This window comes from Diplotaxodon limnothrissa, linkage group LG5, assembly GCF_057381915.1.
Source record: "Diplotaxodon limnothrissa isolate DT_005_m linkage group LG5, D_limnothrissa_male_GT1.1, whole genome shotgun sequence".
Taxonomy (NCBI): Eukaryota; Metazoa; Chordata; class Actinopteri; order Cichliformes; family Cichlidae; genus Diplotaxodon; species Diplotaxodon limnothrissa.
This window is the reverse complement of record NC_140600.1, coordinates 32115694-32259872: the sequence shown is the minus strand read 5'-3', so window position 1 is coordinate 32259872 and position 144179 is coordinate 32115694. Positions and strand designations below refer to the sequence as shown.

At 39.6% G+C, this 144179-nt stretch overlaps 2 protein-coding genes across 2 annotated transcripts in view; both read left to right on the top strand.

The window, feature by feature from the left end:
- Positions 1 to 27030: 27030 nt before the first annotated feature.
- Positions 27031 to 102278, top strand: ephb2b (eph receptor B2b). Its single transcript, XM_085353534.1, has 16 exons — positions 27031 to 27085; positions 27603 to 27682; positions 44236 to 44920; positions 69190 to 69345; positions 71801 to 72136; positions 86444 to 86568; positions 88509 to 88671; positions 90283 to 90391; positions 92056 to 92123; positions 93726 to 93848; positions 93966 to 94213; positions 97658 to 97873; positions 98308 to 98457; positions 100070 to 100263; positions 100891 to 101046; positions 102170 to 102278. Exons 1-16 carry the CDS (start codon positions 27031 to 27033, stop codon positions 102276 to 102278), a joined length of 2973 nt encoding a protein of 990 aa, XP_085209660.1.
- Positions 102279 to 135677: 33399 nt separating this feature from the next.
- Positions 135678 to 144179, top strand: part of lrrc38b (leucine rich repeat containing 38b) — a 14557-nt gene continuing 6055 nt past the window's right edge. Inside the window, exon 1 of the mRNA XM_085354560.1 lies at positions 135678 to 137164. Coding sequence (XP_085210686.1) covers positions 136537 to 137164 — 628 coding nt within the window. The 5' untranslated portion in view covers positions 135678 to 136536. The remainder of the gene's footprint in view (positions 137165 to 144179) is intronic.

Here is a 144179-nt window from a genome sequence, read left to right as displayed (position 1 = left end):
ATCCTGGATTCACTGCAACCAACGGCTTTTTCCTTGTCAGCAGAAGAATTTAATGTGGTGATTATTGAAGCCAGCCTTGGCAGGATGTAGCCCCAGCAATTTATTACACAGGCATGATGGAGTTTGGTACAAGAACTGAAGGGAGGAAAGTCATACCTAATCTCCTCATTAAGATTGCAGAAGTCAGCATATAATTTCTGTCACTGTTGTACATGTGTGCTCCCCTTTTCACCAAATGGCAGCCAGCATTAGAAGATGAGCTCACTTATGTTAAGGTATTGGTCATTTCTGGAAACGGAAAGAAGATGTGGTTGTGCATATTTTGTCATGATCAGCACATTATCTGCTTTTTGGGAGTCAAGTAGATAATTTATGTGTATTATACAGCTAAGCAATTTTATGGATTTAGGATCTTCACTGGAGGATATGTGTCAGACTTAAGATATGTTTATTATAGCAAACAGTAAAGTAGCAGTAGCAGGTCAGAGGGTGAAAAGAAACTGTGGGGGATCTGACTTGGTTTTGAGCCCTTGAGGACTGGTGAGACTATATTATTAAGTTGTCTTGTAATGCCTCCATTTGTTGTTGACCTCCGTTTTATTTGTAGTTGGACAGATAATACTGAAGCCTCAGAGGAGGGCATAGAGCTATTTCTTCTCAGTGTTTTTTTTATTTTTATATAATACAGTAAGTGACATGTCTGCTTGGGTTAACATAAGGAACCTAGCCCCATGTTTTTCCAGTGCTTAGCTGCTTTCATGTCAACTATAAGCAGACCAGCAGGGGATTTGGCCAGCTCCGCTTAATCATTTCCTTCAATCATGCACTTCTTGGAACATATAGCTATGCTTAAACTAAGATGTTTATGATCTCTGTATGAAATCTAATCTACAGATTACTGCAGAGATTTGACCTATAAGCCGCAGAAGGGCATGCTATTTTTTTCCTGTGTAAGCAGAGATGTTGACTCTGTTGTAGTGATTTTCATAAAATGTTCAGAGATGACAAAGAGTCTTTAAGGGCTGCACCCTGACTTTTATTGTTCTAGACGGCTCATCAAGTAGCTATTCAGCCCACTAAATTGCAATTCAACAACCTGAAGAAAGGTTGCCGCTTAAATCACTACTTGCTTAGTGGTTTTAAAAAAAATATTACTAAAACAAGGCCAAGTAAGTTGAATACAAATGGTAAGGGGACTTGATGCTTTTGTATTTCATGCAGATTTTTTGTATGATGAATAAAAGGACCTTTTTAGTAATTAAAACCATACAATAAAACCTCTGACATCTTGTTACAATGCAGTGTTCACCTAGGAAACCTTGTGTCCAGACATTCATGCGGATGTTAAAAGAACCACGTACTTAAACACTGTTGCAGAGCAAGCACCATGACGTAAACCATAGGAATGAGATACTACAGAACACCTCCAAATTACTGTGTCAGAGCTCTTTTTTAAGGCAGGAGGAAGACCTACACAATTTTATTGTTGTGGCTAATCTTGCCTTATTCTGTACTAAAAAGCAAATATTCGCAAGATTACTGCTTTATTGCAGCACTGCTGATCATTCCTTTTCAAGACGAGTCTGCTAAATTACTCCTACTACTTAGCTATACTGATTAATGTAAAATTACCGTAATATGGATTGCTGCATTGCTGACTTATTAATTGAAAGCAGTCATGCTTTTTTTATGTAATTGCCCATTAAGCCTTGGCTAAGCAACTGACGTTTTGTCTCTCCACTGCAAAATAAACACACAGTGTAAATGGGACTGATGGGAAGAGGAGCCCTGACCCCACTCAAGTCTGATTGCTAAACAAATGCACTAGGATGCATGTAAATAAAGAGGTACATATCATACTCAGAGCATTTTCTTAAAGATCTGGCTTACTGGCATAATTGATGGACATGTTAGAGATGTGAGAAAGGGTTACTTACTATACACTGAAAACGTTGATACAACATATTGTGTACTTGTACTAAATATATGGGATTACTCTTTAAGTTGTGACTTTGCACCCTTTTAGTCTAAACTACAAGTGAAAGTGTAGCTAAATGGCAAATTACAGTGATTTTGACTCGGTGTGCCTTTCGGACACCAAATGTTTATTGAAACAGTACAGACTAGTTCAGTCTCATTTCCTTCTGTCTACTCTTTCCCTAGGCCAACAGTAGAGTTGATAGTAAACTCTTGGCAGCTGCATCAGAATATTATTTCCTGCACTTTTCCTTCTGCTACAGTTAAAGTTATACAAATTAAAAGTCAAAAACTCATTATAATCATTACCTTGATATCTTTGCTTTGACCTCACGGGTGCTCGTGACTGTTAGCAGAATGATTGTCAGTATTCTATCAGTAATAGAACTGTAGTCAAGGATTTGAAAAGTCTTTTGGGACAGAGGTTTTAAAAACACAATTTATTTTAGGATTAAAGCTGTTGTGGAGCACTGTGAGAAGAAGTTGCTAAAAATAGCCCCAGTGATCCATCCAGAAAGTTTCCCTGCAGTGAATGAACCTTGGATGTAGCATGGTTTGTGTCTTTCTTTGTTTGTTCTTCCACTCCTGCAGTGGTCACAGTGTAAAGGTAGCAACTGTTAGGAGAAGACGCAGTCAAATGTTGCTACATGTTGATGTTATTCATACATTATGATCTTTACTGTAAACTTAATGTGCAGGTTAGTCCTATACAGTATGTCAGCTAAATAATGGGTAGTTTGGTTAAACCATACCAGTATGATCAGTCAGAACAAAAGGTGAGGACATGTATTTGGATTTCATAATTTCCCCCTGGAACACAGAAGAAATGCAAACTCATGTCTTACAGCACTGATCTGTACATTAAGTCCAATATTGACTTCATCTAAAATGAACATTAGTTGAGTACCTTGCTGTTTCTGAATGATCCCTCCCCCCTTTTTACACACAGCTTGGTGTAATAGCTGGTATCCACAGAATGAAAGCATTTAACTCCAATCAACAGGATTTATGGCTGCTTTAAAAGGCAAAGGTGTCTTTTCTCTCTTGAAAGTGCTGTTTTGGCTGTGGTCCAGCTTAGATTGGACCAATAGCTATGTATGATGAATTATTATCATCTTGGCTGCTGGCTTAGGATTCACACTTCTTTCCAAGTTTGAAAGGGATGCAACGTCTTCCTGCATTTAGCAGCAGTTAAGCAGCTTTGAGCAAAGTTTTACTGTCCAACTTTATGTTGTGTCAAAACCAGACAATCATAAACCAAACAAATGTAACTAGAGCCAAATCTTAACCTTACTTATGTCTTTCATTTTTCACATGCATGCCTCCAAAGTTCTTGAAGTGGTATTGGTGTTCATGAAGCCATTAGGCAGTGAGTTTGCCCAATATTTTTTTTAAACAGATTAGCTCACACAAGCAGAATAAATTGGGAGCAAATGTCAAGGAATGAGTACTGTCTGGGTTAACAACAATTTTCTCTGTGGTTCTTTTCATGTGTTGGCGGGGGGAAAGGAATGTACATAAAGGTTAATGCCAAGAAGATGGAGCGAGTTGTTTTATCAACTTCAGTACTGCTTTTTTTTAAGTAGCTGATGACTTTGACATTTTGGAGTTCATTTCTGTCAATGAGTAATATGAGATGTCTTGTAGATCTAAGCCATTTGCAGTGACTACACATTTTATTAGATTCTACTTGTAGGAGTAAATTAGGGGATATGGAGGGCAGGGTGATTCAAACAAGAGATGAAATACTAGTAAAAGATGATGTGTCTAATATATAATTTATTTCTGTTACATTTTTTAGTTCAAAATGTATTCCCCATGTATTTGCCCAAAGACACAAAGAAGTCATTATAAATAAGTAATTTACCTGTTTGTTTGTTTGGTTATTTACACTAATGCAGTAGCTAGCACACTTTGAGATTACTGACTGTTGTTTTCCCTCATTTTCATTACTCAGCTCAATCTATATATAGACTCAGGTATTTATAAAATCCTCTTTTTTTTGTAGTAATTATTTCTGAAAAAGGAACTGTTTGATCGTAAGCTTTATGTCAGACGTAATGTGAACACTACTGAGAAAACAAGATGTTCGTTAAAGAGAGATATACTACAATTTAGTTTTAGTTGGATTTTAGTTATTAAAGAAGTTCTTGCCAGTAGCCTGTAGTACTTTGTTTTGATTGGCTTGAATAAAATGGGAAGTCACTTGGTGTAAATGTATTAAATGGTCAGCATTTTATAATGAAGATAAATTACATTTTCCATTTAAGATGAATTGCAGAGTGAATTTTCTTTATTTGAAATTTGCCCAAATCGTAATTGCCATGTTAGACAGTTTAAGAAAACTGAACTTTGCACTTCTGTTTCCACATTTTTCTACATTTTCATTTTTGAATAAGCACAAATCCAATCATATAAATTTATGAAACTGGATCCCTGATATAATGACTGAAAACATTTATGGGGCACAGCAGATAAACAGTGATTACTGCATTAGTCAATGTTATGTAGTTTGTTAATTGGTTGCTGAATAATTGTTTTATTTGTGTAGGGCTAATTAAAAAGAGTGTTGAAACCCATATTGAAACTAATTCTTCATATCCCAACATACAGAACAACATTCTAACCTCTAAAAAATTGAGTTCTCAGCAAAAGCTTAAAAGAAGCCACAGATTCAGCCGATCTGCTGCAGTGAGGAAGCTATAACCTGGGAAGCATGGCCTTCTCTGGATTTGAAACAGCAATGGCAATCAAAAGCTGTATAGCTGAAAATGTTGTTTGGTGCATCCCTATTTTTACCTTACATTAACTAACATATCTGTGTGTCCAGCCAGTTGCAATATGTAAGCCATAAGTATGGTTTAGGGTGAAATTCACTTGAGGGGATTTTTTTTTTCCCCTTGATGTGCTGAATGAATTCAAAAATTTAATAAAACACTAATACTTGTAATTCAATAACAGTGCAGTTGTGTATTAAATCATTCAAATCAAAATCAAATAAGGTGATTACCACAAATTCCCACAACTATTGATCCATAGTTTCACGGTTCCTGACATTTAACCCTCTCTTAGCTGACTACTACTTCTTGCAGTGACCAGTGGGAATACAATGAGGTTAAGAGTATTGGAAAACCCAGGGAGCTGGAAGGAGGTAGAAAGATATAATCAGCTTCACATCTCTCTGAAGCTCAATACCATACTGTTTCCTCGTATAACTGTGCTGTGGAGTTGTTAAACTGAAATGTGCATAGCTGGGATATCGTCCAAGTTGGGATATGGGACTCCCAAATATGAGATTTCATTATCTGATAAAGAAAGAATGGATTTTCCCAGTAAATGTATTTATTGTGTTCAGTAAGGAAAGTAGAAATGGAATGCTTACAACATACACCACCATAAATGCACCAGCTCTTGGCAATATGGGCATGCATATCCTTTTGATTTTCCTTTTTAACTACTGCTGAATGCTGCTGTCATTGAAAACCATCTTACTTGTGTAGTTTAATCATTATGTTAGAAAATACAAAATAATAAACCTACATTTCTATTGAAATAATTCTAAGTATAGATACATTTAATGATAAGAAAAGGCAATACAGCATTCAAAAAGTGACAGTAAAAATCAGATTACTTAAAAATAAAATGGTGTGTTTCTACAAATTTAGCACAAACATTCACATGGAGTTGAGGAAAAAGTCATTAGATACTGGTGGTCAAAGGTATTGAGGTCGCTGTGACCTCTTGTCCTGACCCCATCTTCTGTCCTTCCCATTCTTGTAAATGCAATATCTTAAGAATGCCTTAAGGGAATTTTACTTGGACCAAAAAAGGAAAGAAAAAAAAATCTGATTAGATTTTGGTGGTCAAAGGTCCAGGTCTCTGTAACTTCAGAAATCACATATTTGGCCAAAACAGAAGTACTTCATCACTTTGTGAATAATCGCACTGATGTCTGATAGGCTAAAAAAAAGTATCCAAAAGACCAAACATAAATGTTACTGTTATCTCTCAGTTTCTTGCAATCTTCTATTCAAAGTAGGCTGTATTTTTGTGACATAAATCTTTGTTGCCAACTATCAATTTCTTTGATTCTTCAATACATGTATTACAAATGTGAACAGGCATGTATTGTATGTAAACTGAAACTATAATGGATAGGACAGGCATGTGTTGCAAGTTGGTAACTCTGTTTATACAGAAATTTAAATTCAAGAGTAGGTTCCTTCTTACTATGAAATTAATAGGTTAAAAAAACTTTACACTGGGGGGAAAAACAACAACAACAACAAAATTACTTTCTTGCTACTCTGTAAGCTTTTTGCAGACTACAGTCTTTTCCCACGCTAAGTGATGAAGTTCACTCAAGAATAAATGAGCAGTAATGTATTAATTCATGCTTCATTTGAAATGACAGGAAGTGATTCAATTGATGCTGAATTATGTTTGCTTTCCATGTGATGTTTTGTTCAAGAGCCTTCATTTTCTGCTGTATGAAAGGATTTGCCCCACTGCTCAAGAATGAGCTATTGTTATGAATAGCAATGCTTATTCTGAATTTTGGGTGAATTATAAAATAAAGGGGAAAATATTAATATTTTAATATCCACTTACTGTAATTGCTGCTCATATCCTGTCAGACTACAATTTTAGGTTATATAAGAAAGCAAAACAGTACTTACTATGTACTTGTAAGTTTTTGTAGTGAATGTCGGGATTGATTTTGAAAAGGGAGTGGGGTCTGGGTTGCTGTCTATAGACTGCGCTTGGGAGCTCATTTGCCTAATCTTGGGAACTAGAGTGGAAGCTGTGTATAATGAGGACTAAGGCTTGTCTGGGATGGCAATGTGGGGTTGGGGTAGGGGGGGAGTCTGAAAGACATGAAGGTATTAATCGCACAAAGGGGCAACAGAGAAGTTTATGCAGAGAGTGAACGCCTGTGGAATGGTCAAACATTTTTGCATTTTGACTGCTTTTGTTCAAGTGCAAATCAAAGGACAAGGGAAGAGTGAGAGAAAGGAGAGAATGGAGAGAACCATTCAAGTGTTCTGGAGACTCATCTTGAAAACGTCTTTTCCGTTACTGAGCTTCAGGGGCAAGCTGTGATGTTGCAGATCACATGCGAGAATTCAGATGAATTTAAAAAAGAAAAATACATATGAAATGCTTTTTATTCACCACAAATACATTTAGTGATAGTGAGGACCTCAACCTTAAATATATGTAGAGTGATTTATTAGTTTCTATTATTAATCTATTCACAAGCACGTGGTGAAGGTGGGAATAAAGAACTCCCTTTTAACCTTCACCTGAGGGCAAAGGGAAGACAAAGGAGGGGGGACAAGGAGGGATCAGGATACCAACAATAAAAACACCAAATACATTTTTGTATTTTAACAGTTGTTCATAATATTAAATCAGATGTTACAAGTTCCATTCTCCTTTTAGTTGCTTCCTTAATACACTGAGAAAAAAAATTGGCATTTAAAAAATTTAGAAAGCTTGCTTGCCATGGTTTGCTCTGTGGACTGCCATATCTATGACATGCTTCATTATGAGACTGGACTCTCCTGAATTATCCTTAAAAATATTACAAATGTTTAACTGTTAAAATTCCAAAGGAACTAAAGTATACTGAAACTTAATTGAGGAAATGAATGTAATTGTTTGTCCAAATGTAAAAACTACCTTGTGAGATTTTATTTGATCATAGAGAAGGAGAGGAGATTAATTAACACATGACCCCCATGAAATGGTACAGCAGTTTTATTTCAGTGACTCGTACACTATTTTGTTTCATATGCATATGAACGTTACAATTAAAAAAACACTCTCAAGATCCATAATTGCCTCCACAAACAGACAAATGCAAATCCTTTGTGTATTGATACATGCCCCAAATACTATCAACACCAAGACCAATGTCAGCCTAATTTAGTAATGATACGGGCATTATCCAGTGCAATCTACCAGTAAATTAATTACAACCCACAATTCCTCATTCCTCTCTTTGCATTCCCTCTGGAGCTCACCGTAGCGACCCACTGTGAATCTCTGCTACCTTTATAGATAGACTGGCGACTGTCAAAAATGTATAACAGGAAGCTCTACAAAGCATACATAATCAAAGAGTAGCAGGGAAAACCACCAACCATGTAACCTTGGGAGCAAAAACCTGATCAAATATTCAGGTTTCCATTCGTTTGCATAAAATCTGCCAACGGTGTGAATGCATTACTGCGTTGTGTCCTACTGCCAAGGTCAGCATACATTTCAAAGTAGCCCACAACTTTCTGGAAATTAATTCTCCCTCATAAATAACAATTAATTACAGGGAAGTTTGACTTTGCTGTAATTAGTTCGAAAAGATGCCCTTAGAAAATGTGAGAAAATGTTGTTTAAACATGACATTGGAAATCTTATTAAAGCTTAAGGGTGAAAGTGGCTTTTAATTGATGTAAATGTAATCATTGTCAATTTGTGTGCTCATCAAAAATTCGGGTGATGTATGAGGCTGTAAGAGACAACATTGTCCTTTGCATAAAGACACAACTGATATATCATTTTGTGTATGGTCTCGTCTGGCCTAAACTACAGATTATATTATTAATGCAATGGTAATAATGATGATTATTTAACAATAGCAGTAAAATAATTTCCCTGCTCCACAGAGGATAGACTGAATGCAATTCATTCCCCAGCTCAGTTCTGTTTCGATGCCTTTGTGTTTGTTGATGCCTTAAGTTAGCAGCACAAAAATGGGGGGAAAAAGCATACAAATGGCAATGATTTTCGTGCTCAGCTTCAGGGCGGCTGTCTGCGTGCACCGTACTGACAAAAAAGCCCTCGTCGAATTCGGCCAAGTAATCCAAGATTAAAATGTATATACACCCATTATCAAGAAAGAGCAAGAGAATAGGCCAGGTTCCCCAGAGCGCTGAATACACACACAGTCGCACACAGGGACATAAGGTCACAGCACTGGGCCGGCAGAATGTGCTCAACGTATGCAGGCACATACCCCAGCAGAGAGAATACAGAAGAAAATTAATGCACACACACACTCTCTCCCAAAGGTAAGCTGTGGCAGCGTGTCGTCAGGGGACTTTAGCCATCCATATCATCAAAAAAACGAGAAGGCTCCATTAAAATTTAAGTCCTTTAAGAGCCGAGGCTTATAGACTCTAACATTACATTTGTAATTTCTGTTATTTATTTGCTGCTGTCTCGGGAAAGCAGTCAAAACAATGTTCCCTGTAACTTTCCAAGCGTTTGAATAACCGATGCTCATGCAAAACAAAGATAACACAAGCATAGCTTTAGCTGCCTACATGACACTCTCACTTTAGAGAGCTGCACACTTTGCATACAAGAGCTGTCTGACAGTCTGGCAAAAAGAATCTGCAGAAATAATTGACACAGGAAACGAAGCCAGACAGGCTCAGGCTGGCATCGGCGGAAAAAAAACAACTTGAAAAGTTTAGCCTGGATATCACACTGTTAGTCAAAGATGCATTATAAGAGAGCACACTATGATCCCTTTGGCTTCATCTCCTCTCTTGATGTGAACTTCTGTATGTCAGTAGTTTCACACAGAAACTTGTGCGAGGGAGGTATTAATCCTCTGAAGTCTTCTTCACGGTGAGCAGCCCTATTTCTTGTTAGTGGAGGAGTGGCTTTGTCCTATTCTAAATTTAACAGAGTCTGATTTTTACAGAAGCTCAGCAATTTTAATGCATTCGTTTCTTCAGTCAGACTAACACTGTAACAAAGAGAGCCGACTGACTGAGAGGCACATTGTTGTCTGGACACAAGCCTTGTTCTTCTGAGCCTGTACAGTTCCAGACACATTTTTGCAGATGTGGTTAATTACATACTGCTTTGGACAATTAGTAAATGAGTCTGACAGTAACCTCCATGCATTAATCACAGTAAATTACACAGAGGAAGGCACAGCACAGAGGTTCAATTAACCTTTTAGCCCTTGTCTGAATGTGGCGGATGGGACTGGTTATTCAGCGAAGGCCCTAACACTCTCTCAGGTCACCAGGGAGGGAGAGCCACCCGGTGCCACAGTGGGCTTGTCAGAGATGCCGAGTCAGTCACCACCCCCTTCACCGCCACCACCGCCACCGTCCTCGCCAGGCCAGACCCCACCCTTGGGAATCATCGAGCTGTCTGGAAATCAAAGCGACCTTTGTGTGTGTGTGTGTGTTGAGGTTTTCTCGCAACGGATCTGGCATTTATTTCCAAAGGAGTTGTGCCAGAATTCCCCAATTTATTTTGTTTATTTTAGCTGATTGTTAAATCTGACCTTGTCATAACCACCAACGCAACTTGACAGCCCTCTGAAGAAATCGGGAACCAGTGTTGGGGATTCACAAAGCTATCTACAATGATCTGCGATATCTTTAGAGTGCTGCGATTGGAAAATATGAAAGACTTTAATGTCACTGGTTTGGCTGGTTGTATGTGCTTCAGAGCAAATGTTTCAAATTATTTTGTGGCTTTTGACATTTAGTAAAATGTGAAGAAGATATGCTTCATTCAGTAATTTGGTCCAATATGTGACCTCACGATTGTGTAGGGCTTATTAAAAGAGTGTTGAAACTCATATCAAAAATAATTCTTCATATCCCAACAGGTTTAAGCGATTGAGTGCTGATACCTTTACAAAATGCATTTTGCTATTTCACGCATTTAACACCCTTTGTTTACTGACCTATTTGAAAGCTCATTTTCGCTACTGTGTTTAGCTGAGGAATTTGCATTTTGTAGGAAAAATACTCTACAAAAACAGACACATGCTATCAAAACTGCTTCAGCCTCATTTACAGAAATAAACTTGCCTTCAGCTGATGTGAAAATTTTACTTTGAAAATAAAAAAGTGAAAGCTTGCTACACATGTAAGTGACTGAGTACTGAGCTTTCTGATTCCTTCTGTTGTCTGGTGCTTTTTTTGTCAGTTGTCTCCAGTTTTGGTTCTTGCAAGGCTCAGTCTTTTGCTTTGGTAGCTTACAAAATCTTAGCTCTTAGTTCTCAGTGCATCCCAGCAGAAAAAAAACTTTTATTATTTTATGCAAACAGATGGAACTGACTTCACTGACTTACCATAGAAAGTCAATGAAGATGATAATTGTTCTCTCCTCCACTACAGGCAGGACTCAATTGTACTCTGTCCTTTCTCTTTATCTCTAATATGGTTCCTGAATGACAGTGTGGATTTTGGCTGCACTTGCAGTGCTCGGGCAAAACAAAAGGATGAGATGTCTTTTTGGAATTGTGTTATGTTTCAATTTATAGACCTAGCACAGCCCTGTGAAATATTTTTCATCAAGTTCATGTAATATGAGTAAGTTCTACATCTCCAGACTGCTGTAGACTATATAAGGGCTGAAGTTACTAGTAAAAAAGATGCAGATGCTACAATAATTTCCTGTATGCTGGCAGTTTAATTGAAAAAGGAACAAACACTCTTTGGCCTGTTTCTGTGTAAACGGTCGGGCCTGTTTTTACTCTTATAAAGTGGATCTCCTTACAAAGTGTACTACCTACACACTGCTCTCACACCTGCTGTAGTGAATTTCATTAAGCACAACTTAAATGCAGACCCAGCTTTAGAGTAAATCTGTGACATTATTCTTTAAAAAAAAAACAACAACTTTCATATCATTGGTCTCTTGATTTACACATCAATCAGCAGTTTCTGATCCCTTTTGCACTCCTGTCTAGCAGGTTAGAAATTGTAGTGTTATGATATTCAGTTGCCTTGGTAAACATTTACCTTTAATAAAACTGAAACTGAAAAAACTGGATTTAATGTTACCAAGGGTAATACTATATGTCTTGATATATTGCTCTTCTCCTTTCCTTCACTTAGTCAAAGAGGAAATGCAACTGCTTGGTGTCAGTCCAGAGGTGTAACCAGAGAATCTCAAATTAGCACTTACGCATTCTTCTACCCCCATTTGGTATTTTTACACGTAGTACCTTTAATAATTACAGGATTTGCAACCTCACCTGAGTTAAGAAAAAGAGAGGGAGAGACGTATTTCCTTCCTCTCCCTGCCATCAGGATAGACAACAGAAAACCGAGCCAGACAGAGGAGACATGCAAACAGATAAATGAGGAGGAAATGCGCTTCACTGTCATTGAGCCAATTCCCAGAAACAAGTTGGTACAGTGCTGCCTCTGTCCTGCCTCGTTCAGGCCAGTTTGCACTTGTGGATTGATGCTGATACTTCAGGACTGATTTGTCTGCATTCAGCAGTGAGGCACCCTGCACAAACAATGAACAGCCTTGCAGGCTTAACACGCTGCCCTCTTGTTTCTGACTGCCCAGTGCTTCTGTGAGAACAAGTGGTCACATGACCTGGCGAGTCATAGACTAAGCAAGAGGGGCCTGCCCCCCACCCCACCTCCCCAAACACTTCCTTGCGGTCACCCCAAAATCCCTGCTCCCTTGGGCTCAGTTTTCTTTCTTACCCGCACACATGCACACGCGCACACACACACATACACATGCTAAACCACTGATGTTGTTCCTTTGTGTTAACACACAAGTTTTCATAGCACACTCACATCAGCTAAACAGAATCCACATTCGCATTCACTCATGCGACACCTAAATGTGTACACACATATATACACGGTCCACGAGCACTCATACATTCACGGCCACCCACTTGGACAACCGGCAGGACTGACAATAAAGCACAACCTTAGGCTCCCAGATGCCTAAAAGAACACGACCCTTTGTCATCCATACTGGGAACCTTTCCTCTAAGGGAGGAGCACTTTTTGAAGTTGAAACATGATTTTGCTTTAAAACTTTGTCTCAAACCTTTAAAGGGCCTCACAAAGACCTTCTCAGACATGCAGCCAAACGCACATCAAACCCCTCGTCCCTTTCTTTCATTTTTATCTATGCCTCTCAGTCTGCCATAGTCCACATGATACAATGTTGCAATAGTTGAATCTTTTTTTTAAAGATCTAATGTAAAAGTGCTTCTTTACTACCAGTTTTCACTCCAAATGATGTGTTTCAGGAAGAGAAATTCAAAATACTTTTTCAAAGAGGTGAACAGCCTAAAGAGTGACTTTACTTGTCTTGTAGAAAGATGGGGAATTACTGCATTTCCATTATCCAGATATTGTGTAAAACAACTAAAAGATGCTTCACTTTTCATAAATAAATACACAGATCAGTGCTGCATTCTGCCCAGTTGTGTGTGTGTGTGTGTGTGTGTGTGTGTGTGTGTGTGTGTGTGTGTGTGTGTGTGTGTGTGTGTGTGTGTGTGTGTGTGTGTGTGTGTGTGTGTGTGTGTGTGTGTTACAGTTTCATTTATAAATTAGACTACTAATGATCCCTAAAAAATGAAAACAGAACCAAGTGCAGCCTTTTAATGACCATTTTTTTTTGCAGTGCATGACTAACAGCCACCCCCCACACCACTCCTGTTGCTGCTCGGCTGGAATTCCTCGCGGATCACTGCCTGCGTCCTCTTTATTCCCATTCTCTTCCTCCTCCAACACCTGGCCGTTGCCCCCCCACTCAGTCCTCTGTGCCCTCTCCCTACTCTCCCCTCTAGCCCCTCATTAATCTGTCCTGATATTGAATGCTGGCAAATGACTGCCTGTGAAGGCCCTTCATGCACCCGCTTCTCACCCTGCCTGTAACCACGCACAGGCTTGATTTGCTTGCCAACCGTTCACCACGCTTGTGAATCAGTCTCTCTGTGCTTCAGCTGGCTCAATCCTTCAATCTGTTTATCTATATCATTTTGTTCCTCCTGATCCCCATGTCTGCGCCTAATCTTTAGGTTTGTCAGGATTCTCCTGGCTGTATTTTTTTTTTCATGTTTGAGCCTGTCTTTAATGTTGAAATCTGCTACCTATTGATGGCTTTTTTATTACGAGGGTTTTTAAGATTTATATTAAAATTTTTCCACAAGTAAAGTTGTTACAGAACATGCCATTCTGCAACGATGTGTGATTTCATCTGATTAGCAGGGACAGTGCATGTTAGTGGTTCACAGTATGGAATAATAAAATGCAAAAATGTCAGATGTAAGCAAAACTGCAACACATCCACATCCAGAAGTCTAGTGGCGGGTCACAAAAGCACAATTTATAAAAATGACATACAGATGTAGAAACAAAAGACAGAGATGTATACGAGTAATACATCATACTAAGTTAGTATAATAATACGTCACATGTTCTTTCAAACACATTACCTAATAATTAATTCAAGATACACAAAGTCATTGTTTCTACTACAGCTTTTATAGTCACCGGAGTTGAACCAGTTGAACAGCGAGTGGAGATCTTGGCCTTATATGTTTGGCTGTTTTTTCCTCCCTAGTCATCAACACATCCAAGCAGGGAATTACTTTTTGGAAGAACACTGTTTCTTTGTTCTAGAAGAGTTCCAGAGAAATGCAAAAAGGAGCACTGGAGCTGTTTTGGCCTTAATAATAATCTTTAGGTTGTTATGGGGTTTTTTTTCTCTTTGTCATCCATTTTTATATGTACACACATGTGTGTAAATGTAAAGATGATGCAATGGAGTGAACACTGTATATTCTGTTGTGTGTAGATGTTTATATCCCCTTCTCGTCTCTACTTCTAAAACCCTTAGAAACTCCCATCGAGATATTTCAGTTTGAAATATAACACTTTTGCTTTTGTGACATTTTTATTTCCTGCTCATTCCCCTTCTTCTATTAAAGCTATGAAGAAAGGCTGGGCAGAAGTTCCCGACAATGTGTGTTTAAATGAATGAGATGAAGTGACGCTGTTAAGGGTAAATTTGGTTAAACTGAGAAATAAAGTGGTTTCTAGGGAGACATAAGATCTTCGGGTAGAATTTAATACACTGTGTTTTAGATTTTGTTTTTGTTTTCAGGGGCTGAATGAGGTTTGATTTTTAAGGTTTTAACAGCCTAACCAAAACCAGGTGGAAGTATCTTGGTTTAGCTTTTACTATGCAGCTCTGCTGACAATATTTTTAGAGGCATTTAATCTTTTCTGTGGTGTGTCTGAGGGTTGAATATCTGGTTGTTGAGAGCACTGTCTGTAATCATGAAGCTCAACACGTTTTTCCCCGTCTGATAAGCAGTTCCACTTTATCACTCCCTCCTGTCCTCTAGGTGATGTTATCTTGACTAGAAGAACTAAAGTCTTTTAAGTCCTTCTTGTATGGGCATGCATGCAACTCAGTTCATACAACAGGACACAGGATACGTTTCTAGTAAATGAGTTACAGATCAACACACAGAGCTCCTGTGTATGTTTCTGAAGGTAGTTGTGGCTGAGACGTGATAACTTTTCGGTACAGTCTTTGCCCTGCAAAGTATGCCAGCTACTTAGCATTGTGTCGGTGTTTATCCTTGAGATGTGCCAAGTTCTGGAGTGGCCTGGAGCTGGAGATTGTTTCTTTTCTGCTTTTCAAGTACAACAGCCAGACCTGGGGCAGGGTTTTTGTTCAGTTCAAAATCATCTGCTTGTCATTGTATTTTTTCATGATGAATTATTGAAGTATATATAATGGGGAAAAGGCCTGTACAGCCTTACGTCGAACTAGGCATCTATTTTATTTCTTCTGGTAATTGCACTGCATACCGTCCACATGGTCACAAACTTTGGGCTGAAAGTTGACGTTGACAGTCCGCTGAGCCTTGGACACCCTTGCGTACTTGGGAAGATGCCATACTTTACATCCTGCAAACCCATATGATTATTATGGATAGAGAAAGCAGGACGTGGTCTTTACTGTTAACAGAATTCTAGAACAGTTATTTTCTAACCTGCACAGAAACAAGTGTTGCTCTGGTTTCTTGAAGATACTTTTATTTCTTGACTTTGAGTAATATCAGTAAAATCACTCAAACAACAATATTTTCTTTTCCTTTGACTTACTGCTAGGCAGTGCTATCTCCTGCCATTAGTCAGCACAAGTTCTGTTTGTATGTCTTACTTCTGTGTTCAGCTGTCAGAGGCAGCACTTGGCACTGAAATATGCCTTTTGTCTTTTTCCTGTTGGAATGAACCTTAAAGTTGCTCACATAAAGAAGCTTTTTTTCTTAGTTTCTGGGCAAGCAGTCATAAAAAACAATCTTTCATGTGTGTCACAAGTAAATATGGCGATAGGAGTTAAACTCAAGGTTGAACAGACGCTGAAAATACACTTATGCGTTTTAGCTGTTGAGGAGATAAGGGAAACAAAGTACTCTGTCAGGCTAAGTGGCTGTAATGGCTGTAGAACAAACAGAAGGAGGGTTCACTTCTTCACAGGAGAGAAGGACTTTGCATTCCACAGAAAACCACAAAGCATCTCTGGATTTAACTTGAGCCAGACGCTGTCTGTTTACCTTGCAGGTTGTAATGCAAACATTTATCCAAGTTTATAGGCGAATGGCCAAGTCTGGCGCACACCTTCCTGTTCCCGACATAATGCCACATGACAGATACACTAAGCCAACTTGCTATGCGAGTACTATGAAACCTTAAAAGGGGGATTTCTTAAAAGCAAAGAATCTTTGCTTTAGGCAGAGTTGTGTTGGTACATTTGCAGTGGAAAGTGTTTTTAATTGTATGGCCAAATAGAACGAGAGTTTATATTTTTGTTCTTTCTCAAATTTTTATTTGTTTTATCCAAACCTTGTTTATATCCAGACAAAGTGCCCTTTAGCAATAAAAAATTAAATTCTTGAAAATATTGAAGTCTGCTTGTAAAGTTAATCATTTTAAATTGTAATAATTGTGTAACACTATTCTTATGCAGTTGTTTAACTTCTTGACACTTTTGTGAAACAGTAGCAGGCCTTTGAGACCTAAAGTTTCTTTAAAAACCCACTTTAAGCAATTTAATATGCTCAGGCTGGCCCTCATTTCAGATGAAGGGTACACTGTCTGAGGGCTGGCACAGATCAGGGAAGAGGCTTTTGCCTTGTATAAACAGTCTCCAAGGTAGCGCTGTCTTGCTTTCTTTAAGTCCCCTCCATCTTTTCTCTCTTTTTTCCCTTTTCTCTCCCCTTCTCTCATTTAGCTTCTGTCTTCTTTCACAGCTGACCACCGTGAAACCATTAGCTCTGTGTTTGTGCTCCACTGGTATCCAATGTCTCCCAGTGTATGTTAGTTTGACTAACAGTAAGTCCTCAAGGTGCCTTAATGGTTGGGCAACACAATTTCCATTGTGCCGTGCAGTTGTTGATTAAGAGGATGTTGATTGCTGGGGCTTTAGGGGTGCCTGTACCGTAAGTGATATTTGGGTTATTCTGTGGCCTGTTGTTGCTCTGTGTCTGTGTGATTGGATGCGGTAATGGTCCCAGCAGTGAAGCAGGCATGCAGGCAGGAAAGTATATGACTGAGGTACTGCCTTCCACTGCCTCCCACTGCCTCCCATTCTCTGCTTTATAGACCTTCAGAAGGTTGTGACCCCACCATAACTCTTCCACAGCTAGAGAGGGAGAGGAGCTAGCTCACAGGCCTGGAATCCGCCAGTATGCCTTTCCTCCCGTGTGATCCCCCTTGCCTTCCTCTTCCATGAAATGTGTGGTCCTCATCAGGAAAAGCAGGGTGGGGACAGACAGCGGTGGTGATAGTTAAACAGTCATGCCTGTTAGGAGGTACGCTTTCTTTCTCTCTGGGTCACAGAGTGTGGGGGATTAGAGCTGATAATGGGGTGGATGTAATAAAGCAATGTCAGGTGGTAGCAGAGAGGAAACAATACCTATGATCTGGGGTGGAGATGGGACGATGGGGTTCAGATGAGGTGGACTGTAGGAAACAGGACAGTCAGTGGAAACAAGAAAAGAAAATATGGTAGAGAAGGAAATGAATGTAAATGAGGATAATTGCAAACAGGAAATCTTTGGTGTACTGCTAAAAGGAAATGAATCATTACTCTTCTTTAGCCCTCCTCACACAGCAACAGGCCTTGTAAAACACAAATAAAGATACCCATTAATATACATTACACTCCTCCATCTACCCTCCCTCTTTCACATGATCGGTCCGTAACATCCTTAACAGCACCATTTTATTGTAAGTTGCTCAACCGCATAGAGCATTTTCTTTTTCTGCACCTACCTCATTACTTTTTAATGTGCATACATTATTTAAAGCCTCTTATCTTAAGTATCATTCTTTCCATAACATTAGCAACAAAGAAGTGAGAAAATATATTGGCTTAGTACCCCGTGCAGTTGATTAACTAGCATGGGATTTGGGTGGTGTGTGGGTCTGTCTACATGTGGAGGCAGCAATATCTGCCCAGACAGAGAAAGTCTGATGTGATGACTTTCTTGGCAGACAGGCTGTATTGACTGGCAAGAGATCAGCTTCCCTAGTTTGACCTCTCACACATCAATAACGCTGTTAAAATTCCTCCAGATGACATGCAGGCATGAAATGTTGTACCTGGAAGCTTAACAGAAAACTCTGGATGGAAAAGGGCAGATTTGGTTGAATGGCATTTTTGACGGTGACATTTCTTCCCCCCCTTCAATCTTAATTATTTTGATTTATTTATTGATTCCACCGTGTGTGAATTCATTGACATGCTTGAACAGTGTCTTGAATTCCAGTAAAGTTAACACAGCAAGTCAAAGCATGTTCATATAGTATCATGCTAGCTTCTAATCTCATATCTTAACATAACAACAACATTTTTTGAAAAGATTTGATATAATGAGCAATTATAATATTATTTGTCTTTCCTGATATAATATAGAACTTGAACTAATAGAACCAGTGTTTAAACGCTGGTAACTGTAGCAGACAGTGATTCTTCATATCTCCAAAGCTATTTAACAACACACACAATTTAAAAAGGTAAGATGATAAATAGAGTTGTTGTTGATGAACATGGATGTGTCATACAGGGAGCATATTGGTGTCCTTGTGTAGATAGAGCAAGGCCACATCTTACAACCTTGGTTATTCAATAGCAGACAGTTCATGAGCTATCAAAGGTGAAACACAGAAACCAGGTACCGGTATATTTCTTAAATGACTTCAACGGTTTGCTGTGTTTTCAGACTCTCTTGGTATAAATGATTTTTAAATTATTAAATGTTACTGCTTTATTTTGTATCCAACCTCTTCACAGATGAAGGTTCCTGTTTGCGTCCTTGATTGCTTGTAATCACAACTTAGCCTGTGACAAATACTGTTTTGCACCAAGGAAAAGCTACTCATTTATTTAGGTTTTGTGAAACATTTACAGCTCCAGATGAGCTGCATTTATCATTAAACACAACAGTCTTAGGGGTCTTCTTGTTTTTTCCCCCAGTACTTGACCCAGAAATCAAATTAGGGTGTTTAAAAAAAAATCTGTGTTGTTTCGCAGATACACTTCAGTATATGAGAACTGCTGCAGATTCTCACTGTCATTTGTGGAGCTGTCTTGATATGTCTTGATTAGGGCTTAATGCTGCTGAAAAAAGTCATAATTCAAACTAAATACTTAAAAGCCGTCTTAAGCATAGAGATATAAGAAAGATTACTGGAGAGAAATATTTACTTTTAAGTACCATAAACCGAAGCCACTGTCTTGCACATTTTGTAATGCACGTAATGGTACTGTACAGCATTCTTTGCTGTAATTCTTATTAAATGTTTATCAATCTGGTGTCAATCAATCCTGTTCAGTTTATAGGTTCCCTTTTGTTGGGACTATCTTAGTGGAGCCTTCAATGTGACTGTAAAAACTATCAAATGTATTTTTCAATGAAGCTAATTAGTCTTTGGCCAAAATCCAGCTCGGAACTTAAAGGAACCTTATCAACAAACCTCAAATGATAAAGATCCAGTGCCCATGCACTGGAATTTACAACCGGTTTTAAAGCAACTTTCAAAGGACGACAGTCTTTAAAAGAATGTAGAATAGGTTGTAAACTAAATTTGTTTGTCAGACTTTAATGGCTTGACTTGGCTGGTAATATATAGTAGAATCCTTTTTATCAGCCGAGCAAGGACAGGCCAGCACAATAAAAAGGGTACCTACCTCGCTTTCACACAAACATACCTAGACATACACTTTCTTTTCAACCCAGAGTTGAACTCTGGGGGATTCTCCTTGTATTAAATCTTCAAAGCATTTTTTCTTGCATCATATTTTCCTCATTTTTGCCAGAGCTGCCAATCAAACTGGTAGGCATGGAGATAGCTGGTCCCTTGACTGCCACAGATCTCATCTCATGTAGGGCAAATTAGGAGGGGAAATTGGTCCCTTTGCTTCCACACTCTCTGAGTATATTTTAAGCTGGGGGGGAACATCTCATCTTTAGGACTAATACAAGCATATCGTGATCACACAGCTCCTAAAAGGCCTCTAGGAAGATCAAAAAAGAAAGGAGAAGGAGAGAAAACTTGTTTTTCCGTGAGCATTGTACGTTTTTAATCAACCGCTTTTGACTAATGGCTTGTAGGCAAGGTGTGGGAGGCTGGTGGTGATTATTTCCATCAAGTCAATTAGTAGTGGTTTCTGAAAAGCTGTCACTTTGATGAAAGGTGATTTGTGCATCCCTGTCTAACTTTGCTGCAGGTATTTCAACCACACTCATGGATGAACACCAGAGTGCTCATACAACACTTAAAATGATTGGATGGTTAGAGGAATGTCACTAGTATGGCCTCTTTTTTGAGTCATACACATGTTCACTTCAGCTGCTGCTTATAAAACTGCGGAACCACTTTTACAGAATTTTCCGCTGCAAAATTTGAAATGTACTGATTGTTTAACCAGGTCTTGTTGGAGTGTCAGGCATTTTTGGGAAATATGGAAGGCGTACTAATAAATCCTCAAGCGTGTGTTATTAGCCAGGTTTCTTTCAGACGGCTTATGTGAGGCCAGGTGACTGTTCCCGCTCACAGTTTATTGCTTAGATTGACGTATCTCTACCATGAAATATGGTGTCTTCTAACTGAACTATTTTAAGGGTAAAACGTCCTTAATGATGCGCCCCTACAGGTGTCACTGATAGCAAAAACATATCGTCTATGAAAATCTGCACTTTCGCATGACTGGCACAACAGTAGTCAAAGGTAATGTGGGGTGGTGGCAGTTGTTAAATGATTACAAAAAACGCCCTCTACTTTTCTCAACGTCTAACTAGTTTGGAAAGTTTTTCTGTGAATAAAAGACTTCTTTTACTACCTATCCAACAAAAAGTTAGGATTCATTACTCGTGAAACATTTACTATATATCTATAAACTATAGAAACCTGCAAGCCTACTGACATAAAAAGCCAAACATGCTTATTATACCTATAGTATAGTACTTTTTATAAGCAGGCCCATAAAAGGCAATTTAGTTATGTTTCCATGCTACTCTGCTTGTTTACATTAAATAAGCAAAATGGATTGGCTAAATAAGAAAATACAAACTGTGTAGGGAGATATAGCAACTCAAAGAGTACCTGGCTGTTTTTACGTTTACAGTACAAACAACCTTAAGCTGTCTTCTGTCATCACAAAAATTAAAAGAACCCATGAGATGCTAAGTTTGTTAATGGCAGGCCGTTTGAGAACCTGACATACGTCAAGTCACAGTTTTTGCATCTCTTACATTTGTTTTTTGGCTGTTGTCCCATGGCATTGCTGACAAGTTAAGTTACATTGACTGATAACACAGCTTGGCTGTGTAGGGATTACTGTCGTACATCCTGCTTGAGGCCTCCTGGGAATGCCATGCTGTATCATTCTGTCAACCATTAGTGCTGTGAGAGTGCTCTACTTTCTGTGTGTCCGTGTTGTCAGTGTTGTACTATATTTCACTCTGCACCATGCTCTGCCAAAATCAACTGCCCATCTTTCTCTGCCTTGGAAAACCCAACACTCTGCATCCTTGATGAAGTGGGGCTGAATTTTGAGTCCTACCCAAGACTGAAAAATGAAGCCAAAGCAGAAGAGCATAAACCTGTAGTTCCTCTAATGACCACTTGAGGCTGGCTCCAAAATAAAGGCAATCCCGTGTTAAAGTGTCCATCATATGAAAGATACTCTTTACAGCCTATTACAAGTAATGGGTTTTAGCCCCTACGGATATTTTTTTTTTCCTTTTTAGTTTTTTTTTTCTCCTTTAAAAGAACTCACTGGACACTGGTTTGGGCCATGGGTGCTTTGTGTAGCAAGTAGTGTAGCAAGTAGTGGTAGGCCTTGTTTCTGCTAATTAAAGTTACTGAACTGAATCTTTCTGTCATGTTTGTGCTGTTAGTGCCTTTTGAAAATGTTTTAAATAAAATTACCTGATAAATAGTATCTCTTGCTGTATAGTAGAGCATCTGAAAAGTTGGAGCTTCACTCCTGTTGAGTAAAATTCTTGTATTTTTATGATTCTGTTACATATCACTAATTAGCAGATGTGTATGCTTTAGAGCCATACAGCTTATGAATGTTGTATAGCTAACCTTACAAGCATTAACATGGTTAATGGTGTCTATCTTATATATACAGTGTATGGTCTTTCCTAACACACCTACACCATCATCTCAATTCTGAATAGTTCTGGAACTCATTAGTAATCTACACACGCTATAAATCTCTCTGATATGTCTCACTACTGACACACCTGTACACCCAGGGCTGTATGCCAGTCTGCCTTGTACACTTTGAGAAAGAAAAGCTGTATTTCTGGTGTTTGGGTCCATAGTGCATGGTCCACAAAGCCTGTTTCATTGTAAACGTGGGATTAAAAATTCATTTAACACACAGGGATAAGCTGTTCTGTGACAGTGGTGGGAGCTCTACAGTACCTTTAATGGGCCCAGCTTGTGCTGACAGATGAGTTGAGCTAAGTTGCTCTAGACCAGGGGCTCCATCCACTTCCTATTTCTAAATGAAACAGACTGTTATTATTTCCAACAGGCCATACAGTAGCCTTGTCCATCATTAAAGCTATGAATCATGTCTCTGCACTAGCAGTGGCTCCCTCAGGGGTATATCATTCCCTTTCTCCTTAATCTGGGCAGATTTCCGTGCTGGGTCCACTCTATAGGATTCTGTTTTTAGGAACAGCTTGCTCATGTTACTCTACAACTGCACTGCATACTACAATCTTCCCACATTTGCCATTAAATATTGTGGTTTCAGGTGTTCGGTGTAGTAGAACGTGATACACATGCAGAATTCAACAGTGGTTAAACTGAACTTTACACAGCTTGGATTTTATGAGGAGAATGTTTAGCTGCTTTTTACTCTGTTAGATGACATTATCACAGCAACGGAAAGAACCATATGCGGTTTATGCCGATGCTGAAGTGAGCGTTGAGGGATTTGTTCCATTCAAAGCAGAGGTTACAGTTCTGGTTGCAAGAAAGATAAAAAGAAATCTTACTTCTAAGCTGCTTCATGCTGTTTTTAGAGGTCAATTGCATCTTTAAAATACTCGCATTAAACCTAAAGGGTCTAAATATAGGCTAGTTTGTTTGGGGGGGGGGAAACAAATCTGTATGTTCTCTTTGATTCTGTTTAAAGCTACCATGTCAGACTAATTTATATGCAGGATTTTTCTTTCAGCAGTGATGCAATAAGCTGCAAAGCAATTTGTCAATTGGGTTCTTCATGCTGCTAAAAGAAAGTGAAGGAGAAATATCTCACTATATAATTACACATGAGCGTGTAACAGCATGTACACTATGTACTTGTATGTGATTGAAAGCCAGGAGACGGCTTTCTATTTGAAAAGCTGTGCTCTTTGTGTTACCTGCCCTGGGAAAAGGTGTACAGGTTTAGTTTAAAGATTAACTTTGGCAGGAGAGCCATCTATCACTCAGATTGCGGGATTCTGTCTTTCTCCTCTAACTAATTGGTTTTCTATCTATCAAAAACTGATTTCTATGCCCTTTGGCCAAATCATGAGTGCTCACGCAGTAGTACAAACCGACTGTGAAAAAGGGGTAAAGGAAATACCTGGACCACAACTTCTGCAGAAAAAAAGAATAATGCATGAAAAGATTTTACACAGCACCTATCAATGATATCATTTATTCCTCTCATTCATTAGTGCTTGAACACAATAGTGTACACACTAGATTCCTTTCAGTCTGAAGTTTTCAGCACACATTTGCATGTTCAAAATGTTTATTTTCTTTCTCGCTATGGTTGTTTCAGCTGAAATGTCTTTTCTGTGAACAGCTCTTCTCTGTATCCCTCATTGAAAATGCTGCTGCTTTCTTTAGAAAGCTGAGATGCAGCGTTGACCCCTCTTAGAGAAGAAGAGTGTTGTTATAGTACCACTGCCCCCCCCCCCCCCTCCACTCCCCCCGCCTGTCACTTCAGACAGCCTCTCACTGGAGAGCTCTCTCTCAGATCAGCACTAAACTCTCTCCTTAGTCTCAGGAAGTGTTGGAGGAAGCACTCTCAGCCTAGTAGGCTTTTCTTAGATTCCTAGGTCTCATTGCATATTCATAGTACCCTCCAAAGTCAAGGGTATCAGGTTTGAAATGGGGGGGGGAAGACATCCAACATTTAATTATTTACTGTCAAATTGTTATCGCTGTCTGTGATCTGAGAAAGGTTGGCTCATTAATGCTTCATATTTGAAAGCATTTCTTTGTCGAGAGAAATATCGTTGCTGTTTTCGACCGCCAACACGGTGTCCATTTTCCCACGAGCTGCATCCCTCAGCTGCCGCACAAACAATACAAAGACACTCTCTGCTGTAAGTGGGAAATTGAGAGGCTGCAGTTTGTCATCAGATCTGTGTCCTTCTGAACAACAGATTCTGGTGTTAGAAAAATCCATTACACAGTTTCCAGTGTTAGGGGGATATATTGCAAAATGCCAACTTGTTTGGTAATGAAGAGATCATCTGGAAGACTTTCTGGGGGGGGGAAAAACCTACAATCTTTTAATGACTATTTAAGTTTAGAGAGCGATTGGGGGGAAGTCTCTTCCCATGCTAAATTTTTTTCTCAATTACAAAACGCATGTCTAAAAAAGTTTTTCACAAAAAAAGTTTTTTGTTTTGTTTTGATTTTTTTTCCAAATGAAGAAATAATGTACACACCAAGTACTCAGTCACTTTTAATATTTAATAAGCCCACATTGGGGTGCTTTTAAATTTGATAACATTTTTCACAGAACAGGAAATATTCTTCAGTCAAATACAGCAAAGAGAATAGTCATTATTTAACACATATGTTTCAAATATACCTTGATTGATATCCTGTAATTGAGTTAGTTGACAGACAGGTAATTTAGACTTCCAGTGTAACGTGAGCACCATGTGTTATTAATCTGTTTTTTCTATTAAAGGCCTAATGGAAGTCTTGTGAGGTCTGTTAGGCATTTTAAATCATCTAATTAAAGGCCTTTAATAAAACTTGCCCTGATTGATTGTACCTGATTTTATACTTTTCTGTGATCTGTTTTATTAATGGTCATTTTTCTTTCTTTTGTTTTTTGTTATTTTAACTATTTAAAAGTGGCAGTAAAATCCAAAACGAAGCCTGTCTGTTAATAAGCCTTAACTGTATGTGGACCCCCAACTTGCCCATTCTGAGGCTGGAAACAACCCCAATGGTACCGATCATAACAACCAGATGAACCAGCGGTAGCTTGATATCAATACGTCAGTGCTATTCCCAAGAGTGTCAGAATTCAAATCCTCACACTGTAAACAACTGCCCACAAGAACAAACCAAAATAAGTGATTCCTGTTGCTGGATTTAGATGAGAACCTCTGTACCATGTCCTCTTTTTGATTAATAGCCAAAGGGTCGTGCTGAGCAGCCATGCTCTGCCACAGCTGGGGGTTCACACTGAAAACGAGGCAGTGGCTGACAGTGGAGAGCTATGTGCCACTCTGCTCCACGGGAGGTAATGAATCGGTGTGGCTGCCGCGGACTGGAGTGTAGACAGCAGGAGGAAGAAAAGTGATCAGTCTTTCAGGGAGAGGTTCTACTTTTCCAGCATGTGGGCTGCTGATAGCTGGAGAGTCTGAGCATAAAGGAGAGAAGAAGGGGTTGAGAGGAGGTGTGCTATGAGAGAAGGAAGAGAGAGAGACTGGAGAAAGAATGAAGCGGTATAGTGTGACGGGAGGGATACTGAAAAGCAACAAATGGAGGGAGAGAGAAAAAACAAGAAGAAGAGAAAGAGGAGGCTGGAGTGTTACATTCCTGGGGAAATTTCCTCCTCGTTCCCCCACAACACTCCCTAACCACCACAGAGGGGGTTCATTATTCTCACTTTACTTTCCACTAATTATCGTTATCATTATGGGGGATAATTACCATTTCACTCCCTAACACCCATGTAGACTCCTCAGCTCTGAGTCACACACAAGGTTATCAATAGATGCTCAATTGCAGTCTTATCTGCCTAATTATAAGATTTAGACTTTGTGATAACTGAATAGGATGCGAAATCTGGTATTATGTCTTCTGAGTGCTGGTGCGATGCTGAAAGTCAGCACAAGGCCCTGAAATAAACCAGCGTGTGTGGAACCTGTTAATTAAAAGCTGCTGCCTTTGCTGGAATAAAAATCAGAGAAAACCCAGGGTTATGAAACAACTTTAAATCTCCAACATTTCTTGCAGGCTGTTACAGAGCTACGGATTTTGTTCAGAGTATGCACAGGGCTGAACAAAGTCCTGTGAGACAGAGATCCTCTCTGGCTTTGATTTCATTCACTTATTACTCGTAAAAATGAATGAATTAATTTAAAAAACAGATCTATCTAACCTTGACTCTACTTTTAATTAACCCGCGCTGTTAGCACCTAGTCAATCAGTCCATTCAACAATGATAATGAAGAGCCACAGCAAGCATTTGTCTGCTGGCCCTGCATAACAATCACTGGCTGTGACTTATGTTAAGCTTAGTAGCCGTGTTTGTCAAGGGGGCTTCTAAATCCCTCTGTGGCATTTTGGACTTGCAGCTGACGCCTTGAACCTGATGAATGGTCTCTACATCTGCTGCAGTTCAACACTAGTCTACAAGACAGACACAGGCATAATGAGCTGAAGAAATTCATTAGACCTGCCCTCTGTTAAAGTGTGTGGCACAAGTGAGAGGAAGTGGTGGAAAAGCAGGCGTGAGGGCATGGGTACAGAGATTAAGCAAAACGAGCAAAGGAGGCGACTGTGCCAATGGCTCAGTAAGCATATGACAGACAGTTGGTTCAGGCTGGAGGAATGTGTGGCACAGATGACCTCATGACAGATAGGAGGCACATTTCTGTTTGACCCCAATTACCAGAGTTGTTTCTCTCCCTCATATACAGTGCAGTATAGGGTGTAGCCTCTATTCTATGTCATGGAGATTCTATTGTTTTTTTGTTATTCTGAGCTCTAAGCTCTATTCTTTCTATAAAGTCATACAAATAACACCACAGCTGTTATGAAACTTATAGCAATGTAACTAGTGTTCTTTTTATTGACTAGACAAATGAGAATGGGAACAGAAAACATTCGACATCCTCCCCCCTTTTTTCCAGCACATTTAAAACAGTCCTTTATAATATAAAGAAATATTCAGATGTTTCAGTAAGCATTACAACACTTTGACATTTCATACTGTAGACTTCCCCTTAAATTGTTTGTCTGACTCAAGCAGTTCATATTCAACCCCAGTAATATTATGTTTCTGCCATCTCTTCTTATGGCTCTCCACAGAGACACTCATGGACTCCACTACAGCCACGGCGGAGCTCGGCTGGACTGTCTACCCTGTGTCAGGGTCAAGTGACAACAGTGTAAGTGCCTGCTTTTACTTTGTGCCACTTCTGACAGTGAAGATTTCGTTTAAGCTATTATTTAAGTATTTATAAGTGTGGCAAAGATTTTTTTTAAATGTAGTTTTTGGTCACATATTTACATTGAAATAACAGTCACAACATTACAGTTATCACAGTGCCACAGATTGTGCCATGTAGCACTTTTTTCAAGAACTAAATAGAAAAGTTCTCAGTTTGACATCAGTGTTTCAATCAAGAAAGAAGTACAAAAAACAGAACAAGGAATCGTCCTAGTTCTTTATTAAATAGATTTTCCCTCCCAGCTGTTCTATGATTAACCTGTAATAGCCTCTGTTGTACTTAGTGCCCCTGTCCTTTCTTTAAAAGTCGATAAGGTTAATTGTTTAAATGCTTTTAATTTTGCTTATTTGCTCACTCTCCCATGAAAGCTTTTTTTATGATGGTAGTCAGTGTTTTTGTTTCTCACTCTCAGGCCAAAAGATCAACCACTGAGCCTGCCTGCTCTGCAGAGCGGGAAATCACTTGAATTTAGAAATAACAAACTCCACACACTTGTGGTGTTCTTTGTACGTTTTTATCGTAGCATTTAAATATTCATACCATAGCAGTCCGTAGTTCAGATTTGATTGCTTTCTTTTTAGATTCTTTGAACAGGCACAGAAGAACGAGTAGCGATAGCCAACAAAGGATCTTTAATGCAGTGATTAAATTTATCACGGCTCGGCAAAACTGCAAAGCCCTCTAAATGAAACCACATTTCTTTGTTAAAAACACAGCTCAGACATAAAAAAAACGCAACAAACTGTAGAGGACAAGTTCCTCAATGAGCCATGAGCTAAAAATTAGGTTCAGATCAGTTTGGTTCAGATCTATTAATATAGTGTCAAATCACAACAATAATTACCTGAAGATGCTTTATACTGCCCTACAGTTTTCGAGAGAAAATCCTAACAATCGGACAATCCTCTACGAGCAAGCATTTTGTGAAAAAACTGGCAGAACCCGGCTCAGGGAGGGGCGGCCATCTGCCACAACTTGTTGGGGGGTGAGGAGAAAGAGAAGAGAAAAAGGAATAGGGAGACATAGGGAGACGGGACAAAACACAAACTATGAGAGAAAGAGAAGACAAAATTTAATGACACGCTGCAGTGTTATTTAACACCTTGGAAGTGAAAGAGGTAAGCCGAGAAGAAACGCTCAGTGTCTCACAAGTCCCACAACAGTCTGAGCCGATACTACCATAACTAAGGGACCAGGGTCACCTGATCTTGCCAAAAGCATATGAGCTTTATCAAAAAGGAACATTTTACCCCCCCCCAACCCCGTTTTAAATCAATAAAATGTTGATCACAAAAAAAAAGGAACATTTTGAATCTTAAAGCTCAAAGTGGAGAGGATGTATGTTTCCAGTCTGAAAGCTGAAGGCTCTGAGGGCATCAATTAGCTGAAAAGAAAAATACAACTTCAGTAAAGTCTCAAAATAAATCGCTGAATTAACATCAATAATTCACATAAATCCTGTAGTTATTCAAAAGTAACAGGCGGAGGGAAAATATTCCCAAAATAACCAAGCCAGAGTGTTGCAAATACACACAAATTAACAGATGCAGAAGCTTCACTGATGCAACGGTAGATTACAATGAAAGTTATCAGTGAAACAAGGAGACAAAAGTAGCACGAGCACCTAAATATATTAGGGTCCAGAAATACATGCCTCAAAAAAGAAACAAACCTACAAGATGTCCCATCACTGCTGTAGAAACTCATTTCTTACAAACATGGAAAACAAGGGAAGGGAACCCCTGCTAAAACAAACAAAACCAACAACACGACTATTTGGATTCAGCATTGTCCCCATAGTTAGCATTAGTAAAGTAAATTAATAAAACCCAAACTGAAAACGGGACTTCCAACTCATTAATAAACAAAATTATATAAGCAAAATTATTATAAGCAAAAAAAAAAAAGGAATAATCCCGGTGCTGATAGAGAGATGAGGGGACCAGAGAGAATGAGAGAGAGTTCTGACCCCGTGGTCTTCTCTGGCTTTTTATGCATGCAGGACAATCTTTGCAGCCAATCAGCACTAGGGAGAGGAGAGAGCAGGTTAAGTATGATGACAAAAAAACAATAGGCAGGTTTTAGATGTGCTGGCAGACTCGGAGTTGGAGAATGACGTAGCTTTTTTAATAAGATGTTGTACATTTTAGCCTCATCTGAACTTTCTGGTTCAAGGCAAGCACTTTATGGGTGAAGTATGTTCATTTAAAGCTAAATATGTGTGTTCTAATGCCAGACTGGAAGCAATGTGTTATGAGCCTTGTTGGTGTTTGATGCACAGTATTTCCACATGGTTTGCCAGCGCGTTGGTTCCTCCAAGCCACATGCGAGCCAGGCCCACTTCAAGCAGCCAAAACCAGAGTCTCCTCCACTTTTTTCTCCACCACAGACTTTTGCCTTCCTAGAATGGATCCAAAAGAGAGAGAAAAACATTGTAGGCTTATTTGCTGGTGCATTTCAAAAAACCTCTGCCGATTTTATTCAATTATTTATGCTTCTGTGGTTTGTATTAAAGATGGTTCAAATTATACTCCATCACGCTGTGTCTGTTTGCACAGAAAAAAAAAAGTTAAAGAAAATGCAGCGATGAGAGCTGGCCGTCAGCAGTTCCATGATACAACTTCAAAGCTCTACGGTAAAAAATTTAGGACTGCTTCATCTCTACCAACCTGAGGGCACATTGTCTCTTCCCATGCTAATTTTTTACAATCAATACCAAAACATTTTCTCCTGCCAGCTCTGGATTCAATCTGCAGAGAGCGAGCTAATGCAAACTCCAAAGACAGTTTACATCACATTTTTCTTTCATCTTTGCAAAATGTTTGATTCAGCAAAACATTCATTCACCATTTTTTTTTAATAATGAGATTTCATATTAAGTGGAAACTCTAGACTAAGAAGTTGAATATTTAAAGAAACATGAAAAGGTCCCCGTTGTAAACTCTGTGCATGCAGTTAAAATGCTCATGGTTGCCAAAATAAGTAAAACTAGAGTCTAAACATCAAACTAAAGACCTCTAAGCTCTTCAATAATCACATGTCTTCCAGTTAAATGTGGTGTAATGCCTGAGTTTGTGGTTATTTTCTTTTCCAAATCATATTCAGTTTTATGAATATGATTTTTCTCTCTCTCTCTCTCTCTCTCTCTCTCTCTCTCTCTCTCTCTCTCTCTCTCTCTCTCCTTTTTTTTTTTTAGTTTGGGCTCTTATTTTCCCAAATCAGTTCTTGCTTCCTTTGGAAAAGTTCCACATTGGGAGTGCAATGAAATGTAAAGTCCTTAAACCCTTGGATTTTATCAGGTATAGCTTGGCCTTATCGGTGTGGGCACTAAGGCTTTATGATGATGTGGCTGAGCTTGGCCAAAGCCTGGGCTGTTGGAAAGCAAAGAATGAGGGTGATGGAGATAGCCTGTCCCTTAGGGGCCAGGGCAACAGGTGTGGAAACAGAGCGTACTCCCCCCTCTCAGTATAACAGCAAGAGGTGCTTTACAGAAGCTATTGTCTTACACATATATATGCATGGCTTCACGGGCTTAGTTCGTGGATCAGTAACATCCAGCAGAGTGCCGCACCAGCAGTTGGCTTTCACTGTTCTCTGTAGCTTCATGAAATACTCTATATCCTAACATGGCATGTGATATGTTACAACAATGGCAATGCAAACAAGAAACAGTATGATATTACTGAAAGTCAGAAATGTTATGGCAGTTGTTATTATTCTTATCTTATTTTACAGGATACTTGAATAATGTCTGTCAAATTATTATTTTAAAAAATTCGTTCAAATGAAGCCACAAAATCGTCATCCCACAGTGGGTCTTTGGAAGTGATTTATATGAAACAATATTACGCTTCGGGATGTGTAAATCAAGTTTTATAGCTCTCTCTGTGTATTGCCAGGCAGCTCTCCTTTTTAATTATGGAAAATGACAGTCAAACAGTATATTGTGCCTAAGACAGCCACATTATTCTTGATAGTAATGATAAAAACACTAAGAATCAGTATAATATTTACCAAACCAAAGTTTAGCTAGGGGCATTTAGGAAGTGTTGAGGAAGTATCTCCTAATAAAAAGTCCTCACATTCTGGCAGTAAAATGCATTTCCCATGCCTAAGCACACCCACACATGAAAACCCCTGCACTCGGTGTACAGTACTTAAACTGGGTCTTTGGGCAGCTTTTGTGAAGATGGCCACAAGGAAACTGACTGCACAAAAGTAATGGTAATATGTAAATGTGTAGCACTGTTTCAACAAGTTTACACCTTACTTATGCACTTCAAGAACACATTATTAGGATAAACAGCTTCAAAGATGTGCTGCAAAGAAACTGATGTGGCTGTGTTTTATCTAAAGTTACCCAGAGAGCTTGACCTAATGAAAATCAGCTATGAAAAACAGCACTAGCAGAGCAGGGTTAAGTGGTCAATGGTTTTCCTGTCAAGTGGAGCTGAGAGACGTGTGAACATCAGGTCAGACCTCCTGACCTCTTCATTGCCACGCTGAAGTACTAACAACAGTAGTCATTTAGAAATAGACTTATGGCTGCATGGCGCACACACAGCTACTGTGGAAGAAAAACTGAGGTCTCCTGCGTCGGCAGAGAGCATAATTAGGTACTCTGTGGGTTAGGTTATCATTATGTATGTGTCATAATGTGGTGCTGTACCAGGATATATCTCGTGTCATTTAGGGACACACCGCAGTGCACACTTTTCCAGAAAGACAATATGCAGCACATGTTGCAGAATGTTTGTAAAAGAAATTTGTTTCCTTGTAATTTATCAAAGATAACTAAGAATTCCTTTGGAAATAAGAATGCGGCTGCTTACGTGTAATTGTGTGGTAAACCAACAAGGCATGCTTTTTCTAAACATAAACGAGCAATTTGTAAAACACAGGGATGCTGTTTACAGTTTACAGTGACCACCGATTTGTTGTAATTCACAATTAAGTCTATGAAATTTTGGAGTTATGTATAGAAATATGCTAACGTAATCCACATATAACTTTGTGGAATTGGGGTAAAAGATGGAGTTGTTCTCCAACTTTCACATGTTGTGCATTAGTAATGGACAGTGGCGATTAGAGTTGACTGCAGCAGACAGTTCTACTTATGTCTGTGTGTGGGTTAGTCTCTCCTCTCGGTGAAGCCCAGTCTCCTGCAGGATTTGGCTCCCATGGCCTCTCTTGTAGTAATTGAATGCAGAGAGTGGGTGTCATTTGTCCTGTGTCCCTCTAGGGAAGCCACTCTTGCTCTGACAGATTTCCCACAACTGCAAATGGCTTGACTATGCCCCGGGAGTTTTCCACTGGGTCTCTTTCTCCATGTTTGTGTGAATAATTTATTTACTTCTGTCAGTGATAGAGCAGTGATGTGTTATGTGGCTCAGGACTGTGAAACTAAATCAGTTTAATTCAAACATCGTAATGACAAGATGCTATAAACAGACAGTAGATGTTATGTCAACCTATGAAACTGTTAAACGTTTTTAGAGTTCTGACGGTACGTTCGTCAGTGATGTGTCACTATTCTCACCAGTTTTGGGGTTGTTAAACAAGCTGTTTAGTTCTGCGTGTCTGTTTTGCAGCTAAACACTTATCTATAATGTATTTTATTTCTTGGTTTGCCAGTAAATATCTATGATAAAATGACATGCTTTTAATCATTGAAAATGTGCAGATAGCATATGAAAGGTAAAATAATCTTATGCATGACCTTGCTGCTCGCTGCAGTAATAGGTGCAGTCATTTTTGATTTTTCATGTGGTTGCCAAGATAACAGTTTTAAAGACATTCACACAGCTTCGAATGATTGTAATGACAATCAACAATCTTCAAATTGTGCTTTCCAAGCAGAACCATCTATCAGAAATCTGACTGCATCAACAGCAGTCCCAAAGAGCGTGTTTGTGGTAGACTATTTGTAGCCAACAAATGTACTGACTGTCTGAATGCTGGTTAAGTTTCTCCATTTGCACAGATCCAGAGGAAAACTTTCTGCCAACTTGAATGCATTACATGCAGTTTGAATATGTTGTACAAGCATAGTAGTCCTACTAGAGAAATATAACAGATGACATAACACTTGTGTTTTTGTGGAAATCTTTGGAAGCAGTTTAGTCACGAGGATGATTTTGAAAGTGAATGGCAGCATTAGCACTAAGTAATATTTTTGAGTTTTGTTTTGTGTGCTTTCGTGTCAGTGTAGCTGTTTTTCTTTCCTTTCCAAACCACATTTATTAATAAAGAAAAGTTAAAAAATAACAAAGTTGACCAAAGTGCTTCACATGAAACAAATGAATACACACACACATGCACAAACACATCTAAAGAATCACAAAATACAACACTAAATACCAAAGCGTTCACTCTGAAAGCTGAAGAATAAAGGCATACTTTACAAAATGACCAGCCTAACATGTGGAGGTAACTCATTCCACAGTTTAAGGACTGTGGCTGAGAAAGTTTCTTAAATCTATTCTTTGGTACATGGAGGATTAGCTAATCTGCAGATCTGAGACCTTGAGGAACATAAGGTGTTACGAGATCAGCAAGATAAGAGGAAGCCAACCCATTAAGGGATTTATAAACTTACAATAAAATCTTAAAATCAGTCCTAAAATGCACAGGAAGCCAGTGAAGGGATGCCAGAACAGGGGAGATATGAGCCATCTTACGGGTTTTGTTAAGGAGGTGTGCAGTAGCATGTTGGAAGGCTTGAAAGTATCACTGACAGAAGTAAATGACCATTGTAATGTGTAAAGGGCATTACAATAGTCAGTTGAGTTGTTATAAAAGCATGTGTAACTCAAAATGATTAAAAGATAAGAAGATCTTGAGTTTGGGGGGAAAGGCTCAATTGGTAAAAAACTGATTTCACAACAGAATTAATCTGTTTGTTCAGTTTAAAGTCAGAGTCCATTTTTACACCAAGGTTATTTACACTGAGCTTAACTTAAGGATCTAGTGGGCCAAGGTCCACAGGGTTACTACGTTCATGTTTTACGGAAAGATGCAAGTGCTGTTCTTGAACACTGGTCACGCAACATGACTATGACTGTTCTGCTTCAGACAGTTTAAAAGACGGATTTAGCAGACGGAGTCTGAAAAATGAAGCTGGCATGGAAGTGCCTTAAAACTGAATTCTTTCTAAAGAGCACTTGGGGGTAACTTCTGTGGTTGCAAAAAGACTTCATTGTAAAGAAGCCGGACAGTGATCTCAGTAGTTTCCTGATGAGCTCATGATATCAATCTGTAGTTTCAGATAACTTTAGAATATGTGAAATCTCTCTTTATCTCTTCTTTGTTTGCAAACTCCTTCCAGACCACCAGGAGTTGTACAGCCAAATTTGGCACATCTTAGATCACTGAATTTTTTGTAGCAGATATTATTATGTCCTTATGTTACCTAGCAACTACCTAGCAATGGGCAAAAATGACCATTTAACACTTCCTATAATTTTTTTTATTTCACAACATCTACTATATAGCCACAAAAGTTGAATTATGCATGATGCATTACTTGCTTTTTATATTCTGTGTACCTATAACACCTAATGTAAGCTTCCTATTGTTTGTTGAAAATAGCGTCTCTTGTAGATCTAGAAAAGTTGACTCATGCATACTTAGTGACTACCTAACAGTAGGCTGAAATGGCCCATTTTTAAAATATAAACAATATCTACCACTCCTGATTAAGTAGCCCCCATCAGTTTGAACATCATGAACAGGCCAAACAGTACAATAGCATGGGTATGCACTAGTAGGCATCAAGTTCTTTCTTCAAACTTTGTTCATTAATAGAGTTAGAAGGATTGGTGGAAGGGTGTGCTAATTGGCTAATGACTTGTCAATCACAAGTGCAGTTCTCAAATAAGTTAATGTAATCAAAACATCACATTTCATGCCCAGATTGGCAGCAGCTGGTTAAGCAGATTCAAATACAGCACCTTGATTCTGAGGGTTTTGCAGTCTGGTCTGGATTTTCCATGGCAGGATCCTTGAAATGTTTAACATCCGCACTTAAATTGGTTGTATTTTGTGCAATTCTCTGCCCTTTTACGTACCTTTTTATATTTGCAAAAGTTTAATATGGCACTTACACAAAGCCATAACATGGATAAAAGTTTTCTTAAATCAGAAATAGGAGAGTGGGGTTATTTATTACAGCATAAACATAAACAAAGAACACCTGTGCCTACTAATTGTGTTTAAATTGTGTTTAAATAAAGTTACTGTTAAATTACACGATAAATGGATACAAGAGGTAGTATACAATATCTTTTACATAATGTACATAATTTATATATTTTTGCTAAAAAAAAAACAACTTATGAAGAGATATGAAACCATGGACTTAAAGAAAAGACTGTCTTTAGTTAATAATCCGAGCTGTAGGGCCTGCTCTAGTCAATAATTCAGCCTTGTCGGTGCGTTCCGCCTGGCTTTACAGATAAAGTAGAGACATACTGTCATGAAGAGACATGGATTGCAGGTCAGGTGAACTTTTCTTTCTCTCTCCTCAAATGGCACAAGAGATATTGATTCTGGGCCTCACTCTCAGTGAGCTTCACTGAACTGGAGCACCTTAAATAACTACAGAAGAAGAGGGGAGCAGCAGTCTCGAGTCCAGCACAATCTACAATGCTGTGTAAAAGTCTTGTGCCAACCCTCATTCCTTCATTTTTTGTGTTGCAAGGAACCAGACTTTCAAGTAATTTTTAAAAGAGTAATAATTGTCCTGCCTTTCTAGACGTCCTGGAAGTTTTTCTTTGGACACTGGCTATTTTTCATATATTTTCAGTCCAGTCCTTGTACCTGATATTTTCAGAGGAAAGGCCTTTTTTTGGTTTTGTTTATTTGTTTGTTAAGCTCCTTAACAGTGACCTATGAATCATTCAAGTGAAATCTAGGAAAAACAGCAAAAATAACTGTCTGAACATCAAGGTGATTTCTAAAGAGACATTGGCCAAAGTCTTGGTATATCCTGGCATGGCATGTTGTGTCGTTCCTTGGAAAAACTTGAAGAATTTAGAGAAGTTGGAAGCCTAAAAAAACTTCCTACAGCAGCTGAAAAGTATCAAAAAGTCTTGATCTTAAGAATTAGGGACGAAAATCCAGCAAAGACTACGTAAAATACCTGAGAGATACATGTGGCTCTGCAGCAACTACTGTTTGCTGAAGACACATCAAAAATGGTCCCAAAAGAAGAGTGACTATCAAGATAACACTCTAAAGGAAGGGAAATGGGCATAAAAGGCTAAGGTGTGCCAAACTGCAAAAGAACTGGACTAAAACAACACTGGCAACAGGTCTTATTGAGGGATCAGTCCAAATTTGAAATATGTTTTAAATCATCATTGTACAGAGGAGATCAGGAGAGCGATACAAACATGAGTTCCTACGATCGTGGCTCAATAGTTGGTAGTTCGCCTTGTAATCGGAAGGTTGCCGGTTCGAGCCCCGGCTCGGACAGTCTCGGTCGTTGTGCCCGGTGGCGCCAGTGTCCGGCAGCCTCGCCTCTGTCAGTGCGCCCCAGGGTGGCTGTGGCTACAATGTAGCTTGCCATCACCAGTGTGTGAATGGGTGGATGACTGATTGTGTAAAGCGCTTTGGGGTCCTTAGGGACTAGAAAAGCGCTATACAAATACAGGCCATTTACCATTTACAGCCATATTTAAAACACCGTGGTGGCTCTGTCATGGTTTGGGGCTCCATTTCAGCCAGTGGTGTTTGGGACCATTATTGTACTTATGGATTCATCAACACAGAAAAGTACCATCAGGTTTTGGGCTGGAAAATATCTGATTGTTTCAACATGACAATGGTGAAAAATTACCAAAATGCTGGCAATTAAGCCTGGAGAACTATTCCTAAAGACTACTTCAAGAAATTATAAGAAAATTTGCCTGAGAGAGTTCACGCTCTGAAGCTTTTTTTTTTCTGTTTAAGACAATAGTTTCTCAGTGTTGCTTTTCCAGAGTAATCTAAATCAGACTCCTCGGCAGTTAGTGGACCTGTAAATAGTTTGTTAAGAAAACATAACAACAGTTGGCAGGAAAATAGAGGTTCTGTGTAAAGTACAAGAGCAATTACTTGCCTGGACTCTAGTACACTTCATGTAACAAGAAGTGTATTTGAAAAGTAGTTAGACTGTGCCATGAATGTAACAATTTACTTTCCTATGCCACTGCTAGGGATTCTCAAAGATTCTATCATAGTTTTTAAAACCTGCTTTTTTAACTATGAGCCCAATTATGAAATTAAGGCTAAAGCCAATTTGAAATGGGAAACGGAGCAGATGAAGTATCTTGGAGTAAATATTACTAAAGATCTGTCTAAGATATACAATGCAAACTTTAATCCTTTAAGTTATAAAATAAATGAGGATATTAAAAGATGGAATTTATTACCATTTTTAAATTTTGAATCACGTATAGATACAGTTAAAATGAATATCTTGCCCAGGATGCTCTACCTATTCCAAACACTCCCTGTAGAAATAACTGACAAACAATTTCGGGAATGGGACAAAATAATCTCTAGGTTTATATGGCAGGGGAAAAAACCACGGATTAAGTACCAAACTATTCAGTTGGCTAAAGACAAAGGAGGGTTGGGGTTCCCATGTTTGAAAGACTATTATATTTCTGCTCAATTGAGGACATTAGTGTGTTGGTGTAATGTAGATTATCAAGCGAGATGGAAAGAACTAGAAACAGTGACCTTAAAAGATTCTCCAATTCAGGCAATTCTAGGGGATGTGACACTTATTAAAAAACAAATTCATCAAGGAAACCAATGGATTAACCTACCTTTAAAACTCTGGTTACAATTTCTTAATAAGAATGATTGGATTGAAGAGGTTAGGATTTTAAGATGGTGCGCTTTTGACAGTGATTTTTTACCTAATGAATTAGACGTAAGATATAAAAAATGGTCTGGACAAGGTTTAACGGCATATTGTATGTTTTACGATAAGGGAATTCTTAGGGACTTCCAATCAATAAAAGATCAATACCAGTTAAGTAAAACGGACTTTTTTAGGTTCTTACAAATTAGGCATCATCTATATAATTTTATACCTAAGAGAACAGATCTTTTTTCTTTACCTGTTCTGAGTATATTTGTCAAGGCTTATCAGGCTGACACAGGCCTTAAGGTGATTTCAAGATTGTACAAGGGTATACAAGAGGTTAAGAAGTGGAATACTACCTACATCAAAAAAAAATGGGAAAATGAAACAAATATAGCAATATCAGATAACATTTGGTATGAGCAGTGCGCTTTTCAGTGGAGAATTTCTAGTTCTAATACATGGAGATGTTACGGTTGGAAGAGTATCTGTAGGTTTTTTATTACCCCTGCACAAAGTAAACATTATTTTAATCACTCTAATTGCTGGAGAAATTGTGGGGCCCAAGGAGTAAAACATTTTCATCTGTTCTGGTCTTGCCCAAGGATCAACATTTTTTGGGTATTGATCCACTCTGAGTTGCAGATTATTTTTGGTATGCAGCTTCCCTTTAATTGGGACGAACTTTTGTTTGGATATTTATACTCAGTAAATGTAGATAAAATGTCTAAGCAGTTGTATGGTATCCTGAGTTTGGCTGCCCGTAAAATTATTACCAAGAAATGGCTTAGTGTGAAAATTCCATCACTGGGTGATTGGCATGAGACTGTACATTGGATGTTTAAAATGGAAAGAATTACCTTCATTAAAAGACTCCAGTTTGATATATTTAGTGAAATTTGGGGTAAATGGAAACACTACATCCGGTTAAGGAGACCCGATCTTGTTTGAATCTCTGTAACTATATATGCCACATTTCTGAATCGTTATGTGTTTATATGTATATGTTAGTATGTATGAGACTACAAGTGAACACATATGTAAGTAGGTATGTGTATGTATGCTTAAGAATATGGGTGTGTGAGTGAATATGTGTGTGCGAGTACATACACACTAGAGGGTACACCCGTCTGTTTTTCTTATTTTTATTTATTTATTTTTTTTTATTATTTACGTCTGTTCTTGATTATATGTTTATTTTGGATTATTTGTGTTTATATAGGTTGTTTAATAAAAAGAGAATAACAAAAAAATAAAACCTGCTTTTTGTCAGAGTAATCACTTATTATATGCAGGTAAATACTAGTGTTTGTTTAAGTACGTTTGGATTAACCAATGAGTAACATCCAGCAGGTTCAACCAAACATAGCAAGCTATTTTCTTGCACCATTCGACCCAAGATTGTTCGAGCTAGGACCCCAACGAGAGCAATTAAAACGCAGAACAGTGTGCTTTTGTTTGGAACCAGTCGCGCATTCGGTTTCACACCATTGGTTTTTCATCATGAGAGGATGTTTCTCTGAGGAAGGAAGCATGTGTACCGTGAAAAACCATTAGTTTTTGTTTATCTTGAAGCAGTATCATGTCTAACAGTTTTGAAAAATTACCCCAAATCACGCACAAATGCAAAGGAGCTTATTTTACGGTCTATTAGTGTACTGTTCAGTGCGCTTATTCCATTGCTTGTTGACTTTTGCTGAGAAAACTTTGGCCAAATGTATCAGGATCTTGGTACAATGAGTAGGAGTTTTTGTTTCCATCGTCATCTGAGGGCAGCTCATTCCCTCCATCTAATCTCTCTAGACATCCTCCATCAGTGCTACCTTCACCTGCTGTACTCAAAACACACGACCACCTTTTACAGCATTCTCCGTGAAGAGCCAGTGCAAAAAGCTGTGAAAATGAAGACGTTTCTTCTAATTTCACACTCTGCGCTTGATCGTTAGGGTCTTATTATGCCCCATTTGCTTCCCTCCACTGGCTGTGATGAAAGCAGGGCAAAGAGGCCGTGACAGGACAAAAAGGGGCCCTTCATCAAAACACATTTTGTTTGGGGTCTTTTTTAGCCAGATTCAACCCTTCCCCCACATCTCTGCCAACACTTTCCTGGAGTTTCCCCTGTCTGCATCCCTCATTAGTAGCAACCCCCACCTGTCTCCACATTCATTTTATTAAACTGTGATTGCCCAATGCTCTGCTCACTACAAGCAAGCTGTCCGCTCTTATTTAATTGGCCCACAGCCTCCCTACTGCTCCTCAACAAGTGGGAAGGTCAATGGGTGCTCATGACCTGGGATGATGATGTCTGCCAATACTGGGCAAAAGACAGATTTTTTTCCTTCCCTGTTAACCATACCCGTGAACTGTAGCACATACATCCATGCCTTCCAACTAATTAGGTTTTAATCTGATCTCTAAAGGTACCGGAAGGAAAATCCTCATAATTATAGTGAGATAATCAATATAAGGATTAACGCTAGAAATTCATTTGTAAATAGATAGTCAAGAAGAGAAATATAAATATAAATTTCAATTGAAACACTTTTTTTCTTTTTTAATAGGGAGACTTCAGTTTTTTTCAGTGCTGCCTGGATGACTGGCCCATTTAAGCTTTTATTAAATTTTTTAATGCAGCTTTTTTTCTCTCTCTCATTATTAGTATTATTTTTGGCTGCACATCAGACTTTTCTGTTTAGGTTGGCTTCTGTGATTGTTTGGGTCACGCCAAGCATTACACTAGCAATGATTAACTGGGACATGGGAATTAAGAACTAAAGCTGCTTTAATTAGTAAAAGTGTTTGATAGAATGCAAGTTTGTAACAGGAGGGGTGACTTTTTTCTCCCAAACCGTCAAAATCTGTCAAAATCCTCACTAAGTGGGCACTAATTTGAGAAATTATATCAGCTGTGAAGTGAAGAGTGAAGGGGGAGGAAGAATGGTAGAAGCCGTAGCAGGAGCAGCCAATGCAAAGTGGTTCATGGGGGTGAGAACTGGATTCTTTTCTTGGCTGAGATGCTGGGGTCAAGGTCATGGCCTGCATAGTGGTTAGAGTACATGGTGTTTAAAGCTGGTTTGATCCTTAGCCAAGGGGCAGGAAATCCACAGAGGCTGCATCTGGACTCTGTATAGCTGGAGCGAGAACTTAAATTGGTGTGCAGAATGTGGACTTTGAAGTGGAACAGCATGCTGAAAAAACCTGGAGTAAAATTTGCCCCCTGATTATTCTTTATATGATTACCTGTGTAATATGATTATGCCAGTTTAGTGTGACTTTGATTGTGGAAAATTCATGTCATGTTTTCTCAGTGCTTCACCATAGTGAAAGGCGCTTTCACTACATTTTCAATACCCCATAACAGCATGTGCTTTGAATGTGTCCTATTAAGTTACAATAAAAAAAAAAGTAGGACACGCTATCATATAAACCAGAGTCTCTCTGCTGTGTTCAAGTGACTAATGTCACATCTCCAATTTCTCTTTGAGCGGTATAGCATGTGAAATATTCCTTTACTGAGAAAATGGGAAGGAGCAGTCGAATATAAGAAGTCTAAGCCTGTGGAAAAAGATTTCCTTTTCAGAATCAGAATCAGAATCAGAAACTTTATTGTCATTGTCATGAGAACAACGAAATTAAGAATGGTCCCCGATCATTGCATCATCCCTAGCAATATCAAAATATAAATAAAACAATAAAATTCAATAAATAAAATAGATAGAATACTTAAAATACTAATAAGATATAACAGTAAAACATTCACATACATTCCCACACACATGCTTCAGACCGTGCATAGATTAACACAAGAGTGGCGTGATGGACATTTTTTTGTAGTATTCAGATGTGTTATTGCAGTTGGATAACAGCTGTGTTTGAGTCTATTAGTCCTTGCTCTGATTGCCCTGTACCGTCTGCCTGAGGGCAACAGTTCGAACAGGGAGTGGCCAGGATGTGAGGTGTCTTTTATGATGTTTTGGGCCTTTTTAAAACAGTGGGCGTTGTGTAGAACTTCCAGTGTGGGGAGAGGGCAGCCAGTGATCTTTTGGGCGGTGTTAATGATCCCTTGGAGTGCTTTCCTCTGAGCCCCTGTGCAGCTAGTGTACCAGATGCATATGCAGTAAGTTAGAACACTCTCAATGGTGGCTCTGTAGAAGGACACCAGCAGTCTCTGTGTGATGTTATTCCTCCTGAGAATTCTCAGGAAGTACAGTCTCTGTTGGGCCTTTTTCAGCAGCTCGGAGGTGTTCACACTCCAGGAAAGGTTCTCCTCTATATTGACTCCCAGGAAGCGGAAGCTTGCCACCCTTTCTACACAGTCCCCATTTATGAATAGTGGTTGGATCTCTGCCTTTTTCCTTCTGAAGTCTATTATGAGTTCTTTGGTTTTTGAAGTGTTGAGGAGGAGGTTATTGGCCTTACACCATGACGTCAGCTGCTCCACCTCGTCTCTGTACGTAGACTCGTCTCCCTTGGAAATGAGCCCCACCACTGTGGTGTCATCTGCAAATTTCACAAAGATGTTGCTGTGGTGGCGAGGAGTGCAGTCGTGTGTGTAGAGAGAGTAGAGCAGTGGACTGAGCACACAGCCCTGGGGTGAGCCAGTGCTGAGACTCAGGGCTGAGGATGTGTGATGGCCAACTCTGACTCTCTGTCTACGGCCCGAGAGGAAGCTATTGATCCACATGCAGGTGCTGTATGGAAGCCCCAGGTCTTGTAGCTTGGCCACCAGTTTGTGTGGAAGGATGGTGTTAAAAGCTGAGCAGTAATCCACGAAGAGCATCCGCACATAGCTACCATGCTCTTCCAGGTGAGTTAATGCAGCATGGAGTGCTGTGGCTACAGCGTCTTTTCTATAACCACCCAAAATGCATTTATTTTCCCCAAATGAGATTCTTTCTAAAAGTTTAACACGTACTCTTAAATGCTATATTTAACTCTTGACAGACTCTACCATGCAAAAAACTGCTGCCCGATGAAGCTTGAAACTCAATTCATACCCTGACCTAAAGTATCCAGAAATTAAGCATTAGGAATAACCGAGCAACGTTTTAGAAGCCCTGAAGAGTGAGCCTTTTTTCAGTAGAAGAAGTTCTTTCTATTACTATTGCTACTATTGTTTTGAAAACTGTTATTTTATTGACTGTATCGAATGAAATTAAGTTAAGTATGATTCAAAGTAAGCATGAAACATACTTTAATTTCTTAATAATTACCTTGAGAAGTTGGAGAAGGCTTTTCCTTTTCTCAAGGTAATACTCGTGTTTGAACATGCTGGGAGGGCTGGTTCTCATTTGTTCTTTAAGCTAGTGGAATGCATCCTTGTAAAGTTATTAGAGATATTATGTTTCCTCTTACCACGAAGTCATTAGAATCAAAATATTGTTTTAAGCTGATTACTCCCAGTAATTGAAGTTATTAGAAGTGAATGAAAACATACCTGTTATTGCTGGAAACTAGGTAGCTCCGGGACTTGATGATAATTTCTGTTATTAGAAATGATCAGAAAACATTATTGAATATGGCTTACGAGTGTCTCTGTTGCAGGTTTTTTGCTTTATTTTGTTTTAATGTATTTAAATCAAAGTGTTTTTGAAAGCTGACACAAAATTTATTCCATGTCTTTGATCAACAGTGGGAAGAGGTGAGCGGTTATGATGAAAACATGAACACCATCCGGACGTACCAAGTCTGTAATGTTTTCGACACCAATCAGAACAACTGGGTACGGACAAAATACATCCGGCGTCGCGGTGCGCAGCGAATCCACGTGGAGATGAAGTTCTCTGTTAGGGACTGCAGTAGCATTCCTAATGTTCCAGGCTCCTGTAAAGAGACTTTTAACCTATATTACTATGAATCTGATTCTGATTCAGCCACCAGAACATCACCACCGTGGATGGAGAACCCCTGGATCAAGGTTGACACCATTGCAGCAGATGAGAGCTTCTCCCAGGTCGACCTTGGGGGCAGAGTGATGAAGATTAACACTGAGGTTCGAAGCTTTGGCCCAGTGTCACGGAATGGCTTTTACTTGGCCTTCCAAGATTATGGCGGCTGCATGTCTCTCATCGCTGTTCGTGTCTTCTACCGGAAGTGTCCTCGTATAATCACTAACGGGGCATTATTCCAGGAGACCCTATCTGGAGCAGAGAGCACCTCCCTTGTGGCAGCAAGAGGGGTTTGTATCCCAAATGCAGAGGAGGTGGATGTGCCTATTAAGCTGTACTGCAACGGCGATGGAGAGTGGATGGTACCTATCGGGCGCTGTATGTGCAAAGCTGGGAATGAGCCTGTGGAAAATGGGACTGTTTGTCGAGGTATGTTTTGCTCTCTGTTTTCTCCTAAGACTAGTTAATCAGTCTTCTCTGTCATAACAGTGTACTCCATCAACTAAAGGATATAGTCCTTGCAATTTTTATCTCTTGTAGTGCACTAAGCTGTTCCGAGATCTATTTATTACAATGTAATTGACACTATAAAATGATATTAGGTAATATATCAAGAATATGATGGGAGGTACATATTCTATGCATAGCTTATTCAACATTGGGGCATTTCCATACAAAATATGATCCTATCCTTTTTCCAGCAGAAATAATAGTTGCTGGCGTTGGATCTTAAACTACACAGCTACTGCTGGAAGTCATGACTACAGAACATGTTGAGTTTTTCTGAGCTGCCGTAAAAGGATGTGAATCGCAGCACCAAACAACACAGGTGTTTGGTTTAAAATCATAACTGCTTTTCAAAGAAGCAGTTGTTTATTAACTTTCCTGCTCTGGAAATTGCAGAACATTTAGAGTAGACCTTAAACGAATCCTTAAATTATACACAATCAGTATGTGATTTTGTTTTGTTTTATCTCCTGTATGAATACATTCTTTATTCCATATGTATATATATATTTTTTATTAATATTAGTGCTTTTAAGCATTTGAGCTTCTTCCCAGAGAAAAACACATCTCTGTGCATATTGTTCACAGTGATCAAGTTCAACAGATAACAGACATTTGGTCAGCGTGCTTAGAGATGCTGATCACTTGAAGCAGCACAGCAGCGTGTAACCTGCGGACTGCAGCAGTGCTGATCCAGCTCAGCACAACAAACCACCCATCTGCATTTCAGAGCGGTGTGTTGCTGCCTCTCTTATGTGCACCTGTAATTACAGCGCATCCCCTAGCGCCTGTGTGCTGGGAAGGTAAAACCTGATGGGTGCTGCCTCCCCAAACACTGTCAGGCCTGTTCAAGGACTACTAATGGGGACAGGCAGCGGCTCCTCCTTAAGGAATATGGGCCAATAAGAGGCATGTGAAGATGGTGCAGCAAGCTACTCTGATCCACATCCATGCATAATTACACTAATCTGCTTGTTTTCTGACCTACATGTAATTCACTGCATGTGGTGGATTGGAACATCTCAGGGGTGTCCTCAGTCATGGTGTATTTTGAGCTAAATGGGATTATACAATTAAATGTTGTCCACTCAGGGAAAGTATGTTGATCCACTTCATATCCTCACTGCGTTTTGCCTGCTCTGTCTGATTGCCTCCATATTTATTTCTCAGTTTCTGTTCACTGGCTTTGTTGGTCAAGATCAACTAGGATAAAACCTTTTTAATGGCCAATTTTCCCTTTTCGTCTTCAGCACCACTTAGGCAGTGAAAGTAGATTTGGGTACTGGCAGTTATTCTGGCAAGCATATATACACTACATGAGCGCAGAATTTCACCATTTTCTTTTTCCCTCTGTTTCCCTTGATCCTGTGATGCATTGACTCATTATTAAAGCTTTATGTGAGGGATGGATTATCTGTGAGTGCAGCTGTGGAATGCAGCACAATGATACAGAGATGGATTTTATGGCTCTATACAATAATTATGAGCTTCAGCACAAACAATTGGGAAGTGTGTCCTTTACCAAGAAAGGACATAAAACCATTACGACTAAAAAAAGATGTTGTGTTGTAGTTCCCCGATTGGTTAGAAGCCTTTTTGGATGGAAGACTGCCTTCAATTCATGTGCTCTCTAGTCATCTTCCTGAACACTGCAAACTGATATCACTACATTAAACTGTGGTCTGCCGCCGCCTTTCAGCTGCCAGAAGTTGGATAATGAATTGATCTATGAAAGATGCACATATGCCAGCCGATATTATGGGGTAATGAATTGATTTGTGAGAGGTGCCCTCAGAGGGTTCGTAAGGTATCCTCTTACATGAGGGGATTATGGAGCTGTAGAGACAGCATAAAGGAGGCAAGATGAAAGACACTATTTGTCCTCTAATAGTAATAATGCAACCAGTGCTTTGTACCAACATCTCCTCAACTAAACGTGTAATTACGCATGTAACAATTAAACCCTTGGCAGGGATCCCGGCAAATAATTATGCTGTCATGAAATCTGTCAAAATATTGACAGCAGAATGGGGTGCTTACATCGAATTGCTGAGGCCTTTTTTTTCCCTCTGCAATTGTCTTATAAGTGAGATTAAGTTTCTTCTCTAAGAAGTGCCATGAGTGAAGAAACCATACCAGACCCTTTCAGTAGAGCTGGCCCTGACGAGAAAGATCTGATTTCCCCTCAGAGCCTTGAGGAGATGGTGCACCACAGAGACACATGAGGTCCTGTTTGCCCTAGAATGAAAAGCATTCTCTTCAGTGGGGCACAATGAGAGCCATGTTCATGGGTGGAATTGCAATCTCCTTTAACAATGCCCATGTGTGTTTTCCTGAGTGTAATCTGATCATCTAACCCCATGCTATTGTGAGTTCAAGGGTCTCAACTGTGGGAGTGTGGCTCATGTTATTGAGGAGTGAAGATTCAGATGGAGACAATCTGTCACAGTGATAACAACAACTTGATTTATGTCTGGCAATGATTTTGATAGTCACTGTATCTAAGGAGAAAGAAAAGTATTGTAAAAGAAGTAGCAGTTTGTGTACCCTTGTGGCCCAGATTTGTTGGAGTAGTAATATTCTGTAACTCCGATATCTACCAGATTTATTGGCAACTACTCCAGTATTTAGACATACTGTTTATTAGAGAACTTCTCCCAACTAATAGTAGAACTACGTGTTTTAGGTCACATTGAAAAGAATTGGAAAACAACACAAGTCTGTCTCCTGGTGAGGTCTGCATCATCGGTAGTAGGTGCTTGGAAGCAATGTTCCTGGAGTTACACCAGAGCAATTAGATTAAGGAGGAAAGGCTTCAGTAATTCTTCAGCCAAATGTGGCTATAGATAAAGAGAGTTAGGGGGGTCGAGTGCAAAGGTAGGTGCTGGGCGGACATGATTGGATAGACATGATTGCATGGAAAAGTGGTGGGGAGGAGGCGAAACCAGGAAATGAGTCCCCCTAACCCACTGTCAGAATCCCAATTATTGCAGCCTCTTCGTCTGGAGAGGCTTTAAGGATGGAAATCAGCGCAGCACAGACAAATCCACGCCGCTGCCTTTATTTCCCTCGGTGCCTCTGCCTTTAATGGCAGCTCTAATTGACTAACAGTGCACGTGGGGAACAGCCATGCTGATGACTGGATGGCTGTCCTCTGTGTGGAACAAGACACAAAGCAAAACAAAACAAACACACCCCCTCAAGGCTTCTGCTGCATTGTGCATTGTGCAAACAAAGATGAGGGAAGGTTTGCATTGGGCTGCAGTAACGGAGGAAAGCGAGTGAGGGAGAGAGAGAGTGGGAGAAAATAAGGGAAAGAAAGAGAGACCAAAATGTCAACAGCCTGCCTACACAATAGGCATTCACACAATATTATGTTAAAGTAAAAGCCTCTCGTATTCTTGTGGATTGATGGCTACTTCGGCTGCTGTTAGCTGTTTAGTTAAACATAAGGAATACAAATTAGTGCCTCAGCAGATGTTCATTACTGCAACATTTGCCTGTTAAATGGCATTACAGACAACATGACTTAATATCTGCATCATAAGCAGCATCCCTTAATTTCCATTACTGGTTTCTTTTTTACCCCCCTTTTCTTTTAAACACGGATCCAATAAAGGATTGTGATGTGTGTTTGATAGAGGCGGCCTCTTTGGTCTTTACACATTGTAGGATGTTGTAACAGCAGGAGGTGAATAGACGAGCTCTAAGACATGTCATTTTGTTCCCAGAGGGCCCCAGGGAACATTCAGGAGCCTTTATTCCTTCTTCCCCACTGTGATGGGATTTCAGTATGGCCAGGTGCTTTTTTTTTTCTGTCTGCTGGTCTTCTATTTCTCTGTCTGTTCTCCACCCTGCACACATCCATATAGCAGCAAAAAGGGTGAAAAACAAGAAGAATTAAGGGAGCTTCAGATAAGGGAAAGAAAGAGTCTAATAAGACAAAACTGTCAAAATTCAGCCGTGTTGTTAGTACACAAATGAAATAACAGTAAGCAGTCATTTGTATACCCATACACATGCACTTTATTATCCTCATTTTCACAGCACATTTATCATATGTGGATGTGATAACGTGACCCGCGATCCCTGCGAATCTCTCAGAATTCAAAGATCATGGCCTGTTAAGCCTGCAAACGTTTTCCACATGGTTTTGCACATGCCGGGCTCTGCTCCATATGCCCCTCCGTCACACTCCTCATTATCCCACACCATCTTTTGAATCTCAAATTCAGACAGTATGACCTCTTATAATCCCGGCACCTCTTTTCACATTATTGGCCTTCTCCTTGACTGTAAGGGCTTCCTGTTGGTCTGCTTCTTGCTTGTAACACCTCTACCTGTCTCACTCTGAGCCCCAAGATACTATAGGTAGTTTTCTGGGATTTCTCCATGAATGCAAGGCAGAGTGACAAGTCTGAGACCTTATGGATTTATTTGTGATTAATTTGCCTTGGACAGGCAATTCTGGAAATGAGAGCCGTGCAGTGCACAGATCCATCCATATGGGACTCTTTCTCATCAGAGACGAGGCCGGGGCTTTGTCAAAACATCCCCATGTGTTGTCTCTCAGATGTCCTCGACCCGTGTCCTGTTAGAGGAATCCTCGCTCTCTCAGCTAAGGGAGACTGATGGATAAAGCATCTGTCTGGTAAAAAAAAAAAAAAAAAACACAGAAAAAGAGAAACAATTGAGCTCACTGTTTAAGACAGGAATCCCTCTCGAGTATCAGTGACCTTGTTTTTTTTTTTTTTGCTTCTTTCAATGATATATTAGAACTCGGTCAACACTGAAAAAATTGTGGTGTCTTGTGTTGTGTGCTGTTGACCTACATTGCAGCTAATCTAAAAGTGAGAGCAGAGAAAAAACAGTGTTCATGTCACTGATTAAAAGTGCTTAGAAGTGCCACATGTAATTTATGCCCATAGTGTGTGCATGCTTGTTCACACAGAGGTAAACCCTTGATCATTTTAGGAGGGTGACCATTCAGTCTCATACAGCATCACAGTGTTTCAGACTCAGAAGCTCTAGACCACTCTGAGTGGGAGCACAATGGGAACACTGCAGCATTATAGACAGGTGTTTTAGTTATAATCTAACAGTCATTTATTGTGTTGCTTTTTTATTTCATTCGATATTTGCTTCCTCCTCTGCAGAGTCTTATAAACAATAATAGGATCTAAAATGAGAAGCATCACCGAACAACAAAGATCTCTCCCCTGCTAAACTTCACTTGCTTAAAGATTAAATAGCTGCACTAGTGAGGCCAAGAGATGGGAAGGGAAAGAGATAAATGGAATTGAAAGGCAAAGTGTAGGTGGGACGTATTAACAGGGACAGGCTAGAGCTAGAGTTCGTTTCTCTTCTTCTCCTATTATCAGTGTAACATGCCCCAATGCCTGTCAACATGCTGCACTAATAACCAAGAGAGATAATCTCCACTGAGCAGCCGAAGAGAAAGATATCACAGGGAGAGAATATTAATGCCATAAACTTCATAATTGCGGTATTTTGTCATTCTGATGTTTTGACTTCAGCTTAGGGATTACTTGGTCGTACGCATTGAGATGAGACGGTACAGTTCCTTTCAAAAACACTTTATATAATATGAAAAACTTTGGCTGTTAATATGAAAATAAGTCTGCTTTCGTTGACTTTTGAACCATAATTCATAATATGACCAATACGGAGAAATAAGCATTTTTTTTCCTTTACATACAGTGACCTCCAGTACTTGGATTTAAAAAAAGAAAAGAAAAGTAATTTCTACAGTTAAGTGGTTTAAATGTATACTTATTTATCTGCTTGACACTATGAGTGCCACTTAACTTTGTAGCATGAGTCAGCATGCACTGTAAATCTCTGTGTTGTCGATATATCTCCCTTGCAGTGTCATTAAGATAAATTCCTGTGCATTTAATTAGTCGGCAATCAAGGCGATTTAGCTTCAGAAAGGACTTCCTGCTGCTGTAAAGGAAAACAAAAAAGATTGAGTTAATTTAACGACTGTTTCCACAGGCTGAGACTGAATAAGAAGAACCAACAAACAGAAAATATCCTTGGATTCAAGGGCAACATCTCTGTCCATCTCAGTGTGGTGATTGTGTCCACGCAAGCTTTACGTAACCCCCGGAGCCTCTGCAGAGTTTGGGCAATGTCAACAACCAAATCAAGGAGGTTATGTTGATATTTATTTTATTTGTGGATTTCATTCCATAATGTTTAGAAACCATCTGGTTAATGTCATCCCAGAAGTTGGACTCTTATAGCAAAGTTTTCTGTCATCGGTCTCCCAGGAAGGTGTTTGAGTCTTAAACTGTGCACTTCCACGCAAAGCCCCATGAAAAGTTAAGCTCTCCCCTGTTGAGAACCACTGCTGTACAACTGTGCTGTGTTTTCTTAGCCAGGTTACTACATGTGTCTTCCCGACTTCTGGCTGAAATCCACCTCACTAATATTGTATTAGGTCATTCACTATATCAAACATCACACCTCAAGAATGATCTGAAAATGATCTGAAAAACGATTTTAAAATTAATGATTTAAATAGAACTAGATTTGATCTCAAGTGTAACTTTGTCATGTTGCCGGATGAGGATCACCTAAGTTAGTGCAGTTTAAACTGATGGTGGTAGGAAAATGTGCTCCAGAGTTCAAAACCACAAACAGTAGTAGTGCAAGAAGAAAAAAAAGCTCATCTCCAGTGTCATCATTTTGGCTTCTGGAGCCATGAATGTTGATCTGAATTCTCTACTAGCCCATGTACTGGATGCTATATCAGATATTTCAGAGGATAAGCAAAAAGCCTGAACTACAGATGACAGTAGAAGAAAGTGAGAGGATCTTGAGGCTTCATAGTGAGAGAACTGTGTATATCTGCACCTAATTTTAGATATCTTAAGACTATCTATTCCTAGAACCTTGTAGCTACCAAAAGTAAAAATAGTCACAGCCAGAATCACTGCCATTACAAAATGCAGATAAGCAGCGTCTGTACTTGACACTTAACTGCGTATTCTCTAATTCATGTTTTTTTTCCAAGATCTATTTTATTGTTGGTTTCCTACACACACATTGTCACTCTATCCAGTACTAGTACTTCAGCCAAAATACTGGCCTGGTTTAACTGTTGAAGCCACTTTGAGGGGGATGGTGTTTCATTGCTGCGGGGGACAGCTCTGCTTTGTAAATGGGCTACTTACAGAATTTTCTGGATGTTAAAACTTTTTTTACCTCCCATCGGGCTGCTGCTAAGCAAATAAATTACTCAGTATAATGAGCTGTTCCACTCTCCCGTGGAAATTCACAAGCTATCGGCTAAAAGGTATGGTTCGACACGGTTTTTCTCATTCTTAGCACTCTTGTAAAGAACTGGGTTCATCTAAAGGATACAGATTTTTTTTTGAAAACATGCCTTGGAAGATGAAAGGCATGGCACAATCCGCTTGGCTAATCCTTATCTAGTCAGCTAGAATACGCTTTCCAGTTCATTATAATATGTACCCGTGGTTTATGGGTGACAAATCTCACAATGCCCCACTCTTTCGTGTTCTTCCTCTCTACCTCTAGGTCTTTGCATTATGATTAGTTTTATTTTCCCACAGGTTATACAGTAAACCCTTTAGGGATTTTAGTTGGGTTTTTTTTTATTGGTGGCAAAATAACAAGCTAATAAGAAGGCTGCTGCCTTGTGTGGGGGTGAAAAAACATTGCTTCCTTTGGACCTCACAGCATGAGTGCAGTACTGAGATATTATCAATTGTGTTTTTATGTCCCCATCATGCGTGAAAATTGGACAGTAATTACTTCTTAATTTCCTTTTAATAAGCTGAACTGTAGCCTTTTAATTCCGTGGAATGATAACGCAAACACGTTAGCAGTTCATACTTTGCACACTGTTAAAATAGACTCAGCTGATACACTCATTTTACCTAAGGAAGTGATTGATATCGCCACTTCTTGTTATAATGAACAACTCTATCCACTCAGTATCATCTGAACCTTTTACGGTTAATTTATTTAAATCTTGATACTAGGATTCCATGCAAGGAATACCTGAATACATTGGTTGCTGAAAACCTATTAACTCAACAATAAATACTGGATTTTAGCACTAACCTTAAAAAAAGAGGGAACTATAAGGTTCTTTAGGTCAAGGTTTGATTTCCTGTTTACTCAAAGCGTAGCCTCTCATAAAGCTTTAGTGGCTCAAAGAGAGAGAAGGATTGGAGAATAACAGGCACTAAAACAGAGACACACTCAAGGGGATAAACAGAAAAATCACGTACCCTGCTCCTCTAGTTGGACATTAACCACCCGCCAGTGTTTACTATAAAGCACAGATTGGCCTTGCAGCGTATTGATGCCTGGGAAATGCTCACTTCGTGCTGGGACCAGTGTTCTGGTTTATTGTGGTCATCTCAAGGCTGTGTGGTCTTTACAGTGTTTCACTCGCTTTTAAGGTGGGTGGGATCAGGGGTGGGGGTATCCGTGCATTTTCATGTGCAGGGTGTTTTCATTACACCCCACCAACTGACTTTGTATGGCACCATCTCAGCACACATTGGGGCCACTACTGGCTCCCCCCACAATATAGGCATCTCTGTTCTTCTGAAGTAACAGGCTTAAAGAACTGTATGGAATATATTAGTCACAGTTATTAATGAGGCTGTTTTGATTTTTGTCTCCCTCTGTCTTGGCTTTTTTTTTTCCACTGTGCGAAGTCATCGCGATGCTGGGGATTTTAGCTGAAACGAAAAGACAGATCTTGTCAGCTCTCAGGGAGACAGACATAGTTAAAACTAAACGGTGATTTGGCAAGAGGAATAGAACAAAAAGAGACTTAGAAAGAAAGACTCAGTGTAAACTTATGCTATGTCTCTGCTTATCATAAACTTCCTTTGGCAGGGGAGTGGATTTGTTTTGTTTATGGGATGATATTAACTGTAAGATATATAGGATATATATATGATTTATAGTTAACTTACATTATGAATTTTGCCTTTGTACAGCCACCCTTCAAAAGAAACTAATTTCCGCTGCTTGTATCTGCAACCTCATTCTTTAGGTTATGGGTGAGGGTGGGGACAAAGAACCACTGTTAAATTGACAGCTTTGTGTTTATGCTCAGCTCTCTCATCACCTCTCTTCAATGTGGACGTCCCCCCAATCCTTTTGGCAGTCTCCCCTCACTCGTGACCAAGACCCCAAAATACTTACTAACCCAGGTTAGAGGTCGTGATTCCCATAATTCCTGCTGCTTCACACTCGGCAGTGAACTCTGTATGAGCTGGAAGCCACTACCTGATGAAGCCAACAGAATCACGTCATCTGCCAAAAGCAGAGAGAAGATCCAAGGATTATAGTTTTTAAAATTTTGTTTTATCTCATTTAGGTAGCATCTGCGCATATTACTAATATTCAGAAGATTATAATTTAAAATCGACAACCCACCTAATTAAATTATATAAAACATTAAATGTAAACACTCCCTACGAGATATATTCTGCATGATTTAAATACAAATGAGAATACTGACAATTAGAATAAGAAAGAATATGTCTCTGCACTGTATGAGTGTACCATCGTGAAGGTTAATGTTATGACATTGACACTGAGCAGAATGTGACATTTTCAGCCACCGTAAGGGATAGCTCAGCACTCCACAGAGAGTAAGCCCCAATAGAGAAGACATTTTGAAGCTATCTGAATCCAAAATGAGCAGGCCCCACTCAAGCACAGCACTGATACATTGATGTCATTCATTCCTTCTAGAGCCTTGATAACTCCTCCTTGCGACCTTCTTACTAAATATAGCAATTCACGTATTGATTTGGGGATGTGGCGCATTCACAGCTTGCCTCCACCATAATGACCTATTTCAACAGATTGCTTGTAGTTAAGTAGTTTTCTTTCAGTGGAGCCTTTGTGTCAAGTCTACACAAGGAAGAAGACAGTCAAATTTTCCTTGTGGAGATGGACACAACATTTGCACACATCCATTGTCAATGTAGGAATCCTGCACAAGTGTAGTCTAGAGGATCTGTTTTTAACATTTTGATCACAGCATTCGTTTATTTGGTCATGCTCTCAATGTCACGGTCCGTGGAGATAGACCGTGTGGGAATGTGTGTGTTGGACCCAGACGCGAACACAAGCGAAGATGCAGGAGTGGATTAAACAAAAGCGAGCCTTTTATTATGGCTGATAACAGAACAAACCAGAGCGAGGGCAGTATAAGGGTAATAGTTCAAACAGAAAACCTAAACTGGCCATAAACTAAGAAAAAGCTATGGCTGGAGATACGGAACACAGGGGGTGGTAACACAGACGACGCGACACAGACTACATGAAACACAGAGACTAAATACACAAGAGGAATGATCAGGGGAAGTGGCCACACATGGGAACACAGCTGACACAGATAAACATAACAAGACATGGCAGGAGTAAACAACACTGACGGGAGACTGTCAAAGTAAAACAGGAAGTACACAGGTGCAAACAGGAGGAGAGAGAGAGCACGGGCATAGTGGGCTGGGGAAACATGGAATGAAACAAGGAGGGGAGATGAGGGCTCACAGATACATAGAGGGGCATACAGGGGATAAAAGTCACAAGGGGAAGTCAAATAAGGAACACCACAACAGGACAACGTAGGAAACATGGCCTAAATAAGGAACGAAATACAAAAATACAAGAAACTAAGAATACTGGGCCCACATGGCCCAGGACCATGACACTCAAGGCCCTCAGAAGATGTTTCCTTAACAACATGAAAACTTGTGAGATTATGAGAGTCAATTTGGCCTGCAGGCAGTGTGATTAAGTACGGATCATTCACAGTATTGTACCTCATTGCTAATAAAGTGTGGCAATGGGGAAAAGAGCCAATGAAAACTTGGCAAAAGGTGGTTTAAATTCCATCTGCTTGTACGCCATGCCAGCAGGCAGGTTTCCCATTACTAAATGACTGACTATGATTGAAATCATGGCTCTGACGCACCTCATTATCTGTCAGTATTATGTTGCAAGAGGGATGGGCATCAACAGGATCACTGTTATTCCAGTCAAATCATCAGCGATCCAGAAATACTGTCATTGTTTCATCAGAAGACTTTTATCAGATGTGCCTAAACACTTCACTGTTTATCTTTTTGGTCTTCCAAACAAAACAGAAGCCCAATCAAAAGTGATGTATAAGTTCTTTCCTGTAAATCCTTGAGTATGCAAAAGAAAACAGCACATTATACTTAATATATTCCCAGTTTCAATCTTTCATTTTAACCTCATCTATCAACACTAGATTTTCTGTAAAACTCATTTCAGGATTTTGACCTCAATGGAAGTAATTTATTCAGTAGAGTTTCTACAGTGGCATTGTCATTCACCTGAGAGATTTTATCAGCCACATCACAAAACCCCTGAGAACATAAGTCCTTCCTCCTCCGTTAGTCATTCATTGGTCTTCTAGGGATAGCCACAATTGGGCCTTTGTGGGCCTGGCTTGTCTGTCATCTCCCTGGTTCTGTTGATATGGGACTTGTGCTGAGAGCGTGGACTTCTCATACACTGCACTAAGCGCTAGCTAATTGAGCTTGTCGAGCCAGAACCTGTTAGTGTGCTGATAAGAAGGTATTTGACCTCTTAGGAGGCCCGCACTGGTTCCCAGTGGAACACATTGTTACTGTATTTTATACTTTTTCTGTATTGAAATAAACTTTCAAATAAAGTTTTATTTGTTTAGAATTGAACAGTTTTTTTCTGACACCTTAATTCACAATAATAGTGAATGTCAGGCCAGGGTTCTAGAGATTGTACGTTGATAAAGAAAGACCCCTGAAAAAAATCACAACATAGGACTGCAGGTTGTTTTTTTTTTTTAATGTATTCAGTATATTCTCCCTCTGGTTAAGAGAGTTGGAAGAGGTCTACAAATCAATGGCTTTGGAAGGCTGCCCTTCCCGTTTCCTCATCAAAGTTCCAAGCAGAAAAGCAAGAGTAGCAGTGTTTCCACCGTCCTGTTTTCTCATTGTACCAGATCTTCTAAAATAGTTTTGGCACTTCATCTCCCCCCTGTTAATAGTAGGTTATTCGATTTTCAGAAACCTGTACGACTAAGACACAGATATTACACAAATTTACTTTAGCTTTGTCTGGCGCTTTGTGAAAGCACACCTCTATGGCATTTCTGACCATCTACAACATGTGTAATGTTTCTTGTTTGTTTTTTGTTGGCTTTTTTGCACTTGGCATTTCATTTATGGGTTCTGTGGACAGGGATTTTAGTCTGAGTGAAACTGACATGACCCCCGCTAGCCTCCCTAGGATAATCCTGCTGCCTCCAGGAACCCAAGACTAATCTGCCAGTCGTCCTTTTGCAGGCCCTAACTCATTTGAAGCTGCCTCAACTTCTGACACTCTAACTTTAGAAACCCAAAAGTGGATCTGACTGATGTCTTTGTTTTTTCTTTTTTTCTTTTTTTGCGCATAGGCAAGTTTATAGCAGTGCTGTAAATTTCTCACAAATAGATGTGGTAATGATGGCTCACATGACTGTCAGCTTATGGCTACGTACAGTACAGTAGCTATTCCTCAGACAGCGACTGTAGGCATCTTCTAGGCCTTTATATTTGTACAATGACCTTTTCAGTACGTTGGCATTAATGTCAAAGGGGATATGTGTTGGTTTGTGTGGGTATGTCACATATGTGGTACTGGAATGTGTTGAATTGTGCCAAGTGGAAAGCTATGCTTCAGGCAAGGTGCGCTGAATTAGGGTTTTATGTGTGGCATGTATGCATTTCAGTCATACTATTAAGCGTCTCTAACTGAGGATGATTGACTAGCCTCATCAGAGACTCTCCAAGACGTGATGGGCATACATAAAAAATCTCATCTAATAAAGATGTGATTAGTTTTCGCCACAACCCATAATGAAACAATTTGAATGTTGGGTTCAAAACCAGTATGCTGTAAAGAGAAAAGATGCTATTAAAGATACAATGAAGTGATGCATTTATCCATTAACGTAGTGTAACTGCACATCCCATTACAGCAAATGTTATTGTTTCTGTAGGGCTGACAACAAAATTAAAAACTAAAATACAGACTGAAACCAGGCCTTCATTCCTCCTTAAAAAGTCCAAATTGCTAACACCTGGCATAGCATAGAGGAGCATTTCCTGAAAATGAAGAGGATTCAGGATTCTTTGAGTAGATGCTTTGCGAGGGAACATGGAAGCATCAATGGTTATCCTTATATACAGTAATTATTTTCTTAACCCCCTTTGTAGTTAATCGCTTACAAACATTTTTTTAGAAAGGTCTTCGAACTAGATGTAATGTGTTCAGACCTGCCTGTCTCTCTTTGGCTTTGCCATTCTGTGAACCACAAAAGAGATAATTACAGTATAAAACCATTTATTTACCTCAGAGATTTGAACCAAGAAAGTGCTAGAATATGTTAGTGTTAGTCATGTTAGTGCTTTGTGTGAATATATTAATACTTTTGCAAGGAGCATCCATGGTAAAGGGCAAGTACTTCACACAAATCAGTGTTAATATGTTTTCAGTGGTTCTAGGCAATACTGTCTATTCAATGAGCATAAACAAACACCAAGCATTCATGAAAAAATGTTAAAAAGTATGTTTCCATGAACAGGACACAGTGCGTAACTATTCTTAGAGAGCAGCTGTTTTGGTGTAAGCCACCCCAACAAGGGAAGACTTGGCCTGAAGGCATAGATTGGAGAAACTCAGGAGCAGACTAGTTACCAAGGTAACAAAGGGCTTGCCTATCTCTCCCTCTGCCCCAGAATCAGCCTGATCCTCTGTGTGAGCTGGATACTTAATTTCACTGACCCCCCGGGTCTTGGCTGAACAGTCTCCATTGATTAGGACAAATGGAAGGGAGACCAGCCAGCTAAGCCCCTCCTTTATCGGGGTTAAGGATGTAGTCATAGAGGGGGAGAAGATGTAGAGCAGGCAGATGAATAGCTCGGAGATCGCTTGTTTTAGATGAATTAATGACATATTTAAAGGCTAATTAGTCGATGTATTCACTCAGTATAAATATGCTTGGGCCATCACCTCACTCCGCAGCCATGATTGGTCTATTTAATGTATTCCACCTCTAAATGGCAGTCATTAAAGCCTTCAAATGAATCTCCTCCCAACAATACCACTCTTTTCAGGTGCAGGTGTAATGGAGCAGGGAGGAGGTTTTGGATGTGTTTTGTGTAGGTGCAAATGTCTGATTTTGCTCCTTGAGGTTGCATCTTTTGAGTCGGGTAAAATTGTGTTTTGGTGATTTGTCTTCCGTGGCTTGTCATGACTTGAATTTTTATGAACTTATTATCCATTTGACAAGTAAGCCTGATTTGAGTCACGCGATCAAAGCAGAGAATATATGTGAAACGTACACCTTTTGCCTTGTATTATTCTTGGCAACTTACAAAGTCTGCAAAAGGATTTGATATTTATTTATCATTTGCAAGAAGCTGAACAAGGTTGAAACGTGTCTTCCTACTGATTGACAGGCTGAAAGAATAATATTTTGTCTATAAATGTATTTTTAAAGTAACGTTTGTTTGTGCAGACGTGTGTCTACGTGCTTCATGGATGCGAGCACAGGTGCCAAATAGGCACGTTACAGCTGTTTTGGGAGTTTTTTTCTTCTCTTGTAGATGAAATGGATAATATAATTCACTCGGACTCCCTACTGCCTCATTAAATGCTTGTGGTCAGAAGAATTGATATAATCTTCAATAAATACACTCCAGGGAGAGATGGTTGTAGATATGAAATCCAGCCCCTGAAAATTATACCCACGGTCCAGTTTGGGGCACTGTTTATCTATTGTGCTTTGTATGAGGTATGTCTTTGTGTGTTTGTATGTGTGCATTGGAGGGTTACACAGGGACAGTGGCAGGATTCAGCACCAGCTGCTCCTTGCAATGCCACTCACCCCACTGCCCCTCACACCCACCCCCACCCCACCCTTCTGCTGTGACACCTCCCTTGTCCCTACTGACTGGACAACACGCAGCCCCTTTATGCCACCTGTCCATCAGCTAGACTGCACCTTAGGGAGCCTCTGTCGCCGAGCTTGGAGCTGCCGCTTTCTGCCTTTGTTTGGATTTTAGTAAAGCCTCCCTCCTCCTCCCCCGTCTTTCCTCGTCTCTTTCTCTCTTGCTCGGTCTTGCTTGCTGTTGCTCTCAGTGCTGTCCTTTACAAACACAGACACACAAAAAGACATATACAGACCGGTGATTGCCTCTGTCAGCTATTTCCTACATCTGCCTCCAGGCACAAAGGACTCTACCGCCTCTACCCATCTCCTAGCTTGCCTCTCACCTGTACCGGCCAGGATGCCAGTTACTGGGGCTGTTGTGCTGCGCAGAAAATAAATGCTGCCTGTTGAACTAGATAAGGAAGATTAAAGTCAATGTGAAGCTGATGGTATTTTACAAATTCAGACAAGCTCCAAAAACAGTCGGACAACTTTAATAGGTTGTTTATTTCACACACTGTGCAGCACAAGTCATTCTGTATTGCTTATCTACACGAAGATGAGTATGTGAATTCTAGGCCGACGTGCTTTTTGTCTTCAGTGGGTCACTGAGGTTATTTATCATCCATTCGTCCCACTATTCTTCTGCCTCTTCCTTTTCCACCTCTTATCCTCTTCCTGGGCTCACCGAGTCCTACTGTCATCAGCAGTCTGAGACGATCGGGGCTGTAAGGTCCGGGTGCAGCCTGCGGAACGGAGCGGGGAAGCTGCCTCACATAGCAATGGCTCCTGTTGCCCTAGCAACTGGCTGTCCTTGAGAAAAGGGCACATTTGGGGGTTTAGGAGGCCATAGCACTAACAGCCCCAGTCAAAACGCATAAGGAGTTCAGACACATTGATCTTTACATCTCAAGAAAGCACGTAGTGTAAACACAGTCCTCCAGAAATGCTTTAAAAATAGATGTCTGATTCATAGCCTTAGAGAGCTGTGATATAGAGCATGAGTAGTTTGGAATGTATTTTCCCCCCTATGTAATTCTCCATAGGGGGGGAGGCAGCAACTCTGCAACCACTGTATAGTCTTGCGTTTCGAGGGATGCTGTGCTTTTCAGTGCATCCCGTGGTGCAGCAGGTGATCTGTTCCCACGAAGGTGCAGGCGAGGGTTGGTGGAGCCTGCACACATTCTTTTGTTTGCCTCTACGATCACAGCTCAACGGCCTGACATCTGATCGCTACTGTGTCTTCTAATTTCCTACCCATCTCAAATTTGAAACAGTGCACACTCATTCAGCTGGTACGTAAAAAGAAAGGTGGAGCTTTTTTCCTCTGTCATAAACACCGAGGTACTACAAACACAATAACTGGTATGCCGTGTCAACTTACAGTAAAAGTTCAGTGTCTCTACTTGCAGCTTGCATGCAATGTTAGGTAAGGCTGAGGGAAAATAACTTTATGCAACAAAGGTGAATTTAAACGGACTTTTAAATAGTTTTGAAAACTTTCGAACTATTTAAAGACAGCTGTGAAATGATGGTTTAATGAAGAACAACTGTAGCAGTGATTAGTAAATATGCAAAAAGCTCATTAGAATTCAGCTATTTGAAACAACCAAGCAAAGTGCATACATCTGTGAACCTTCTGCAATAAACCACAGATTTTTTTTTTACTGAATTAATTACTTTTTCCAAGCACAGACATTTAATTAGTGGCCAGATTATGAAGTACCATGTTCTAATTTCAAATTATATACCATTATCTGCATTAACGGATGTTTTTTTCCAGTCTTGTTAATGATCTGTCACTACAAATAATAGGACACATTTTAGCTACCTTCTGTGTGATGTGGATCCTCAAGGCTGACAAGCCATCTTAAATAGAGATTAATGCAGACAATGGGGCATGCCTCCTGCCACACCCCAACCATCTGCAACCCAATGTACCTAAGAGGTCCACCAGCAACCTGATTGGACCTCTACATCCTCTGGAGAGCAAGCTGTCAAGTGATCTGCCTGCATGAAATGACCCTTTCCGCTTTATTCCCCCCAACCGCCCACCCTCTAGCCTTGTTCATGTTTCGACCCTGTGTGTATATGTGTTGGCTCAGATGCCTGTAATTTCACCATTTGTGCTTCTTCTTTTTTTCCCTCCCCTACTGAAAAAAGTGGGAAAAGATGAAAAAACAGAGTGCAGTGAAAATTCCAGACATTATTACTGTGCAGCATGCATGGCTCCAGTGATACTTTCCTTTCATCTCTGTTTCCTCCTTTATTGACAGATGGTAGTTATCAGACAGTATGGAAATACTGTGGTTAAGATAGTTTTCACTGATTTTTTTTCCCCGCTTTGGTATTTATGACCCGATGATCGTCTTGAGAGCGTTGTGGTCTTGAACAGAGGGCCAATCTGCCAATGTTGTATGAGTCAAGAAGCTAACATGTGCCACATGGGAATGATGTTCTGCAGAGACGCTGAGTGTTTGAGTGCAGTGGTGTACTCATGGTGTGCGTACTTTAGTGTTGCACCAAAGTGTTGATATATGACTCGAGTTAAAAATTTAATTAATCAATTGAAAGTACATCAGTTGTTTGAAAATATTAAATTTGGAAAAAAGCCTTTTTTTTTCCAGCTTCTGGTTTCTCAAATAAAGATTTTCAGCTTTTCTGTATTATGATAATTTAAACTGAATATCTCTTGGGGGTTGGGACTGGAACCGTGTTGAGGCCTTTTTCAACAGAAAATTTCTGATGTCTTAAAAGAATTAAGTTGAATAGATTAATTAAAACATATCTGTCCAATTAATTGGAGCCAGAAAGAAAAATCCGTTTTATCCCCAGCTGCGTACATGTATGCAATATTTTCCAAAAATCAACTGTGATTATAGTTAACAAAATACAAATTACTTTATCAAAATCTGCTTTATAAAAAATTCAAAAGAGACCAAAAATACTTGAGCGTAATATGTACTATATCTGTGCCTTGTTGCTCCCCTGTGTTATTTATGGCCAACGTTAAAGAGATAATAAGAAATAAGGTCAGTTAGTTGGAAATTAATTTACACCAGTTGTTACATGATGAATATTTCCCTTGCAGAATATTTTTAGCTGCCGCTGACATTCTGAAAACTTTTTTTTGTCCTTGTAAATACCAAACCTTGTGATGGTGAGCCTCATATACGTGGCACATATATGAGGTTAAGCCCTTGAAGTATGAGCTGAAATTGTCCTTTGGGCCATGGCCAGATGGGGTTTATTAGTAGCTTTCTGCTTTACGGCCTCTACTTATTTATGTGTTGATGTATGTGCATCAGAAGAAGATGGATTAAATGAGTTTCCTGGGAGTAGGTACGGTACAGGTCCTGTTTGTGTGTATGTGTGCTTTGGGTCTTAGCCCTCCTAAGGTGCCTACACCCTCGGAGCTCATTTCCCAGGTGCCCCACATTCCCAGCTAATCTGCTCCTCACTTCGGCTCCTAATCTGTCTCAAAGGACTCTGCTGAAGGGAGGGGGATTGGGGATCTGAGCTCTGTGACAACTGCATAGGAAACACAGCTTAGAGCAAAATGCTGAGGTACATAGTGGGAAAAATCATTCTGCTGTCCTCTCATACCCCAGGATGCATGAGTCCAGTCACCTTTGTGAGTACATAAGCACACAAAGTCGCAAAAATGTATGTATGTAAGATCAGCAAACGTGTATGTTTAGCCTCTTCACCCATCTAGTGAATAAATTTTGTTATAGTTTTCCTGACCTGCCTTAGTTATAAAAGTTGAATATCAGACAGGAGTTTCTTACAATATACCCCATTTAAATGACCCTGTGGTATCCTTGAGTTTGAGTGTGGGTTGATTTACACCTTGGAGTTCATCAGTGGTTACCCTCACACACTGGCACTGTCCTGGCTCACAGTGTGAGGAGCCACACAGAGCCCCAGACCTGTTAATTGCACCAGACATGGAAACCTACAGGGAGAAATGAATATATCATTTGTGTGCCAGTGTGTGTGTGCATATGTATGTGTGTGTGGAGTGAAGCGAATGCCAGTTGTCTAATAGCTTTCACACAAGCCTGATTGAATTAGATGGCCAGGAGGACTGCGTTCCTAATTGAATTGCAGAGACCCTGTGTTGCAAACAGTGCTGTCTAGTGTTCCCCATGGAAGTGCTGAAGCAGAGGGGGGCAAGCCGGTTTGTCCTCGGTCCCAAGAACAGACACGCAACTCGTGGCTGCTCCACTATAGTTTATCTGTGGCTGTGACTGACATTTCACAAGGTTACACTCCACTCAGATGTGACCAGTTCAAGGGCTGATAGTCTATATTTGTGGCTGAATGATAGTAAAGGTAATGAGAAAGCCATTGCAAAAGCTAACAGGTTGTCTTAATCTAATTTAGGCCTTTGAATGAGCGTTGGTCTCTCTTGTAAAAAGAACAAATCTCTTTATATAAGCCTCTAATTTGTCCCGTCAGTGATTCATGTAGTTTTTACGGGCAGCACCAAAGCAAATGGAAGCCCAAACTTGTCCATGGCTCGCTCTAGGGGCCTCTTTGGTCACAGAGGAATACAGGGAAATACCCCCCCCCACACACACACACACAATCCCTCTGACGCTGCCCATTTTCACCGCTTTCAGCACTTTTTCCTGCTGTGCACACAAAACCTAGCACCTCTGTCTTTTTTTTCTTTTTTTTTCACCCCTCCAGCCTTTTCTCTTTTACACCTTGAACACCACACATGAACACACACCCCTTGCCTGTCTTTATCTCCCTTGTCTATTCTTTGATGGTGTGTTCATCAAATAAAGCAGTTTTGGGGAGGGTGGATTGGGCCCTGAAAAGAGTGAGTTGGGAGGGGGCTTGAAGGGTGTGCTGTTTTTGCTGTGATGGCCCATCCTCCTGGACAAAGAAGGCTGCTGTTGTGCACGCTATAGATGAGAGATGGTGGGAGACGGAGGCTGGAGAAGTGCTGGGTTGTTTTATTTATTTATTTTTAATCTTTTACAACAGATATGGGGTTTATAGACTGGATTACCTGTATCTCCCAACTGATTGTCTGGTTGTGACCAAATTCCCAGGAAGCCATGATGGAAATGTCAAAGGCCCTGATTTTGTTTGGTCTCTTTGTGTGTGTGTGTGTGTGTGTGTGTGTGTGTGTGTGTACTGTGTTGGTGAGGACCAAAAACGTCCCTTATGGGGACAAAATGCCATTTTTAAACCATTATGTCAATTAGATGTCCTCATTTAGATATGAAAGTGTGTGTGTGTCTGTGTGTGTGTGTGTGTGTGTGTGTGTGTGCGCGCGCGCACAAGAGAGAGAGAGAGACATTTGATTTGGACAAAGGGGACAGGCCAGCGCAGCCATTCATGTTGTCATTGCCACTGAAAACAACACTCCCTTCCTTTCTCTGTCATACTCTGAGCTTTCAACCCTCTTCTCTCTTTTAACATGGTTCCCTGCTCCCTCCCACATATAAATACATGCACACACAGTGGATTTAGCTACAGGTCTCCTCTTCAGTGCGTTATAAATCTTTCGGCTATAATATTCAGGAAACCTTTGAAACAACCAGCAAATTACCTGCTGTAAAAACTGACTAGCACCCTAGCGCAGTGGCTTACCTTACCCCACAGCTCCAGCACAACTATTTTTATTCAGTGAGTCGAGCAGAAAACCCTAATTAAAGCTTTTATGTCACTATATATTATTGGAAGCCATAAACATAGGCAGACACGAGCAGCTGGGGGTTTGGTATGTGTGTATGGGGCAAGGTATTCAGTTTACGATTTAAGACTTACTGTTAGATTAAAGTAATGCAATACTCGTTCTTCAGATGAACACGTAACATAACAAAACTATCTCGCCCTGCTGGCAGAGGTTTTCACGTATTTTTCAAATTTGGGATTTAAGAGCGAACGTGCCTGCTGTGTGCCTGGAACCAATTTTAGGGGTGATCTGGACCTTTTGACACAGCTACCACTAAATTGAGTCTGAAGTGTTTATAAATTCCCTTAAAGCTTTTCTATGCGGCTTTTGTTCTTGACTTATTGCCACGTTTTATTGTGTGTCCCATTTCCAAAAATCCACGTTCACAGTCTCCAGAGATCTAATAGGAAAACTTGGCATGTTTGATTGCTGCCATTGATGATATTAATAGCAGTGTGTGTGTGTGTATAGGAAGCAGGAGCAACAGAGGAGCCCTTTTCAATGAATATTCTTGCAGTAATTAAACCTTTCTTGCCAGAAGGATATCTGAAGTTTGAAGGAGCATCCAAAATAACAGCCTTTAGTTCTCACATGTTGAGCAAGACTGCCAGCATGATGATCAAACAGCTCAGCAGCAGCAATCCGGGCAGGCAGGGAGGTAGGGAATTAAAGCTCTGATCTGATTTTTAATCACTGCTCTCCGTGTCTCTGCTTCTCTACATCTGACACCAGACAACTGTGCAACTCTTAAAATCTGTCATCCGAGAGTAAAATGGAAATTCCCTAAATATTTCCCCAAAATAATGGCCCTGGTGAAGCACACAGGAAAGCCAAGACATATAATTCAGTGTCCTCTTGAAATGGCATAGGATGTTTTTTACAGACATTTCTCCTTGTAACTTGAATAGGTGTTAACACAGTGAGCAACGCTGTTGTAGGTAGTCACTCGAAGTGGAAATGTTATTTACTTGCCCATGATGAGTTTTGTTCTGCTCTCATGTGATTGGTTACAGTTTGACCTTTTGTGGTGTTACAGGAACTTGTAAGTGTGTAGAAATGTTTGAAAATTGATGAACAAAGAATGCTTTTTTAAACTTTTTCCACGCCTAATTGAACGTGCTTACAGTAGACAGTAAAAAAAAAAAAGATGTTTGATGGTTTGGGACTTGGTGGGAAAATAAGAATTAACTACCATTTTGCCATCCAACAGCTGCCACAGAGTATTTAAATGCAACCACTGTGGTAGCATGGCATCATGTGGCTTTATAAGTGCTAATCATTTAAATACTTCCATTTTTCTCCGCAAGTCATTGTTCTGATTGTTATGCACCGTCTGCATACTGTTACAGCACATACTGTACGTTCACTGTGGGCCCAGTGATGCACTCGAATCCTTGGCTGAAAACCCTCCAAACACAGCCATTCCCCACATCGCCCCTCTCCTTTCTTTGTTTCTGTCCTTACGCCCCCACCCCGACTACCTCTTTATGCCTTTTCCTTTGGTGTTGCTCCTCAGAGCGCCTCGCTCTCATAGACCTCACTGCGCCGCTGAAGTTCGATCGCAATTCCCCGCATAGCTGTTGCCCGGGCCTCATTCACAGACCCCGTTGACTGGCAGGGTGAATGTCCAGGCCTCATGTTTCACGCTGTACCCCGAAACATTTTTCAGCCATCAATCACGGTGGTAGAAAAACATGTCAAAGCTAATACTGAGTGAGGAGATGTTTAAGATTGTCTCCGTTTTGTTCAGGAATAATTTTCTGCCATTCTGGCGTTTGTGCTATTCAGTAACAAAACACTGTTTTTTGTTTGTTTGTACTTTTTGTCTTTAAGGCGTAACTTTTTCAGTGAATGAAAGAAATGATTTCTTCTGTTTCTTGTTAGTTTTAATGAAACTAGCTTTCACGGTAAACTGTATTAATGAAGCTTCTTTTAAAGTGCCCCCTCGTAAAGTAGTAGCGCATGTTTTACTCTAGCCGTATCACCTACAGACAGTAAACTATTATGATTTGTTGAACTACAGAGAATTGTTCTTCATGGTGGTCGAAGGTGATGGCTCTTAGAAATGTATGTCGAGTTCCAAAAGGGAAAAAGGCCATTAATCTGTGGCCTGTATGGTCTATGAGTACACTGGTGTCTGCATAATCTAAACATTGGGATTGGATCCGGACTAATTCTGCCTTGTGAAATGACCTCCTTTAAATGGGAGTTGCAGCTGCTGATATTTCCACATTCCAGATGCTACAGTGGAGCTGTAATTGCCAGTATAGTCTCAGAATGAAATAATGGCTGTGTTTTTATAACTTTACAGTGTAGAAATGGCAGTCGTGTAATAGTAAGGCTTTTAATACTAGTAGAAAATTGGATAACTTGTTTTCTTAATGAGGAAGAGAAATTGTTTGAAGTGCATTTTAAAAAAGGACCCTATATAAATCAACAGTTTTAAATTTTCAAATAAAAGAAATATGCAAGGAAGCATTCATCTTCTGTCTTTTGTGTCTTTTCATCGCACTAAATCCATTTTGCTTTCTACCCAGAAAAAGCACCGAAAGACCCGAGGGCTTTTAACGTACCGATATGCAGTGTGTCCCGTGTGTAAATTTTTCATGTTACTATTTCATGTCTCCGTCTCAACACCTCTATATTCTTTTATCGGAGGGGCAGGTGGGAGCTGGATTACCTGAAGCAAAACCGTAGCTTTTTTGGCCCGAGATACGAGAAAATCTCTCGACATGGTGCAGGTGCAAATGCTGAAAAAAAGGCTATTTATTTTTATTTTATTTAATTTATTTTTTTTAAGCAGTGAAGGTTTAGGTGGAATGTGACTGGAAAGGGGAGGATAAGGGGATTTCATAGACAGCTAAGTTAGTTTGTTTATCGCAGCAATGAGTGGCGCTTGTGGCAACACGCAAACAGATGTACCCAGTGGTAGAGCCTGTGATTCACCCACACAAAGTCAGATGCACAGATAAAACATTTAATGGCTGAGCCGTGTGTGTGTTCATCACAGTCTCTGTGATAAATGTAACTTTCCTCCCATGTTTCCAGAAAGAGGCCCTTAAAAGGGATCTTAACAGGAAGCGGGGCACTTCAGATTTCTCAGGCAACTACAGCGTGGTGAATAATTCAGAGCAAACGTACATGTAGCCATATCTGCAGTGGCATGCAAGAGTGTGTGTTTATATTCAGGGTTGCTCTGATATATCTTTGTTTGATTTATGGTGTGTATGTTTTTGTTTTTAAATTTGATTTCTGGTAACTTGATGGATTTTCTTTTATAACACAATATGAACTATGCATTGGCAGTGGATGCATATATACAGGGAATTACATGGCTACCCTTTTTAAGACTGCCACAATGATGAGTATAGTATTATAGAAACCTAGTACTTCAGTCATACAAAAATGTATTCACATGCAGTCTGCTTTTTGAAAATCAGCTGCTTGTGATTTTAAAAATTCTTCTCTTCTCTCTTTTAGCCTGTCTGTCAAGCTTTTTCAAGCCGACTCAAGGAGATGAGCCCTGTATGCAGTGTCCCATCAACAGCCGTACCACCAGTGAAGGTGCTATTAACTGCGTTTGCCGAAATGGATACTATCGCACCGACTCAGATCCTCTCCAGATGCCTTGCACAAGTATGTATGGTACTGAAGCTGTGATATATGAACTTGCCAATTACTTGCACATAATACACAGACATGAATGGAAAACGTTTTGGCGTCAGATATGAGCTTTCTGACACACACATGTCACAAGCACAAGCAGAAGCGCTCCGGGATCAAAGGACAGTGGTAGTCTGTGTAACTCCAAACAGAAACCCTGTCAGAGCTGTCCCTCACACGAAAGGGATGCTGACATGCTCATAGTGTGGCTGTCCACAGATCTGACCCAGCACACAAGCTTCAGCTGCCCCTCCTCAACATCACACAGTCCGTACTCCAAACCAGACCAGAGGTTACTGGGACAGGCCGCATAGCTATGTGAGGGGGCAGACTTGGAGAATGAGCTGAGGCGAGACCCTCTCTTGTCATGCCAATGAAGCTGTTTGAATTTGAATTTGAGACTGACATAGAGGTTGGACGAGAGAGACGGGCCGGGGATAGACCTAAGCAAAAGTGAGCAAGGGAGGGGTAAAGTGCGAGGGAAAGACATGCAGAAAGACACGAAGGAGGAATTTGAGGGAGAATGGGTGCGTGTATTTGAAAAAGACGGAATTACTGCATAGAGCGCAGTCTAACTAAAACAAAATGGGAGAAAGTGGGATAAAAAAGCCTCTATCAATGCTTCGATAGTATTTTTTTTCCTCACACTCCCCCTCTGTCTATTGAAACAGAGAGAGGAGGGAAAAGATTTGATGGTCTCCAACAAAGGAGATTTGCATAAGCCTGGCTCTGGGAGTTGAGCAGCTGTTGTGAATGAGAAAGCAACAGCGTCACGTCACCCGTATTAAGAGCAGCAGGGCCCGGCCTGATTAAAGCAAGGGAATGGGCCCATCAGAGCGGCCCGCCAGCTAATGGGGCGGATATTAGTCCTCCTCCCCAGGAAGGAGATGCCAAGGAGGAGTTATGTTTCTATGTATAAGAGACACCAAGAAGGGCACTCCAGTGGGCTTTCTTCCAGAGCCAGAGATCTGTTAATTGCTGCCAATTAAAACGAGGTTAAATAAGAAATGATCGATTCAGATTTTAGGATGTTGTGGGCGGAGTGGAATTGTTTATCTCATTAGTCCTGGAGGATACGTCTACCATAATTAGGTGCACATGTCTGTAAAAGCTAAACAGTTCTCATTGTTTGTTTGTTTGGCCTGTCACTCAACATGTAGCACCATGTGGAAAGTTTCCACTCTATAATGCCTAGCTGCTAAGAATGTCTCAATAGGAGAAACAGTAGGTTTCTCTCCGCTGCAGTAACTCTATACGATGCTCCATGAGAAAATTGTCAAGAATAGATGTTAAGAAAACACTTGATGGAGTGGACACCAGCATTGAAAATGAGAAAGTGTAAATGGGCATCCCGAGGGAAGAGGCGCTGCCAGCTTGGAATGCAGTCAGCACGGACCTCAAAATGACTGTACAGTATCTTTGCGGGCTTTTTCTCTGCTCCTGTTTAAATAGGGTTGGTAATTTTGCCCTCCACACCATCAAGGACACAATACAACTTCCATCCCAAAATTACACCAATTCTATATAGAACTAAAAATGTCTTTAAAGGTTTGGCTTGAATAACATAATGAATAAAAACACATTTCATCGTCTTTCTTTCCCTTTTTTTTGTCCATGATCCTCATACATCACTGGTCCACCTAGAAGCAATTTTCATTTAATGGCAAACGCTGCAACATTTGTGTATATATTGCAATGCTATTGCAAATCTCTATAGAATTTTTTAATCACTGATTATTAGATATTAAAAAGTGACAATGCACAATACAAGTATTGTGCTAAGTACAGCTGAAAGCTGATTTCCATGTGTATTCTTTGGGTGGGCTCTTTTGGGAAACCACCACTGATGTTGCATTAGTAAAAAAAAGAAAAAAAAAAGTCTTATCCGAAAAATGGAAAAATACAAAACAAAAGAACGAGAATCGAGAAGATGATGTGCCAATGCTACAATTAAGCCGTGTTTAAGATTAGGAAAATCCTTCTGGAAAAATGATGATTTATATTAGAAATAAGTACGCAATGAGTTTATGTTTGGAAAACATTTGTTTTACATTTAAATTACTGCTTTGTTTGGTTCAGGGGGCTTCGTATTATAATTTCAATAACAAACTTCATGAAACAGGACCAACTCTAAATGAAATGATAAAGTTAGCCTGTTAGTCGGTAAGTCTTGCCTGGCTTCATTTTTGCATCAACTTTATAGTTATTATATTTTTACTTTGCTCCAGTTTGACCCCCCCCCCCCCCCCCCCCCCTTCCCACAAAAAGTAAAGGCTGTAATGTGACAAAAATTGGAGTCAAAATAGTGACTTGGATCCTCTTTACATTTTCATTTGTTTCTTGAAGTGTTCTTTCCCTTTTTATTGATTAATTTTTCTTCGCACTTTTCAGCATTTAGAATAAATGCACACATTTATGTGTTTTCCAGCTGTCCCCTCAGCGCCGCAAAATGTGATCTCCAGCGTAAATGAAACCTCTGTAATGCTGGAGTGGATGCCCCCTCGAGATTCAGGGGGCCGCGAGGATGTAGTCTTCAACATCATCTGCAAAAGCTGTGGCGGAGGCCGAGGAGGGTGCACCCGATGTGGGGACAACGTTCAGTTTTTACCCCGCCAGTTGGGCCTGACAGAAACTCGGGTCTACATTAGTGACCTGTTGGCCCACACACAGTACACGTTTGAGGTGCAGGCTGTCAACGGGGTGTCAGATCAGAGCCCCTACTCCCCTCAGTATGCCTCAGTCAACATTACCACTAACCAGGCTGGTAAGTGGACCCATCTGTCTTTTTCTGCACATTATACTCCCCATGTGGCTTCTCTTCTCTTCTCTTCTCTCCTCTTCTCTCCTCTTCTCACTGTGTTTATTTCTGTACTTCTCCCCTTTGTCACACACTCCTTGTAGAGAACCTCTTCATTGCTCAAACCCCTCTACAAGCACATAATGCAGAGCACATAAAGCTCCACTATGTCTGTTTCTTTCCTGCATGGTGATGTATGCAGATTAAGGGCTGTAAATGGGAAGGAGAGTGCCGTTGATGATGTGACAGACAGAATGTGATGGCCTGCTGGTCTTTACAGTGTGACCTCATCACCATGTATTTCAGACTGAGGAGCTGAGAGCAGGCTTGCTGCTGTCTCCCCACTTCATCTGCGGTTCAGTGATTACAGCTTTATACGCATGCAGCCACTTGGTTGTGGAATTATATTTTAAAAAAAGTAATAAAAGCAAGGCTAGTATCGCAATGTATGAGCTACCTTGTAGACTAAAAAAACCTTCATAAATGAACGAGAAACCAGTATTTTAGTATGTTAATATAAAACATCTTGATAAGTGGGGCAACGTTGTAATCTTTAGGATTTTATAGAAATCAAAATCTTATTTAATCATTCTTGTGCAATGGTTGGCGCTTTCCAAGCTTTCCACTATGCAATTGCAGCCAAATTCAGCCACCGCATCTCTGATTATTTTACCGAGGCAGCTGAATTGATTTGTTCTTTAATTGTGTCTATGAAACGCATCATTTGGCGGGCTAAGCTTCGTTTCCCAAAGCACTGATGAGCGGAGGGATACAGCCTGCACTTAATCTTTGCACTGGCTTTGCATTCCATTGGCAGCAGGCTTAGGTGTCTGTCATCACTCATCATCCATGCCTTTGCACTGCAGGCAGTCTTATAAATGCGCTTCTTACAGCACCATGTTGGTGCCCTTCATTTTTGAATCATAAATTCCTTGTGCCTTTTTAAAAAAAAGAAAAACAACGAGAGAACTGTATGCAAGTTGAATGATGATATCTACAAGAGGGAAATCCTTTATTTAAAGTGACCCGTTGTAACAAACGTATGTGATTTGTTTGTTTAAAAGCTCCATAAAGTGCTCCGTTACAATGCTGAAACTCTGTCACACTAAAACAGAGGCCTTTATTCAAGCACAGACCTCTTTTTATTGTCTGTTTTGATTTGAGTCACTGGTGTGGTGGGTTAATGAGGGCCTGTGAGTGCAGTTAAGCGTTGTAATGAGGCCCCTGCCCCACTCTGTCTCACTGGGCCACAATAAGTCTGCCACCCCAACCCTTGGCTTCTCTGCTTCTCCTGCCGAGGGGTCCTGGCGGAAATTGGGGGGCTCTGTGCCCTCTCCACTGAAGTGTCCGTCACTTTGGATTAGGCAGCGAGAGCTCCCGTCAGATGGAGCTGTGAAAAGAACTCAACTCTTGCTCCCCCCCTGTCCACGTTCCCACCTTCCCCCATCACCTTACTGCTCACTCCAGGGACACAGGATTGGAGTTTTGCCGTGCTACGCTACAGGCTGGGGTCACAGGGACTGGAGGCCATAATTGCGTCTGGTTTGTGAGGCTTGGAGGTTACATAAACATCGTGTCACCCCTAATTAACTCAGGCAGTTTTATGCCTCCCCTTACAATGAAAATGAGAGCGTGAGATGGAGAAAACAAAAGCCAGAGTCTATGAATTTTTGTAGATACATGCATGTAAATCCGACCTGCTTTGGACCATCGGCTAGAGCGTTCTGTGAAAGCGACAAAAAAGAAAATTTGAGGCAAGTGGCGTAAAAGTGTGTCTCATTACTTGTACGGATGGCTGCCTCTTCTGCTATGACTTGATGGTGTAAAGGGTGGTGGGGTATGGGGGGGGGCGTGAGCAAAACTTCTCACTCTCCATACCCAATCAAGCACCCACCACACGCTATTACCTACAGGGCTTATCCTCCCACTCTGTAGGTGGTTGGCGACAGTTCCTCTGTGATAAAGGACATGATTGCCCTGGAAAGTGTGGCGCTTGATTACACAGTGTAATGCCACACAAAAGCAAATTCTGGGCTGAATGCCGTTTGAGCCTGTTTTATAAGCGTATGACTAATTCCCCAAACCTTGTATTGTGTGCAATACGCAGAAGCCTTGAAATGTGCCTCTAAGCCTTTTTTGTAATAATGAGTCACACTTAAGCCATTTACTTTGGCTTCACTGTATTTATATGTTACTTATATGGGACATGAAATATGCACTGGAAATCAGGCAGAGAGTTGCAAAAGAGATGCTTTACAGCAGCGAAAAAGCCATTTCTGGGTAATGCATCTGTAGTTATGCCACAAGACCATCCTCACAAACATTTTGTGGTGCACTATATGTATACATATTCTAAATTAGTTATACTGATAGTTGATACTGGGTGTGGAACAATATTATAAATGAAACCAGAGCACTCAGAGTGCAACTCCCCCTGCAGGACAAGGGCTATACTAAAACTTTTGATATTTCTAGTTTTTATTATTACGATATGACGATGTCAGCCTGTTATGGTGCCATTGTGATGTCATAGGGTGTCATATTGAAAAAATAAAAAGGCTCTCTCCATGCCCTTCCATATGATATATTACTCAATATCGTTTGCTGTGATTTATTTTCAAGCCAGTTCTGACCTTGGGTGTTAACTATGCTTAGCCAACAAAGGTACTTGTGACCACCAAAGCCTGCTAAATTGTTGTAAAGTGTGAAGACAATACGTGGGTAAAATAAAGTTTTTACTGTTTCTTCAAATTTGGTGTCACCTTGACCTAATTTTCACCAAGATTAAATCACCTCGAGCTGTATCTACCATCGCACAAAATTTGAAAATGATATCTTGAAAACTAGGGCTGCTAGAATGTTAACAAATGGACAAACAAACAAGCACAACCGATTACATACTCCCTCCCTTCCTTTCAGGGGGAGAATAAAGAAATTGAGGGTCTAGCTCAGGAGTTAGTGGGTATACAAGTAAAAGTTTCCTTTGGTAAAATACTGTATTGAACTCCAAATATCCCAGGATGCCTCCATTAGTCTGTGTAACAGCAGGGTGTGCATAGAATAAAATAGTGTGTGAATGTGTGGCTTGTACTGCCAACACAAGGCCAAGAAAAAAAGTGAATAGATTTCTTGCTAGCGTATTCAGTGCCTGACTTAGCAACAACTTAGTCGTCTACCTTGTCTTCCAAAAAATATGAAAAACATCTGTATATATCACGTTCACCATTGGCCTGCAATTTCATTTATTAACTGCAGTTTCTTTCAAGTCACTACTCTGTGCAAATATTTTATGGGCAAAGAGTTAGACAGGAAAGGGAAGTCATGTTTATTTATTATTTTTTAAATAAGTAAAATAATCATTTCATTACATTTCATTAGTTAATCTAACCTAGGAAGGAAAAAAAGAGGCAAACAGACGTAAACTAGACAAATGCCCCAAAATAGTTCAGCTCTTTTAAAGAGATTGCTCTTCTGTGCAGTGAACATTATGCGGTGAGGATAGATTTTATATTTGTCCATCTTATGTTTGGTAAGAAGATTTACAACAAGTGTGTCATTACCTCCTCTAAGCAGTGAATTACTGAACACGTGCATTGTGAAAAAAAGAGGTTATATCCAGCAAATCCAGTTTTTGTCAGTATACTCATGACTGTGCATGACTGTCCAGAGAGAATTTCTCACTCTGCACCAACTTGCAGTTTTGTTTTACATCTCACTGTATTCTTGGGGAGCTTTTCATTTGTCTGACTCAATCTTTAACTTAGTAGATTTCAGTCAAATGAAAGTAGCAGTAAGGTGAAGCAAAAAGATGTAGCAATAAGGCAAATTACATTGTTTTGTAGTAGCCACACAGACAAATAGCAGCGTTATCAGTATATTTTAGATGTTTTCATTTCCTAGGTTTTGTGATTTTTGCCTCATTTTTTAAATAAACCACCATTGCCAGGCGGCCCTTTAAATTGGTTCTGCTTGAGACTGGTTGAAGTTGGGATTATGTCAGTAGGGATTTTATGAGAAATCCATCCAGTTATTGTATGCAGACAAGACATGAATAAATAATAGCTAAGAACAGAACTGACATTTATGTTATAGCTTACTCTAGATATGCTGTATCATCAATTTCAGTGCATAGAATAGAGATCATCTCTTACCTCAGTGAGTACTTATCGGTATTCTGCAGACAGATGAATGAGATCTCCATATCCTCAGTGTGTTTGCCATATTGCATTCTGGTTGAGTATATTAGATTTCAGAGGACATATTTCTTTAGGCGTTTCATTAACTCAAGGTGAGCTGCTGCTAATGCTATTGAAAAGCAGAGGAACTGAATTGGTTTCTTATCAGGTGAACTGGCTGATTGTGCGAGGGAACCCGGGTGGGGTGGCGGTGGGGGCAGCGTGTAATCGGGTGCAGCCTTTTCATATGGTCTAGAGAAGATTTATGACTTAATTATGGTCCAAATTGCCCAGGTCCACTGTAACCAGGCTACCAAGTCCTTTGCTGCTCCATTGGGCCATGGTGTGAAAAGCACTGGTACAGAGCCAGCTGGGACCGCCAGAATGTGTCAGTACACCAAAAAGCCAATGTGGCTACTACGTTGTTAACTTGAGGGCACTGAAACCCGTTACAAAAGATATATTATTTTTGGGCCACGGCCACTGATTGACTGCCTTTGTTTAGTACAGTGGCATTTTTATCGATCAGACTTGAAACGTAACATTTTAAAAAAGTGTTTCTGTTTGAAAAGCCTTATGTGTGCTTCATTCACTATATAGTATCTTAAAAAGTTATAATACATCCTCATGCATATGCAGTTCACATCACTAACAGACCAAGGTAAGAAAAAAAATCAAACAAACTTGAGATAAAATATTTAGAAATATTCTCAGTGGAGCAGCAGCTCAGTATCAGCAAAATGCCAGAGATGCAAGCTGAAAAATAGAAAATAAACTGAGAGTCAGACAGGGACCACCGGTATACATGCCACGCAGTGTGACAGTGACAGAAGGTGTTGAGAAGGGCACATATGGTGGGTGCCAGTGTAGGTCAGCCAGGCAGACAGACAGGAGGCCTCAGCATGCACCTGGACCTCAGTACTGACAGAGCCTTGAGAGAAGGCTGTTCTGGTAGTAAGCCAGCAACCCATACATAAACCACATTCATGTGCTTGTTGATACTGAGCCAAAAGGAGGAACTTGGGGTTCAGTGTATTGCCCAAGGACACTTCAGCATGTTGAGAAGCCACGGATCGAACTGCCAACCCTGCGATTATTGGAAACCCACTCTACCTGAGCCACAGCTACAGGCTTTAAATAAGCAATAAGATTTTAATTATGACTCCCCAGAAGAGAATTAGCACATGGATTCTCTAAATTAGTTAACTAATTGATTTTATTCATAAATCTTTCAGTAGTCATTTGAATTTTTTTTTTTTCAGGGTAGATTTTATGGATCTTTTCCCTCTCATTTCCATTTATACAGGAAAGCAGAACAGAAAAAACACCTCAGCTGTATATGCATCTTGGTGAAAAGGCCATGATCTTTTGGTCTGTGGGCTGTCAAACTGAGCGTAACGTGAATACATTATTCATTAACATTGAGTGTATTAGCTATACACTGAGGTGCATAAATGACTGAGCGTGCAATCATTTATTTACTTTTTACATTCAAGAGCATGAAGCTCTGATAATTAAAAAAGATAATAAATAAAGGTCATGAAGCAAAAAGGGGTGACAACGTAATCAGCTCGCTGTTTTCTAAGTGATTTTCTATAAACTTTATGGAGTTAACTTCGTCAATTAAGCAAATGGATTTATGATAAACTCGGTGCCACTCCCCGCTTTTGTCTCTTTTGACTTTCTCCCTGATCCCCTCTTTTTGTGTCCCCGCTCAACCTTTCTGTTTACAAAACACACTCAAATTCCTGCAGTCATGTACACCAAGTATTCCTTTGAAGGCGGCTGGAAAACAAAGTTGTCACTGTCTGAGCAACTGTCTTCTTCCCGTCTGGAATTTCTGGTGTGATCGTGACACGCCACCTTCCCCCCGCTCCTGCTCGCACGTCATGAATACCTCTCATTTTTTAATGTAGCCTTGATTCGCTCGCACGGATCATACTGAACACACAAGCTGCAGACTCTCATCCACTTGAACGTATTAACTGTAAATTGGGGTCAGGAACTTTATAATGTGAGATGATCTTTTGGAAACTGTGCTATTGTGCGCCACTCATTATAACAACTTCATACTATGCAGATAAGAATGACTTCAATGTAAAGACAGAAGTCATTGCTGCTCATTGACACAGAAATGAAGCAGGTGTAGTAAATGCAATTTACACATCTTCTTTATTTTAGATAATCATTACTTCTGAGCTACTGAGTGGGAGTGACAGGAACTGACAGAACTTGTGTAAATCCTCGTACATATTCAGATTTGTTAAATGAGAGTGATAGTAAATCAGGACACTGCTTAAATCGCTGTCAAATAAATTATCTTTAAACAGATCTCCATTTGAAGGATGTCACACCATACTGGATTTCATATCTTCACGTTGTTACACTATCCACTCTTTTAAACACATTTTTATCCCAGTGCATTACGTTTTTGCTCTTCTCTTAGATGTTACTTGGGTTTCAGATATGCACACAAGGTGTCCCACGGTGTAGATAATTCAGTACACTGAAAGCAGAAAGATATTAAATAAAGTTTGTATTTGGAGATCAGATAGGTGCTGGTGGATTAAGTCCTAAACATGTCAGGAGACTGCACAATACACACTATTTCATATTTACTTGCATTTTTACTTGCTGGCTAGGTTTAGGCACCAAAAACTCACAGTTAGGTTTAAGTTCAAATATGCCTCTCATTAACCATGCCCTGCTTTAAATGTGATGCCAGGGGATCAGATTTAAATCACTCAACCTTCCTAGGTTAGAACAGCCTGGTTCATCAAGTCCCTGATGCCAAAACACACCTTGTGCGTATCTCTGATGCCAGCATTTTTAACTACAGCAGTGTATGGTGCCCAGGGAATGAGAACAGCCTGGTCATTCCAACCCTGTAAAACACTGACATGCTTCTGGAGTTTTTCTCCTTGTAGATGGCAGTTTAGAACTTGTTTAAATACATTTAAATTAGAGTGCTGATTAAATGGAGTTCCTTCAGTTCCTCTCAGAGCTGTGTGTGTCAAGAACTTAATTCCACACCTGTGGAATTATATTTGTCAAAAGTGGTGTGCGAGGAAAAACAAAATCAAGAACAAATCATTTCATTTCACAAGTGTGGATATTCATTATCACAAACAGTTAAATTACTTTGTAATTTCCTGTACATAAATTCAGCAACTCGTATGGACTGAATTCAGAGAGAACTCATCATTCACATGAGTGCGCCTGCTTGGCAAACTCTGCAGCGGATTCACACTCTCGCAGGCAGCTCTGATCACGAAGCTGAATTCTACTCACGCAGATCAATCTGACTTTTGAGAGTCGGGAGGGTGGAGCACTGAGGAAGAAGGAAACTAATGTGATTCGTCACTTTCGAAGCAGTGACACCATAACCTCTGTGCCTGGTGCGATCAATTTACCATTTGAAAGTGAGATTCACTGGGTAGCAACATGGGCACTGTTTCATATTGTACTTCTTCACAACCTACAAAATAAAGTTGGTGAATTAAGTCTAAGGATCTTGGAAAGAAAAGCATCTGGACTTCTTTACGGACTTCTGGACTTCTTTCCAAGCTCCTTGACTGAGAACATTCACAGACATTTTGGTAGGAATTAACTATCAGCTGTTTTTTGTTTTTTGTTTTTTTTGTGTGTGTGTGTGTGTAGCCAAGGAAGTGCTGACAATTATGACCAGATCACTTTAATACTGAAGAAATCTTTAAAAGAGACTGAAACCACTGCACTCCTATAGTCTGTCATGACAAGAGTGCACAAATATAGCATAACGCAGTTATTATGGCTTAACATGTTAACCTAAACCTGATAGACCTGTTTAATGAGACTCTGGATATCCACAAGATATCCGGAGCCAACTTTTTATTGTAATATCTGTACAAATTTTCCTAAATTTTGGCCTCTGACACGTCCTCCATATAATAATAATAATAATAATAATAATAATAATGATAATAGTAATAGTAATAATTATGATAATAATGATAAATAAAATAAGACACTGAAACTAATAAAAACAAAACTAAAACTAAACTTTTCCAAACAATACAAACTAAACCGAAACAGGAAAATCTAACTAACTGAAACTAAACTGAGTTAAAAACAAAAAGGCAGTATGAAATAAAAGTATGATAACTCTGTTCTACGTGTACGGGTTGTTGAATTTACAAGCGAGGAATTGAATTCTGAGAGAGGCAATGAATACCTGCGTCTATGAAATGAAGTTATTTTCTCGTGCTCATGTTTTATCTCGCGTGCTGCTTTTGACACAAATGTAATTCCACGCATATCCTTGTGCCAGACAGCTCAGACTTTGTTTGTAATGCCCAAGTCTGCTCACAGAAGCAAACAACACACATATTGTATTCTTTAGTCCATCTGAAGTGTTTAACAGTTGAAATGGGTGGGTGAGAATGTACAAAGTTTGTTGTATTAAAAGAAAACTTTTAAGAATTTTAAGAATCCGTGTGATTTGGCAGCAGCTTTGACAGTTTCTCTTGTGTTTATATACAACACATGAAACCGTCTGGTATAAGATTGCCCTTGGTTTATTTTCGCAGTCTATCAACTTTTGTAGTGACAGTCATTCACTACCATGCATGTCCTTGTTAGATCCACCAACATGCAGTCACTAAAGAGATGTACTGGTTTTGATTATAAAATGTATAAATATCCCTCCCTCCCTCTGTCCACATATACTAACCTGGCTTGCATTTCTTCTGCCTGCAGATTTTATATATTGGATTAGAATTAAACGCTAACCTCTGAAAGCATCTGAAAACTGGTCAAACCTCTGAATCGCCTATTTTAGAATTAGCTTATAGATGTGTGAGTGCGTTAAAGTCCGCAAATCTTTTCCAGTGCAGATGGTTTAAAGCTTGATGAACTGAAATCTCACTTTTGTAGCTTAACTGCGCTGGAAAATCTTTATAGATATAGAAGCCGCAATCCTTTTCAGCTGGGGAAACAGGGCAGGCTGCCAGCATGCTAAAAGTACATGCAAATATGGGCTTCTCTCTTTAAGACATCTCAACGTGCTGCTAATAAATGGACGGCAGTCGAGAGACTGGAGCAGTGGCAGCCTGTTTAGGAGAGAGCCTGGTAGAAGACCAGCTGCTTTGAGCCCTTTGGGAGAGATTGCTCTGCAGGGAAACTGATTTTTTACAATGAAAGGAAAAAGGGATTTACAAGCCCTGACCTGTTCTTGCTACCTCCCCCATCTTCCCCAAATCATAGCATGGTTCTCTGCAGCAGAACATCTAATCAAATCAGAGCCACATGGTTGCAGACACAGAGTGATGCAAGAAAGATGCAGATAAAAAGCCTCAAACATATACTTTCTCAGAAACATGATTCATGTGCCAGCGAATGTTTTTCACCTTTTGGCTGTGCTGCGTTGACTGATATAGAACAGAGTGAAAAGTATTAAACCATCAGGTGGTGTCATCTGTTAGCTGCAGGAAGTAAAATCATTATTTTGATTACTGTGATTTTTTTTCCCACCACTGCTCAGCCAAACATAACGCTATGTAACTCAGTCTAAAGGAGCTTTTTCAGTTCTTATAACCCTGAAGGAGGCCCCTGTCTGCGCTGAAATCGACCATCAAATATCTTAAAAGCCCCTTTTCTGTATTTCTTTAGTTCTAATTCAGGTTAGCTGCTCTCCAGCACAAGTAATGTAAGAATGTTTTTCCAGCACAGATAATGGGCACTTTAATAAATTTCATGTAATTATCAGCTGTGTAAGAAGGAGACTGCTTTTTAAAATAGAGCAGAACATAAAGAGATGGCCTGACAGTGAAGTTCAGACTTTATTAAGCTTATACCCTTTCCCCTAACACTTGCTAACTTGGGCCTTCACACACAGCAAAGGGATATAGACAGAAAGTTAAGATGCTGAAACAAGATTACAAAAAAGTAAAAGAAAAAAACTAAGCTGCATCTACACAGTTGCTTTTTCCTCTTGCCTCAGGTAACATAATGGCCTTATAATGGGTGAGTAGTTTCTTGGGCTGGTCATAGTAGCTGGGCTTATCAACTTTTCTAGTTGAACCCCTGCCTTTCCATTTTCATCATGAAACACATGACATGTGTAGAGCACAGCTCAAATCGCAACATCTATCTTGTTGGTTTTCCAGCTGTTCTATGCTGTGCTATTAAGTCAGGTTAGCATTCCTACTGCGAGAAGGAAAAAAAGCCCTTGAAGGTATGTAGCTACTGAGGGAGCTCTCCAGTGGGCATGTACTCTCTTTTTCACCAAAGCAGTACTAGGTCCTAATCTCACACCGGTTCCATGGGAAAGCCACACTTATCTATGTGTGTTAGCAGAAGCATGCCCCATTAAATTGCCTTGGATTTAAATGAGTGAAAATATCCCCCTAAACCCTGTCTATAATTGATTAGGGAAGTCGCTGTTATGTTAGAACATAACAGCGAAAGATCTATTAGTGATGTTAAGCAAAACAGAGCCTTTGTATTCTCTGCTTGTGAGCAAAGGCCAGAGTGTCATGCTAGAATAGACTCCAAAAGCACTGTCTTCCATATCAGATCCCAGGCTGGGTTAATAATGTGGGGTCTGAAACCTAATTCTCCTATAACAGCTGGGGCCTCCCATCTTCTCACAATTAAGCAATGCGATTGCACTCCTCCCCAGGCCCCAGCGTATTCATTATTTGATTTGATTATTAGTCTGATTATCTCTGAGCTATTTATAAGTTTAGTTATACTGGAGTTCAGGAAGTTAAATGCAGTCACACAAAATAAATAATAATCATACGAGGGCACAGAAACAGAAGAAGCATGCTTGTGACAAAGATATTGTATCGGCTGTGATTATCACTAACAGTCCTTGTCCTGGTGCCCTCACTATTCTGTAACGTATGGGAAAATAATAAAATACTCCAGTTAGGTCCCAGCATTTATCTTTTAGGTTCAGCAATCTAATCAAATTATATGAATGTGCAATCTCTGTCTTTGCCATTATAGCTGCTTCATTAGTTTTAAGAACATGAACAGAGGATTCATTGAGAAAACGAAAGCATCCATTGCAAGCGCAGCTCACTCACTATGAAGACATTGATCTTACTTGACAGAAAATTGGCTTACTTCGTTTAAATGGTAGGGAAGATTTTCACATCTTTGTTTTTAATTCCTAATTATCTTTAATGGAGCAGGATCCACATGATTTAAAAATAATTACTGTAACAACAAAGAAAATTGTTTGAAACAGCTACAATATGTATTTAGTGGCATAACTCAGTGACTAATGTTGACACAATGGAAACCAAGTATTTATTCAACCCTTCAAATTATAGATGGACTTGTGGAAAAGAATTCTCGGTACACTTTAAGATTTGGAATATAATGGAGACTTGTAGTTTTGGAGTACATCAATGGGATGTCTGAAAATGGTTTTCATATGTGAATCAGTGCTGTAGCTCTTAATGCAATGAAAGGCTGACTTGGCATACTTCTACATTCTGCAGTCAATTGGTGGAACGTCAGCTTAGCTTGAAATGTGTGTACTGAACTGACTTGAAAAGTTCAGCACAGCTGGATTTATATTCATAAATGCATTCTTATTTTCCCTGCAAGCGTGATGTTTCAACACTTGGTATTCTTACTTAGTATTCACCTCAGTCATGTCATCATTTAATCTTAATCTGTTTGTTTTTAGTTGCACCGCCCCTTATCGGTTTCTTGAGCCCAGACATGGCGACTGCCACTCTGTCTGGAAGTTGTCCTTTAACAGAAGAAAACCACAGTGTTCCCCTCCAACAGCTTTCGATGTTGGCATGTGTCCATCCTCTGAACATGAATACATGAGCTGCCTTTGTTTCTGTGGCCCTGTATCAGGTTACTAAGCAAGGCTGCACTGTGTGTTTAATAGAAATGTTATGCAGGAAAGGCCATGTGGCAGTCTTGAATATATGCTATGTACATCCGTAATGTGATACTCGTGAGTCCTCCTTAGAGTCACAGTTTGCCTTATTAGGCCGTCGTCTTGTGACTGCAACCAAACTAGCAAAAGAACTTGGAGATGGAAGAGATTCCTATGACTGGTGTCCTGGCTGGATACTGTATACATTACTGTACCTCTGGCTCAAGGATAGGGGCATGATGTACTTGCAGAGTCACAGGCCGTCATGGTTTAAGTGCTTTGCTGAGATGAAATACAGAACCTCAATTTATTATCTTCTGGCAGTAATACATGAGAACATACTCATTGCCTTTAATATCACTGTTGATATGAGACATCATAATTTGTTGCATCAGAAAGATGCTTCTGTTTTGGTCAGAGGGCATTAACAGCTTGGCTGATTGGTTAATTATAATGAGTAAGATTAAAAATGGGACTTTTTAGTCATTGGCTCATTCAGTCAATATGTTTACTTATATATGATATTTTATCCCCTGCCTTAGGACAGTAGTTAGAAAGATGTGCCTTCCTGTTACTCACTTGTAAGTGTTTCACAACAAGAATGAAAGTTTTATTGAATATGAAAAAGCCACACACACACACACACACACACACACACACACACACACACACACACACACACAGCCTTAGAGTCTTAGATTATAGAGGCGTGGCAGTTGTAGTTTTCCAGTCAGTGGATTTTCCATAGAGAACGCGTGCCGGTGGAGAGACTTTTGACTTTATTGCTGGGACTCTGGGGAGCCACTTTGTTGCTGGTTGAGGGCTGTGTGTGTGAGCAGCACGGGTCTGTAGGGGATGAGCATGGGGCTTGGTGTCCATAAATCTTGCCCAGCACCCCTCCTTCTCTGACACCCTAACCCACCCTACCCTTTCACACACACTCAGAGGAGCAGACATTAAGGCCTGGAGGCCTTGCCAGACTTCCCATACATTCCCTTTAGCTTCTCTTAGCTTAACACTGACCTGCAGCACCCTGAACTAATCATAATGGATGTTAGATGACTTGAGGTGTTCACGCCCCCCCCCCCCGACCTGACAGAATTTTAGGTCACTGAGCTGTGTAAGACCAGAGTAGACCACCCATGATGTAAGACGTTTAAATTACTTTGTGACTCAGTTTGCTCGAAAACACATGTATGATTAAAATCAGGCAATGGAGTAAAAAATAATTTCACTTGTTTTGCTACATAAAAGAAAAAAGAACTTCACTAATGTCACAACCTTGAAAAATATTTTCTCTCTATGCCCAATAAGTTTTAAACTCACAAAAACAAAACAAATGTTTCAAAAAAATTCAAAAAACAAGCTTTGTTTTTTAAAGAATGTCTTTATGACACAGAGAATACTATTCAAGATAGACCTGACAAATGTGTGATCAAATATTAAAACTCCTAACTATATACTATTACCAGAGGGATTTACCTTTTAGGCCATTTACTTGTTGTTGTTAGGCAAACAGATCAAAAGTTTTGAATATTTAACTAGAAAATGGATACTTAACGTTCCAGCCAAACAATTGTGCAGCATTCTTTAAAATCAGCTTGACTTAATCTTATTACTAAGCCAGTCCATCACAGTCAACAGTCAGCCTTATTTATTTTTTATAAATGGTGGAATTGCAAAAAATGTTGGCAGAGAAAACACCATTTTTAAAAAAAAATCTTAATAAAACAGGAATGCGGGAGGACAAAAACAGCTTGGTAAGAATTTTGTGTAGACTCTTTGTGGCTCGTGTTATTTGCTCAATTTGTTTAGTTTATTTGGCTTCAAAATGTGCTTTCTTCATGTAATATATGATGGTCTGGTGATTTTAAAATGATTTATTTGTAGAAGGTAGTCTGTTATCAACAGTAAAACAAGCGGGAATTAATCCCATGAAAGTCACGGTTGATACTGGGAAGTCCCGTGACGCTGTTTATGTGATTTAGCTAGTGTTGTCACTTGCCAACTTGAAATGCTTCCTAGCCATGAAACTCTCCAACAGGAGACTCCACTTTATTACATTAGATTTTATAGCCTTACACCTTTGCAGAACCCAGTGTTTGGCTGTGACTTTAAAGATCCTGTAAAACTCTCCTGAGCATGACTGTGAAGTTGGTGGTGATTGATTTGCTTTTTACTTAATATGCTGTTGTTGTTATCTCTTTACAGCTCCATCGACTGTATCTATAATGCACCAGGTAAGCCGTACTGTTGACAGCATCACCCTCTCCTGGTCCCAGCCCGACCAGCCTAATGGAGTCATCCTAGACTATGAACTGCGGTATTATGAGAAGGTACAGCTCATGCACATTCATTTGAACACACACTCTTTACTCGTACTCATAAAAATGAATTCAATTTCTTTTTTTCCCATTTTAGAATAAATAAATACAGTCACAGGATGCTTGGTTTGATATAAAAAATTCTAATCAGCCAAACACATGGCAGCAACACAGAACATTTAGGCGGAAGTTTAAACCAAACATCAGAATAGGGAAGAAAGTGAATTTAAGTGGCTCTGGATGTGGTGTGGTTGTTGATGCCAGACGGGCTGGTCTGAATTTTTCAGAAACTGCTGATGTACTGGAACTTTCCCACATAACCATCTCTAGGGTTTACAGAGAATGGTCAGAAAAAGAAAGTATCCAGCTCGCTGCAGTTCTCTGGGTTATACTGATGACCGAAGAGAATATCCAAACCTCTTTAAGCTATTGGGAAGGCAGTATCATCTCATTACAGCCAAGGTATGCAGAAGAGCATCTCTGAACGCAAATGTTGAACCTTGAACCATGGGCTATAGCAGAGGAAGACCACACAGGGTGGCACTCCTGTCAGCTAAGAACAGAAAACTGAGGCTACAATTTGCACAAACTCACCAAAACAGGACAATAAAAGATCTGAGAAATGTTGCCTGGTTTGATCAGTCTGAATTTCTGCCAGAATTTGGCATAAATAACATGAAAGCATGGGCCCATCCTGCCTGACATCAAAGGTTTAGGCTGCTGGTGGAGGTGTAATAATATGGGCACATTTCTGTTGCACACTTTAGAACTAACTGAGCGTAGTGTAAATGGCACAGCATGAGTCCAACTAGGTACTAGTAAGGTATATCTAATGGAGTGGCCAGTTAGTGTCATTTGTTAAGCTTTTTTTTGTTTGTTTGTTAATTTAAATTCAGAATGTCTGCCCACAGTAGATCATATAAAGCTTGTAGAAAGAGCTTGTCAAACCCTCTTTCATTTATAGAGAATGAGCAGACGTCACTGGGAAAGGAAGCCATGCTCAGGCCTGCAGTAACAGCCACTGGGGACTGATGCAGACTTGTGGTTAAAACAATGGTACACTGACTGCTGTAAAAATAGTTTTTAAGGGGCAGGCTCCACCAAATAGGCATACTTTCTCACAACAACGCTTGAAGTGAGAAACGTGCATTGATTTGAGCAGAACGTTCACTTAAATACATATAGCCATTCACAGACATAGCACACACACGTATTTGCACACACATAAGCAGCATTTGTCAAGCTTTTGTCTACATGCTGAGCCATTCCACTTTTGAGTATAATTCCTTTTTCTGACACTGCTGGAGAGAGCTGTCAAAACAATCATCTTGACCCCTGCTGTGACTCAGAAGTGTGCGCTGAGCACTGCATTGAAGGGAGCAGTTAAAAGAGTCTCTGCTCTCAAACCTGTCAGCTTTCGGGAGAGGAAGAGCGTGGTGGTGAAATACAACTCTGATCATCACAACGTATGGCTCAAAGAAGCCGACTGACCTAGAACTGCCACCAACTCTACCTTCTTAACTGCGGCTGTTGGAGCACTTTCAGTCATGCTTCTTTATTAAGCACTGCATTATTTTTGTGGTAGCAAATGATTCATATTAGTTCTCTTGAGGTTACCTTGAATTTAAAAGAAATGTAGAGAAGTCAGGAAATTTATCAGTGTTTTTTTTCCTCTGCACTGTTCCAGCTCCAAACATAGCAGGTACAATGTGATTAATATACACACAGTTTAAAACAACACAGCGTGATGAATGAAGATAAGAAAAATATACATATCTATATATATATTAAATTCCTTATAAGTGCTAGATGCTGCGCTTGTCGATACTATTGAATTATTTGTCTCTTCTGGGTTCTACTTTAAGAAGTAGTTCATAATTCTTATAAGACTGTTATTACCAATGTTCCCAAATGTAACATTTTGTTTTCTTTAACATGCTTTTTTCTTGCAGGACCAATCAGAATATAACTCTACCACTATCAGAAGCCAGACCAACACTGCAGTCATCCGCAGCCTCAAGCCAGGAAGCATCTACGTGTTCCAGGTCCGGGCCCGCACCGTAGCTGGGTTTGGACGTTACAGTGGCAAACTGTACTTCCAGACCATGACTGAGGGTGAGAATTCAGCCAATGTTCACCAGAGCACGCAGGGCTGTTATCACCTTTCATGCGTGGCCTGCCGACACACCATGTTGTATAGTATGAATTCAGACAGCTGCTGGAATGCGAAGGAAGCATGTTGTGGTGTAAACAATCCCAATACCCGAAACCATATAAGACAGGCCTTGAAGTCATATTCTTATTTCCATTGTCCTTTTTTCAGCAAGAGCAATCTTAAATATTTTATTCGTATAATAATTACTATCCTCCTTTTCAGCGCTGCAGATTTCTTTCCTTTGTGTTGTTAAACAGATTTCTTTATGAAAAGAAAAAATGTAGCTTTTTTGTTTTTAAGCTTTCAAGTCAAACACAAGGTACTGCGATACCTTATCTTTGTACTGCAATATAACTAAAGACGAAGAACATTTAGAAGACATCAGTGGAATTGTTTAATTTTAGAACCAAGCCTGGGTTTTCCCCCTCTGAACATCATATTTCCTGTGCCTGCGGTGCCGTCTTCAGCCTTTAATACAAATATCCTTGATGCCGTGCTAATGCTACAGGTATCAAACTGTCTCGTACCTGTAAATATTGTGTAAACATAGACTCTAACGTGTGTGTGTGTGTGTGTGTGTGTGTGTGTGTGTGTGTGTGTGTGTGTGTGTGTGTGTGTGTGTGTGTGTGTGTGTGTTTGAAAGAAGACGAAAGGAAAAATGACTAGCAAATGAAAAGTTAAACAGAAAAAACAGAAACTACTGTGCTTGTAACTATATTTTTGAAACTGGGGTTTCAAAAGAAAAGCACAGATGCTTTAATTAATTATTAAACTGTATTCACATCAAAGTTTAAAAAACAAATACAATTGTACAGAGAAATTATTACATCAGCGAATTCTCAGCAGAGTTCCAGCAACCTACATCAGCACACTATCAATCACTTGCACTAACTTTATTCTTGATGAATGATTGAAGACTCCAAAGAGTTTATTATATGTTATTAATGATTTAGGCAACACTTCTAGCCCCACACAACTTTGTAAATAATAAAAATAAATAATACAAACATGACGTAGTTGTAAATAACATCTTGGTGGTGAATATTGTTCATTAATAAATGTGGTTTTTTTTCTACTACCACCTACATTACATCGTATTATGAACTATTAACTATTACTAAAAAGCAGTGGGAAACTCACACACCCATTTGTCTGGAAGATTGCAAAGTTGTTTATCATTCGTGGTACTCAAGAAAAGAATCTGGCGCCGTGGCTGTGTGCACATTCAGTAGCTGGTTTCCCATTTTTGGCTGCCTGATCAGTCTGGGTCTCACCCAAACATGCTCTCTCTCACTTCACACACTTTCTGCCAGATGATTTGTCCATATCTGTGGCATCTGAACACATTCACTGTGCTTTGGAAAATGGTGCATGCAACCAGTCAAGATGCCAAAATGCTCATCGGTTCACCGAGCCGTATGTTTGTCTGTCACCCATTGCTCCCTCCATATGCAGTGGCTCAGACGCTTGCCCATATTTTTCAGCTTGTGACTCTGCGTGCGTGGGTGTGTGTATTTTTACATGACACATGTTTATCTGTGTTTATCTATATATCTTTTTTCTTTCTACAGCGGAATACAACACCAGCATTCAGGAGAAGCTGCCTCTCATCATTGGCTCAGCAGCTGCTGGGTTGGTGTTCCTCATCGCGGTGGTTGTCATCATCATCGTCTGTAATCGGTGAGTCAGTTCTGACACAGAGTTTATTAAACTGCTCGCTGATATAATGTCTGAACAGGCCTGCAACATGAGCACTTTTTATTTGTTGAGTTTTTATTAGTAAGCTTATTCGGGGTCATGGCTTCATAAATGTGATTTTGCAGCGATGAAAACAATTTGATTAACATATATTAATTCTTAATAAGTTTCAGTCTCGCAGCAGCAAAAATAATAAAATGTGCTTTAATAATAAAAGTCTGGATCTCTGAAATTAGAGCTCTTTGGATGCTCACACTCAGACGGTGCCAGAGGTTTATAATGCAAGATTAAGAATTCAGTTCTCATTATGGCCGCTTAAATTAAAAGTGTAGCCATCCACCTGTACAGCATTTTAATTCACAGAAGAATGGACAAGATTAATTTTTCAGTGTTCTATAGGAGATCTAACCCTTTTTTTTTTTCTTTTTTTACTATGTAGGCAGGCTATTTTGCTTAGACATGTCACTGTCATAGATCGTGATGACATACTGTAGATCAGGGGTGTCAAACTCAAATACACAGTGGGCCAAAATTCAAAACTGGAACAAAGTTGCGGGCTAATGTTAATATTTATTGAAATATATTTATTCCTCCACATATAAGAATGAATCTTTTCTTATGGACTAAAACACGTTTTGCTGAAAAACTGAATATGGAACAAGCAAAGCTTAATACTAAACAATATATATATTAGCTGTATAATACCAGTAGGCCAGCTCTAATAGTAATTTGGTATGGCTTCGCGGGCCAGAGTTTGACACCTATGCTGTAGATCATACAGTGCAAAAAAAAGGTAAAAAGAATCTGATCTGATGTGCCATATATTAAGTTAAGTCTGTAATACTAAAAACTAGCTCAGTGGCTAAAACTATGATACAGAAACAGAATTTAAAAAATTGCTTTTTCATCTAACCGAAGTATAATCTTGTTAGGGTTTTGTTTGTTTTGTTTTGAGCCAGAACTTAGGGTGGCGCTCTGAGATATCTGGTTATGGTGGTGCGCTTAGTTACAAGTTGGATTCATAAGCAGAAACGATGAAGTGCATACCTACAGTGCTAAGTAACAGATACTCGAGTCTTAGTAACAAAAAACTTGAGCACAAATTTCTTCATTTTCTGTAGCTGAATTTGGGGATTTTAGCAGTCAATGAGGGATTAACTTGTTTTTGGCGAAAGCCTCAAGTATTTATTGGAAGATCTGTAGGAATTGGCAATACCTGATATTTTTGTATTTATTTATCTGTGAAGAAGACCTCTGTCATGTTCTGTTTGAAGAGTCTCTGTGATGTTACCGATTACTGTACAAGCTTATCTAATTGAAAATTGAGATTTATGTGTTTACCAATAACCCCCACCCATGTTATCATTATATGAACTTGGGGAAGGAGGGAGAGACATGCAGATTCATGCAGTTGCCCAACTGTTGTGTACTGGAAAGAAAATCGAATTAGTACGACTGCATAGCTGGATACTTTTCTCTGTACAGCAAAAGGCTTCTCTGCTCACCAAGTCCTGGCTTGCAGCAATCTCCTCAGTTTAGGTAGACCTGGGGGTGTTTGATTTGTTTCTCTCCGTTTGATTTGTTTCTCTCCTCCTCCCTGCTCCTTTTCCTTGAACCAGTGCTAGAGTTCTTTGTCTTTCCCCCAGGAGGCGTGGCTTTGACAGGGCAGATTCAGAATACACAGACAAGCTGCAGCACTACACCAGTGGCCACAGTGAGTAAACCACCACTCCTCTCTGCTTGCGGTCACCATTGTTTCCTCCTCCTGCACCAGACACACCTGTCTCCATGACTACCACGTCACATAGTCATCTCCATGGCTATCACTCAGACCTCATGCTGCCACACACACCTGTCTCCATGGCTACCACCTTGCATGCTGGTGTCCTTGGCTACAGCCCTGCACAGCACCCCATTATTTGCTCGTCCCCCACTTTGTTATTTGGATCTGCTCACTCAGAGCTTGGATTTAACCACATCAAAACCAGTGTTCCAAGTGTGTGCGTGCGTGCGTGTCTGTGTGTGCGTGTCTGTGTGTACTGTGAAACACATTTCATAGTTAACTAAATCCATTGTGCCAGAAATAGGTCAGTCTTTACTCACGTTAAGGCCATTAGCATGCTAATGCACGTGAGTCATTTGTCATTGTTAAAAAATTCAAAAGACTCTGAATGAATGAAATTACTCAATGATTTTCTTCGTTTTCAGGCAGTGCAATATCATAGGGACAATAATGCAGAGATAAATCTGTGAAAAAGGACTGAGTAATTTCACCACTGCTTCATCTAAGATCTTAAAGCTAATCTGTCTCTGTCCTGCATGATTGGAGAAACAGAGATCTGTTTTGAGCTCAAGTTTATGACCTAATCTAAATTTGTTTATTTTATTTTGTAATTACCACTCTGCTTCATCTTTTTTGTGTAAAATCCTCTGTGTGAAGAATTCTAGTTTAGTTCAGTTTCACTGTGCTAGTGAAAGGCGTGGGTATTTCACAGCTATTAACATCAGAAGCCAGTGTGCCTTTGTGCATTCTGTCCTCACACCAGTCACAGTTCAGACTTCTGCCCTTGCTCTTGGTGGTCTTTGCCATCGCATGAAGGTGGTCTGTTAAACAGTGCTACAGCTTGGGAAGAGATTTTAGGGTTTAGTAAATGGGGTGGGGGGTTTCCTGGTAAGATCGTCTCCATCTGTTCGTCTCTGCACCGTGTTTCTTCAGCGTTGTGTGCCAGGTTTTGAGGCAGTCTGCTAGCTCGGCTAGCTCTGCAGTGGACCATTAGTTCAGTATCCATTCAAATAGCCTCTGGCTTGATGTGTAGGTATGAGCTTAATAATCGGATTTAAAACTTGGGACACTTAAGTCCCTGAATGCTTAAAAGCCACCTTAAGCCAATTTACCTGGCACTAGGGCTTAGGATAGCCAATTTATTTCTTGGAGTGGGGCTAAGCAATTCTGATATATGGTCCAGGTTTCTTTCCTGGGTGTTAATGGCACTATGACTCACAGGAGATTATACATATATATTTTAACCTGCCTTATCATAGGACTGGAGGTACCATGTCCTTGCTGCCTGAATAGCCATGCACGATAGCCATGAGGCACTACTTATAACCTCTATTTGTAACTACACTACTGCTTCCATCTTTCAACCTTCATCGCTTGAATGTCACACCAGAAATCCCATAATTGTACAGGAGTGTGTGAATGCAAGGTGAATTGCTTGTTAATGTGCCTCACTGCATTTGGCTGTCAAGCCACAGCAGTGTAAGCATGACCACAGGAATCAAATATTATAGCTGTACTTTCCTTTTTTACAAGTGACTCCAGGAATGAAGATTTATATTGATCCGTTCACATATGAGGATCCCAATGAGGCTGTGAGGGAGTTTGCGAAGGAGATTGATATATCCTGTGTGAAGATTGAACAGGTCATTGGTGCAGGTAATGGAAAAATCTGACTGAAACGTGGCCAGAATACGACGCAATGTTTGCTGATTTCTAAATAGCAGTTGATGCAAACTTTAATTAAACAATTTTTTCTATGCAACCTCTTTGCAGGGGAGTTTGGGGAGGTGTGCAGTGGCAACCTAAAGCTTCCAGGTAAACGGGAGATGTTTGTGGCGATAAAAACACTGAAGTCTGGCTACACAGAGAAGCAACGGCGAGACTTCTTAAGCGAGGCCAGTATCATGGGCCAGTTTGACCATCCTAATGTGATTCATCTGGAAGGTGTGGTCACCAAGAGCAGTCCCGTTATGATCATCACTGAGTTCATGGAAAATGGATCTCTGGACACTTTCCTCAGAGTAAGTGACTACATGTTTGCATTATTTAGCCTGGGTCTCATCCGTGATAGATTTTTTTTTGTCTCAATATTGCGCCTGTGATTTAGTCTTCTTCTACAAATTTTAATTTATGTGGTCTACATAGTACTAAATGAGATAATTATTGCACTGATTTATGTTTGCTGCTAGTTGCATGGTTAGCCGTATATTAATAATGACAAACTGGCAGTGAGTCAGACTGACTTATGAAACTGAAAGCTCTTTATTGCAGCTGTTTTGCTAACAGTAACATTAACTTCACACACTGACAAGATGAACTGCTTCACTGCTTTGAATCTTAGAGGTCTCAATTCAGGGCTTTTCTTGTGACAAGCCTAAAAACTGATGTGATGGTATTAGCAGAATGAGTTTTTTGACAACAGTGTCTGTTACACTAGACAACTGCTGTTTCCTGCTAACTACCTGTCAAAAACTGACAAGAGGCAATCACCCCTACTATGACAAGAGCATATTATTATCAAGAAAACAAGGTTTTCATTTTTTTTTTTTTTTAATTTTAGTTGCTATGCCAAATCACGGAATTAATGCTAATTAGCTTCACTTCAGTAAATTTACCTCCAATGGTTGTTGAAGAAATGCACAGTTGTCAGTTTGAATTTTTTTAGCATCTCCTGATTATTAATGCACTGTTAATTACAGTTTGTGAAGTTCTTCTCAAAATGTAAAATTGCAGCTTTTGCATTTTGTAAGTAGGATGGTTTTCAGATTGCAGTGTTAATATGAAAACATGAATCATTCAGTCATATTAGTTTGCTGGTTATTTAGATGCATCACAACCAAGAATACTAAATGGTATTTGCACATAGACACGTGCACGCAAACGCACACTGACAGTTACACAAGTACTTCTCAAATAATTTGATGTCATTTATGCACTCGTTTAGTCTTAGTTCAAGGAAATATTATTCATAAAATCTCTCCAGTATAGTCAGTGAGTTACAGTGTTAAAATTGTTCTCATCAATCATGCATCTCACACACACTGAATGTGTGTTCACCCCAACACTAACATTTTTTACTCCGAGTTTCTCTTCAAAGTGAAACCAATAATAAATATAGAAGCATTTTAAGGTAGACTGCAGCACTGTCTGTGTGCTTTTCTATTTTTCTTGTCTTTACTTGTGTTTACTCTTTCTACTTAATATGCTGCAATGTGTATGGATGCACATACATATCAGACTATGGATACAAAGACCCTCCCACCAACCACTCCTTGACAAGAAATAAGGATTGCTCCCAAGATTTTTAATTTTCATAATCTTAACCAGAGAAGGATATTAGAATGAGGCAGGCATGCTCTGCCATTTACAACCCCCATAAATAATTAAGATACTTTGCTAGAGTTAAAATGAGATGTCAGATGTTTAAAAATGATACTGGATATGAGATGAGATATCAGACAAACCTTTACCATCTGTCTTGGGATGTGAGTGAAATAAAAATGCATCTTAGACTAGTAGATTTGTATATTTTATATGGATTAATCTAGCCTTATTGCTTAATTTCCATTTTCTCAGTGAACACCAGAACCACTGCCTTTCTTCTTTGTTTCCCATGGTATTTTTGGTTAATTATTAACTACCAGAGAACAGTCTCTATCTCTTTAAATGATATCCTCCAGTTTAGCTTTCCTAGGCCATGACTTAAGAAACAAACATCCAAGCTCCTGTCAGTATACTGCTCAGACTGGTTTCAAAATCTTTCTTTGCATTCTGCCTCTGACCTCTGAGAGGGAAAGGATCGTCTCTTTTTGGAATTTGATCTTGTGGCTCATGGTGTTTGTGTATATTTAGATCTTTGCTAAACATATTTGACAGCACATTGTACTCAAAGCAACAGGGAACGCCTGCAACGCCTCATGGTGACAGTTTATGACAACAGTTGCTGACAGTGTCAAAGCCTCCGAACATGGTTTGTGTCTTCTCTGAGGTGATTGGTGGGCGGTTGTTTAAATGGTCACTGCAGTGAGCTGCCTGCAGGAGGACTGTCTCCCCTGCTGCCTTCTGCAGCAAACCTGCAGCAAGGTAGAGAAAGGAATAGATCGATCAAGGCTGGGGGTTGTGTCTGCAGCTCAATATGAGGTGAGAAAGTACAAAAAATGAAATTCTGTCTCTAATGTGAAACACTGCTTTCATATTAGTCACACTAGACCTTCATTCACAAATTCATGGGTATTACTTCCAGTTAGTCTGACCCCAAAGACTTTGGATGAATCTTTCCAATTAAAGTATATGCAAACATAGCTTTCAGATGAGGTGGCACTGTGTATTTGTCAGAAAAGTTTCATGAATAATGCATTCTGCTTAATTGCTGTGGTAGACAAGGAGGAGCAGCTTGACGTGAGGAGAAGCATCCACTCGGCTAATGAGCAGCAAAGTGTTTGAAAGAAAAATGGGCTAGAGGAATTTGGCTGTGCTCTGGGCCTTGTTTGCCTGCCCTTCCAATTCCACTTCTTAGCCTTTTTGTCTGTTCACACCCGGCTCTGAGCTCCCATGCACCATCCTGTGGAATCTTTTGTTTTCCAGGCAACGTGGTGGGTGGTGGGGAGAGTGCAGGTGTGCACAGTTGGAGTCACAGCTGCACCACTGCTCCAGACGCTCCCCATGTATGGGGTAAAGCCCTAACCAAACCAGGGCGGGGAACAGCTGTAGACTGCCAGCCAGACCTAGCTTAGGCCTGCCCGTCCGTGCTGAGCAGAGTTGGACAAACCCAAACATTGTCTTCCATGTGTTTTGTTAAAGGAAAGCCAATACGTTATAGTAACTTTCTACGCTGACATTATGGGCTCGGGTTTCAGGCAGATCTATACATGTTTTTTTTCTATATATAATCTAACTATATTAAACTAAAGTGTGGATTTGTAGCACATTTTTAGCAGAGTGTGTGGAAGAGTTAAAAGAAAGAAAATGACATTATTAACATTTTCATCTCTGAAAAAAGAATGTTTAAATTGTATGCAACAAAATAAAAGCTCTAAGCATAAAAAATGTGACATTACAACACCACTGCTCTTCATCACCAGTGGTGCTTGAAATGTCACATTTTATTTGGTGCATCAAATAGATAATGCCTATAGTGTATGAGCACAGCACCATGTCCCTTTTGGATGTATTTTTAGGTATAGTCTTTTTGAGTCTCAAGCTGGACACAACATTTTTTTTTAAGTTTAATAAAAAGTTTAAGGCAAGACAGTGAAAGTTTTTTTTTTTTTTTTAATATTAAACCATGACTGATGATCCCGAAAACACAATTTTTAAACTTGGTTGAGAATTAACAAATCTAAAGATGAATTTGCACTGATGGTCTAACTGTATGCACATATTGTCCTGCTGTGAACCAGAATTTCTCCTCTTTATGAACCCCTCCGTGCAATACGTGGTTGTAATTCAATACATCTCTTTTACAGCAAAACGATGGGCAGTTCACAGTGATCCAGCTTGTTGGTATGCTACGCGGCATCGCCTCGGGCATGAAATACCTTGCCGACATGAATTATGTGCACCGTGACCTTGCTGCCCGAAACATCCTGGTCAACAGCAACCTTGTGTGCAAGGTGTCAGACTTCGGCCTTTCACGCTTCCTCGAGGATGATACGTCGGATCCTACTTACACTAGCGCTTTGGTATGAAAGAATCAAGTCTTCCCTTCACCTAATGAGACACGAGACACACAAGCAGTCAATTAAACTGTGTCTTCTAAATGATTTACATGATTTTGCAAATGACCACGTGGCTTCCATTCGTCTGCTGCTGGCAGAAAGTTTTATAGGTTATTTTAAGGGTTAAGTTAAGCTCTGGCGTGCATACTACAGTGCACTCCCAGACTGCTTTCCCTATCAAGACAAATATCACCCCTTCACCTGTTCTTTACTTCCTCTCTCTCCAGTATTTCATGTACCACACTTTCCTCCCAGGGGTTTTGTTATATCCATCTCCCAGTTTGGATTACCATCAGCATTGTTGCCATGAACAGTGTCTCTCTCCGGAGCCAGGACACTGTGACGGTCAGGTTTCGGTCTTGCGTCTTTTGCTGAGGTTGTGCCCTTTGTGTTCACAGGGAGGGAAGATCCCTATCCGATGGACTGCACCCGAAGCTATCCAGTACAGAAAGTTCACCTCTGCTAGTGATGTGTGGAGCTATGGGATTGTCATGTGGGAAGTCATGTCCTACGGAGAGAGGCCTTACTGGGACATGACTAATCAAGATGTATGTATTTAATTTTTGCTGAAATAATTTTTAAATTGGCTGTTCTTAATTCTTTAGACAAAGTTCCCCTTGAAACATTTTAAATGAGGCCTTACTACGGGTACATTTTGGGTGTCTGAGTTTCATTACAGCCTCAAATTCCTTAGAGAGGCATTTTGCCATCGTATCTGCTTTCCCTTAGCTAAACAGCAGCTTTCACACATGGGCTTTATATGAAAATTTCCCCGCACTCGCCACAGAGACATAATCAGATCATTTGAAATGCACAGCCCTGCTCAGTGGACAATTTCTGCTCTTGACTGGAGCCTCCATTTTCTATCTCCCTCTGGGTAGTGGATGGGAGAGCAAATTATGGGGAGAGAGATAATGAAAATAGTTTCAAATTGAAAGTGAGAACACTAATGTGCTAAGAGGGACTGAGGACCTCAACAGTTATCTTATTAGCAGCTCCAGATAGTGTTTCTGCTCCATCGGGGTCCTCGTTTGGAGGTCTCATGAATGAGATTAATCTGGGTCTGAATGGAGCTTCTTTAATGGTCCTGATAATGAGCAGGGGATTGGGCATCCTTGTCACAAGTGTCCTCTGAGTTGTTTCACTCTGTTAGCCGTGCACCACCTCTGTGTTCTCCCTCGACCAACAACATCCATGGCACACGTCAGACACATATTTAAGGTGGCTTAATGGGGAGAAAGCATTAAATACATTTTAAAGGCCGGAGATTAAGTCACTGTTGGCAGAGTGTAAGGGGAAATGTGAAGTTGTTGGAATAAGGTTTATGTTCCTACTGACCTAACTAGAGTTTCACACCTCTTCAAAATCGGAATTAACATAGTGAGTTCTGTACAAAAATATTCCACATATATTATATATATATGGAATAACTGTAATTAAAAGTAATTTAAATATTTCAGCCATTACTTTGCACACTAATGCACAAAGTAATGGCTGTAGCAGTTCACTGCTTAACGGATGGTTTCATTTAATCAGAAATGAAAGCATCAGCGCCGGGATTTAGTTGTGTTAGATGTGGCTGTGATGAATTTTTACTGTGGATGGAGCATTATAAAGCTAAGATAATAATAATTAATAACTGTATTTGTAAGGGAAATATTGAGAATTCTTTTTTTAGGCGTGGGATACTACATCGTTAAAAAATTAAATTGATTTAATTTCCCAATAAAAAGCAGCTGCTTCTTATAACTTTTCAAAGTTTTATGAGCCATTATTTTGGCACTCTGAACAAAGATACTTTTCTTTTTCTCTAAGTCTTAGAAATATCACTAAATACATGTAAAGTTTACCAAAAAATAAAAATGTAAATCTTTTTTGTTTTTCCTTTTCCTACCTTACATGATTTTATTTTCAAAAGCACTGCTGCAATTAACAATCTAATAACGTAATGTATCATAATATATTGTCAGATAAACATCCATACTTTCAAATGTAGCCCATGTAATTCAGTATTTTAAACTATCATATTGTTATTTATAATTAAGGAAAGATGTCTTCACATCTTCCAGAATTGGCTCTTAAATCTCTTCTCCCTAAAAATCAGTTTCCTCCTTGTAGAGCCTCATAGCGGCCCTTAGAAATCTTTGTCTCCCCCTGCAGGTCATCAATGCCATTGAGCAGGACTACCGGCTTCCCCCGCCCATGGACTGTCCCAGTGCCCTTCACCAGCTCATGTTGGACTGCTGGCAGAAGGACCGCAACAACCGGCCCAAGTTCAGCCAGATTGTTAACAACCTTGACAAGATGATCCGTAATCCTAACACACTGAAGGCGACGACCCCTTTATCTTCAGGGTGAGTGAAAAACAGATTTTGTCAATGATAGAATATAAGCATCAGAGTCTTTCTCCATAAAAAGACTCTGTCTCTCTAAATTCGTCCTCTTGCTACAGTGTCATCCACAGCACCGTCAACTTTTGTCTCTTGTTTCCCATGGCGCCGAGCGGTTATGTAAATTAAAGCCTTGGTTTGATAGATCAGATCCTTCCCACGAATGCTTCAGGCAAATCCTCGATTGAAGCACTTTCAAAATTTTCAAAACATTTGAAGCGTTTCTGCTCTGGGTGTTAGTTTCCTTTGAGAGCCAGGGTTTACTGATTTCCATTATCCCCGTCTGTAGTTTAGTTTGTGGTGAACTGCAGGACCAAGGGCCAAATTTTCCACATAGACTGAGTGAATATATTGGCTCCCTGAAGCCTATCACTTCATTTGGAAAATACCCTTTATGAGGAATCACTTTGGAAAATATTGGTTCATGGATAAGGCCGGTGGGATTTTTGGAAGTTCCGTCTCAAATTTTGAAAATGTAATGTAATAATTCATCTTTGAATCATACCCAGGTGGTCTAGACTGGCTTTGATGTTCAAGCTGCCATTTTGTATTATCGTTGTTCTTAACGGGCCCTGCTTGTGTCCCCTTCAGTGTTCATCTCCCTCTCCTGGACCGCAGCATCCCAGACTTCTCCAGCTTCAGCACTGTGGATGAGTGGCTGGATGCCATCAAGATGGGCCAGTATAAAGACAGCTTTGCCAATGAGGACTTCACTACATTTGATGTGGTGTCTCAGATGACCATGGAGTAAGTGCTGATGATTGCTGGTATTCTGGATACGATAAGGAAAAAGGGGGAAAAAAAGATCACAAGAAGTGGGTTTGCTGAGTCTCATATATACCTAAAACTTGAACGAGCACCAGACTCTGCCTCTGGCCTGTTCGAAAAGACGCAAGCACTGCATGCAATTAGCAGATTGTAATAATGCAGTTGCAAGGCTGAACCATCGGCACAATAGCTCAGAGCTATAAAATCAGCCTTTATTCTCTGCCATGTGTTCAGCAGGCCTCTCTTTGACCTCACTTTAAAGATTAAGAGGAAACATCAGAATGTGGGGTCAGTTTCATGAAATACTAGGAGAACAATTACCCCAAACATATAAAATAGAATCTTGTTAAGAGTGCCACATGTAGAGAAATTGATAAAAAAAAAATGCTGTCAGTGTATAACAGTATCACATGCCTGACATTGTTTCACAGAAATGTTGAGCTTCAGTTCTTTTGAAGAAAACAGATGGTAATGGGTAATTCAACAACTTTGATTACTGCTGAGACTTAGCAGTAGAAGAAAGAAAACTAATTATTTTATGGATAAGAAACACATTATAAGCAAGCGATATTTGGGGCCGAAGCCTTGAGACAATGTGGGACTGGATATTTCAGCGGGAACTCATGATCTTTGTAACGGATGTTCTCTATGGTAGACTTTAGTGAAAAACATGTTGCGATTTTGGCATTGTATACATTCGATTTAGTGGTGAGAGACAGCCAGAAGACTTCCTTTACAAAAAAACAACTGACGTTCAAGCTTTATTTTTGTTTTATTTCTAACCTCAGTGCATGGACACACAACTGTGTCTTGTCAAAACCATTCATGCTTTCGTTCGATTACTGTCAAACCGTTTTTCATACATGTGTTTTTTTCAGTTGTAATGCTTGTGTCATGTCTTATGCTGTCATATTATACTGTGATATGTGGCGATATGTTGCTACCAATTTCTGACTTTTTTGGCAAATGCCCGTTTGTCTTTTACATGCATATTGTGGGTGGATGGAAAGATTGAAAGATAGATGGAATAATAGGTCGTGAAAGACTGTTTTATAGCCTGTGGTAACATCAGCCTAACATCTGCTTCTGTCTGTACTTCCAGTGACATCCTGAGGGTTGGTGTGACGTTAGCAGGCCATCAAAAGAAGATCTTGAATAGTGTCCAGATGATGCGGGCACAGATGAACCAGATCCAGTCGGTGGAGGTTTGACCCTCCCAAGTGGAGCAGAGGGAAAAATAAGGCGGTTGGGATGCAGGGCTCTGGGTGCAGAGGATGGAGTTGATGTTTTTTTTTCTTTTCTTTTTTTTTCCATGTGACAATGTGTCTGGTCTTCCCACCAGACTGCCATTCATCTCCCATTCCCTTTTCCACTTCCCTCCGTGCTCCTCCTATCCCCTTACCCTGACTCTCCCTCCATCCTTGGGATCAGCTGTGGAGAGTTAGGAATACAAAAGTCCTTGTGAAGAAGCATCAGACCGCCCACAGCCAAACCACCTTTAGAGCCAGAAACATGGGAGGTTAGATGTGACCAGCAACGCATTTTTTTCAATCTTCCACCTTTTTTCATTGATGTTGTTTTATTTTATTTTATTTTATTTTTTGGTTTGCTTGTTCTGATAATTTTTTAAAGAATTTTTTAAAGAAAAAAAAAAGAAGAAAAACTGAAAAAGGAAAGGAGTTTATCTAAATTTATAGATGATATAAGGTTGAACACTAGATGAACTGAGTAGGAAAGCTACCCTTTAAAAGGGCAACAAAAAAGAACACAAGGAAGAGTTGAGGAGACTGCTCTCGACAAGGCCTGGATTTTGTTTTTTTGTTTTTGTTTTTAATTTTGGACATTGTTCAAAAACACAGAAATTCTCTGTGGTTTTCAGAAAGGCAAGGTGTGGAGGAGACTAGGTGATCCGATGTGTACACCCAACTGTTTCCCCGGGAAAGATGATATAAAAGAGTGAACTAGACAACTTTTGCCACAGACAATGTCAAAACCACTTTCAATCAGACTGATAAACAGTGAAATCAACACTGAAGAAAAAGGAAAAAAAAAAATCTCATTGCAAGTAATTTTCTATATTGTGTGATATTTTGTGATGAAGACTCCCTCTCACCATGCTTCCTCTCACTAAAGAAAATTTAAGTGTTTTTTTTCCTCACAGCCTGCCAAATAGAAGTATTTTGCACCCCAATCATGATCCTGTACTGTACATATCAAATGCACATGACCTGCCATAAAACGATGACTCAGAGATAGCTATTGTAATTAAACAGTTCAGGAGCAGAAGAACTGATTGCAAAGGCGGTGGGCTTGAGTTTATTTTCTTGATTTTTTTTTTTTTTTTTTAAAGCAAACTGAATACCTGTGTAGTCATACAAAAAGAGACAGGTTATACATTAGAATCCACGTGCATTAAGTCTCTGTTAAAGCTTCCTCACTCATGTTCATCTCCGGTGCTGTGTGTCCGCATGTGCACATGCATAACACATGCACAAAGAAGCAGTCGCTCCCGAAACGTCGGGACTTGTTTGATAGCATGCTGAGTGAGTGGTTAATTTCACAGTGCTTTGATTTGCTGCAATTACTAGAACTCTGTTTGGTAAGAGCTTAGATTTGACACACTTTACAGAGTGTAATGCGTCTGCATTATATTCGGTCTTCTTCTGCCAGTTTTCCTTTTCTAAACAAATTCGTACATTTTTCTTCCTCGCGCACACAATCCGAATCGTGAATGGACTTTTCAGCGAGATGTTGACTGAATGGAAAAACATGCAATGCGTTGTATTAATTTCTCTATTGGTATCAATGAACTGCTATTATTACTTTAAGATTTTTTTTCTGCACTGAGTCTACTGTGTGACTCCAACAAAACACTCTGGATCTTCCATAAATGCTTTGAAATTATTTTTGAATCATGTTGGTGCACAAAACCATGTAGATAAATGGCAATTTCATGTAACAGGCCTTGGCTTTATTTAATAGACAGTATATGCATTTATTTTATGGTTTCCTGTGAAAGGTACTGTCTAATGAGTTCAGAGCACTCAGTCATTGTTTGTGTTGTGGTCAGTAACCCGTTGGAAGGGTTATGGGGGGAAAGATGGAGTGTATAGCAATGCAGTCATTCTCCAGCGATGGTGAATGTTGAATCAGACAGGGGTTTATGTACACAGCCACTAAATGTTATCAGCAGTGGAGAGCTCCCACTGAGCTGCGCTCTGAGACCTGACAGCCAGACATGGATGTCCAGCTGTGAGCCATCGGTCAGATGTGTCTGGTCACAGCGGGGCAGCCGCACCCTGATCACTGCTGCTCTGTCCAGGCACTGATTCCTTCCCCGTCCTCTTGATCACAGACATGCCTGTGGGCCACCTGTCTGCCGCTTCCACTGATCTCCACACAGTCGGCTTCCAACAGTTGTCCGGTTTCATCTCGGCGATTTTAAAAGAATCTACAGCAGCAGGCGAACTGCCACTCATGAGTGGGGCAGTTGTGTCATGTCTTGTCCTAATGCTGCATGCCACTGAGTATGAGAGAAAGATTCCTCGGGACCGGACAATGCTTCCATGTTTGCTTGCACCAAATCCTCAGATGTAGACAGGAGTTCCCAAGACAGCTTTAGCACCAAAGCCCCTCTTAAAGAAAGTGAGAAACCTCAGTTACTGCTCCACTGTTGTTCTACCTTTCATTATCCCTGCCTGTCCAGAGAATTTAAGGCCAACAGTGGATGGTGGGATTTTCATTCTTTTTCTGCCCTACGCTCTGCTTGGTTATTTTCATCTGCGGTACAACACATCGAACAAATATTTCCCTGGAAGCTTTTCATAACATATGAAACTGAAGGAGGAGACTCATGAGCTGTTAAGTCATAGCTGAGAAGTGAGTGAGAAGTGATGCTGTGACCTAAATGCCACTGATGCCAACATGTAGTCTTCTTTTTTTTTTTCCTGAGTTTTGATTATCTTCCCTTTCCATTTCCCAATACTTAACAGCTCATCAGTTTTATTTAGTTGAGGCTGTACGCTCTCATGGTACAGCAAATATGCTGTCGTCAGGAAAAACACTTAAGAAATTAGACTCGAGTATACACAAGGCTGGTGAGGTTTCGCTCCAGCCCCATTAAAGCTCATTCAGATGCTTGTCCTTGGATGCTGCCAAGACTGTGAGTTATTAATCAAGCAATTATCCTTGACGTTAGCTTCAAGGAAGTACCTAAAACAGGGTGGGCGGACATGCCGCAGTGGTGGAATAGTGCTGAAATTATTCAAATTTCTTTTGGTCCATACTGTCTGTACTTCTTGCAGCTTAGAGAATTCTTTTTCTGAAAGTTTGGTTTTATTTTATTTTTCATTTCATATATTGGAGTTTAAATCTTTTGTTTGAATTTGGAGTGTTTGGAAATGCAGCATGAAGTGTCTGCTCTATGTATCTTATGATTCTCGTGGCACAAAAAAAATATTGTTGCAGATCAGAGCAGTGACCAGCGAGCTCGTATGTTCAACTTCTAGGCTATTGAAAAATGTATAGAAAATGAATTAGTGATTCAGCTAGTGCAGTTTTTATGACAGGCATGTTTCTAAAAGAATTTTCACTCAATGTGATTATTCTTTTATTGCCTCTGAAATCAGACTGAATATTTCATTTAAATGAAATTACTTTTCCATTTTTGTAAATGGTTTTCACAGTTCAGAAGTGCAGTAGTATATATCACAATATTCAATCACTTGGAAATTTGATGACTTGTAAATACAGAAGGGTCTTTGTGCTCTTTATTTTATTCACTTACTTATTTTTTCTTTCAGAGCAGTTGCTTTTTACCATTCACCTCCCCCCAAAAAAACAGCATGTATGAGTACCTCAACAGGTGTAGTCTTACCGCAGCAAAAATACGGCATCTACACATGCAGGCTCCAGTTTCCCTTGTTTTCCTCTGGGTAGTAAAGTAGATGCAGTGTGGTGGTGATGCCAGTGATGGTTTCACGCATTTTGTCTCTGCATTTTTCAGAGAAACATCTTGTACTTTCTCCTTTCACATCTGTGAAGAAAAGTAAAACCACTCAGCTCTGTCCTCACCGTGTGCCAATTTTTTGAAGGACGAAGAAAAACCGTTAAGCCTCAGTGTTACAGTTACGTGACCGTGTGCATAAACACGAGCTGTGCCAGCAACTGGGCTGCATATGGACGCCACCTTACTACAGTTTGGTCAGACCTTGAAGTCTAGCTCCTGTTGTGGCAGAAAATGGCTCCTCTTTAATGGCTGCAGACTGAAGTACCAGAGCGCCCTCTACTGCCGTGGTGGTCAATTGTATCTCATTGGGGTGACATTTTCAGGTCCAAGTAGTTTGCGAATGCTGCAGCAGCCAGATTACCAGTGTTTAGGACATTTCAGAAAGCTTCTGCTGATGGACAAATGCTGGCTGCTGCTCAGAGCAGGCCTGAGTCTTTCGCTCAGTTCAACAAGCTTTTCTTCCAGTATGGCATCCTGTCACTTGTGTTGCCTTCTGTTTCTCTCACCCTACCCCAGTCTCTCACTCCACCACTACCACTCTGGCTGTTGGTTAGTGCAGTCAGGGTATCTCTGTGTGCTCCTCTGGTCTGTTAAAGCCTATATTATAGACCAGTGCTGGTTCAGACCACTGTGACTGATGTGGGAGATCCTGTATTTCTGTATAAATGTATATTGACTGTAACCCTGTGAATGATGTAACAATTTCATTATTTGTAATATTGTCATTGGTTTATTTTCTAAAAATGGAAAGCCCAACTTGACTCTCCTCAATAAAAAAAAACACAAAGAAAAAAAAACATCTGTAATAAAAAGAAAATGTCGATAAGGTTTTTTTTTCATTATTTATTGATTTTAAATATCATCATCATCAGCATTTTTAATGTCTGTTTTACAGTGTTTATCTAAAAATATGTGGTGTCACAAACATGAGTGGATGCTGGCTGTGGCACTGCCAGACAGATAATTACTGGTTAAGTCATTTTTTAAGGATATTTTTTAAGTTTACATGTAATAAAAATGTGTCTCTGTGGCAATAGTCTAGTCAGCTGGCATTTAATTTAATCAAGTAAAAAGCAGCTACAAATAAATGCTGTAAGTAAATATATATATTTATTTTTATATATATATTATACTTTTTATATTTATATTTTACTTTACTATTATTTCTTTTGCAATTTAAAAGAATGTCAAATCACTCAAAACCTAGTCACTTGAAATGCCGAGGATTACTTTTTCCTAGCATTAGATACAATTCTTATTAAAATTAAATATTAATCTAGAAAAGCAAAATGTGGTATTTTAGGTTAACATTATGTTTGATACTTATTTGCCTTTCAAAAATTGCCCAATAACATAAATTATTAGAGTAAATGTAAAAAATAAAATAAAAAATAAAAAACAATTTGAAAGCTAAGCCGGGTGACACTTTTGAAAACACCTAAGGCATACTGCCACAAGGAAGCTAGCCTGACTGGGTGTTTTATGAAAAAAGAAAACTGTAAGAGAAGGGTTATTTAACCTTCAGTGGTACAAGTCCTACTCTGATGGGATTTATTTGAGCTCACAATGAGCTATCCTAAAAAGAAAGGGGGGAAAAAAGTCCCGCAGGAAATAATTCAAATTCCTACAGTTTAAAAATTAAATCTTCTGTAGTAACTTCACCAATGCTAAAAGCATGGCTAAAGATTTAGTAAATGCTTTCATGTTCAGAAATGTCGCATTGCATACACATCAAAATGGACTTAGTCTCAAAAGCACCTGCAAATCCAGAGATGATTATTTTAGGTCAAATTAAACATTTAAGTTAGCATCACTTCTCTCAGTGTATGCCCGGAGCCTTCCTACTGCACATTGTTCTGTGGTTTTGTGTCAGAAGTGATTTGACCAACAGCGCTGCCATCTCTCCACAGCTCCGTTTCTTGACTGTAGGTCAGGCTCCTTTCACCTTGCTCAAAGAATTTTGAAACCTCATTAGCAGCCGACGCGTGAAAGGCTGGAGACCTCGACCTGACCCGCTGGAGAATGGCGTGTGTGTTAAACGGTTTACCCCATGAGGAGTAGGGGAGAGGTTCAGGAGTTCAGTGGAGGGGGGTACACCCAACCCTTTTCAACTGCTACCCTTGACCACCCATAATTTCTTCCACTTGGTTATACCTTGATGACTCTGGGCCCAGCACAGTCCAGCATTGGAACAAATTGATAGATTTTTTTTTTCTCTGAGCGGGGAAGAACATACAGTACACTTGCAAAAGTGGGTGCAAAGAAGATTATAGGTTTTTACGTGAGTGACGGTAGCATTTTTATATTGGAAAATTCATTTAATTTAGGAATATTTCAGGTACTTAAGCAATGTTGTTTTTTTGTTGTAGACTGAATTATGGTTGAATAGGGATAAGGGGGATTTGTAGCGGTGCCTACGGTCTTGTCCTTTGCATAATTCATTGCTACGACACCGTCCAGAGCCCTCCTTTGCACCTGGTGTACCAATTACAGAAAAGAGTTGCGAACCAGCCATGTTCATGTTGTTCTTCTTTTCTTTCATGAAAATAAGTCAGTTGTTGGGCTGTACTAGCGGCTTATTGCCTTTGCAGTAGTGTAAAAAAAAAAAGAACCTATATCCAGAAGGCAGGCATGCAGAAGAAAAATTGACCATGTAATAGTCGATTCAAATGTAGAAAAATCTGCAAAAACAGAATCCAGAATGCTAGCTCAAATAGTCAAAACAAAACACCTTTCCAAGAAACAAAGGTAGGCACAACAAGCACACACAGGAAAACAGACGGACTAACAAAGCACCAGGTGTTTATCTAGAGGGGGGATGTGGATGCCTCATTAAAAAGAATCTGAAAATCCCACCCAGTTATTATATTTTTCCACCCTATCTCTTCTAATCAGATTTTCATTTTTTCCAAGCAGTGGAATTTTAGGGTGGCCTTCTCAGTATGTGTTATTTTTAAATTTAAAATTTTACAATTATTACTTATTTTTAGATGATCAATATTTGCAGGCATCAACAACTGGAAAAAATAACTTGTGAGCATGAAACTATATTCTACAATAGTTAGTGGTCTCATAATGTCAATGTTTTACTTCAGTTATGTGTACTAAAACAAAATGGACAATTACACTTACAATTGCAATATTTTTTGGCAATTATCAGTTATATTCATTTATAATTTTGCCTGTTAGCATAACTATGCTGACACATACAGAAATGATAATCATACAGTTGTTTACAATATTATTGATTTATTCACACATTGTCAATATTTATTAGAAGTTAGTGTTAGCAAGAGGTATTATTAAATTATTATTTTCACAGTGTAAGTGGTTACATACACACATTTTTTTATTCTTACCTAAACAATTCTGAATTAAGATTTCAGACCAACAGTTTTCACGTGTACAAATGTTGAATATGTCAAAAAAAACAAACAAACAACTTTTCTTATTTTAGAAAGAGAGGTCTATTTTCCCACACATTTCCTATTCTTTAATCGTATTCAACATAGGACACATACAGTCTGAAAGTTAGCAGACTAAGTTATTAATACAGTACAGTTTTTCTTCTGATTAGGTGAGATAAAGACTAATGTAAGGGTCTGATACTGTGTTTGTTAAATCTGATCATGGTGTTTGTAGAATGGTTTAAAAGCCTAAATAGAATAAAACTAACGTGAAACAATATATTTAGCTTCATGTAAACATAGCTAAGGAACAGATCTGTTTGTGTTGATTTTTTACATTTTTGTTCACATATTTTCTGCCATTTGAGCATTCGAGCATGCCTTTTATTCATATTTTAAAATTGTAATTATCCATTGATCCATTTTTGTGCAATTATAGCTATTTCTTTTCTTTTCTTTAAATTTAATACAGCATTTTAAAATGTATCCAGTGGCACTGTAGTGGGATTGGGAAGAATTTTAAGCTTTTTTCCACTCATCCGCATATGAAGGACTACATAATCCTTACAAGTCAATCAACATCACACTGAGCTGGAATCACCTTTTCGAAATACTTATGCAACATCATCAAAGTTCTGTTTGAAATTAAATAGCAGTAAGTTATGGTGAACCAGTTAGTCAGTTAAAATCAGTTCAAAAGGTTCACATACAAAAAAAAAAAATCTGCCGAACATCTGGACGAAAGCCTGAGCCAAATAAACCAGAAAGAGTAACTTTATAACTTTGATTGGGTTTTCACTTTATATGAAAACATCTAGCCACCAGCTGGGAAAGTTCTAAATAAGGATCTTGGTCCAGATGTCAAAAGAAACAAAGAAAGTAACTAAAGATCCATGAGAGATTACGAAGAAGTAGGCATAGCGTAAAAACATTAAATACATTAAAAACTGGCACATGCATAGCCTGAAGCAGGTATGTTTTCAGGATTTTCTGAAAATTCATGCGAGCTGCTGTCCAGTATTTTCACATTGCAGAAAATGTCCCTTTTAGGCTGACGGATTTGGAAGCAGGAAATCACTGCAGATTTTCCATAAAGTTGGCTGCAAGATGAAAATCTGTATGTGGCCACCAAGGACATTAAGGCCAGTGTGAGTGAGGGAGGAAGAGTTCACCCGTTCATATTGTGTCGAAAGACCTCCAAATGGGTCAGAACTGTCACAAGCCATTTCCATCATGTCCTGCTCCAGAAACATGATGGAAAGTGGAATTAGAATGAAATAAGACATAGTGATTCCTCCGGGCACACGAGGAATGGATCTGCTTACCATACAACTGCCCTTAATTGGCAAGAAGCTCAAAAGTTTGACCCCAGGAGCCAGGTTTTAAGAGAGTTACGAGACAGTGGCTAATGCGGCACAGACTGCTTAGACCCTTTGTCTGGATTGATGAATTAATGTGTCCAAGAAATCTGGACATCTGGGCTTGAGCTTTGGCAAATTACATCCAGCTCTAACTGGACTCTGCTTAATACGGCCCAGCAGGTACAGTAAAAAAGACTCAGGGGTTAATGTGAACCTTGCAAGGACCTTGGTTATAAATAAAAACCACATTTGATCCATGTTGCACACTGCTATGGCTTGGCACTTTAAGCAACATTTAAACAGAAGCCGTTTCCCAAGGACAAGCAACAGCTTTGTTATCAGTATTAACGGTATGAAGCTGGCAAGGCATATAATCAAAAACTAGGGAAATGTGCCGGGTTTGCCATCTTGCACTGCAAGTGAAGCAAAATCTGACTGCAAATACACTGATTATATGTACTTAATAATATATCCAATTGTAAAAAGACAATTAGTTGCCACAGTTAAATCATGCAGTGACATTTGCGTAGCTGCAGAGTGCCAACATCAAAGTGTAAATTCACTGCAACACAGAGAGACACGTGAACTCCGGGTGACTGCTGAACCGCTTTTCTTTTTAATTCCCTTCCACTTGAGTTACACAACCCACAGATGCCACATCGTGTCGGGCAGAACCAAAGGGAATATCTTTCCCTCTTGCAGAAATGCTCACTGAGTTTTAGGCTGAGCTTCATGTCTGCCTCCAGCATGCAAAGGGAGCAAAGCATGAGGGCATGACTCAGAGGAGCTTAGAATGTCTGACCTACATGGCAATATAAATCATATATTCCACTACGTTCCTTATATATTGTTGCACTGGTTCTCATTTTATATGATGTTTTTATTATAATGAGATAGCATGAAGTCAAAGACTTTTCCCCCCCAAACAGTGTACCTCAGTTTACTGTTAATAAATTAATAGTTTACTTAATATTGGTCCTGTTGAATAATATGGAAATAATATGGAAATTGTTGTGCTCTGGAAAGCTATAAAAAATAAAAGATCCTGAGCTCCATCTAGTGATAGAGATAAAGAGTTACATTATATCGCTTCTGCTTTAAAGCTCTCAGTATTTAGTTTAGCATGGCTGCCATAGTTCTTTTTTTTTTGCTTCTTTGTTTGTTTTTTAGCTAAACAATGTGAAGTCCAGTTAAAAGTCCCAGATACTTCTAACATCAAGACAGAAGTATTTGCTCATTTGTATGCCTGAATGTATTAACAGCTTTTTCATACAGCACATTTCACACAAAAAGCAATCAAATGTGAATCACAAAGGAAAAAACATCACATAAGCGGCAAGAAACAGAAGCATAGATCAACAAAGTGCAATTGTTCATTACCATTTGCTGTGAAGACTGGAGAGTCGACAGGTTTTCATACCATCCAATCACCACCAGAGCTGATTTCAGTGATTATGCATTCCTCTGTGGCTGAATAAATGTTAGTAAAATCAGCTGCTGGAAAGAAGAACTGCAGGTACCCAGGGCTTTGACGTTGGTGGGAGTAATGCTTGAGGGGATGAAGAAATGTAATCAACAAAAAGGCTCAGGCACAGGTTTCATTTAATCAGCTTTACTGACAAAAATGTGACGCTATAGTCAGCAATTTGATTTTAGTCAGTCTCTAAAGAGATGAAGCTAGATTTTTGTTTCGAAACATTTAGATGATATTACATCAAATGCTCCATGTGAACATGAGACGAAAGGGTTAGACTAGTCCAGTATTTGGAGTGCGCACGCACAAATAGTCATGTTAAGGTTAGGAATTGAAGCATCCAAAATAAATGTTATATTGCATTTCAGAACCAAAAATTGTCATTTAGAAAAATATGCAGCAGTAGCACATTCATGCAGTCATAAATTCATAGAATAATCTTTTATACTTATATATTCACATCAAGAGCCACAGTAGTAAAGTATTCTTTAAGATCTTTGCAGAAATAATTAAAGCTCAGTCCTTTAGACTTATCCAAACAAACAGTAACATTTGAAATTAAAATCATGTGTAGTTATTGTGCCAATTTTACAGATTTACAGTCCATCCGGTTTAAATTAAAATGGGTTATTTATGTGTTTCGTCATGGACAAAGCATTTCTTGACCCCTCCTCTCCGTTGTTGTTCAGTGAGCCCTCTAGTGTTAGAATAAGTCAACATATTTTGACTTGCCCTTAGTTACAAGGACCCACTCACGTGTATGCTACTATAAGATATTCTTTAATATCAAAAGTCATCACCGTAGTGGATGGAAGTAAGAATTTCACTTACTTGAAATATTTTGATATATTAATGATATATTAATTAATATATTATCATAAACTGTATACAAAATCAATCTTATGTTCCAGTACAGGAACAAAAGCTTTCACAGATATGAAAGTAGCTGATAATTAATAAGTTGTTCTTCAGTACTTCTCAAGTAACTCTGGATCCAGTTCTGTATAGTAGAGAATTATATTCTGGGAGATAGTAAAATGGTAAATTGCCTGTATTTGTATAGCGCTTTACTTGCCCCCATGGACCCCAAAGTGCTTTACACTACATTCAGTCATCCACCCATTCACACACTGGTGACGGCAAGCTACATTGTAGCCACAGCTGCCCTGGGGCGCACTGACAGAGGCGAGGCTGCCGGACACTGGCGCCACTGGGCCCTCTGACCACAACCAGTAGGCAACGGGTGAAGTGTCTTGTCCAAGGACACAACGACCAAGACTGTCGGAGCCAGGGCTCGAACCGGCAACCTTTACAAGACGAACTTCCAACTCTTGAGCCATGATCGTCCCGTAAGTCATTAGGTCATTAGGTTAGGTTATCGATAATACACAATTGTCCATAAAAGTGATCTAACTTTCCATGTTTTTCAAGAATTATTACTGATCCAATCCATCAATACTGATAAATTATTCATCAGTTGCTATATTTATCTCAAAACCTGAAGTATTATATTCAGCTCCTTGGTGCTTGTTTGAGTGAAGAGAGCGGATATAAAATTATTTAATAGTGAAATAATGCCAAACTATTTAGGGATTCTGCATGTACTAAGTACTTAAAGCAACATGAAACAAATGAAATTGAAAGTAATAAATAATAAATGAGTAGCTGCTGTTGTGCACCTCTCAGTGTTTAGATAAGAGTTCAGTAGAAACAGATGTTGGAGAAAGCAAAAGTTAAATGTATGCATTGATAATCATAAAGTAAGTATGACCCAGTGATTCACTAATATCTCCTAGCTGGATCTTTGAAAAATGTCTTATTTATCTATCATTAAGTCGATTTATTAACTTTTGTTAGGGAAGTACAGATGACTATAACTACCAGGTAACTCCTGTTCACCCATTGTTCCTTTAGCAAATAAGTAGCTTTTTGAATCCTTGAAATATGGCACATTCTTGTTTCGAGGTACAGTGCAGACATCAAATGCGATACCTAATATTACTGTTTTCCCTTCAAGAGCTGATTCATACATACATGAATTCCAGCAGAATCAACCCTCACATTGTTCATCAGCCAAATTCTATCCACAAATTCAGCCCGTGTCTTGCTGAAGGAAATTTAGCAGGGTGCACATGTGCTTTCTCTTTGCTCATTCTCTCGTCTACTTTCCTGGAAACAGAGGGGGGAAAAAAACTTTTGATTGGTGGACACTTGCCTGACTAATGGAAAACAAAGATACATCTGTCCTTCAACTTTCTTTAAACAGCTCTTTAATATTTCTCATGTTCTTTGCTGAAAACATGACAAAGACCTGGCCTTTCTTGCGGCTGACCGTGTGGCTCGATTTCAACAAAGATCTAAAAAGCAGGTAGTGAAGCCAAGTCGCTGTCAATGTAAAACCTTTAACAGCCAAACAAACAATTTAGTCTGGCTAGAAAAGATTGTGGCTGTCAGCTGAAGAGAGTATGGCGCACTTTAAAATGTATCTGAGTGAAAATGCTTTGTTCATCCAGTAAATATAGTCCAAGGGAATTGTGTGAATAAAATGAGGCCAAAATCTTACCAAATATTTCAATTTTATGGCACTGTGCATGCATAAATAAGCATGGAGTCTCAGAAAATAAAAGGTTTCTACATATATAATATATGTACTAATACACAAGGGTCCGCTGTCATATGATTTTTGCATCCTGATTATCCACTGAATAAGGAGTTACAGTGGATAATCAGTTGCACTGTTGACACATTTCACCACATGGGGGCAGTGTTTAACAACAGCTCAACCAGTGTCACGATCTGGAGGACAAATTTCCCTCCAAGGTCTCTGTCTGTCTAGACAACTTGCAGTTTTCTTCTATTTCTTTCTATTTTTGCTAGCAAAGAGAGTGCGAACATTTCTACCTGAATGGTTTAAAAGGACAATTTTGCAGCTTATCTACTGTTGTCTTGTCTAAGCTGATGAAATTTGTCAACCAACAAAATGAAACAGAAATTGGGCTGCAAGGAGAAACAACAGGCATATGGGACTTCAGTCAAAGGAGGCTGATAAATGCCAGCAGCAGCAAAGTAATATCTTCTCTTTTGATCGCTGGCTTGCGGGAGAGACATTGAAGAAATATTTTGAGATGGAGTGAGGTGTGTCCTCCAGTTGCAAAAGATTACTTAGTCTGTATGTAATCCAAGAGAAGGTCATTGCTCACCTTTAATCTCCTCCCATGTGACATTATACGAGCAGTTATCACTACAGTTCTAAAAATGATTGATTGGAAGATATCATCAACATGTCAGCCACACCATCCCATCTGCTCATGAGTACAGATGAATGATATGTGATTTTGTGCAGGATATTATTTACTGACTGTCAGGAGGGCCTTGGATATAGCGGATATCTACATTTATACTGAATTAATTTTTTTCTGTACTTAAATTTGCACTAGTTTGAGCATAGTTCAAGAGCAAGAGCTACCATATAAATAGTAATATGTGCACGACTGTGAGGAGGGTATACTATAGAGTATGTAAGAATAAAAAAAGAAAAGAATTTACTTTGTGCAGACAAAGGGGAAAAGTCCAACTATTTTCACCTCCAGTTCCAGCAAAGAAAAAATAAGGTAATTTTGAATTTGATGGCAACCACAAATCTAAGAAAGAATGGGACAGGGCTGTGTTTACCACTGTGTAGCATCTCCTGTTCTTTTAACGACAGTCCATAAATGCCTGGTAACAAATGGGACCAGTTGCTGGACTTCATCGGCGTAACTTTGTGCTGAACATTGGGGTGGGGTGGGGGTGGGGGGGGGGGGGGGGGGGGTGTCAAGATCTCTGTCTAAATAAATAAATAAATCTGGTTAAATTCCCAGATGATTAAACATGCAACTAGTTTGCTGGTAATAACTGAAATGAATAAAGAAAATCAGCAGCCTATTTATGCAATATAATTCATAATTTTATTGGGGGGGTTATATTGGTTGGGTCTGATTATGCCTGGAAATTACACCCCTGCTGGACTTTTAGGAGAGAAACGTTGTCCCGCTCTCATCTGATAGGATTCTAGCTTTTCAGCAGTCCTGGGTCAATCCTAGGTCTTCTTTGTTGTGCATTTGGTTTTATGATGTGCCAAATGTTTTCACTTGGTGAAAGATCTGGACTACAGGCAGGCCAAGACTTAAAAAATGCAGTATGCAGTTTAGCATTGTGTGGCTGAAATATGCAAGGCCTTATCTCACATGGAAATATCTTGGATGGGAGCATATGTTGCTCCAAATCCTGCATATTCCTTTCAACTCTGCCTTTCCAGATGTGCAATCTGCCAATTCCATAGGCACTGATGCACCCCCATACCATGACAGATGCAGGCTTTTGATGACAAGTCAGATGGTCCTTCCTTGACAGAATTATCCCAATTTTTAATGTAGTGCTGTCTGAAAGCCAAAAGATGAAAGCCATACAGTACTGATGTTTGTGGAATCTCAGCCCATATTAACTTCCTCTAAGAAACTCTTTTTATATTTAATCATGTTACTGATTAACTGTTAATTGCAAAATATTGCAATTAACCACTCACTTTTGTTCTTTAGTACCACTCACTTTTTGCTGCCATCAAATTCAGTTTGATTGTAAAATATCTGAACTTAAAGATTATGTTCCATTATGAAGAAAATATTTTTAAATATCTAAATTATTGCATTCTGATTTGATTTACATTTTACACAATGTCACCGTTTGTTTGGAAATAGGTTGTCTTTTCTCGGTTAGAGCAAATTTTTGCCCAGTGTTGATTATCTTTTTGATGGCATATAATACTGGTCTGGACCTCATTTTTGCGAACCAGTCTATTAGAAGAAGATGAACCTAGCCACCTTGGCATCACCAATTGGTTTGTGAAGTCATGTTTTTGAAGCCTCCAGCTGAGCATTTTCAAATCAGACATAACAAGGGAGCCATTGTCATTTATGTGGTATTTATGTGTACTTAAGGTAGTCATGCCTTAAAAGCATGTCTTGTTTTTGTGGTCCTTTTAGACTCTAATGGGACTACAATTTACAAAATGAACATTGTGTATTACTAAAGTTTGGGATGAGACCATAATTCTCATCATAAAAGTGTTTGCTGAAGTCATTGTATCATAGGAGCTGAGGGGGTGTTCCCATAGACTTTTATATAACCAGATATTTGTTTTTTGTTGTTTTGGGGTTTTTTTCTTGCAGTCAGAAGAGTCGCCCCCCGCTGGCCATCAGTAACACTGCAGGTTAAAGAGTGCTGCTATATTAGTTTTACTTTTCAGATGTAGAATCCTCTAGTACGCTTTCTTTAGAAATAAATTATTTAAACATTTTGAGCATAAAAGTGGACAATTTCATACAGAACATCTGTAATACTTTGAGAAACTTTGGAATAAGGAAATTAGAATGTAAAGCTACAACAACTTTATTTAACCAAGACTTGAAACTCTTGAAATGTAAAATTTATTTTTTGTCCAGTATCCTAGCCCATAATATGTATTCCATCATTCTATAGGGACAGTGAGTGAAGTCCACATGCTCTATTTAGGCAGTTTGCTTGTAAAGCACAGTCATACATTTATATTGACTTTTTAAATAGATTTTGGGTACTTCAGTGAGGTTAAATCAAACAATCACGGCATTTGTTCAAAGTGTTTCGAACCAGGGCTGTTTTTTTTCATGGAGTTGGAATAAACATCAAGTGGAGTCTATCCATCACACTCTTCAGGGCAGAATGACAATTGAGTCAAGGGGGTGAGGAGTGGAGAGGGGGATGATAGATGGAATTGCTTTGACTAATACAGGCACAGGGAGACGTTTCACGGTAGCTGTCCTCTCTACCCTCACGATCCTGCTGCCTCCACTTCACTGCTTCAATCCATCTCATACTCAGATGTCTCAACGGTGTACACACACACACGCAGCACATATAATGCACACGTGCACCACAGAGTTCGGTTAGGCTATGGCACGCTGACATTTGCCAGGCAGGAAGGTGTTGTGAATGATAAGGGAGGGAGGCATGAGTGATTGCGAAACTCCTTGCTGTGGCTCCCTCTGAGACATCCATTAGATTGGAGGAGAATTGATGGGGACATTTGTCTCCCCGAACTGAGTTTTTTCTTCATTGAAGTTCAAATCACGGGGACTTTGAGAGGAGGGAGCAGCAGGGGTTGGGCATTTTGTGCTCTGTTGTGTACAGCGTCTCAGCCTGTGTAGATCACTGACTTGTGTACTAATGAGGCACTCTACTGCGTCCCTTCCGGTACTGTGTCTTTTGTTCCCTGCCATATTTCTGCAACATGTGTCTTTGCTGTCACACTGCATGTTTGCCTGTTATTACATATGCTGGTGTAATGTAAGGGCCATGCACTAAAAGGATAGTGTAATATTCAAAAAGTGGTCTTTTGTTTTCAGTAAAAGAGATATACATATCGTTAGCTTCATAGCATAAGTGCCTAAGTCATTGACTTAGGCAATTATGCTATGAAGCTAACGATATATATATATATATATATATATATATATATATATATATATATATATATATATATATACATATATATATATATATATTAGGGGTGCAACGATACACAAAATTCACGGTTCGGTACGGTTCGATATTTTTTCGATACAAAAAAATGTTCATGCCTTTTTAATTTGTCATTTATTAAAATTATAAATATATATTTTAACTCAAAAGTACAGTTTTTAAATTTAACCCTAACCCTTGTGCGTGTTTTTTATTTTGACAGCGAATGCGCACCTGCGGACCACTTATGTGCAGCCCTGGTTATTTAGCTCGTCATATTGCAGCCACAGAAATTCTTTTGTCCATGAAACCATAAAGCTGCACTTTCTTTTTGCCTTATAGTCTGATTTGTCATAACTTCTCCGTTTTGTGGTAAGCTTTTCTTTGGCTGTCACTTCTTCACCCTGACCTGTCTTATTTGGCTCAGCAGAACTGAAATGCTTTTACACACTCACTCACATAAGCTCAGCGATTCTCTGCGCGATCAACCTCTCACATGTTTAAGCTTGCTGCGGGAGATTTCACTTGTCATGTTTGCATAGTAAGCTAACGATTAATAAGACGATGTCAGAGGAATTGGTGCACAAATTATCATCACTCACAGATCAGTGCTGTCGCTCTCTATACACAGTTCGCACGATTGCAAAGTGAAAGCAAAAAAACGAGCGCAAATTCAAACGCGACTTCAATATGTCACATATTGACAGTGGCTCACCGATGCCAATGACATAATTACCCAGCTACATTTCTGAAAGAATGCAAAAGCATTGACATATATTTTTCCTACAATAGCCCGACGGGCAGGGCAGAGATAGATTTTGGTAGCCCGACTGAAAAAATCGCTAGCTCCGGGACGTCGGGCTAGCGATATTGCAAGCCCTGTATCTGATTGAGGAATCACTCATCTTTGGAAAAGAGAGTTTATTACAGAGAAATGGCTCTTTCCAAAATAAAAGCTATACTATCCGCTTCTTCTGGGCTATATTCTCAGCAGCATAAGGAGAATCATGTGCTAACAGCTGTCTAAATGACTCGGCTAAAGTTAGTAGCATGCTTGTTGTTTTTGTCTTTGCACTAGGATGATGTCGGCGTAAATGTGCAGTCATATTCGTTGTGTTCCCACTAGTGCTTTCAGGTTAATCTCGTTGAAATGACCTTAACGCCACAACACGGCAAATCTCCGTTAACGAGCTACCGCCGATCGCTCTGTGCATGGGGCTAGACGGCCAACACGTTAACGAGCTAACTGCGCTAGCACACTAGTTCACACCAATGTAATTGAGCATTGCATGGCACATCCAACATACTGTTTTACTTTAGTCCATGACTCGCTTACCTTCAGGGTCATACGTCACATGAAAACCAAAATAATTCCAAACGCCAGATCTGAATGAGGGTGGGGGAGGTGCCCTGCGCTCTTCCTTCTGACTATGCTGTCTGTGTTGAGCGCTCACTGGATCTGCGCTGGACAGTGCAGCCTAGGCGGAGTAGTCGAACGCAGATTCACTGAGCGCTCAACACAGACAGCATCGTCAGAAGGAAAATTGATAAAATAAATTACAAATGTTGTATTGTTCGATACATATGCGTACCGAACCGAAAGCACTGTATCGAACGGTTCAATATCGATACGAATATCGTTGCTCCCCTAATATATATATATATATATATATATATATATATATATATATATATATATATATATATATATATACACACACACACACACACACATATATATATATATATATATATATATATATACATACACATATATATATACACACATATACACATATATATATATATATACACACATATACACATATATATATACACACATATATATATATATACACACATATATATATATATACACACATATATATATATATATATATATATATATATATATATATATATATATATATATATATATATATATATATATATACATATATACAATCCATATATATGGATTGGATATATATACAATCCGTATATATATAAACAATCCAAATTTAATAGTTCGGATTGTTTTGTTTTGAGTATATATATATATATATATATATATATATATATATATATATATATTAAATAAGCTGAAATAATTCAGCAGACAGTGATTTTAATTTATTGTTTGCTTTAATGGATATACAAGGTCTCCTTGGGCAGCAATAGAGAATAATTGTAAAAAAAAAAAGTAAAGTAATATATCAGTGTATATATGTGCTGATCATACAGTCTGTCTGATAATGTTAAATATTAGTGCATACCTGAAAAAAGGTTTTAAAAAAAGAAAGGCAACACTTCACCAATTTGACAGTGACTATACAATGTTGCTGTCAGTCCTTCAGATTTATTAAGTCCATTAAACAAACTGCCAAAACCCACATACAGATTGACAAAACAGTAAAAACATCCCATATATTGTATGATATAAGGAGGTATGCCAAGCTTGTTAGTCGTAACATACAAAGTTCAGGGATATTATAATATATTGACCTCTAAAGAGGGCCCTGGAAAACTGAAGTAAAATTTGTGTGTCCTTTCTTATATAACTGGGCAGTACAGAGCAGTGGGGGAAGGTTAAATATGCAGTATTTATTTATGCATGGCAGTCAGTTTGTGTGCTTTGCTCAACTATGTATGCAATCATGCAACATCCTATCCAGTAATTAAGGTAGACTCTAAATGTCATCCCAAATCCTTTCATCACCTCTAAATATGGCTTCCATGGCTGAGTTTGGGAAATGCTGAAATGCTGCACATAGCTCAAATGTCATCTCTCTCCTCCAGTGTGTGCATGTGCGCGTTTGTGAATGCTGAGAATGGCATGCGCTGACAGAACATCCTCACACTTGCTGACTAGTTGTGAACAGGAGGGAGATGTGACAGTCAAAAATATTTTCCTTCACTCCTCAGATGTGAAGCCATGACTTTGATGGTGATCTTGAGAAAAGCAAAACAGACAAGGTCCCCACCTTGTCTGTCCCACCCCCACCGCATCGTGATCGCGGGGGTTGCGAGGGGTGGAAACGTTGCGTCTGATGTTGCAGGGACGAAAGACTGATCCATATTAAAGAGAGGAAAGAGAATTATATTTTTTCTTTAAAAAAAAAAAAAAAAAATCTGTGACGCAGAAGTCACACCTCACACTCACACGACTTATCTCCTTGGCAACTATCTCCGCCCGGTTGAACCAATTGAAACTGTCTCCGTCTCTGTGTTTCCATCTCTTTCATTAGCTGTCTCAAAGTTAATGTGCCTTTGAATGAAATTATGCATTCTGTCTGAGTGATCTGACGCAGAGTGCCCTGTCTAATTTCATCATCTCCTGAAGACTTGAAACAGAAGTACATATTTCATGCCAACACAAACACTGTTAACCTTGGATTTCAACACCCCTCTTGGACACACTAGAATTTATTTTGCGAGATCAGGCTTAGTGTCCACTGCTAGTGTCCGATGCCAGATACAACGTGGTTCCAACGTGTTAGATGGAGAACGCAAGCATGTTTCCATTGGCCAAGAGGGCACAGCAAAAATTTACACTTGTGTTATTTTTGTCCTGCCACCCTGCAGTGCCACCTTGCATACCCTCTGCCTGCCATCACGCTGCCCAGTGGCACTGAGCTAATGATGTCACCATTTCATGCCATCTCTCAGCTGCACTTCTTGACCCCTGAACTTGTGCTGAGGACATATTAATGATGATGTCCAGTGTGCAGCTGTGGACATGACAAAACAGTGTTATGCCAAGATGCTCGAGAAAGCCTCAGTGCTGGAAAACACCAGTTGAGAAATATTTTTGATTGACATTGAGCTGCTTGAAAATACTATCGCTATCATGGCGATTCATTTGTGCTGACAGGCCTGCAACAAAAACGAAAACACTCAACGACTCGGCTGCTCCGTGGTCAAGGGGAATTGCTTCATGTTTGCAACTGAAAAGAAAAATCAAAACACAGCTGATGATATATGAAGGGGTAAAACATAAATAAAACCCTGCCCTCAGATGTAGCCAGTTTTACTAAAGGAAGCTGACCACTGGATGACACAATAGCAGTTATTTGTCTCTGGTCTGTCAAAACACAGAAAAAACATGGTGGTTTCCTGTGGTATGAGTTGTCAAAAAGGCTGTATAAAAAAAAGATAGGAGTAACATGTGAAATCACTCTTGGCTTTTGAAATCCTGTTTTTCCTTGTTTTTTTGAAACCAGAGATAAAGAGTGAGGGTCGGTTTAACTGAGACACTGCACATGTTAGTGACTTATCAGTTGCAACTTGAAGCATTTAATACTTTTTCAATTTTACGTTGAAGGGTACTGTGTTTAGATTTTGAACATTATGTTCATTAGAGGGGCTTTTCCTAAAGCCATTGATTAAATGCTATTTTATTTTTATTTTTCCTCTTAAATCAATTTGACCTTGTTTTGCAAAAAATGAGTCAATGATTATTAGAAGGAATCCAGGCTTAAAAAAAAACAACAAATTGGTGTCAGACCCTGACACGCCTACAACTTTTATATTTGGTTTATGGTGGTTTTCATCTGTCCTCACATCCTCAAATCGTCTTTCTTGGTGATGAAATATGCCAGGACATTTTTTGTTCCAGTACAGAAGAGACATTATTTTACTTCAGCTGCTGGGGTCTCGGAGGCAGCTGGCAGAGAGAAATCCCTGTCAATCAGTGTGTCTGTTTGGTATATGACAAGGTCATTAGGCTTCATGTGACTTCCCCATCCCTGCATCAGGAGAATACCATATATTTCTCATGTTGAAATGTCCCAATATGTCTAAGCTGTGTTGCTTTTCTTTAAAAAAAAAAAAGATATCTTGCTTCTGTAGTGTTTATTTCAAGTTATGCCAAACGTTCAGTCGCTTTAAGAGGGTGATATCTTACTTTGATATATAAATCACGGCTCTGAATGGCCTGTCAGTCAAACATGCTATTTTTGCATGTGCATGAACCTTGGGGGACTTCTGCCGTCACCGAGCTCACTAAAGATGTGTGACATCTTCACAATGAGTTTTCTATAGTGGTTTCTGGCCAATCCGTGGAGGATTTTAGACCCACTTTCCCAGCAGATCCTCAGTCTTAGTAAAACAGATGAACCTTTGCGCTAAACCCTGAAGTAAAAGGTTGCTCCATAATTCATGACGGAGATATTTAACCAGTGAACCATAGTGAGAATATGTGCTAGCCCTGTACAGGCTATCTCAGCTATTTCCATACTGTAACACAAAGCAGCTGTGTATTGCTTTTAGATTAAGTCTACACACACTCAACAAAACAGAAACGTGCTGATGTTGCTAAAACACCACAAGAAAAATGATCCTAGAAGTAGGAAAAAAAAAGAAACCAATATAAAGCATTTGTAGGATGTGACTAGGTGGGATGCATACTCGGGTCTCTGGTGTTGAAGTCAGACACTTTGTAAGCCTGTCCACTCACTCCCCCATTGCAGTTTTGCGGTGGTGTAAGAACGTGACTATTTTCTGCTTTGCAGCAAAATTGAAGCAATGTTAAAGTAAGTGTAACATCAGCTAACAGCAATCAAACGAAAAGACCAAAACATTGCTTGTATGAATGTGAATCATTAATGGTCCGTTTTATATTTAGTATCTGCAAACTGGTGGAAAACTATAGAGTTGCTTCATCAGTATTAAATTCAACAAAACAGAAACATGCTGTGGAAGAGGGTGCCCTTGGTTTTTTTGCAAATGTATTATGCGTGTATCTCTGTGATACTGTGTGCAGAGAAAAGAAAGAATGAGTGATGATAATGTGACGTTGTAGCTTGGCCACTCGTATTTGTATCCCGAAATTAAAGGGATTGCACCAGCGCTAAATAAGATTAGATGAGTCTGGAGAAAAAGTGTGTGGGCGGAGGGTTACCAAACACAGATTTTGATCACATTGTACCAAATGTAATTTTCAGTCTGATGAAGATTAATGCTGTCCCTTTGTTAAAATCTCTGTAACTATAATGAAATTGCAGTGATATATAATTTTTTTATATATATATTTATTATTTTGCAGCACAGTGGTTAGCGCTGTTGCCTCACAGCAAGAAGGTCCTAAGTTTAATTCCACCATCAGGCCCGGGGTCTTTCTGTGTGGAGTTTGCATGTTCTCACTGTGTTTGCGTGGGTTCTCTCCGGGTACTCCGGCTTCCTCCCAGATTCCAAAGACATGCCCCTATTAGGGTTAGGGTAACTGGTAACTCTAAATTGCCCATAGGGTGTGAATGTGAGTGCGAACCGTTGTCTGTCTCTATGTGTTAGCCCTGCAACAGACTGGTGACCTGTCCAGGCTGTACCCCGCCTCTCGCCTTAAGACAGCTGGGATAGGCTCCAGCCCCCCCGTGACCTTGAGAATAATAAGCGGAAGAGAATGGATGGATGTTATAGATTTTTACAAGTTTTTACATTAGGGTGCTTCCCAAAATTTGTTGATGTTGCCATCTTATCGATCTGTGGTTTGGTAAATATTCTTTGCTTTCACCACATTTGAGTTATTTTTAAATGAATGAATGAATATTTTAAACTTGTGATTTAAAAATAATCGAACTCTACCTTTACTAAAAGGAAAAGTAAAGTGTGTAAGAATCTTTCTGTTTTTCTGTGACAAAGTAATCCAGTGTTACTTGTCAGTTTAGTTAAAAACACAAAAAGCGAGTCTTAATTTTTTCCGGAAATTGTGTGGTGGCTGCTTTGTGCGCTTGGCTGCTTACTACATGCAAGGTTGTTGAATACCATATAAGTCCGCCTCTACTCAAAGATGTCTTTTTATCATTTATTGTGCTGAATGAAATGGTTTATTTTTGGATGTTTTTATATTATTCTTGCTTAAAGTTAAAAGTTTGTCTTGAATGTGAGTTTAAGGCATGCCTTGTTGACGGTAGTTTGGATATTTTCGATCAAAAGGCACATTGCAAGTCATATTCATAGATTCATTCATAGATTTTTCCCCAATCATCTGTGAATAAATTCAGATTTAGCATACAAAAAAAATGTGACTGCAATATATTTTCCAATTAAATCCGAAAGATCAACTTTCTAGGCTGTCAGTGGCATGACAGACTGATGTGCTGACATAATACACATGGCAGCGAAATGTGATAGGGACAAAGACTTGGGGCATAGTTAAATCCTGAACGGCACATAAACACTTCCCTCAATAGCACAGCTGACAGCAAGCAATGGAGGTTCTCAGTTGCAGGAGGGTAATACAAACCCTCTGCAGGATCAACCGACCATCTCAGTTGCCCTGGCAGCTGGCACAGCTATAGAGTTGTGTGTTGGCGGTTGACAAGTCAGGGGAGAGTCCGAGGTTGACAGGACGTGCTCCTCGTGTTCCTACATTCACAGGAACTACTGCCATATTTATTGCTTTATCTCTTGTTTCATTCTTAAGCCTGTTTATTTTTAAATTTAATTTCACTTTCTGCGTCCCTTTGCCTTGTTTCGCTGGTTTCTTACCTGCCTCGTTTCATGCTGAGAGGTGACACAGTTAGGAGGACATGGTTAATCAGATTCATCCTTGAGCCTGAAGGAAGCAGCTTCTGTGTTTATGCAGCCGTCTCTTCACACTCTCTTTATTTTCTGCAGTGCAAGCATAATTCTTAAGGAGCCAGCTGGCTAAGATTGACTAATGAACATCCTTTGCTGAACTGAGGAAGAAAAATCAGGCATCATTTGTGCCAACTGTGTACAACTCCATTATAACACATTTTAGTTTATAATGTCGCCTAGTCATTTCTTGTGAGTTGACATTTCACACCAAACATTTAATACCTACAGTTAATAAGGTTATTTAGAAATATAAATGTATGCAGTTATTGGCTATGCAGTTGTCAAAAAGGTGTGTTAATTTTTCACATTTAACTGATAGTAACTGATAGTAGATCGAGAGTCTGGTTGTTCTTTTGGGGGGTCTGGGTGTGTGTATGTGCACATGCATGCACATCATTTCCATGTTGCTCGAAGGGGTTTACAACTGTATAGAAAACATGTGCTTCAGTTTGGGAGGCCTCACTTATGGTTCCTCTACTTAGAAACTACTGACAACTGACGGTGTCACAGTGGACACAGCAGCTATGACCAGTGACATCTCAGATCACACAGTTAAATTTTATTTACTCATGACCAAACCCAAAGGAATGCATAGGAACATCAGGTTTTCAGATTAAGGGCTGACGACAAGAGATGGAAGTGATGTGAGTAAAGTTACTGTACTGAAGCTGAATTTTTAGGCATCTATACTTGAGTATTTATTTCTCAGTAATTTCTTTACATTTATTCCCTACATTTTTACAAAAAATATCTACTTTCTGCTCCTTATATTTTTCAAAACAGGCTCATTATTTCAGGTTTAATGCAGTTATGGTGAATTGTTATTTCCCGTCACTGCGTGTCTTTAAATGTCGAACTGGTTTGAACCTACATGGAGGAAACAATAACACATACAAGACAATCTTATTTGTTTATCTAGTACAATAAAACCTATAATGCATGACCTATAGTACAATAATGAGGAGTTAAAGTGTGCTGGGACATTCAGAATTGATTTTTTTGTGTAGGTGTTAATAAGCTATGAGTACTTCAGTTTTTTAGCTAGGGAGTCACATTTTTTAATCTGCATGTGATTTTAAATAAAAGGTTTCTAATAGCTCAACAAATATCAGCAAACACAGACAAACTGTTTCTGTGCAGGTTGGCACACACTTATGTTTGCTAACTATGGGTTCAAACACATTGTGTGCTTGAACCTGTAGTTAGCAAACACAGTTGTCTCACATTGTGTAAGAAAAACAGAGTAAGAGAGGAAGAAAGGTTATTTTCATAGGTAAGGAATGCTTTGTGACATCTGATAAACCTCAAATTTAAAGTTTACATTTAAAGTCCTCATTTTATTTTTGAGTTGTTTTAATCAGATATTGGACCTGTACATGATGTGTTGCTGAATTTTGTTTTTGCGAAACATCCTGCAAAACAAATTCAAGCACACTAGCTTTCTGATATTCAGATATTGCATGAAAATCGTGGGCGGTTAAGTGCAGACTATGCTTGTCGGTTTGCAGTTCCTGGATAAAGTTTACAATAACGGACTAAGTTAGACTGGCACAGAGCAGCTATGGTGTTCATGGTCAGTGTAACAGGGTAACAGACATCAAATTAAATTTATGCTCCAAACCTGCATGCAAACCTACATCGTTTGCATGCAGGTTTCTAGCCAACCAATCTTCTTCTGCCTTAGCTAACACAACATTTATGGCACATTACCTCCACCAACTGTTTATCAGTGAAATTGCCCCAGAAACGTCTCTTACATGGATAACATCGACAAGATATGAAAAGGTTCCTGTCTTCCATCCCATTCCTTCCACTGTTGGAAAAAACAAAACAAAAACAACAACTTTCAGGGATAAAGCATACCATAAAATATAGATTTGTTTTATTCTTGTACAGTGCGCAATATTTCATAGTAAATATTTTATTGCACAACACTGTCATGTTGCAACACTAAATGTTTTATGTATAAGTGCTAACTCCATGTTTGATCTTTTTGTGCCCCTGAAGTTACAGCTGGCAGTTCTATTTCAGACCCTATCTGTAGATTAAATAATCTATAGGTGCAATGTGTTTAACCTATAGATTAAATTGATAGAATTAGCTTCTAATGTAAGTAGACAAAAAATATTTTCGCTGTTGGACTTTAACAAAGTGTCTCTACATGGTGAGTGTCACCTATTGTGGGCTTTTACTACATGCAGAGAGGCTCGGCAACAACAAGTCTGACTCATCTCACTCCCTCCGCTGGTAAAATTGGCAAGAGAAGGAAGCCTTCCAGTCGTGTTGCAAAGGGCAGTTAGTTGTGCAATAGTGAGCCCAGTATTTATTACTGTTATTTAGCTTTTTGAAGAGAGCTTAGGCATGCTTATGTTTATGACTAGGGGATCCCTGTATCATGGAAGAAATCAGATATTACTGCATTACTACCTTGTCTTTTAAGAGGATATTGCGCGAGAAGTTCAGAGCGTTCTCCCCCAAATGGAAAATGTGTGTCCAGTGACAAAAATATTCTCTGGTGCTAATGTAATGACCGATGATTGTCCTGAGCATCTCTTCCACTATGCCCTTGGCTGATAGAGAACCCCCTCGTCCTCTATCCAGCTTCCTGTGCCGGCACAGGGCATGCTGCCCAGAATCCCAAATGTCAGTGGATGGCTTAAGAAATGACAGCTGCGTCTGCATCTTGAATGTCCACTGTGGTATTCTGAGAAGTTGGTGAATGGGACAAAGTGACATTTGCAGCAGGGTGCTCTTAACATCCTCTTGTCTCCTCTCTCGGCTTCCATCATGCCACCCCGTGTTTCCTGCCCTACTGTGACCATGGATCTACATAGGATACCAGTCTCCTTACCAGGTCAAACATCATGCTGTGTTTGACATTCATCATTTATTGATGGGCTGCTCTTTAATTGCAGCAGGAGAGTGCTTAGCTTCTCTGCTCTCACACTGGCTGATCCATGGGGAAGGCCCTCCTACTGAGGGCCCACATTTACTCAGCGTGCTGGGAGCACCACTGTTGACTTATAATGGTTGTGACACACACAAAAAAATAACCTGCAGGGTTGCTTTCCCCCCCCCTTCTTTTTTCGTTTTGTTAGCATTTCACTCTCTGTTTACACTTCTTTCATTCTTGCTCAGAGGTGGGTATAGTAGTGATGGGTCGTTCGCGAACGAAATGGCTCTTAGAGCCGGCTCTTTGACGTGAACGACGCGAGCCGGCTCCTTATCGCGAGCCGGCTCCTTATCGCGAGCCGTCACGTGGTTTTTTTTTTTTTCTTTCTCTCAGCCTCTCTCTCGCACTTTTTTCCGCTTCACTTCGCACCTGAGCCTTGTGCTTTACTGGGCAGAGGGGGGAGGGGCGGTATTTACACTCAGTAGCACAGGAACAGAGCCAGAGGGAGAGAGAGAGAAAGAGAGCCAGGGACAACAACGTCACATTAGAAAGGTATAGTAATCATCCACAACTATTTTCGGTTGCAGATGATAAAGGATTCAGAAAGTTTATTCATGCAGGCCCATATGACAGAGAATATGCATCTTCTTTTTGTTTTCATATTATAATTTATATTTAATTGTGTTGTGGTTTGCAGTGTTTTGTGTTGTTTTCACTTTAAATTTGTAAAAGGAAAAAGCTGAAAATTTAAATAGTTAAAAGTTGAAATGTGAATAGTTGATTTTTGTATTATATGATTTATTTATTACATTTTATGTGGAGTGAAAAAATAAAAGTATATTTACAGTGGCCCCTACAGACAAAGCACATACAAACTTCAAATCACGTACGAACTCTGAAGCACGTACAAACTCAAAAACACGTACAAACTCCAAAACACGTAAAAACTCCAAAACACGTACAAAAAACTCAGAAGCACATAAAAACTCAAAACACGTACAAAAGACAACAGAAGTGCTCCAGGATGCTGGGCGCAGTGTGGAGCTTTTGTTACCTAGTGGCTACACAAGCCAGCAAGTACCAACGACCGGATTTGGTGTGTGGTAGTAACAGGTAAATGAACTTTTTTTTTAAATTATTTGAATATATATGAGTGCCTGTGTATAAATACACAAACAATACACACATGCTTTCAATTGTGTAATTTAAGTGATCTAGTAGCTCTGCTTTGGAAGTTCAGTTCATGCTAGAAATGTGTTTTGGAGTTTGTACGTGTTTTGTCTCTAGGGGCCACCGCATATATTTATATATAAACATATACAAATAAAACCACTTTTTTTTACGTTAGTAATTCCTTTTGTGCATAATTTTATATTATTGTTAATAATAAATTAATTAAAGCAACAAAACAACCTGAAGAGCCGGTTCGGAGCCAAAAGAGCCGGCTCTTTTTAGTGAGCCGAACCGAAAGAGCCGGATCTCTAAAAAGAGCCGGAAATCCCATCACTAGGGTATAGGGGCAGAAAATCAACCACCTAATGGAGCTAGAGTAAGAAGAGGGCTCAAAGTAAGCCTCAAGGCCTCTTAACCTGAATACATATGCTTACAAAGTTTGTCATGTACACATGTAATTGTGAGAGAAATCTCAGGTCTGTCCAATGCCACAAGAACTACTATATTTATTAAGATAACCTTTGTATATTCAGGTGTGTATGTTAGCTGTTATGTAATTTTCAGAAGCCAGAAGCCCTGCAAAGATTAATTTTCTGAAGCCTGCCTTAACCTACACTAATCCTCACATGTGTATTATCCTGCAACCATGGCTGTCTTTCTTTCATTTACAACCCCTGACATAGGACTACGCCCCCACCCCCACCCCCCTTTTTATCTAATCTGCATCTGGCATGGGATTAATTTGTCTTCATAAGCAGCTGCATTTGGTCAGTTGGTTAATTTTAGCAACAACAAGGCAGAGATTAAACTGTGATGAACATCATTCCTTATACAAACTGAGTGTGACAATGTTATTTTGCTTTTGCAGTGATACACGTCATGGTGTAAATTACATGGCATATCCACGTGCTGTACTGTATCATCTGTATACTAGCAGTACAATCTACACTGATCCATATAAATATGAGGAAGTAAACAAGTTCCCATCTTGGTAATGGCATCGTGCACAAAAAATACTGTATGAAAAATGGCTTTAAATTCTTTGGTGTAAGTTTAGCCAACTAAAAAAGGCTACAAGATTACATGGGCACAAAACAGTTTAAACAGTCAGGACTGTAATGTGTTATATTGCTTTCCCCTGTTTCATTACTATCCTTAAACAAGACCCTAAATCATAACTGCTCCTTGACAACTGCTCAGTGTTCAACAGAGCTGATAGTGACATGACACGAGAAACTGAACCAAATAAGCTTTAAAGAATTAAAATTAATACTGAGCAGAATTGAGTTTAGCTTATTGGTGCAGCCCTAGTTTCACATGTGGCCCCTTGAGAAATGTGATTGCCTGTCCCTTTTGCTACCAAACCCCCATAAGCAAGGTTGCTCTGACACAAACTAACCCCAAAGCACCGGCTAATGTCAACTTGAATATTGAACATCAGCACATCTGCTCCTTGAACTCTTGATGTGTGTTCTGTATGTATTTCTGTATGGTCTTTCAGAAGATTAAAAATTGGTGTTTTTAATGCGTAAGTAAGCAATTGCTCAGGATAATTGTACTTTTATGCAGTACACATGAAATCCAGTGGGCACATCAGCTGTGTAAACCTGGATTAATGCTGCGTCACCAGTGACAAGGTCACTAAAATGTCAACCACAGGCTTGTTCTTCCCTCCCTGATACATGTACAATACTTTTAACACTTAAGTTACGTGTCATTGGTGCGAGACTAGAAAATCAATTTGTGCAAGCATCTGTTGAGAAAGCTTTGCTCTATCCATTCCTCTTGTGGACACTCAATATTAAATTGTTTTTCTCAGGTTTTCAAGGTTAAAAGAGAACAAAGTGAAGGGAAACAAGGAATTTTCAGTATTCCCAGAGGCTTAAGAGCAACATAATATTTCTAAAACATGAATAGATGCACAAAAATTCAGTTAGACAACATTAGTGTCAAAGCAGTTTTTCTTTGCCTTGGAGCCTTATACACTGCTGGTTCACTATAAGATCAATCCACTGACGTATCTGTGGTCAATACTGATAGATACAGAAGAATATGACAGAGCTTTTCTCAGTCATTCAATCTTTTTTGTACCCTTTTCAATGAAAAGAAGGGTAAAAGATCATGGTTAACAATATGCAGTACCCCCCACCTCCCCACCCCCACCACCACAAAAAAACCCAACCTTTATTTCACAATGTTACAATGTTATTTATATTTTTGCCATTAATCATCACTGATATTAGAGAAGAGATAGGCTTATCTTAAATGTAGCTTTTTTATGAATGCATGACAGACTAAAACGTCTACTACACCCATACAAACATTTCAGGGCTTTTTACACTGTCAAATGGCTGTCAAGAGACTCTGGGGATCACGTTTGAGGATTGGGCATCTGCATGACTGCCTTCAGCAACAGAGTGGCCATTAAACTCACTGGTGGCATTGCTCTAGCTGAATTTCAATGTGAACCATCTCCATTCTAAATGTCTAAAAGCCCATTTCTTCTGAACTGCTTGGCAATAAATCAGCAGGCAGTTACGCTCTTGCAGCTGTGAGACAAAAATATAACAATAAGGAAAAAAACACCACTACAACTGAATGACTAATATCAGTTCAAGCATTAGTCATTTAACTAACAAAAGGGCATGAACAGAAGAATGTCAGCCCAATACAAAATGCATGCCCATCACTTGTATTTCATTCAGGAGTGAATGAACAATTATCAACACTGTCGCATGAATTAAAATGTTTTTGCTGTGATAAATAACCTGTATCACTGGATCAGATACCACGAGCAGGAACAGGGGCCTGCATTCGGTCTTGGTCATGGTGGCCTGTTGCCAGCTAAACCTTAACACATTTAACTACTCAAACACTGGAAATCACATCACACATGGATGATAAGTCTAAAACGAACATAGGTGAAAAGACAGCACCAATAAATAAACATTTGAGGATAAAACGTATAGAAACCAAAATGTAAGCAAGTAAAAACAAAATACTAGTGTTTTTTTTTTTAACTGAGAAGTGTTTTATGCAAAGGCAGAATCTGAAGGCAGATTGAAAGGATAGTGCAGAGGTGAGCACACCATAAAGTATTCCCTGTTTTACTCTAAGTGGAAACATAATGGGGGAAAAATGGACATTGTGCTGGGCTGGAGCAGCTAGCAATTAATTATGAAAATGTTTACTGAAGTTATAATTCAAGTGAAGAGTGGGGTTATTTTCTCTTAGTTGCAGCCAGAGGACTCTTCTTTTCTGAATGAATGCAGGTTTAAGGCATTTCTTACTGGCTTCACTTTTAAGAGCAGAAGGCTATGTTTGTCTTTCAACAGCCTTATTTTGAACTTTAATGCATATGGAAAGTATCTCAGGTACATGAAACTACTGAGGTAAGATGTGAAACTCTCTAGTGACAGCTGGTGGGCAGGTGTGGAATGACAACAAACATTACATAACTTAATCACTGCTTCCATATAAATCCAGATCTTTGTAAACCATCATAAAAAAGAAAGAAATTGATCTATGGTTACATAGTAAAATCACATTCCTCAGCCTCCCTGGAATGGTCTGCACGAAGGGGGATCGCAGTTTTCAACCAGGTTACAGAACACTTGACCAGCTCTTAATCCTCTCCAGGATATTTAAAGGTCTGCTGAAGTTTGCCCAACCAGTCTACATGTGTTTTGTAGCTTTGACGAGCAACAGGGCAGACTCAGGACATACTGGAAAATGCTGGCTGGGGAATGCCTTGGTGTCCCCCTGGATGAGCTGGAGAAGGTGGCCAGGGGAGTGAGGTTTGGGTTTCTTTGTTTAAACTGACATGTCTGGAACTGGATAATTTGGAGAAAATGGGTGGTTGGATATTTATAAACTTCTACATTGTGGAAACAGCTAATTTATTTATAACAGACTTCTTTAGGTCAGGAATGATCTACAGATCCAAATATGGGATTTACAGTTTTTCCTTATCACTTATATCACTATATTTATTTGAATACAACAGCAGTAAAATTGACATGGAGCAGTCAACTGTATCAGTATGTTCCAGTGTAGGAAACTGTTTCTTAGAAAAGCATCAAACTGTCCGTGAGACAGAAAATATTTCATCATACTGTGAAAAACAGCAGTGCCATTAAATTCTCTCAGTGAGATGTAAAGCTGAAATGTGTTTACAGAAGACAATTTACGCTGCCTCAGCTTTTAGAGTTTTACAGCTCTTATATGCTAACTGTGCAAAAAATATCCCTTTTTGATGAGAGAGCCTTTCACCCCTGTCAACACGATGTCGCTGCAGACATTTCAGTGAATGCAAAGTTTGAGCAAAGAGTTATTATTAGATCTTCTGTGATGAAATGAGTTAGATGTTACTGTCATCTTCCTGTTATTATGGGCAGGTGTGTGCATGGCCAATTTTTGTTAAACTTGTGAACCAGTGTGTGAATCTGTTATCATCTTGGAAATAGACACTGACATTTCATGCATGACAAAGCCACTTTCTTAGACATTTCACACGACCCTCATTCTCCACAGGTCTAATTTGCCATGACCCTGCAACAACCGTGGTCTAATTACATTTACCTGTTAGAGAAAATCCCATTTGTTGAATTCAATACACGCTCAGAATTAATCCTCTTCTTTACGTTATGGGTTGAGACTTGAATGCACCTCAGATACTGATGTTATAAATATGTATAAATTGAAAAGCTAAATAATTAATAAACTTTCCTTTCAAGAGGACAGGTGATCTGCAAGGGCATTTTAACACTACACCAAAACTGTGCTCATGTTCATTGTAGAAACAAAATACTACAGGAACATAAATATACATAAATAAAGACCAATGTGTTTACACTTCTATATATTTATACATCTGTCTGTCTATCGATATATCTACATGTTCATTGCTAAATGTAAAAAAATTAACAGATTTCTAAAAGTATATAACATGATAGATATTTTTTCCTGGATATGTCTTTAAGGGCACATAAATGCCAATTAAAATAAACAGCATCACATTTTTCAAATTTTATACTTTAAGATACAACCAATCATCATTTTTAACACTATAGGAAGTGACATCACGTGTTGACAGCGTGGTTCAGGCACGCCCCCTGCAAATAATGAGAGGGGAGAGGGCATGTGATAAACTGTGGTAGATTCAGAGGCAGACGTTGGATTGGCATGGCTGTGTGCAGCTCAGCACTGCAATCTACATTCACGAGGCTTCTGCCTGGATATTTGGATTCTCTCTCACACAGCTTTGATGCAGGGCTTGACAGCGTAACACAGCATGTTGCAGGGCACTGGGAGATAGAGAAGGAATAATAAGGGGAGACAACCTTACGAACACTTGAGCAATGTTCCGTGAGCTTCTCTCTTTCTCTCATCAGACCAACGGGCTTTCCTATACAGAGACCTGGGTCCAATGGAGGGATGTAACGATGTTACTCTTTGCTTGTCATGCTTGAATCAGAGCTTTGTATTATATCCTTTTGTGTCAGAGACCTTATTGTCTTTGTCTGTCACTGCCGCCAGATCAACTGTGGGGTAGTGTGGCGGACAGAGCCTCCTCCTCAACCCCCCTCTCCCTTGTCTGTGCCCCCGACGTCTCTTCATTCCCTGCTCGCTCGTGTCTATTTACCACTCTCATTCTACCCTCCCCTCGGTGTTAGAAGCAGTCGTTCTTGCTTTCAAGCTACCTACTGCTTACTATCCTCCTGTCTTTCCTCATTCAAAGCAGGCAGGCTATTATTTTATCCAGGCAGCTCGCTACATGATCCCTTGGAAAGCAGCTTTCAACGCTGCTCTGCCATCTCCCAATTCCTGAGCCCTTCCAGAAATTCATCTCCATAACAAAAGGATGTTTCTCCAGGAGGATTGATCCCCTTCACCCCCTTCAGTCACCCCTTTCCCTCCCTTGTCCTGATCTCCTGCCCTCTGACCCTCATCCTCTTGTTCCTAACCCCAAACCACCCTCTCCTATTTGTCCTAACCCCAAGCCTCTTTCTCCCCTAACTCATTTCCCCCCCTTGACCATGTTGCCATGTGTCTGCTGGCTTCAGCTTATCCTCATCTTGCTGTCCTCTGTCTTATGGACCCGGGGGGAGAACTGCCCAGCAACCTGCTTGTGCCCAGATCCTCACACTGTGGACTGCAGTGGCCGTGGGCTAACCAGTTTACCCGATGAGATCCCCTTGGATGTGCGGAGGCTTTTGCTGGCCGACAACTGGATAAACCGTATCCCCTCTGACTTTCTGGTTCTATACAGTGACTTGGTCTATCTGGACCTCCGGAACAACTCCCTTTCCCACATAGAACAAGGGACTCTCAGCACCTCTTCCAGGCTGGTCTTCCTGGACCTTGGCAGCAACAATTTGACTGAAATCCCTAAGGGGACATTTGGGGAGTCTCGGAGTTTGATCAAACTACGACTGGGAAACAACCCATATCTGAGCAAGGTGAGTGAGGATGCTTTCCTGGGCCTCACCTCTCTGAGAGAACTTGAACTGGAGCGTAATGCGCTGTCTACCCTAAAGGTGGGGGCATTGAGTCAGTTGCCCTCCCTGCGGGTAGTGAGGCTTGAGGGCAACCCCTGGGTGTGCAATTGCAACTTTGCCAACCTGTTTGCATGGCTAACGGAGAACAGTAATAAGCTTCCAAATGGTAAGTAACAAAAAGAGCCATTTTCTCTTCATGTGTTTGACCCAAATAAACCATATCTCTTTACAACATTCAACAGTATTATGGAAAATCCATTACCACAACACTTCTCTGGTCTATTTATGTTTTCCCTGTAGGAGAGGAAACCCCCCTCCCTCTCCCTTGTTCTAATTTTGTGTCTTTTTTTCCCTCCACCCCCACAGCCTATAATGTGTGAGACCAAGTGTGTAATACGAAACAATAGCACTCATTTGAAAGTGAAAACTGCGAGGATAGTGTGTGTATAAAGTTAATCAATTGTTATAGAAAGCAACTTGAAATGCAATATTGTCTGATTTGTAAAGAGAAATTAAACAACTCACATTAAGAATCTAACTTGCTTTTCTAATGGTTTCACATTTGAATATGTAGATAAGCCTGACCTATATCCCATGTAATCATCAGCATTCATTTGTGGCTTATATTTATATTGGCTATATAATATTTAAGAAAATATATATAATTCTCGCATAATATTTGCTATTTAGTTGACAATATTTCAGCCATGTAACCTTTTTCTATGCCACTGACAATCAGACTCTTCCTCCTGTTCCTGTGCTGATTGCTCTATCCATGTGAATTTTAAGGCTCATAATATACACACGCTGTCTGCCACTGTGATTTAGCCTGCAGCGTTGAGTTAGATAACAGGACTGAAGTTTTGGAGGCTTTACAAGGCAATCTCCATGTGTGCATGCTTATCTGAGGAATAAAACAAGACAAAGGGGGTCACCATGTCCTTTCAGAAGTATTATACGCAGGGTAAGATTTTCTTACATCATGAAAGCAGAGCTAATGTATTCTAAAGGGAGTTGCATGGTATGTCCCAGATAAAACAGAACACATTACCATTGTTTGGCATTCTGTTTATCAGGCTATATAAAATATCTTAATCGCAATCAACATTCTCACATAAGAGACAGAAGGTTTCTCAAAAGAGAAGACTACTGCACTCGATCAAAAAGCTAAAATAAACAAATCTGACAGTACATGAACTTTAAACTGTGCTGTACATCTTCTGAGAACTTTGTTTGAATGTGGCTCACAGTGGGTGTATTTAAAAACAAAACAGCAACCAAACCTGTGAATACGCCACAAAATGTTCATGAACAGTTTATTGGGTTTAAAAATGAAGGTGTACAGTTACTGTTAGGGTGTAAAATGTTGCCCTGCATAAACAAAGAAACATGTTTTATCAAAAGCCTGAATAACAGTGTGGTTCAAGATGGGGGTTGTAAACTTGCTCTCGTCTCTTGAATAGGTTAACCGAGAGAAAGAAGATATGAGTGTTTGCAGAAAAAAACATGCGCACATCCACATGAGTGTTTTCAAATTTCCAAAGCTGGAACCTTTTTTAAGGAAGTATGACCTTAGATAGTTTGTTTTAAAAGAAACTCAATTGTGTTTCCTGCGTGTATACCTTGTTTTTAGATGTAGCTTAGTTATTGTTCAGTTTATTTCATTTCATTATATTTTTGACAACTAGATTATTTTTCAATTGCTGTTTGTTCTGGTTAAAGCCCCAAAATACTCATATGGTTTAAGAAAAGATAATGATTTGGGTTTGACATTAATATTTTGTCAGACAGTCGGGTAACACCCAACCCCCCTCACCCTGCCAGCTGATGTTCTACCTTGCCCTCTTGTGCAGACAGGATATTCAGATAGTGGATATCCTTTCCAGAATTCCTATTCTGTAATGAAATCCATGGTTAATTATTAAAAGATGTAGTCCAAATCAGTGCCAGCCTGCCCTTATGCCTTATGTGTGAAATAACCCTCTCTAAAATTGTGAACTGACTGGGTAACACTCTAATTCAGCTCCCTCCCAAAGTGGCTGGCTGTTACAAACTGCTGACACCTCACAAAAGCAAACTTCTAATATACATTTAGGCCATGGTGTACCAAGCTATTGATTCTGCTTCTGTGTTCTTTTTTCATTTGCCCCAAATTTGCAAGTTTAGGCCTGTGAGGAAGCAAAGTTGATAAACTGGCAAGATTACCCAATTCCCCCAAGCAGGAGTTTGCAAATGCATTAATCACAGGCTCTATGTGTTGTCAACTCCCGGGGATAATGAATTGCATTAGCAGCGCTGGCCTTACCTAATATCACACATCACACTTTATTTCCATCGCCAGTCGACATTACCTCCATTCTAACCAATTTCTGTGGGACAAGGTGATTTGAATTTCCCTTATCAATCACTAGAGACCAATGTCTCCACCTGAATCTAATGCTTTTTTAAGGGGCTAATGGTTAATCGTTAGAGATCCCATGGCACTCTTTGCTTTTTCAATAAAAAACATTGTTTGTTTGTATGTCACGATGCCAGATGAATCAGTCAACACAGTCGATTGGACTGATTCAGAGGTCTGGACCAAGGCAAAAGCTGGCCAGACAGACATCAACAACAAAGAAAAAGCCAAAGGCCTGGCCAAGCTGCTGTCATGACTGCCAACTGGCCCCAAAACACACTCTCAAATTCAGTTCGTAATGCTTATCTCACCTCATCAGCAGCTTTTACATTCCCATCAGAAAGTGTTTGTTTTCTGGCCCCAGCAGCTTGGACAAAACGCACAGTCAAACCTAATAGTAAAGACTTTAAACTAGTCTATGCTCAGTCTTTTGTAATATTTTATCATGTCTGGAATTTACTTTCTAGTGTTAATAAGACCAAGATAAATAATATCTTGGTGAAAGGGATACTAATTATACTTTATTATAGTCTATTGGAAAACAATGCAAATTAGTACCAGTCACACAGGACAAGTAACTGAACTGAAAATATCTTTCCAAACAAGTTGCTGTCTTATTCTGTGTTTAGTATATAGAAGCGGCTTTGTGTATCGCATGATAGAACTACACAGCTACCAAAATACTGTCTGTGGATTATATGTGTTGTTATGTTCATGTATGTCACTAACACCTTGAATGTGTTTTTTGAAGTGAGCAGAAGTTTATTTTACATAACTAAGTTTTCTCATACAAATATAAAGAAGTTAAGAACATATTGCAGGAGAATTTGTGGTTATAGTGAATTGGACTTACAAACACGGTTCACACATGCAGGAATCAAACTGCCAGACCTAATTAACGTAATGGCTGAGCCCTCGATCATGGAAAAATGCAATGACCTAGTCTCTGAAATGCTGTATTGGAAGTGGTTACACAATAAACAGATGGACACTCATTAGTGAATGAGCTTGACTTGGTAAGCGTTTCAATATGTATCAACTCTAACAACCATCATCAGTGTTGGCGTTTCCACTTAATGTCTCACTCATCTCAGAGAAAATCAGTTAGAGAGACAGAAAGTAGAATTTAAATTCTCCATTAGTGCGCTCTTTTCACACTTGTGGGTGTTGCATCCTCATGTCTTTTTTTTAATCAAGCAGCAAATCAGGTAAGTAGCTACAAAAAATAGTTTTTAAATTTGAGAATGTTGTCTCTCTTATCAGCAAGAGCTCAATAATATTAAAAACAGAAGGGCTAAGGCTACTCCAGTGGTATCCCAATTAAACACTACATACTCATTTTAATATTCACTGTCATGTGGCTTCAGACTGAAACTGAGTGGTGTTACTGCAAAAAGGGTAGAATAGAAAAACAAGCAAACAATTATGTGCAACTCTATGCAAATAGCTTGTGATAACATCATTTGCATGACGACATAAAAAAACGCAGCTGCTACTGGAAGTGTACTAGTACCATGTGATAACGGGAGCCGTGATGAAAGTACCATCCGAGTACCAAGTCATAGTCTGCTCCAGCTACGCAGATGATAAGCCACAAAATGATGTTGAGAGAGCAGGGGAAACAAGGCATGAAACACGAAGGTGAAAAAGAAAGTCCAGCTGAAAATCAGTGTAGCTCCCTTGGTTTTGTTCCAATAAACAGAGGACCTAGAAACACTGAAGAATGTGTTTTTGTTTTCTTAGCAATTCAACAAAGACCACAGAAGCTAGACTGCTGCAGGAAAAAGCCTTTCACTAAATTTTAAATCAGAAATCCTTCTCCGGAATTAATATAGAGCACTAATAAAGTATCTCTCTTTCTGTCTGTCGCGCTAGCTCAAACTAATTTCAAACTTGTAAATAAAGAAAAATTGTAGTGCTATTTTATGTTTTCCCTAGGTATCGATGACTTCTTTGGTTAAGACCTGCATAATGTAGCAGCTGAAGAGCCCATGCTGTAAACTGGATTCCCATTTCATTTTTCACCTCTTGATTTCCCCTGTGATTTCGAGTTCACAGTACAGCGCAATTTCGTGTTTGCATAACAGTGATTACTGCAGGCCAGCATGATGAGTGCTTGGAAGGTGCATCAATTCAGGACTTTTTGGATAGAAAAAAAAGTTGATGTGCAACATTGATAAAAATTATTATTGATTTTTTTTTTTTAAATTAGTTAAACCAGACTTACCATTTCTTTATACAAAAACCATCAACTGTCCTGTTGAGCAGCCAGCTGATTAGTCATATATATCAACTTTTCCATTTAAAAAAAAAAGAATTAGCACCATTTAAATGTCTAGTTTTTAGCCAACAGTGAAGTTCATGAATGTTTCAGTGGAAGGATGAGTGTAAACATGATCCACTGCTGTCTCCAGTGCTCTTGGGTTAAGGATGAACAAAGGCCATGTATAATTCACAGTGACACAGTTCTACAGCACATTGGCCAGGGTAATTGGAGCTAGAGCTGCCTACAGGGCAAGACAGGCCAACTCTCATGGGCGACGGTAGACTGGATCTGAGCCTCGTCATGCAGTTGCTATCAACACTAGTCGTGACCTAAACACTTTCACGACAAACTAGCAGTTCATGTGACAGGGTCAAAATCAAAATATTCCTTGACAGCGTATCAAGTATCTCCTTTGAGACCTGTTTCCGCACTCCAAAGCACAGTCTGAAAATATGATGCCACTGGCTCACACTCGCATGTTGCCATACTACCCAGCATGATCGTTTGCTATCTTTACCGTGAAGAGAAAATATCTTCCATTAACACAGACGGACAGCTTGATTTATCTTGGCCTAATTTAATGTTTATTTAAAGTTGGGATGTGAAGGAGAGAGTACTGGGAAGGGAAAGCTGAGTGTGAAAGGTGGACAGGATTACAAAGTGGGATAGCATCAGACAGAGCTCATACAGAAGCAGAAAGGGATAATCTGCCAGTGTCAGAAATAAAAGGTGAAAAGCCAAAAGCATTATCTCGCTGCGAGTGTGTAACATCGTGCATGATAGATTTTTTTTTTGTTCATCTATGTGGCCAACTGCGAGGCATAAATGACATACATGACTTGCATATTTAACTGTTTTATCGGGATGAATTATGACAATAGACACATTGCATTGTCAGTCCAATGACATAGTGGAAATATATCTGCTAGCATTTGCTTTTAAACAGTCACCTTTGGTGTTTGGGAATAAGCAATTTCAATTGTTTTTGAGATGAGATGTTTTAAACATTCCCATAGTGCAACGATGTCTCTGAGTCTACATGCAGAAGGAATCCCCTTCTGAACGAGTCACCCTCACCCCACTGTCACATACGTGCTCGTCATTTTGTGCAGCTGTGCATTCACTTCACACATTCCACACTCCAGTCCCTGCTGCTGCCCTTTTCTTGCATACATCTCACCATTTTCTCCCAGATTTCCTTCAAATTCTTTGGAGGATTAGAACTGAATCATTTTTCAGTCGCTCTGCAATTATGCCTGCCTTGTTCTATTTACATCCGCTGAATATTGGACTTGAATGGCACATTCATCCCGTTTAATACAGCAGGGAGGGGACAGTTTTGTTAATCGTTGTCGCAGCTGGAGTATTCATAGAGAGTACCTCGACACCAGTATGCTATGGCCAAATGAAAGCTAACTACTATACGTGTGCAGATGTACTGATGGGGTAATTTTGCTTTTAGCCTTTGGTGCAGAGATCAATCTGGACAAAGACTGTGGTGTTGAGGGAGGGAAGAGAAACAAGCCTCTGATATCATTCTGCCACAGCTAGGTAGATCAATCACGACTGAGACAGCAGATAGCCCGTCCTGTTGACTGGCTATAATCCTAAACATAATCCATCAACTGTCCGTGCCAGGAATGTAACATAGCTGTGTGGGCCGACATACCTGATAGTGTAAGGATCTGATTTGTGTCAGTGCACAGTAGCCTGCTCCTTACACGTGTTTTTGAACTCTGAAAATTGTACCCCGTCAGCTTACTCACTTAACAAGCTGTCATTGACTCACTGCATGGACCTAGATACTCTGTGTACTTTAAAACACCATCTTATTTTTCTGCCAGAGTAAGTGTGAAGTTACAGTTACTAGAAATCATATCTTTATTAAATGTTTTGCTGGATTCACAAAGAATTGGGCTTTAAACATTTAAGAGCATATGCTCAATCTAGGTTGATAATGTGCATCTTTGTGTTATCCCCGGGCAACAAAACACAGGGACTGCAGTCTGTATTTCCAGATACCTCATTGTTAAACATATTTACACTGGACAAGACAGGTACCAAATTCAATTACAGGTATAAGCAAAGGAAACAAAGCTTTTTCTCTCTGTCTCTCTCGCTCACTTATGCAGTTGGTATCTGTTAACTGTATTTGCATTGCGCTTACTTTTTTTTTTTTTTTTTTTTTTTTACTTTAAACTAGTTGTATAAATAGAAAAGTCAAAAGAGAGCCTCATCCTTTGAGCCTCTTCCCAGAAGTGAGTTTAAGTTAGTCTGGCTCTCTTGGGGTTTCCTGGCTTCACTGAGCCTAACATTGGATGTCCTGGATAACTGCTGTCACAAAGCTTGTTCCCAGCTCCCTGTATTACTCCAGCTATAACAATGCTTATGTGACAAAAGCAGAGTTGTTTAAATAATAGATACTACTAAATAACTGTGAGAAATAACTACTGAAGCAATGAGTATTATATTAGATGAAAATGTATTCATTTATTTCAGTTCAATTAATAAATGTGA

What these genes read in the sequence shown, in the direction of transcription:
- ephb2b (XM_085353534.1), top strand. Translation starts at nt 27,031, where the DNA reads ATGGGTACAGAGATTAAGCAAAACGAGCAAAGGAGGCGACTGTGCCAA. An exon ending in TCTCCAGATGCCTTGCACAA is followed by an intron (nt 69,346 to 71,800) that starts GTATGTATGGTA and finishes TGTGTTTTCCAG; the next exon opens with CTGTCCCCTCAGCGCCGCAA. An exon ending in GTGTCTCAGATGACCATGGA is followed by an intron (nt 101,047 to 102,169) that starts GTAAGTGCTGAT and finishes CTGTACTTCCAG; the next exon opens with TGACATCCTGAGGGTTGGTG.